The 143,195-nt window shown below is 43.2% G+C and overlaps 4 protein-coding genes across 20 annotated transcripts; 2 read left to right on the top strand and 2 right to left on the bottom strand.

The window, feature by feature from the left end:
• The first annotated feature begins 10,514 nt into the window (after positions 1 to 10,514).
• RNF2 (ring finger protein 2) lies at positions 10,515 to 30,267 on the top strand. Of its 2 annotated transcripts, XM_077928324.1 has the most exons (8): positions 10,515 to 10,733; positions 15,117 to 15,227; positions 22,286 to 22,374; positions 22,626 to 22,786; positions 24,963 to 25,178; positions 25,803 to 26,075; positions 26,634 to 26,805; positions 28,017 to 30,267. In XM_077928324.1, the coding sequence occupies exons 2-8, from the start codon at positions 15,164 to 15,166 to the stop codon at positions 28,116 to 28,118; spliced, it is 1,077 nt and encodes a 358-aa protein (XP_077784450.1). In that variant the 5' UTR covers positions 10,515 to 10,733; positions 15,117 to 15,163; the 3' UTR covers positions 28,119 to 30,267. The 2 variants fall into 2 exon arrangements, with proteins under 2 accessions (XP_077784450.1, XP_077784451.1); XM_077928325.1 differs by lacking the exon at positions 15,117 to 15,227 and having other exon boundaries at positions 10,516 to 10,733.
• TRMT1L (tRNA methyltransferase 1L) lies at positions 29,179 to 53,419 on the bottom strand. 8 transcript variants are annotated; one of them, XM_077928316.1, is made up of 17 exons: positions 53,102 to 53,418; positions 51,365 to 51,508; positions 50,053 to 50,163; positions 49,683 to 49,799; positions 49,291 to 49,355; positions 47,933 to 48,056; positions 43,104 to 43,227; positions 41,380 to 41,459; positions 40,563 to 40,812; positions 38,551 to 38,763; positions 37,101 to 37,291; positions 36,189 to 36,267; positions 34,583 to 34,749; positions 34,160 to 34,219; positions 33,814 to 33,940; positions 33,543 to 33,729; positions 29,179 to 32,997 (listed from the first exon to the last, which is right to left on the bottom strand). In XM_077928316.1, the coding sequence occupies exons 1-17, from the start codon at positions 53,163 to 53,165 to the stop codon at positions 32,980 to 32,982; spliced, it is 2,121 nt and encodes a 706-aa protein (XP_077784442.1). In that variant the 5' UTR covers positions 53,166 to 53,418; the 3' UTR covers positions 29,179 to 32,979. The 8 variants fall into 8 exon arrangements, with proteins under 8 accessions (XP_077784442.1, XP_077784441.1, XP_077784446.1 ...); XM_077928315.1 differs by having other exon boundaries at positions 29,179 to 33,729; XM_077928320.1 differs by having other exon boundaries at positions 29,179 to 33,729; positions 51,365 to 51,504; positions 53,209 to 53,417.
• A 325-nt stretch (positions 53,420 to 53,744) lies between these two features.
• Positions 53,745 to 87,265, top strand: SWT1 (SWT1 RNA endoribonuclease homolog). 9 transcript variants are annotated; one of them, XM_077928312.1, is made up of 19 exons: positions 53,745 to 54,045; positions 56,130 to 56,217; positions 56,841 to 56,915; positions 57,308 to 57,366; positions 60,904 to 61,588; positions 63,877 to 63,942; positions 67,778 to 67,907; positions 68,032 to 68,130; positions 69,270 to 69,458; positions 69,987 to 70,080; positions 70,733 to 70,881; positions 71,866 to 72,008; positions 74,411 to 74,549; positions 75,226 to 75,371; positions 76,337 to 76,539; positions 77,664 to 77,795; positions 78,435 to 78,501; positions 82,037 to 82,101; positions 83,557 to 87,265. In XM_077928312.1, exons 2-19 carry the CDS (start codon positions 56,161 to 56,163, stop codon positions 83,660 to 83,662), a joined length of 2,604 nt encoding a protein of 867 aa, XP_077784438.1. In that variant the 5' UTR covers positions 53,745 to 54,045; positions 56,130 to 56,160; the 3' UTR covers positions 83,663 to 87,265. The 9 variants fall into 9 exon arrangements, 8 of the variants coding, with proteins under 8 accessions (XP_077784438.1, XP_077784435.1, XP_077784436.1 ...); XM_077928309.1 differs by having other exon boundaries at positions 53,745 to 53,997; XM_077928310.1 differs by having other exon boundaries at positions 53,745 to 53,968.
• A 2,437-nt stretch (positions 87,266 to 89,702) lies between these two features.
• On the bottom strand, positions 89,703 to 120,008 carry IVNS1ABP (influenza virus NS1A binding protein). The gene is made up of 15 exons (XM_028732498.2): positions 119,867 to 120,008; positions 109,430 to 109,634; positions 107,631 to 107,758; positions 106,504 to 106,673; positions 106,331 to 106,406; positions 105,350 to 105,523; positions 101,943 to 102,068; positions 100,488 to 100,595; positions 96,937 to 97,063; positions 96,052 to 96,276; positions 95,328 to 95,449; positions 94,156 to 94,282; positions 93,922 to 94,053; positions 91,750 to 91,923; positions 89,703 to 90,934 (listed from the first exon to the last, which is right to left on the bottom strand). Exons 3-15 carry the CDS (start codon positions 107,739 to 107,741, stop codon positions 90,681 to 90,683), a joined length of 1,926 nt encoding a protein of 641 aa, XP_028588331.2. The 5' UTR covers positions 107,742 to 107,758; positions 109,430 to 109,634; positions 119,867 to 120,008; the 3' UTR covers positions 89,703 to 90,680.
• Positions 120,009 to 143,195: the final 23,187 nt, after the last annotated feature.

Genomic DNA, 143,195 nt, shown 5'->3' on the forward strand with positions numbered 1-143,195 from the left:
AGCCCTCGACAATTTAAGCGGCATAAAAAGATTTTCTTGAAAAAATCCCTAAGCCCCGGGGTCACAATTTCATCAAAAATCTGACTTTCGGCAATTCACTCAAAAATGGTGCCAAACGGTTGCAAATACTCCCCTGAGAGGTTTGGCGGTCGAAACAGAAGTCTTTTTATCCCAGGAAAAGAAATCAGCCCTCGACAACTTAACCGGCAGAAAAATATTTTTTGAAAAAACCCCTAAGCCCCGGGGTCACAATTTCATCAAAAATCTGACTTTCGGCAATTCACTCAAAAATGGTGCCAAACGGTGGGAAATGCTCCCCTGAGAGGTTTGGCGGCCGAAACAGAAGTCCTTTTTTTCGCAGGAAAAGAAATCAGCCCTCGACAACTGAACCGGCAGAAAAAGATTTTTTTGAAAAAACCCCTAAGCCCCGGCCGGGGTCACAATTTCATCAAAAATCTGACTTTCGGCAATTCACTCAAAAATGGTGCCAAACGGTTGCAAATGCTCCCCTGAGAGGTTTGGCGGTCGAAACAGAAGTCTTTTTATCACAGGAAAAGAAATCAGCCCTCGACAACTTAACCGGCAGAAAAAGATTTTTTTGAAAAAATCCCTAAGCCCCGGGGTCAGCAATTGTGTCAAAAATGTGACATTCTCCAATTCGGTCAAAAATTGTGCCAAACAGTTGTAAATGCTCCCCTGAGAGGTTTGGCGGTCGAAACAGAAGTCTTTTGATCAGAGGAAAAGAAATCAGCCCTCGACAACTTAACCGGCAGAAAAATATTTTTTTGAAAAAAACCCTAAGCCCCGGGGTCACAATTTTGTCAAAAATCTGACTTTCGGCAATTCACTCAAAAATGGTGCCAAACGGTGGGAAATGCTCCCCTGAGAGGTTTGGCGGTCGAAACAGAAGTGTTTTTATCGCAGGAAAAGAAATCAGCCCTCGACAACTTAACCGGCAGGAAAATATTTTTTTGAAAAAATCCCTAAGCCCCGGGGTCACAATTTCATCAAAAATCTGACTTTCGGCAATTCACTCAAAAATGATGCCAAACGGTGGGAAATGCTCCCCTGAGAGGTTTGGCGGTCGAAACAGAAGTCTTTTTATCATAGGAAAAGCGATCAGCCCTCGACAATTTAAGCGGCATAAAAAGATTTTTTTGAAAAAATCCCTAAGCCCCATGGTCACAATTTCGTCAAAAATCTGACTTTCGGCAATTCACTCAAAAATGGTGCCAAACAGTTGCAAATGCTCCCCCGAGAGGTTTGGCGGTCGAAACAGAAGTCTTTTTATCCCAGGAAAAGAAATCAGCCCTCAACAACTTAACCGGCAGAAAAAGATTTTTTTGAAAAAATCCCTAAGCCCCGGGGTCACAATTTTGTCAAAAATCTGACTTTCGGCAATTCACTCAAAAATGGTGCCAAACGGTGGGAAATGCTCCCCTGAGAGGTTTGGCGGTCGAAACAGAAGTGTTTTTATCGCAGGAAAAGAAATCAGCCCTCGACAACTTAACCGGCAGGAAAATATTTTTTTGAAAAAATCCCTAAGCCCCGGGGTCACAATTTCATAAAAAATCTGACTTTCGGCAATTCACTCAAAAATGGTGCCAAACGGTGGGAAATGCTCCCCTGAGAGGTTTGGCGGTCGAAACAGAAGTCTTTTTATCACAGGAAAAGCAATCAGCCCTCGACAATTTAAGCGGCATAAAAAGATTTTCTTGAAAAAATCCCTAAGCCCCGGGGTCACAATTTCATCAAAAATCTGACTTTCGGCAATTCACTCAAAAATGGTGCCAAACGGTTGCAAATACTCCCCTGAGAGGTTTGGCGGTCGAAACAGAAGTCTTTTTATCCCAGGAAAAGAAATCAGCCCTCGACAACTTAACCGGCAGAAAAATATTTTTTTGAAAAAACCCCTAAACCCCGGGGTCACAATTTCATCAAAAATCTGACTTTCGGCAATTCACTCAAAAATGGTGCCAAACGGTGGGAAATGCTCCCCTGAGAGGTTTGGCGGCCGAAACAGAAGTCATTTTTTTCGCAGGAAAAGAAATCAGCCCTCGACAATTTAAGCGGCATAAAAAGATTTTTTTGAAAAAATCCCTAAGCCCCGGGGTCACAATTTCATCAAAAATCTGACTTTCGGCAATTCACTCAAAAATGGTGCCAAACGGTGGGAAATGCTCCCCTGAGAGGTTTGACGGTCGAAACAGAAGTCTTTTTATCACAGGAAAAGCAATCAGCCCTCGACAATTTAAGCGGCATAAAAAGATTTTTTTGAAAAAATCCCTAATCCCCGGGGTCACAATTTTGTCAAAAATCTGACTTTCGGCAATTCACTCAAAAATGGTGCCAAACGGTTGCAAATGCTCCCCTGAGAGGTTTGGCGGTCGAAACAGAAGTCTTTTTATCACAGGAAAAGCAATCAGCCCTCGACAATTTAAGCGGCATAAAAAGATTTTCTTGAAAAAATCCCTAAGCCCCGGGGTCACAATTTCGTCAAAAATCTGACTTTCGGCAATTCACTCAAAAATGGTGCCAAACGGTGGGAAATGCTCCCCTGAGAGGTTTGGCGGTCGAAACAGAAGTCTTTTTATCACAGGAAAAGCAATCAGCCCTCGACAATTTAAGCGGCATAAAAAGATTTTCTTGAAAAAATCCCTAAGCCCCGGGGTCACAATTTCATCAAAAATCTGACTTTCGGCAATTCACTCAAAAATGGTGCCAAACGGTTGCAAATACTCCCCTGAGAGGTTTGGCGGTCGAAACAGAAGTCTTTTTATCCCAGGAAAAGAAATCAGCCCTCGACAACTTAACCGGCAGAAAAATATTTTTTGAAAAAACCCCTAAGCCCCGGGGTCACAATTTCATCAAAAATCTGACTTTCGGCAATTCACTCAAAAATGGTGCCAAACGGTGGGAAATGCTCCCCTGAGAGGTTTGGCGGCCGAAACAGAAGTCCTTTTTTTCGCAGGAAAAGAAATCAGCCCTCGACAACTGAACCGGCAGAAAAAGATTTTTTTGAAAAAACCCCTAAGCCCCGGCCGGGGTCACAATTTCATCAAAAATCTGACTTTCGGCAATTCACTCAAAAATGGTGCCAAACGGTTGCAAATGCTCCCCTGAGAGGTTTGGCGGTCGAAACAGAAGTCTTTTTATCACAGGAAAAGAAATCAGCCCTCGACAACTTAACCGGCAGAAAAAGATTTTTTTGAAAAAATCCCTAAGCCCCGGGGTCAGCAATTGTGTCAAAAATGTGACATTCTCCAATTCGGTCAAAAATTGTGCCAAACAGTTGTAAATGCTCCCCTGAGAGGTTTGGCGGTCGAAACAGAAGTCTTTTTATCAGAGGAAAAGAAATCAGCCCTCGACAACTTAACCGGCAGAAAAATATTTTTTTGAAAAAAACCCTAAGCCCCGGGGTCACAATTTTGTCAAAAATCTGACTTTCGGCAATTCACTCAAAAATGGTGCCAAACGGTGGGAAATGCTCCCCTGAGAGGTTTGGCGGTCGAAACAGAAGTGTTTTTATCGCAGGAAAAGAAATCAGCCCTCGACAACTTAACCGGCAGGAAAATATTTTTTTGAAAAAATCCCTAAGCCCCGGGGTCACAATTTCATCAAAAATCTGACTTTCGGCAATTCACTCAAAAATGATGCCAAACGGTGGGAAATGCTCCCCTGAGAGGTTTGGCGGTCGAAACAGAAGTCTTTTTATCATAGGAAAAGCGATCAGCCCTCAACAATTTAAGCGGCATAAAAAGATTTTTTTGAAAAAATCCCTAAGCCCCATGGTCACAATTTCGTCAAAAATCTGACTTTCGGCAATTCACTCAAAAATGGTGCCAAACAGTTGCAAATGCTCCCCCGAGAGGTTTGGCGGTCGAAACAGAAGTCTTTTTATCCCAGGAAAAGAAATCAGCCCTCAACAACTTAACCGGCAGAAAAAGATTTTTTTGAAAAAATCCCTAAGCCCCGGGGTCACAATTTTGTCAAAAATCTGACTTTCGGCAATTCACTCAAAAATGGTGCCAAACGGTGGGAAATGCTCCCCTGAGAGGTTTGGCGGTCGAAACAGAAGTGTTTTTATCGCAGGAAAAGAAATCAGCCCTCGACAACTTAACCGGCAGGAAAATATTTTTTTGAAAAAATCCCTAAGCCCCGGGGTCACAATTTCATAAAAAATCTGACTTTCGGCAATTCACTCAAAAATGGTGCCAAACGGTGGGAAATGCTCCCCTGAGAGGTTTGGCGGTCGAAACAGAAGTCTTTTTATCACAGGAAAAGCAATCAGCCCTCGACAATTTAAGCGGCATAAAAAGATTTTCTTGAAAAAATCCCTAAGCCCCGGGGTCACAATTTCATCAAAAATCTGACTTTCGGCAATTCACTCAAAAATGGTGCCAAACGGTTGCAAATACTCCCCTGAGAGGTTTGGCGGTCGAAACAGAAGTCTTTTTATCCCAGGAAAAGAAATCAGCCCTCGACAACTTAACCGGCAGAAAAATATTTTTTTGAAAAAACCCCTAAACCCCGGGGTCACAATTTCATCAAAAATCTGACTTTCGGCAATTCACTCAAAAATGGTGCCAAACGGTGGGAAATGCTCCCCTGAGAGGTTTGGCGGCCGAAACAGAAGTCATTTTTTTCGCAGGAAAAGAAATCAGCCCTCGACAATTTAAGCGGCATAAAAAGATTTTTTTGAAAAAATCCCTAAGCCCCGGGGTCACAATTTCATCAAAAATCTGACTTTCGGCAATTCACTCAAAAATGGTGCCAAACGGTGGGAAATGCTCCCCTGAGAGGTTTGACGGTCGAAACAGAAGTCTTTTTATCACAGGAAAAGCAATCAGCCCTCGACAATTTAAGCGGCATAAAAAGATTTTTTTGAAAAAATCCCTTAATCCCCGGGGTCACAATTTTGTCAAAAATCTGACTTTCGGCAATTCACTCAAAAATGGTGCCAAACGGTTGCAAATGCTCCCCTGAGAGGTTTGGCGGCCGAAACAGAAGTCTTTTTATCACAGGAAAAGCAATCAGCCCTCGACAATTTAAGCGGCATAAAAAGATTTTCTTGAAAAAATCCCTAAGCCCCGGGGTCACAATTTCGTCAAAAATCTGACTTTCGGCAATTCACTCAAAAATGGTGCCAAACGGTGGGAAATGCTCCCCTGAGAGGTTTGGCGGTCGAAACAGAAGTCTTTTTATCACAGGAAAAGCAATCAGCCCTCGACAATTTAAGCGGCATAAAAAGATTTTCTTGAAAAAATCCCTAAGCCCCGGGGTCACAATTTCATAAAAAATCTGACTTTCGGCAATTCACTCAAAAATGGTGCCAAACGGTTGCAAATACTCCCCTGAGAGGTTTGGCGGTCGAAACAGAAGTCTTTTTATCCCAGGAAAAGAAATCAGCCCTCGACAACTTAACCGGCAGAAAAATATTTTTTGAAAAAACCCCTAAGCCCCGGGGTCACAATTTCATCAAAAATCTGACTTTCGGCAATTCACTCAAAAATGGTGCCAAACGGTGGGAAATGCTCCCCTGAGAGGTTTGGCGGCCGAAACAGAAGTCCTTTTTTCGCAGGAAAAGAAATCAGCCCTCGACAACTGAACCGGCAGAAAAAGATTTTTTTGAAAAAACCCCTAAGCCCCGGCCGGGGTCACAATTTCATCAAAAATCTGACTTTCGGCAATTCACTCAAAAATGGTGCCAAACGGTTGCAAATGCTCCCCTGAGAGGTTTGGCGGTCGAAACAGAAGTCTTTTTATCACAGGAAAAGAAATCAGCCCTCGACAACTTAACCGGCAGAAAAAGATTTTTTTGAAAAAATCCCTAAGCCCCGGGGTCAGCAATTGTGTCAAAAATGTGACATTCTCCAATTCGGTCAAAAATTGTGCCAAACAGTTGTAAATGCTCCCCTGAGAGGTTTGGCGGTCGAAACAGAAGTCTTTTTATCAGAGGAAAAGAAATCAGCCCTCGACAACTTAACCGGCAGAAAAATATTTTTTTGAAAAAAACCCTAAGCCCCGGGGTCACAATTTTGTCAAAAATCTGACTTTCGGCAATTCACTCAAAAATGGTGCCAAACGGTGGGAAATGCTCCCCTGAGAGGTTTGGCGGTCGAAACAGAAGTGTTTTTATCGCAGGAAAAGAAATCAGCCCTCGACAACTTAACCGGCAGGAAAATATTTTTTTGAAAAAATCCCTAAGCCCCGGGGTCACAATTTCATCAAAAATCTGACTTTTGGCAATTCACTCAAAAATGGTGCCAAACGGTGGGAAATGCTCCCCTGAGAGGTTTGGCGGTCGAAACAGAAGTCTTTTTATCGCAGGAAAAGCAATCAGCCCTCGACAATTTAAGCGGCATAAAAAGATTTTCTTGAAAAAATCCCTAAGCCCCGGGGTCACAATTTCGTCAAAAATCTGACTTTCGGCAATTCACTCAAAAATGGTGCCAAACGGTGGGAAATGCTCCCATGAGAGGTTTGGCGGTCGAAACAGAAGTCTTTTTATCACAGGAAAAGCAATCAGCCCTCGACAATTTAAGCGGCATAAAAAGATTTTCTTGAAAAAATCCCTAAGCCCCGGGGTCACAATTTCATCAAAAATCTGACTTTCGGCAATTCACTCAAAAATGGTGCCAAACGGTTGCAAATACTCCCCTGAGAGGTTTGGCGGTCGAAACAGAAGTCTTTTTATCCCAGGAAAAGAAATCAGCCCTCGACAACTTAACCGGCAGAAAAATATTTTTTGAAAAAACCCCTAAGCCCCGGGGTCACAATTTCATCAAAAATCTGACTTTCGGCAATTCACTCAAAAATGGTGCCAAACGGTGGGAAATGCTCCCCTGAGAGGTTTGGCGGCCGAAACAGAAGTCCTTTTTTTCGCAGGAAAAGAAATCAGCCCTCGACAACTTAACCGGCAGAAAAAGATTTTTTTGAAAAAACCCCTAAGCCCCGGCCGGGGTCACAATTTCATCAAAAATCTGACTTTCGGCAATTCACTCAAAAATGGTGCCAAACGGTTGCAAATGCTCCCCTGAGAGGTTTGGCGGTCGAAACAGAAGTCTTTTTATCACAGGAAAAGAAATCAGCCCTCGACAACTTAACCGGCAGAAAAAGATTTTTTTGAAAAAATCCCTAAGCCCCGGGGTCAGCAATTGTGTCAAAAATGTGACATTCTCCAATTCGGTCAAAAATTGTGCCAAACAGTTGTAAATGCTCCCCTGAGAGGTTTGGCGGTCGAAACAGAAGTCTTTTTATCAGAGGAAAAGAAATCAGCCCTCGACAACTTAACCGGCAGAAAAAGATTTTTTTGAAAAAATCTCTAAGCCTCGGGGTCAAAATTTCGTCAAAAATCTGACTTTCAGCAATTCACTCAAAAATGGTGCCAAACGGTTGCAAATGCTCCCCTGAGAGGTTTGGCGGTCGAAACAGAAGTCTTTTTTTCACAGGAAAAGAAATCAGCCCTCGACAACTTAACCGGCAGAAAAAGATTTTTTTGAAAAAATCCCTAAGCTTGCCCACTTTCATAAAAGGGAGGGGGGAGAGCTTAGAAAATGCAAAGGAATAGTCCAACTACGGCTGAACACAAAAAGATGGGAATCAACAACTGGAAGCTTCGAAAGCATGCAAGGTTTTAACAACTTGCTGGTCCAAAACCATTTGGATAATCACCCCAAAACGGAAAACTGGCGAGGTACTAACCAAAGAAGAGTGGGAGCTTAAGTTGACAGAATATGCACAACTCACAGACTTAAGATATAGAAAAAGAGAAGAAGAACATAGGTTTAGAGAAGATTCGAAAACGTTTATTGAATATATGGGAAGTAACTGTGTACAGCTGAAAACGCTGGCAGCATTAAGATACATTCAACAGTGTAAATAAGTTGTGATGGATGTACTAATGGAATACTGAAAGGTATAGTTTCTGTAAAATATTCAGGGATTTATGTTATGCAGAATGAACCATGGAAAGAGAAGAAGGAAAGTCATTGATATCTTAAGGATGTAGAAATGAGTATTTTAAATTGTAAAACAGAAAATTTAGTAAAAATTATATACAAAACCATTTGGATAATCTTACATAATATAGCAATGCATTCAAGGTGACTATATTCGTTTTTTTTAAATAAAATTTTTATTAAGATTTTTACATTACAAAATAGAAAAAGAAAAAGGAAAAAGTACAAAATAAAAATAGTTAAAAACAACCAATCTTTTCATCACATTATTTTTCATTTACTTGTTTCTCGGACCTCCTCATACCTCCCTCTTTTGTATTCTAATTCAATTTATTAGCTCAGCAATTTCTTTCCCTCTTTATTCTACCCAAATCTTTGAACTTAAATTATTATACCCTTAAATTTTTACTTATAAAAAACCATTTTTTCATATTCTTTTATACCATTACCGCTAGAAACCACTTAATTTCAATCCAACATCATTTTAACATTCATTAATTTTACAATATCTCTGTAGATAATCTTTAAATTTCTTCCAGTCTTCTTCCACTGACTCTTCTCCCTGGTCTCGGATCCTGCCAGTCATTTCTGCCAATTCCATGTAGTCCATCACCTTCATCTGCCATTCTTCCAGAGTGGGTAAATCTTGTGTCTTCCAATATTTTGCAATAAGTATTCTTGCTGCTATGTGTATTCTTGCTGCTATAGGTGACTATATTCGGAGGAAGCAATTTTGCAGAACATTTTTAAGTGGTTGCAGAAAAGACAGTGTTAGACTTGGGCCTTGGCTACATCAGAGTTTAAGATTGTTTTGCAGGTGTTTCTGTTCCAGGGGCGTAGCATGCCCCTCCCCACAAGGCCATAAGTGTCCCAACCAAGCCCGTACATAGATCAGCACAGGAAGACCGACCTGAAACTATTTTTGATTCCCAAACTGACCCAATGTTTTCTCTGCAATGTCAAAGGAAAATGGAAAAGCCTCCCCATTGTCTTTTCCTTCACAAATCCTGTCTTAAGGGCACATTTAAGATATGAATAGGGTGTGAGGCTGTGACCGAGCTCAGGAACTAAGAATTTACCATTATGAAAGACTGGCCAGGCTCCCCAGGCAATCCAGTCAAGTGACCATTAAACAGGTAACCTGGCAGACAGGAGGTAAAACAAAGCACTCAGATTTCTGCTGTAGATCCCCCTTTCTGTGATGTAGCTATGATGTGTCTGGGGGTGGTCTTGGACTCCAGGTAGGGAATTTAAAACATCTATATAAGGGCAGGCACACCTTTGTTCGGGGTCCTCCTCCTTTCCTGCGTGTGAGGGGAGCACCCTGTTGCAACAGATCAACAAAGATCAGGCTTACTAGCTGCTTTGCTTCTCAATATTCTCTGGTTGGCCTCTGTTATTTTTTCCTACTGATAGAGAACCTACCTAAGGACTCTTGGCGCTGTGGGTTAAACTACAGAGCCTAGGACTTGCCGATCAGAAGGTCGACGGTTCAAATTCCCGCAACGGGGTGAGCTCCTGTTGCTCGGTCCCAGCTCCTGCCCACCTAGCAGTTCGAAAGGACGTCACAGTGCAAGTAGATAAATAGGTACCGCTCCGGCGGGAAGGTAAATGGCGTTTCCGTGCGATGCTCTGGTTCGCCAGAAGCGGCTTAGTCATGCTGGCCACAAGAGCCGCAAGCTGTACGCCGGCTCCCTTGGCCAATAAAGTGAGATGAGCGCTGCAACCCCAGAGTCGGCCACGACTGGACCTAACCTTTTAAACCGCTTTGAGATTTTTATTATATGTATAGTGAATACTTATCTACTTTTAAAAATTTTCACCTATGATCCTTGTACTTCTTTATTTTTTATTTTTTATTTTTTTATTTTTTCTGATATCTTATCTTTCATTTCACTTTTCATCTGATATCTTACCTTTCATTTCACTTTCATTTCACTGATATCTTATCTTTTTCATTTCACATTTCATTCATTTTATTGTGAATAGCATTTCATAGAGGTATAAATAACTGTAAGTATGAAAAGAGGCAAAGTATTCTCTAACTTTTTCCCTTGGTTATATGTATTTCCCCCCCCCCCCCTTTGTATTTTCTTTTGTTGTAAATATGCATGTTTTCTAATTTGTACTTAATAAAAAAATATTTTAAAAAAGAGAGATTTTTATTAAAAATACTGTAGTATGTGCTATGGAAATTAAAAAATAAATAAAATGGAAAATTAATTTTAAAAAATTGATTTTTTTTTAAAAAAAGGAGGCACCCTCAGAAATCTGTAAGATATATATATGGACTTTGACAACATGCAGATTTTTTTGTGTGTTTTGTATATAAAACACACAAAAAATCTGCATGTTGTCAAAGTCCAGCACTTGCCCAATTAGCCTAATGACAGCGCAAAGCGACGCCACCCAGGCGACCTCGGCGCGCGGCGGGGACGGAGGAGGGCGGGGCTTGATGGGCGTGGCTCCACCGGAACCGCCCCGCCTTCAAGTCACCCGCTCGCTTGCTCGCTTTTTTTCTTTTCCTTCCCAGAGTCCTTTGCGGCGGCGGCGGCGGCTCGCCATATTGTGTCGCTCGCTGAGGCGGAGAGGAGGCAGCGGCGGTGGGAGAAGCGGGCTGGGGCGGCCGCTGTCGACTCGCCTCAGCCCTGGCTGCCGGGAGAGGAGGAGGAGGCGGCGGCGGCGCCGACGGCGGCAACGACGACGGGCGAGAGAGCCGAGCCGCGGGGAGGGAGCGGGCCGGACACCGAGAGGCGGCGAGCAGCGGGGCCGGTGAGGAGAAGGCGGAGGAGGGAAAGGGGGGGCGCAGTTGGGGGGGGGTCTCTCCCTCCCACATGGAGCTGGAGAAGCCTCCGTTTTGGGGGGGGGGTGCGGATCCTGCGCACGTTTACTCGGGTGTAAAAGGGGTGGGGGTGCTTGCTCCTCGCCTCCACACACGATCTTTCTCCTTTTTTTTTCCTTCTTCTTTTTCTGTCATTAACCCGCCCACCCCCCCACCCCAATAATAACATTTAAGGAAGAGAGAGAGAGAAAAAGGTTGAGGCGCTTTTCTTCCTGCCGACCCTAGCACGGTTGTCCCTCCCCGCCCCCTTTCGATTTTATTTCATTATTATTTTCATTTCACTTTCAATTTGTATGCCGCCTTTCTGTGTTAACAATACTTACAAGGCGGTTTTCCTCCTCCTCTTCTTCTTTAGCCCATTAACCCGCCCACTCTCCCAAAACAATAACATTTAAGGGGGAGAGAGAGAGAAAAAGGTTGAGGCGCTTTTCTTCCTGTTGTCCCTCCCCGCCCCCTTTCCATTTTATTTCATCATTATTATTATTATTATTATTATTATTATTATTATTATTTCGCTTTCAATTTGTATGCCACCTTTCTGTGGCAGTTTTCCACCTCCTCCTCCTCTTCTTTTTCTTTAGCCATTAACCCGCCCACTCCCCCAAAATAATAACATTTAAGGGAGAGGAAAAGGGGCTGGGGCGATTTTCTTCCTGCCGTCCCTGGCACAGTTGTCCCTCCCCGCCCCCTTTCGATTTTATTTCATTATTATTTTCATTTCGCTTTCAATTTGTATACCGCATTTCTGTGTTAACAGTACACAAGGCGGTTTTCCTCCTCTTCTTCTTTTTCTTTAGCCATTAATCCACCCACTCTCCCAAAATAATAACATTTAAGGGAGGGGGAAAGGACTGGTGCGATTTTCTTCCTGCAGTCCCTGGCACGGTTGTCCCTCCCCGCCCCCCTCGATTTTGTGTCTTTTTTATTATTATTATTATTATTATTATTATTATTATTATTATTATTATTATGTTATTTTCCATTTCACTTTTAATTTGTATACCGCCTTTCTGTGTTAACAATACACAAGGTGGTTTAGAATTTACAGAAACAACAGAAGGATCGTGCACGCCTTAGAACAGTCTGATCCGATGCAAATCATAATTGGGGTAGGAAGATGGTGGTCTCATTTAAAAAATAATAATATTCTTATTTAAATTTTTATTGATTAAATTCGTACACCAAACCCTTCACCTGAAGATATCCCGGCGGTTTGCAAGCATAAGAATATGGAATAGAAAGCACAAAAATGCACAATACAATGGCGTTTTAGGAAAGGTGCCCCCAAGATGTTGGCACCGCTCTCCCATTGCTCTCCCTGCCCCAGTTCCCCTGGTTGCATTAATGGGAAGATCTCTAGAGGAATTATTTACTTATCATGCTGTATTTGCAGCTAACAGTAGTACATGGGCTCTCAGGTGGACAGAGGGTGTGTAGGAGTACACTGTCTCTTTAAAAGAGGAAAAGGTGTGCTTTAGGGTGGCATCTCGCTTGGCACCCATCATCTTTGTGAGCAGAGGGTGTTAAAGGGTGCCTTTGGAGTATCTGTTGGTGGAAATGCAGGGAAGAGACAAGAGTTTTGACTGTTGTATGTTGTTTGCAGAACATTGCTTGGCTGATTTCTTGTTTCCCTTGGTAGGTTAGAACTATGCTTGCTAGAGAGAGGCCTGTAAATTTAAAGGGATGTCTCCTGTGAGTTCTCGCGGAATTCCCAAGGATGATGTGGGATGTCCCAGCTCAGAGCACGTAGACTAGAAGAAGTGCTAAAAGTATTTCAATATGACAAGGATGCCATTTCATTTATGTGTTGCTAGGCTTATCAGAAGAGTAAAATGGCTTTGTGATAACGTGTTCATTTAAGGTGGTGCTGGTGTGTTTTTCTTCACAATACCAAAGCTAGTTCCATTTGTAGTTGAACCAGAGATAGGAGATTTGTGATGGGATGTCCTGCAGGTTTTTGGGGTTTTTTTTGTAATATAAAAAACCCTATTTACATGGTTAAATGTTTGACTGTTCAAAAAAGGATTTGCTCAACTGAACATTCAAATAATGGTCAAAAAGCACTAGCACATAGAAAATATGTTGTACCTCTGCCCATACCAATCAATATCCTGCCTATACCAATCAATCAACAGGTTTAATATATTATGCTAATTACAAAACCATGAAATTAAACTGTAACAGTTAATGCATTATTATAATCTTTAACAAATTTTACCTTTTATAAATGTTAATGTTTTGTCGAATTTCTCTTTGAAATTTACCTTGGAACAACAGTGTCAACCTACAGTTCAATTTTTAAAAAGGGGTCGGGGTGAAATTCAGCACTGCACAAGTAGAATACAAGCTCATGCAATGAATCCTTGCCATCCCACTGAAGCCCCCAGTAAAATACCTATTTATCTACTTGCACTGGTGTGCTTTCGAACTGCTAGGTTGGCAGGAGATGGAACAGAGCAATGGGAGCTCACCCCGTCTTGTGGATTCGAACCTCAGACCTTCCGATCAGCCAGCCCAAGAGGCTCAGCACCACCTGCTCCCTCTGAAGCCCCCAGTACCCCCTTTCAAAAAACAAAAAAAACCTCCAGAGGACTGCTAGGGACTTATCAAACAATGCGTTGCAGGAGTGGAGGAATCTTCCAAAATTGGAAGGTAGAGTTTTGTACTCCACTAGCACAGGATTATTCCATCAGTTTTTGGGGCGTTCTCTCACTGTAGTGCTGGACAGCTCATCCCACATCCTGTAAGTCTCCCCCCTGACCCTCAAGGGGGCTTTCATAGGGGTAGTGGTGGCTGAAAGGTGAAGAAAAAAAACCATGTGTGAGCTTGTTCTCTGTGTGCACAATGTTGAATATTGCCCAATGTAATTAAAACAGAAATAAAGCAAAGTAACAGTAACTACAAAGAAAGGGCAAGTGTCACTTTAAAAGTGACTTCTGCTAAGTAGGCAGAAAACCCATTCTTCAGGCATAATTAACTTAATGAAATATTTGACTGTGGTCAAACAGTAGTGCCCAACTAACAATATCTGACTAGCGTCTTGCCAAAGGCAAGGCGGTTCTTTTAAAATGAGATTCAGAAGCAATACAAAATACACAAGTGAGTGAGAAGATCAAAGATTTTGTTCCAAAAGAGCAAGCAATGTATACATACCAAGTAAGCACTTCAATCTGCCACTTGGAAGCCCTCAAGAAGTGTCAAAGCGACTCCCCCAGGTAGCCTCAGTTTGCACAGCCCTACGGCTGATCAGTCCATGCACTAGCTTCAGAGAAACACTGCCTAAACAGTCAGATTTTATAGACAGCCTGTGTGGCTTCCAAAACTGGCTACTTGCAGACCATCCGTTAGCCACCCCCTCTCAATGCCTTACTTTCTCAAAACATGTCAAACATGAGAGAAGGTACCCAGCACTATCCTCCCAAACTGATTAGGCAGCTGTGGGAGTGTGGATTTCATCTCTTTCCAACGTTCCCAGAACATCTAAGACTGTTCTCAAAACATTCCTCATTAAAAACTTAACAGGAGAATGAGGGGGAAGGAACAGAGGCAGGGAGGGCTCCATGCCAGACCACTAACTCCTTGATATATTTTATCTTCCAGATGCATTTTCCATACAATCAGTCAGCTAGCCAACATGCCATCCCTATTTAAAAGATGTGTGGGGAAGAATCAGGTCGGAGGTGGTGTAAACCTCCCCACGGCTCACCATTTCCCCTAACAACTCTCTCCCATATCTTCTGTTGGTATTAAGGGGAAAACATTCTCAGGATGCAAGAGGGCAAAAGAATTAACCTATCCCAGCATCCTACTTTTCAGTGCTTCTGGGAAGCAGGACATGAATGCAACAATCCTAAAAACTTAGGAACATCAGAAGTGCCCTGCAACTGGGTCTGGCCAAAGGTGGCCCATCTAGTCAAGCAGTTCTCACAGTGACCAACCCTCTGTTTGTTTCCAGTAGCTGGTATTCAGAGCTATACTGCCTGTGAACATGGAAGCTCAGTTAAGTTAATAACTTATGGCTAATTGGCAAATGTACTACAGAGGAGGTCTGCTGGATTTGATAAAATGGGCCATCTATTCCAGCATTCTCTGGGGAGCCCACAAGGGCAGGACAGCCCCTGTTGCCCATGATGCTAAAAGATTAAATCTCTTTCCACAGTGTCTATGGGGACACCCTTCTCACCCCAAGCCATTTTCCCCAATCTAAATCTCCTCTCAAAGGTCTTATTTCGCCCAAGGGAAAAACATGCTCATGATGCAAGAGAATTAACCATATTCTTCAAAGCATCTTGTCGGTTGTCTCGTTACATCAGGCACCAGTTTCAACCTGAGGGTGGCATTCCATCATGTACAGTTGGCTATGTTTCCGGCTGTGCAAAAACCAGAGGTTTTGACACATCTGACCCTGCATCCAGACAAACGAGGTATTATGACAGTTCCAGGACACATTAAAGCCAGACAAGAGCACTCGAGGGCCAGTGTGGTGTAGTGGTTAAGAGCGATAGACTCGTAATCTGGTGAACCGGGTTTGATTCCCTGCTCCTCCACATGCAGCTGCTGGGTGACCTTGGGCTAGTCACAGTTCTCTGAGGTCTCTCAGTCCCACTCACCTCACAGAGTGTTTGTTGTGGGGGAGGAAGGGAAAGGAGAATGTTAGCCGCTTTGAGACTCCTTCGGGTAGTGATAAAGCGGGATATCAAATCCAAACTCCTCTTCTTCTTGAGGAGTGTGTGGAACCAGACCAGTGAGGGGTGTAGTCTAGGGAGGAGGCATGGCCTGTAAAGGGTCACAAAGGCAGGCACAGAAACTTGGAGGGCCAGATTTGGTTCCCAAGCCTGAGGTTCCCCACTCCTGCTTTACATAAATCTCTACTTACCCTCAGTTAAGTGAGTTATGGGGGAAATAGCATGTGAGATTCTTGGGGCAGGGTATTCTTTCTTAAAAGAGTAGAGGTGCAAGAGTGAAGTGTGCCTCCAGTCCTAATACAGAAGTGCTTCAACTACACACTTGGGAGTCATTTCGGCTCCTGAACAATTGAAAACTGGAAGTGAGTGTTCTGGTTTTCGAACGTTCTTTTGGATGCTGAAAATCCAAGGGGGCTTCCGATTGGCTGCAGAGCTTCCTGCAGCCAATCAGAAGTTGCACTTTGGAAATCGAATGTTTCGGAAGTTGAACAGACTTCCAGAAAGGATTCTCTTCTACTTCCGAGATACAACTGTATTGGAAGTGAGAGAGACACTGTTCAAAACAAATGGTGACTGATCAATGCTACATTCTTGCCATTGCTTCTAAAGAAAACAATTACAAGCTATAATTTTTTCATCCAGTAAGGTGCTTCCAAAATGAAATGCAGAAAGATTCAGTGTGGTATCAAGACAGTATAATTTTGCTATTAAGAACAGGATAGCACTACCCTGTGGTCCGTTTTACTGTCATTTAAATTGGTACAATGGTGTTTGTCCTTTTTTTTCTGGATTTTTTATGATTAGTTGTTTTTTATTGTTCACTTCCTTTTAAAAATAGAAAGGTGATTAAAACATATTCAAAGCATTTTTGTTACCGTCATCATACAACTGCTTGTTGAAATAAATGGGCATGATTTAGCTCTCTACTTTTAATGAACTCTTCTGTAAAAAATTATGAATTATAACATAATGGGGAAATATTTGCTGGTGCAATGAATGCAGAATATGTAGTCTTGTCTGAAAAGTTTCACAATCTTCTCTTGCTTTCCTCCTCCCGAATCACATAAATCTAGAATGCAGACACATTTCTTTCACTTGCGTGTGTTAAACAGCAAAAATACAGTAGCTGCCTATCTACCTGTCCAACCATTATGAACTAATTGGGAGAAATAAGTGGATCAGTCTTGAATGGTTTACTACTTTTCACATTTGGCTTTGACAGTCAATGGAAAAAAGAGAAGTTGGTGTTTGTATGAGTAGGTCAGGTCAGTAGGACAGTTGCTTAAGCTCAGGCAAATTGATCATGACTGAAGGTAGAGCAGAATTCAGATAAATTTGGCATGGTTAACTAGAGTTGCCACCATAGATTGTTTAATTAGCCCAGTGTTTCTTTAGGCACCAGGCAAAAATGTTTCTCTATAACCAGGCCTTTGGCAGATTAAACAATCTATGCAATCTATGCCTTTTTAAATGTGGTTGTGGAAGCAGGGGTTATTGGCTTGCTTTCATTGTGTTTTGTTGCACATTTTGTGTTCTTATTTTGTAATTTTATGTTGTGCTCCACCCTCTGATCTTCAAATTAAGAGTGGTATACAAATTTGATTAATAATAAATGTAATAAAAGCTTTAGGGTCACTTCATACAAAAAGAGCATTAACTGTGGTTTCCATAATATAAATTGCACCTTCCCTCCCCTCCTCTTCAAAATGTACAAAACCGAAGGCTTCCCAATCACTGTTTATACTTGAAAGCAAGGAGCACAACTTGCATATGTGGATGTTCTTAATAAAGGCCGCTGTGTGCATATTTTATACTGGGAACTGATCTTAGAGCCCCATATGGTATGTGAATTGGTCCTAACAAAGCAAATATAGTTTCTCTCTCCAGGCATGGGGCTAACTAGGCAAATGGAAAATGAAGAGGCCATTCTTTATGTTACTTAAGCCATTTATACCCTACCCTACAATGTTTCCACTTGCAGGGCAGTTTACACGAAATAACAAAATTAACAACAGTTCAGAATATAATCAAAATGTGTGCGCTTCATGAGCTTTGTGAAGAGGAATGTGGGAAGGAAACAAAAGCTCTGCAGCGCCATAGCATTTCTCCCTTGGTCCCTAGCAGCAATCAGTACAGTGAGGTGTGTATCCGCAGCGGACTTTTTCAGACCCAATCAGGCATTCAGCTTATCTCTTCTCTCCCCCCTCCACTCCCCACAGCGCATCATGTGTTGCTCTGAGTAGTTGCTAAACTAACTGCCAAAGCAGCATAGTGTTCTAGTTGTGGTAATTTACATCTGCTTGTGTCCTTGGGGTGCTGGACATGTTCTGTCAGGGAGATTGCTGATTATTAGCCATGATGCATGCTTAACATGTAGAGATAGTGTGCCTTAATGCTTACAAGCTTTCTGGAGGCACAAGTCGTCATGTTGAATGCTTTTGAAACGTGATACAGTGTGGATTTATTGAAGGAGTTGCATTCCTCCAATCTTGCTGTACCCCACTTGTGAGTAGTAAAAGGTTTTTAGAAGAATTTGGAACAAGAGAAAGTTCTTAGAGAGCTGGTCAGTCTGTATCAAATCACGAAAAGTGCTGCAATTGCTACAGTCTAACCACAGCCAAGATATATGTTGTGTGGGAAATGGAATTTAAAACGTTTTTGATTGAGTGCTAGGTCAGGTATTTGCTAAACAGATTTCACAGAAATTTTATTTATGGTTGGGGTTTTTTAGAAAAAGTTGGAGAATTACTTATTTTTTCCTATGTAATGCTTCCATGTTGTCTAGGATTTTTTTAATACATCACAGTTTGTCATTAAAAAATAATAATAATACTTGTTGAAAGCCTCCCTTCAGAAGCTAGATGCGTTTGAAGTAATGAGGTAACCTAGCTAATGTAGGCTCCCACTCTGAGAAGTGGGATGTACAAGAAAGAGGTATCAGCAGGCTTGAGGAAATCCCAAGATTTCCAGAGGTAAACACCATTTTAAGAAAAAATAAACATGGGGGGACCCCAGAATGGCCCACTGAGAACTGAACGTTCTTGGTGGACATGAAATACTGATAGATGGGTGGGTGTAATTGAAAGCCAGGAGGACTGAAGTGGCTGGCAAGCTGAACAGGAAAACATGCCACATTGCAATGTTTTTGTTGCATGACCCAATTGTAGATTCTGTAGATTATAGGGTCCTGCCCCAAGACTTACAGAAACATTCTGCATATTCTATCACTTCCACTTTCCATAATCTATCATATAATTTGGAAAGTTTTGTTTCTTTATTATGCATTTGGGCATCTCTTAACGACACTATAACCATTTTTTTCACAATGGTTCCAGAGATCAAGGTGCAAGTTATTCTTTGGATACAGTTGGGCATTATTTTGAACTACAAGGGTGAACTGAACCTTTAAAACGGCACTGATATTTTTGGTTTTAGACTTCCTGAGCAGCACTGGTTACGTGGTTGGTAGTTGCTAATAATGTGAGGGTTTTCATCCTTCCATTACTTGAAATAAGAGAAGCCTGACAAATGACTGTTGCAGTAACTAGACTCCTTTACACAATATAGTGGCAGTGTATTGCAATAGGATTTGGGGATCTACTTGGAGTTCTGGGCATATACAAATAATATTTTAAAATTAATGATGTCCAAAAACTGAATCTTATTTCAACATTGCAGCTTAAGGGACATTTATATTTTTATAAAATTTGTCAGCTGATTTTTTTTTATAAATTAAGCACAGCTTCATGGAAGATGTTTGTATATTTGTGTGATAGAAAATGTGTAGCTCTAATGACCTTATTAAAACTTATTAGTTTCTGCTGACAAATATAATAACCTTATTATGGCTTAGTGACACTTAATGCCATAAACATGTTCTTAATTTTCTGCCTTGACATAAGAAATTCTGCGATGCCTATTAGTTATAATATTGGAGACAGCTGCAGTAGTATATTAGTATTTTCTGTAGATAATCAGTGTTCAACATTGATAGAAAAGAGGAGCTCATAAAGAATGAAATGGAATCTGAAATGGAAACAATATGCAGTGCTTTGGACTCTAAACCACTTTAGTTGAACTGGAAATTAAAAAGGAACAATCACAGCAGTGTTACTAGTTTGTAGAAGTTGCTTGTTGGTAGTATTGGCCCGTTGGTTCACCTAGGAATATTGACTTCTTGCTCACTTGGGGGCCCACAGTTTTGGCTGGACTTGGTAGCCAGCCACAAGTCATCTAACTTCTGCAGAAGAATGTGAGGAAGGCAGATACAGTCATACCTCGGGTTAAATTTGCTTCAAGTTGAGCGTGTTCGAGTTGCGCTCCGCAGCAACCCGGAAGTAACGGAGCGCGTTACTTCTGGGTTTCGCCGCTTGCGCATGCGCAGACGCTCAAAATGACCGCATGTGCAGAAGCGGCGAAAAGTGACGCGTGCGCAGACGTGCCGTCGCTAGATACGTTTACTTCTAGATGCGAACGGGACTCCGGAATGGATCCCGTTCATATCTAGAGGTACCACTGTACCTGCTGATTGCAATGCATATTCTCAACTAGCCACTATTTACTACTAAGAATAGCTAAAACTTGATTTCCGCTTCTATTGGACCTGAGGGAAGAATGGGTCATTATTCCACTTCCCACTGACTCTTGAGTGGTCAAAAGTGTCAAGACTCCTTCATGAAGGCCTGGCATGATTGCTGTTGCTTCTTATGAGAAGTGATGAGAGACATGCTGCTTCTGGCAGGGCCTGGCTGTGAGGAGGAAGTGAGACGATGATCCCAGACCTTCCCAAGTCCTCTGGAACAGAGCAAAGGGTCTGGATTTGATCACTTACCGTATTTTCCCCTCTATAACACGCAGATTTTTTCTCCTAAAAAGGAAGGGGAAATGTCTGTGCGTGTTATAGAGCGAATGTGTGGTCCCTGGAGCCAAAAAATCAGGCAAAGGTCAAATTGTGAGTCACGGAGAAGGGAAACCTGAAAAGAGGAAGTGGCTGCTTTCCTGCATTCTGCCTCAGGGTCTTACTGCCCACCCTCCTCTGTTTCCTTGCTGTGTTTGCTGAAACGGAACAAAGAGCAGGGAAAGCCCCTCCCCTCCAGGCAAGCAGTGTGTCGTTCTTTCTAATTCCTCTCTGTGCTCCGGTGCTGCTGGGGGAGAGGGAGAGAGAGGGGGGAGGGAGAGAGGGGGGAGGGAGAGAGAGGGGGGAGGGAGGGATGGAGAGAGAGAGAGAGAGAGAGAGAGAGAGAGAGAGAGAGATGGCTGGCTTGGGGGGGAACTTTTGCCTTTCTTTCCTCCCACCCGTTAAATCCTTCTCCAGCATTCTTAGCCAGCTGCTTCTCTGCACACCCCTCTCATGTCCCTTCTTTGTTTTTCCTTCGCTCCCCACTTAAAATGTGGTTACAAAGCATAGATCAACATGGATCCTCAGGATCTTTGCATTGGGTCACCCCAAATTCACCATCAGATCACATAGCATGTCCATGGCTACAGCCTGCACCCAAAAAATCACGCACCCACTGTTGCCTGGGGCTGCAATGGTGCAAAACCGTGGTTACAAAGCATGGATCCACAGGAATTCTCAGGATTTTTGCATTGGGTCACCCCAAATTCACCATCAGATCACGTGTCTGTGGCCACAGCATGAAGCACAAAAATGATACATCCACTGTTTCATTCAGAATGTTTTTTCCCTTGTTTTCCTCCTCTAAAAACGATGTGCGTGTTATGGTCAGGTGCGTGTTATAGAGCGAAAAATACGGTACTCTACACAGTGCTATGCAGACCCCTGGAAGCAATGAGAATCGCATTGTGTTTCTAAATGTTTATGGAAGGCTTTGTTAATTAGCTGCCGTGAAGGTTTTTGATAGGGTTTGCGGATTTCCAAATTACCTTCTATGGAAAGATATTGGAAAAATACTTTGTTTGACTTAATTACACATGGTGTGGGTAGGGGAGTAAAATACCAACAGAAGGGAGTTAAGCAGCTCTAGACAGCTTAGAAAGTTGCACGGCGTCAAATATGGGGTAGATTAGAAAATTGATTCTGTTATTATTTACTTTTACATTCCAACCTTTCTCTCTGTGTCTGTATCCACAGACTAATACTGTACTGCATTCCAGTATAAAAATCAAGATATAATCAAATGCTGATTGGATATGTACCTGAATATGCAGTAGGCATGTATAATTGTATGAGTGTGATGCAGGTGCAGTCATTTTTACTTCTATTTGGTTTTAATGAAATGAAAATGTACTACTAGAAAAACTGTTGGGTGTGAATGATGATGAATTTGGGTAATTTCCCATCTTCCTCGGATGTTAAAAAGAAAAAAGTTGGGACTTGTTCTGCAGATGTGTGACTCTCTTTAAAAGGGATGAGAAAGTCCCAAAGGTGAGGTCTGTCATTTTCACTCTGTCTCCGGAGCTCCACTGTCTCAGTCTCATTTACTTCATGAAGTAAATAGCTTTAGTCAGAAGACTAGGCCAAGACCTCTTGTCTGTATATTGCTTTTTAAAGGGAGGAAGATCTAACTGCAGCTTCTGAACTCTTGACATGTGCTCCATTATGTTCATCCAGAGGTGCCATATATTTCCTGGAATATCCCTGTAGCATATTGGTGGATATCCCTGTGCTATAGGTACTTTTCACATGAAATGGAAATGAGTGAGAAATGATCTGGAAGTGGTTTGAGGGGTGTAGTCTGCTGACCTGTCTTGTGAAATATGAGTCCACCTCTGAAAATGCCCAATCTGCAGGACCTCTTAAAATGCTTGATTTTCGTGTTTCTCTTCTCTTCTAGCCATGTCTCAGGCTGTGCAGACAAACGGAACGCAGCCTTTGAGCAAAACATGGGAGCTCAGCTTGTATGAACTTCAAAGAACACCTCAGGTACTAAAGAGGAGTTGTTGTGTTTTTAAAAAAACATCTTTGCTTAACTTACAAAAGATGTGAATGCCCCCTGCCCCCCAAAATGTTAATTTATCAACTAGAGCATTACAACAAAACTCAAATCTTATTTGCATTTGCCAGAAATAAAGAGGAAATGATTTCATGATTATTATGAGGCATTTTAAAAAATAGCAACTTCAGCTTGACCAGGAAACAATTGCCTGAGAACTCTATTTAACTTTTATCATTAGGAAGCAATAACAGATGGCTTGGAAATAGTGGTGTCACCACGAAGCCTCCACAGTGAGCTGATGTGTCCCATTTGTTTGGATATGTTGAAGAACACCATGACTACTAAGGAATGTCTGCATCGTTTTTGCGCTGATTGTATCATCACAGCCCTGAGAAGTGGGTAAGTATGGTGATAAAAGATTTTTTTAAAAAAAACCTCTATCTGGATTGGTTATAGTACTTGAGCAGTACCTTGGGATTCTAGGTAAAATGTAAAGAACCTGCAAAAAACCCCAAAAAAACTTTAGGTGGTATTCAAGTAAGTTTTATTCAGAGAAGACCCATTGAAATTAAAAGCCTTCTGTCATGAATGCTTTGAGATTCCTGCATTGCAGGGCATTGGACTAGATGACACTTATGGTCCCTTCTGTGTTCATTAATTTCAGTGTGTCTGCTCTGAGTAAAGCTTAGTTGAAGATCACCCTTTTACTTTACCTCCCTCCCTCCCCAAAGTTGACAGCCAGCCAAGGCCACAATTCCCAAATCTTAAATGTTTAGCATTAAAAGGTAGAGAAGCATTTGCAGTTACTTTATTTTTATTTTGTCCTTCCTCCAAGGAGTTTACGGGGTATGGCTCCCGCTGACGGATTGGATCCTAAAATTCCTAGGCGCTCTGTGTTCTGATGAATGGCGGAGTCCCAGAAGTGTATGTTTGGAGTGGATGCATCGTGTAGTAATAAAACACGCTGAGTCAAAGAAAAACTTTTACTAAAGGGAAAAGGGGCTTCGTTACAAAAACCAAAAATAAATTTCAGAGAAAAAACTGCAACCATGTGAGGTACAAACAAAAGTAGGAGAGTGACCAGCTCGCTGAGTGCACAAATTTATCTCTCCTAGCTCAGCGTGACCTTCAGATAGTCAAAACCATGGGTAGGCAAACTAAGGCCTGCAGGCCGGATTAGGCCCAATTGCCTTCTGGATCTGGCCTGCAGACGGTCTGGGAATCACCATGTAGATCACCTCTCCCTCACACGGCAGCGGCAGCGCCTCCTCCCTCCCTCCTCCTGGCTTCCCACCGCCCTGCCTAGAGGAGGAAGGGGGCTGGGCTTTGTTGGTGCCAGCAGCAGCAGTAGCGCTTGAGCGGCCACCATTTTAAGCAGCCCCTGACCGGAGCCCTTTCATGCGCCGCTCATCGTCCCTTCACCGCCACCAGCCCCTGCTGCTCGCAAGACACAGGTAAGCAGCCACCAGGGCTCATGGTGCTCTTGCATCACCCCCCCCCCAATATAGTCTGGCCCCCCACAAGGTTTGAGGGACAGTGGACCAGCCCCCTACTGAAGAAGTTTGCTGACCCCTGGTCAAAACAATATTTGTAACAGAAATGAACCTCCTAGAATGAATTAGAATCTTCCAGCATTTTCCAGTTTCTGCCCTCAAAGACTTTAGCCATGATGCCCCATCCCAATTTATCATCACAACCAACTTGTAGAATAGAGACTTGACTCGGTGTCACCCAGAGAACTTCATATCTTGATATTTTGAACCTAGGACTCACTGGTTCAAGTCAGGTACTGCACTGGCAGCAAGAAACTTCTTGGTGTTTTTTTCTGACCAAGAAGGGGACGTGTAAGGAATTGTGCCTCTTTATTCTCATTCCCCACCTAATAAGTGATTAGCTGTAATAACTCAACAGCTAAGTTAGGGAACTGAAGTGAAATACCTCAAAATAAGCTTAGCCTTTACCAACTAGTCTAGAAACCTGTAACGTCTAACTGAAGAGTAGTAACTGAAAAGAAGCAACTGTGAAGTGAGTATAACACATGGGTGTCAAACACAAGGCCCGCGGGCCGAATGTGGCCCGCCAGACCTCGTCATGTGGCCCTTGTAGCCGCCGCCGGCCGCCAGCCTTCACCTTTTATTCTCGCTTTTTTTTTTTTTTGACACAAGAAAGCCGCCTCTTCAGCGCATGAGAACAAGCCAGAGAACGTCTGCCCTCTAGCAGCGCCGGCCGTTCTACACAGGAAACCTCCACTTTACATGCATTCAGGAAACCTCCACTTGTTTTTATATTGAGCGCATATTGAGTCCTATAGATACAACCGGACCTTTGAGGGTGACCAAACTACTGATGCGGCCCCCGATGAATTTGAGTTTGACACCCCTGGTATAACAAATCTGTTTGCACCAGGTGCTTGAATTGTGCGATGTGCAAAACTGGTTTGTGACTGTATCCAATATGGCAAGGGTTTGGTAAGTCATATTTCATTAAGAAGGGACTAATCAAGACTGCAGACTGTTACAAAGCATGATATGAAGAGCATACTTGTGGAACTGCTTTTCTCCTTTTCTCTTCTTAGAAACAAAGAATGCCCTACTTGCCGTAAAAAGCTTGTTTCGAAGAGGTCACTAAGACCAGACCCAAACTTTGATGCCCTTATCAGTAAAATTTATCCAAGTCGTGATGAATATGAAGCCCATCAGGAGAGAGTTCTAGCAAGGATCAGTAAGCACAACAACCAGCAGGCTCTGAGCCACAGCATTGAGGAGGGTCTGAAAATCCAGGCCCTGAACAGGTAAGAGACTCCAAGTAATCGGGAGTTAGACATTGGAGGGTGTGGGGAGGTGCAGCTTAGTGCTAGAAAACTAGATTGGGTTTTCAATCTCAAACCCACATTTTCAGTTTAAAAATTATGCTACCAGAGTTGAGAGAGATACTTGCTTAGGTTTTGAGAACTGCTGTTACAAGTAGACAGAAGTGAGCTAAATGGTTCCTATTCTGCAAGGCAGATTAATGTGTGTTATGTATGATCCTGCCCATTTTTGTCTATAATTGGAAGATGACTGACTAAGCTTAGCAAGCTGGTTTTATTTAATGAGCTTTTGCAGGAAAACAGAAACCTGTTTTAATGATATCTGGGGTTCTAGAGTCCAACTCTGCACCAGTCATGCCTTTCTGCATTTGGCATTCTTGCACTCTGCTTCAGTTCCATATGAATGTTTTTTTGGATCTGAGAAACTTAATTCTTCCATAGTGGAACATGCTAAACGGTGGTTCTGCATTGATTGTGTCAGCTGGCAGTTTGTTTTGAGATCATGGGAGTCTTATTCATATATTTGATAGCTTGTGTGAGGTCTTTGAAAATGACTTGCTGAACAGGTTGCATGACTTACTTGAACATGTTATGTATGCTTCTTAGGTTACAGAGAGGCAAGAAGCAACCGATAGAGAATGGCAGTGGAGCAGAAGACAATGGCGACAGCTCGCATTGTAGTAATGCTTCAACTCACAGTAATCAAGAAGCTGGGCCAAGTAACAAAAGGACAAAAACCTCCGATGATTCTGGGCTAGAATTGGATAATAATAATACGACAGTTGCCATAGACCCAGTATTGGATGGTGCAAGTGAAATAGAACTAGTTTTCCGACCCCATCCGACACTAATGGAAAATGATGACAGTGCACAGACAAGGTAAGCAGTGGTTGTCCCTTTTTTCAGAAGGTGTTGTGTACATGTTAGTGATCTAGCCCAGGGGTCTGCAACCTTTAAGACAAAAAGAGCCACTTGGACCCGTTTCCAAAGGGGGGGGAAACTGGGAGCCGCAAAACCATTGTGACATTTAAAACAAATATATCTCCGGAGCCGCGATCTGACAGCGGGCGGGAAGGTGACGTCGGGACGGTGCGTGGCTAACGCACCGCCCCCATGCAACGTCACAGCCAGTACAGCGCCCGCCACAGTGGGGAGTGTCGGGGCGCACAATGCGCCTCTTCCCCTCACTAGTATCCGCCCCGGAGCCGCAGCAAAGGTGTAAAAGAGCCACATGCGGCTCCGGAGCCGCGGGTTGCAGACCCCTGATCTAGCCTTTTGCGAAGGGGTGTGTGTGCTATCTGATTATTCAGGACAAGCTCTTGGAAGTGCTCAGTTGCCGCCCTTTACCTATATTTTGGATCATGTTGCTTGTGGATGTTTTTCAATTGCAGTCATTTATTTATTTTTGTACATGGGTTGTCTTTGTTCTTGCTGCAGGTACATAAAGACCTCTGGCAATGCCACAGTTGATCACTTGTCCAAGTACCTAGCTGTGAGATTGGCCTTGGAAGAACTCCGAAGCAAAGGAGAGTCAAATCAGATGAATCTTGAAACAGCCAGTGAGAAGCAGTACACAATTTATATTGCTACAGCTAATGGCCAGTTTACTGTGAGTAGCTGATTCAGCTAAAACCGTAATTGGGAGAAAATAAAGTGCCACAGCTTTAAGATACACCTGAGTCCTATTGAGAAATTCTCCATGCACAGGGCTAAATGCATGGAAGGGAAGCAAGACCACATCTGGCTCTGCTGCCAAAGCCCTGCATCCTCTCCAGAACATCCACAAAGGGGCACCTACTTGTGTTCAGGTGAGCATGCCTAGGCACCCCTTTGCTTGCCCTGTTGATGTCAGAGATGGATCTGCTATGGCAAATGACTTAAAGGGAGACTGTGCGGAATTTCTGAATAGGATTTTGATGTACTTCTGTTCCTCTTGAGGCTGATCACGCAACTTGTATGAAGTGGGCCTGTGAACAAGCACAACATTGGTATAAAATCAGTGTAAATAATTACATGGTCATACTGCTTAAAGAGAGTGTGTGGTATATAGCAGCTGGGGTATTGAGCTTGGATTTGAAGAAATCCCAGATTCAAATCTCTGCTCATCTGGGATGCTTTCTGAATGGTTACTAACAAGTGCTCATCTTTGAGCCGATCCTGTTTGTGTAGTTATTTTTACACCAGGGGTGCGGAACCTTTTTGAAACCAAGGTCTGCATCCCCTCTTGGGATTTGGAAGTGTCCAAAGTGGGTGTGGTCACCACCACAAATTTACATGCACACGGCTTTTTCCCGCCCGCCATGCTGTTTTTAACTTACTGAAGGAAGGACAAATGAAATGGGTCTTTGTTAGAAAAGGATTTCTCTGCATTTGGGCTGCTATAGAGCCCGGAAAGCTTTGGGGCGGTTTCCCACCCCGTGTTTAACAAAGTAAGCTTAGCATCGATCCCAAGTGCTGTAGTTACTTAACTGCTTTCCGCAGGTAAACAGGTACCTAATTACTGAGGTAGTATATGCCCTATTATGCTAGCAAGAATCATTTTGTAAAAGAACTGTAGACGTGTCAAATTACAGCAAAGCGTCTTAACTGTATTTGTAGCTGCTGCTTGCTTTGGAATTGAGAGTGGAATTGACATCTGGATTATATTAGACTATTTATAGATTGCTGTGCCTAAACACTCTGTCTCTTTAATGCTGTTTGCAAGCTGTGGTTTGTCAAATGTTTTGTTATTTTCCTAGCTATGTCTTCTGTTCATTTTCAAGTGGCAGCAAACACTGGCTTGGTTTCTGATTTTGGCACTAATTCTGACTTTGTCTTTAGGTTTTAAATGGCTCCTTTTCCTTGGAGCTGGTCAGTGAAAAGTACTGGAAAGTGAATAAGCCCATGGAGCTGTACTATGCACCAACAAAGGAACACAAATAAGACTGACAAAGGCTTTGAGTTGGAACTGTAATGGCTTTTATAGCTTTGGTTTACTTTAAATAAGCGAAACACCATCTTCTGCATCGTGGAGAACTGCTTCGAGACTTGGATTCCTTGATGAATACCCTTATTATTAGGCAGTATTTGGTGTGATATTTGTATATATTTCCCTGCCCCCTGGAGGACTGAATGATCTGTACATTCCACCATTGCTGTCCAATCTGCTTTTTTGATTTGGTAGCTCTTGTTCCATGTGCACGATCTTAGGTGCAGCAAAGATTCCCTAGGGATATGTGTTCATGCTGACAGGCTTCACATTGGCAGACATGTACTAGCACCTTGAGAAGTGTTGACAAGAGGCAACAGAGTTGGTTGTAACGTACTCTTTTCCCTACAGCAATGTTAAAGCACATATGGCCAGAGTAGGCTTGCTGATAAACTGGCTACCTGTGATGCTAAAGGAACTGCTGATGCTGGGGGCCAGAAGGGATATTCACGGCAGTAAGTGAACTCTTACACGTTGTTCGTGCAATGAGTTGTTCCATTTCTTAAATTTAAAATAGCTACTTGTAACACCAGCTGTTTCCACATAGGCAGCAACCCAGGGAATGCGTACTTTCCCATCAGCCCGGGTGCAATTCTTCTTTCTCTGCCTTTCCTAAGTTAGGGTAATCAGAAACACACTTCACATTAAGAGAACCATAGTTAACTTTAACAAAGGTTAATTTTGGTGTTAATGTACTGATTAACAGTTCAGGAGTGAGGGGGGTGGGACTGTAGATTTCTGAGGCTGGCTCACAATTCCACTGTGCTGTGTGAGGCTAGTGTTATAATATATGCATTGGCCTGTTAGGGGGAAAACCATGAGTACTGATACATTTTAGAACTAGAAACCCTTGCTACTAGCTCAGGTGGTTTCAATATGAAGTAACTAACTAAAGTAAGGCAAACATCCCTCTATACCCGCACACCTTATAAATATGTGGGATTATTGATGTGGAATCTTCAGTGTTTTAAAGTAAAAGGCACAAAATCTTTTGCAGAACAATGAGAGAGAAAGTTCTTCAAAAATTTTATTTATTAGCCATATTAACAACACTTGGCACTTACAATCTTAATAAATAAAACGTATTTGCATTTTTAAATTTCACTTGGGCATGCTTTCAGTTGTTGGTTGCTGTGTGCATCAGTAGTTTATCATTTTGAGCATAATTATCATAAACAGTGGTACCTCCGGTTAAGAATTTAATTTGTTTCGGAGGTCCTTTCTCAACCCAAAACCGCTCGTAACATGAGGTGCGCTTTCACTAATGGTGCCTGTCAGTGCGCGACTTCCGCTCACATCCCGGGGCAAAAGTCGCAACTGGGAGCATCTACTTCCGGATTAGCGGAGCTCGTAACACGCAGCGTTCACAAGGGGGATGATACATAATGCAAGGTTCCACTGTAGTGAAGAATGCCACCATTCTGTAAGGACGAAGATCACTTTCTTCCACTGTAATCCTTCCATTCCCACTGCAGTATATAGATATTTGCCTTTTGTATTGGGAAAGGGAATGTTCCTAATTAGGGTTGAACTTCAAAATTGCACACTCAAGTGTCTTGCTTTCCCTTAATATACTGGCCTTTTAGGAAGACCTTAGGAGGAAACATGGCTTTCTGCTCTTAACTTTCTTTTAGCACTCCCATAGGAGAAAACTGTCGTAAAATGCTCCTGTTATGAATATCTCTTCAATATCAGACATTCCGAAATTATGCTAGCAGTATGTGCCATGAAACTTACAATTACTAGAAGTCTGGGGTGGGAAGGGAAGTTGTACCATGCCTGTTTTGGTTTTGTTCAGTATATTTGGTGTAATGTACAATTTATATAGATTGCTAGTGCATGTCCACTAAATATAATCAGGTTTGTTTTTATGTGAAAAAAAATGCTTTTGTATGGGCAAATACCTGCAGAGAAACAAATCTGCATTGTGATTTACCCTGTAAGCAGATGAAGTGTCTGTAAAATTCTGAAAGCTTATCTACCTAGGGGATGTGTGGTGGTCCCAGCTTAGTGTGGGAGAATGTGAATTTTTACTTCCATGTTACAGTGAATTCACTAAGTATTTATATTTACTTTAATACATAAAGTAGCTGTTTTGATCAAGCCATTGCTCTGTGACTTTAGTACTGTGACTAATTACACACATCAGAACATGTTGCATCTGCATGTTTGTTACTGCCACACTTTCACAAGCAGAACCTTTGGAATGCTGTGATTCTCGGACTTCAAGGCACACCCACCCACCCACCCTGAACACCTCAAGGGAGGTGGGAGAAATAGCAGAGAGGAATAAGATGTAGAGCAGGTGGTATCTACTCCCTGGCCAGCCAAGAACTGACCCCTTGGATTTGTTAGGCTGTCTGCACCCTTTTATAACCCCATCATTCCAGTGTAATTTAAGAAGAAGAGCGTTTAGAGCTGCTGCTCTTATATGTTGTGTGTGCCTTTAGGAGAGGGTCAAATAACTTGTTTTTATTCCTAATCTACCAGTGTGACTCCATTCTGGAGCAATTGCCTGTAGGGATGGACACACAAGTACATGCAAGGATCCTCTGCCATTTCACATAAGGAATAGATGACTGCCTCTTTAAAATAAAATCTACTTTCAAAAACAGAAAATTGGTGTTCATGGGAAGCCATGAATAATTGAATATTAACATCTGCTTATATTGGAGTATTTACAAATACAGTTGTATCTTGGTTCACAAATGCCTTGCAAGTCAAACGTTTTGGCTCCTGAATGCCCTAAATCCGGAAGTGAGAGTTCCAGTTTGCGAACGTTGTTTGGAACCCTAATGTCCGACACCGCTTCCGATTGGCTGCAGGAGCTTCCTGGAGCCAAGCCTTGGTTTCTGAACATTTTGGAAGTCAAACAGACTTCCAGAACTGATTCCATTTGACCTTTGAGGTACCACTGTAGTCTGCTACTATATTAGCATGTACTCTCAATTAGAATTAGTCATAATTTACCCAGTCTTGGATTTTCTGGAATGACTATTTCACTACTAAAATCAGTAACCTCAGTAAAATGTATAGCTGTGTCAGAACTAATCTAGTTGTAATCTTGTATAATATAAGAAAAGTTAGAACACTAAAAAACTTAACCAAATGAAGCAGTCCATGAAAGGTGCTGCAGTACTAAATGTAAAAATAGCGAGGAAATCCTGATCTGAGTATTTACACTCAAAGGAAAAAAGGGGGCAGCACCAAACACGGGCAAAGCCTCAAAATGGTACTGAAAATATGATTTTTATAAAACATGTTCAACACATTTTGGTGATGTCAAGAGTACTTACTGAAAGAACCATATAAATAAAACCACAATACAAATTATATACATCATCACTATTACATTAAAAAACGTGAATATGCCTTCTTAGTACAAACCTCAAATACAAACCAACTTCAGTAACATCTTGACATACTTTTCATTATAAAACTTCCTAATTTCATAGTCAATACTTTTATATGCATAAATCCCTAAAAATTGGAATTGCAAACAAATATAATCTATTGATTTTCTTGGTAAATATACAAAAGGGAGGGAATTCGAAAGTCGAAGGAATAGCTTTACTTTTCTATTGTAGTTTAATTTCAGGTTGCTGTCCTAAAACTAGTCTTGGTAACTATAAAATATTTTAGTTTTTGACTAGTTGTTTATATACATTAAAATGGTTAGTCTTATTTGTAGTAAACTTTTTGTTCCTTCCTCTTCTTCAGCACCCCCCTTTTTATAAATCTAAAAGGTCAATAGATTATTAGAAGAGAGTGCAAGACAATAAATCAATAGCTAATACTTGCAGCTGGTATAACACCACCAGTGGGTGGGGAGCTTTGGTGCTGTGAGACAAAAGGCAAGGAGAAAGAAGCTCACTGTCTAGATCTCTGGGTTCTTGGGTTGGGAATGAGAAAGGAAGCAGCCGCTTGGTGAGTCCCACAACATGAAAACTTGTGGGGTGGGAAGAAGAGAGTGCTGCAAATGAGTTAAGAAAATGGGCAGGGATGGGAAGCACCAGGTGTCAGGGTGGAGCTTCCCCTCTTATTTCATGGGTTTGGAGATAAATTACGTTTTTAAAAATCCAGCATGTCTAAGTGGCGGGCCAATACTAGAATGGCAAGTATAGTGGTACCTCGGGTTAAGTACTTAATTCGTTCCAGAGATCCGTACTTAACCTGAAACTGTTCTTAACCTGAAGCACCACTTTAGCTAATGGGGCCTCTCGCTGCTGCCGCGCCGCCTGAGCCCAATTTCTGTTCTTATCCTGAAGCAAAGTTCTTAACCCGAGGTACTATTTCTGGGTTAGCGGAGTCTGTAACCTGAAGCGTATGTAACCCGAGGTACCACTGTATGGGGAAAGCAGATTCCTAGCAGGAGGAAAAGGGGGTTGCCACAGATGCACTGAGAGGATGGGGTAAGCTACTGCAAAACAATCTCCAATTTATGCCATTCTGGCAGGGAGTGAATGGAGTGAGCAGTGGGCATAGGGAGTTATTCATATGAACTATAAAAATAGATTGACGATTTCACATTGATGGTCTTGTGATGAGGAAGTTGGAGTTTGGTAGTGAAAAGTGTTTAGATGTGATGTTGGGGTTTGTATGGTTATTAGCATGAGTTGGGTATTCAATATCTGCCTTTCTAGGAATATACCCAATCTTGGCCTGTTCAGTTTCCTTTGTTACCTTTAAGCTTCTCAAAGGCATATCAAATGAGGGGCTTTCAGTCACAGCTGAATAGAACACTTTATTAACAGGTGCTGGTAATGCTTGCACCCACACCCTCAGTCCCCCTCAGCTCCCAGCTATGTCCTCCTCTTAGGAAATATTATAGATCTGAAGAAGGAATTAAAAGGAGACGGAAGTTTGTGGTCACTGTAGGATAACATTAAAGCATGCATTAACATATAAATAAACTTTGTAGCTGAATTGTGATATTAATAGGAGCACAGGTGCTCTTCAGTGGTCTTCTAAGTCCTGAAACATGTTAAAAAAAGCTGAGGGGTCACAAACAAAATACTACATCTTAAGGAGACTGTTGGTTCATTTATAACACAAATCTTCAAATACGAGCATTTTTGCAGAGGTTACTTTAGAAGAAGAGTTTGGATTTGATATCCCGCTTTATCACTACCCGAAGGAGTCTCAAAGCGGCTAACAATCTCCTTTCCCTTCCTCCCCCACAACAAACACTCTGTGAGGTGAGTGGGGCTAAGAGACTTCAGAGAAGCGTGACTAGCCCAAGGTCACCCAGCAGCTGCATGTGGAGGAGCAGGGAATCGAACCCGGTTCACCAGATTACAAGTCCACCACTCTTAACCACTACACCACACTGGCTCTCTTTATGTGCTTTCTTCGGCAAAGTCACCATCAGCTCCTACCTGAGACTCGTCAGAAGCCTGCAGAGAGCCCTCCGATTGCGCTCCCATATATGTGGGTGTACTGTACTTCACAAGGATAGATTTAAACTGCGCCAGGGGGGCATTAGTTCGAACACCCATCGGATCAAAATGAGTCCGGCTTACTCGATAGCCAGCTTGAGAGAGATAATGCAAGAACTTATTTAACCTGGGGAGAAAAAGTGAATGCACAAAATCAATGCCTTTTTCCTCCTCTCAATCAGATACGTTTAAAACACAACAGGTTGCTTACTTTGGCATGTTCATCCCTTTAATGCTGTGCCTGTGAATATTGTAATAAAAGGCAGGATGCTCAGCATTGCTTTCTGATTTCTGGCGCTTTGTTCCATTTTGGCTGTTTTCATTATTTTTTCTTTTTCCTGGAATATAAGAGTAACTTAAGGATAAGAAATACACACACAAGCCTCTAAAATCCAGCTAATCTGAACCGTGTGACTTAGCTTTATCTTACAGTGGGAAATCTTCACATTTCATAAATTTACATTTAAGAACTAGTTTGCTTAATGAATGACTATAGTAAGAACTCCTGCCCACCCCTCTTTGGTTCCACATACTATGCTAGATTGACAGGGACCTACCATGTACAACGTAGTAATCTGCTGCGGTATCTGGTGTCTTAATAAACACACCACATTCTTCTAAAAAGAGAAGAAATCAGATTTACACTGAAGTCATTAAATGAAAAAAAACCAGTTAATTTGTGAGCAAATGGCTATCAAAGGGGAAATGAGTGGAATGTTACCGCTGTAGCAAAAAGGTTTAGTTCAAATTACTGATGGTTACCATGGCTTTGATGCTTTCATTTGAGTAGCATGGCACATGTTGAAATCTCAAGGTCTTATCTGTATTTTGATGGCCTTCACATTTTTCTGACACTGAGTTAGCAATCCCCTTTTAAATTTACTTACTAAAAAAGCAAGTCACCACTGCAATTCACAATTGCTGCCTAGAGTGCCCCTTTTACCTATCAAGGTTTGTAAAACCTTTCAGTGTCTTCTTACCTTGTTTGTTCTGGCTGGTAGGACCATGGATTGAAAACTGCTTGAGAATTGTGCACTCTGCTTCACATATTAGTGTTTTTAGAAGAGTCTGGATGTCTTCTAAACCATACTGAACTGCTTCAAATAACATTCTTCTGAGAAATCCAGTGTTGAAGAGGGATCCTGACCTGCAGGATAACAGAATTACAGTATCTACCTAGATGAATTTATTTCAAAAGTAGAACTTCCGTTCGTTTAAGAGCAGGAGAGCAACATCACAGAGGAAGAGAAACACAGCCCTGTTAGCTGATTTTGTTCCTGCTTTAAAATCTGTTCCCTGTCTGCATAGCCACTAGCCCAGAGCCCCAGTAGGGCAGGACTCAGGCCAAAGATCAGCTGCACTTTGGGGACTTCTGGTTCCATTCCATTAATAATTAAATTTTGAGAAAGCATTTAAATCAGTACTAGAATTTACTTAAGTATGTGTGTCATGCGCACAACTCTCTTCTCCAGGCTGCAAATGGGCCTGTGGGGCCCCAAGAGGCTGGCAACTCTTCAACTCAAATAATAACTGGGAACTTGCTAAAGCAGTAACTTGCCCAATGCTTTTGGTGAAAACCTGCTTTCGGGCACTGAAAGAATAACAACCTGTAATTCAAACAATGTAATTCCTAATGCAAATTGAATGCAAGAGTTTTGTCTCATTAAAACTACTATGTCTATTTCATATACAGTGGTACCTTGGTACTCGGACAGCTTGGCTGCCAAACAAATCAGTTCCCGAACGCCGCAAACCAGGAAATGAGTTTTCTGGTTTGCAAATGTTTTTCGGAAGTTGAACATCCTACACGGCTTCCAATTGAGTGCAGGAAGCTCCTGCAGCCAATCAGAAGCTGTGCCTTGGTTTTCGACTGTTTCGGGAGTTGAACAGACTCCCAGAATGGATTAAGTTCAAGAACCAAGGTACCACTGTAATTAGTTCTGAATATTTTTATATTGTTTGAATAATAAAGCTGGCTAATTTCAGTGTCCTCAGAGAAGACTTCTGCCAAATACATTGGGCAGTTAATTTGATTAAATGTTTCCTATAATTCTTCAGTACCACCGAGTCTCGCCTTTCTCCTTTTTTATTTGGTGCTGCCATTCCCCCTCCCCTTAGCCTTTTCTAAAAGTGCTTTGGTGAATCACATCTAGATAGGGGCAAGCACTTGTTAGACATAGCACACTACATGGGCTCCCTCCTCTCAAGATTCTATCCCATACCTGCCTATTCAGAAGTAAGCCCTACTGTGTTCAGTGAGATTTACTCCCAGGTCAGTGGGCATAGGACTGCAAGCCAAGTTACAATAGGACACAGAAATTAAATGGTTTGTTCATTTCCTACCCTTCTCAATATCTCACAGTGAACTGTCCTGAAAGTGAAGAAAGAACAGTATGATTCTCCCTAGTCTGACATTAGGGTAGAGGTCTTGTAGCTACCTCACTGGTTTCACAGCCACCTGCACTGCACTGATTTCTGAGAGTGTCTTCACCCTGCCAAGACATGGGTGGCCAGAGAGTATCTCATAGCTGCTGATGCTTCCGTAGGAATGCCAGCACCCAACTGAGGATCTAGAAAAATACATACCACAGAGGACCAAGTTCCACTGCTGTCTTGCCTGTCATGCGGCTGTGGCAGTCACAAGGGAGCTGCCGGTAAGGGTTCTCTGTAGAAAACAATATTGGCATTTATTATCTAAACAAATATTGGAGACAATGAACATAGTGGAAACTTGGTAATAGGGTATGTCCATTAAAAAAATAAAGCTTGAAAACTGTTTTTCACAGTGATTTAAATATAACTCACATGGTAGCTATTATTAGGCCTAGGAGGAGTCAGGACACTGTGCAATGAAAATGCAATTTCAGAATTGTGTGCAGTTGCCCAGAAGATGGGGTCAATTTTTTTGGTGGGGGGGGGGGGGAGAGGGAATAATTATGTGTTACACCTCACAAAAGATAATAAGTTCAGGGTGTTGATTTCTAGCCAGAGAGTGAGTGTAATATGGTGGATAGTTTTGGACTTGGACTTGAATAGAGATTTTGGCTTGACTCCCTGGATTATTTAGGCTAGATGAAAATGATAAATCACACAGGCTATTTTGGAGGGTGAAATTGTCCCAAATGAGCCTCCCGGTGCATTAAGATCATTCACAGAAGCCCTCTGGCCAGTTTTGAATACACATTTAGTTGTTTGTTTTTACTCAAAGAAGACCCACTGAAATTAACAGACACAACACACTTAGGATCATTGATTTCAGAAAGCCTACTCTGCAAAACTCTTTGTTGGTGGCCTTGGACTGTAGAAGCAAAGGCAGGGTACAAATATTTGAAATAAATTAAACTTATGCTGGACCAATTATCTTTTTTAAAAAAATCCACAGCAAAGAAATTAAGCAGAGAAAAGTTTAGCTTTTAAAAAATAACCACTGGATTGTGTATGTTTTGTTTTCACCAGCTGAACAGCACTGGTATATGAAGTTACAGCATATATGATTACCTTCTATCATGTTGCCATCTTTCTTGAATACCCTTTCCTCACACCACTGACAGTGGAGCAGGTACCGGATTTTCTTCACAGTATCATCTGCAGGAGACGGCCCCCTCAATACTCTCACCTCCACTAGGACAAAATGTTCGAGAGCCACAGCGAGCAAAACTTCAATGCCTTTGTTGCATCGAGCAGCAGCTCTGCAAAAAAGACTCACCATGACTAACACAGTTCATGAAAGACTAAAGCAGTGTTCAGGCAGGGGCACACATGCCCAACATCCCTGCCCATGCAGGCTGCTCTTCAGACCCTTCTGGAATTAGTGTGAAGGTCTGAATAGAAGGGTTTTTAAGCGTGTTCGATTAGCCACACTTAGGGATCTCACTCATGAAAGGGTATCTATCTTATCAAGATTCCTGTCACACACAGAGATTAAGTACATTCAGCTGGGTACAATTAAAACCATCTTCAGATCTCTAGGGTTGGGAGGGTAGGGTCTTCCATGTCCCCACCCCCATTTTACAACTCACATATTCAGGTATATATATGATTGAATGTGTCAAGTCTTAACGCACAAGTTTGATTTCACTGGAAGGTCTTCTGAGTACCTCTTGTACCCTGTGAAATTTTACAGTCCCAGCACATTGACTCCACTAATTTCCAGACATGACTCCTACACTTAAATGTCTTATTTCAATGCCAATACACTTTGCTAACAAAATGCACAAAACAAACAAGCTAAAGTGTTCATGTTGCTTTTTAATCATGCAATGACCTTCATGAAATTGCACCCATGACTAAAAATCTATTATAACGATGTAGTTCTAGGATTTGCTTCTGAAGAATTTAAGATTTCCAAATTAGTTCCAATCAGAGGTGATTGCAGTTACTTGCTTCAGTTCCTGCTGAGCAGTGGAATAAATCCTCTAATGAAGTTTCTTTTTACTAACGCTTTTGAGCAAGACGTTTTCTGAAAGATGTGCACACAAATCATCCTAAGGAAGTCAAGTCAAAGGAGATATATTGTGCACAGTTGTACTCTAGGTCCACACAACTTGCAATTCACTGCTCAGGTCACCAGCCACTTATGGTGGTTATGAGGAGTTCAATGGACCTCTTTTTCTTGCACATTGGGGAGTGTAAAAACAAGGAGACCACAAAATATCTGGCAGACCACAATATATGGCTTTCAGCAGGGTGAGTTACAAGGCTTGCAATTCTGCTTTGGGCTGTTTATAATCTGCTTTACAGTATTTGTTTTCTCTTTTTCTCCCCCCTCCCTGCTTTACAGTATTCATGCTTCCAGATATAATTTCTGAAGGCTGTCAGAAAGCAAGAAGCAGAGAACCAATTTTCCCCAGCTGCTACTAAAAGTTTCAGTTAGCAACTTTAGGTGGGAGAGAATACAGCCCCCTTATACTTAAATGTGAGATGACCACAATTCAGACACTAATTGTACCTTGCCACAGCAGCAACTACCATCCTAGCAGCCAGTTCCTTGAAATACTCTGTCCTGACAATGTTGCAGCCATAGTGACGCTGGGCCACATGCTGTGCCTTTGAATAGAGAGAACTGATATCTGTTGATGTCACTGACACAATTCCAAGGTTTCTTACATTTCTGAAAGCTGCATCTAGATAGTTCACTGATGACCCAAATGGGTCCAGATGTCTGTAGAGTGGAGTAAGAGAGAGATAAAAACACATTAAAGAGAGATTCCTAATCTTGTTTACTCAGAACAAGGGTTTCACTGTGTTCAGTAGAACTAGTTTCCAAGTAAGCCTGCTTAGGGCTGCAACTTAGCTACTACACTTTAAATACTTCTGATTTTCAAAAGCCATATCCATGCTCAAGTCAGAAATAAAACAGAATATAGGTTAAGCTGTGAACCACGTTTCACATATGTAGTTTCAGTCAAGACTATAAATCTAAAGAAATACTAAGCTACCCCCACTTAATAAGGATTGTTAACGAATAGCATATTTGCCCAGTGGTACAATTTATTATCATTATTTATTTGTAAAACTTAGGAAGTAGCCATATCTTCTGGGAAGGGAGGAAAGGATAGAGGTCAAAGGGCACTGTTGAGAAGAGGAATAACAGTGTCACTGGCTTCTTTGTCTCCCTATCTCACCTTCCCTCTAGGACCAGGGATGGAGAATTTGTGGCCCTCCAGATGTTGCCGAACTCCAACTCCTATCAGCCACAGCCAGCATGACCAATATTCAGGAAGGAGGGGAATTGGAGTCCACATGTTCCCCATCTCTACTCAAGGCTTTAACTAAAAGGTGCCAAAGTTCGACTCTACCAGGCAGTGGTAGCACCAGCCTGGAATCCTTTCTCTTATGAGTGGCTGTTGATTGCAGTTATTCAGTAGTGAGGGAGGCACTCTGTGTGTGCTCAAGGTTGCTCTTTCTTCTCCCTATCTCCTGACCTCTTCAGCAGTCTAGATGCCTATTTTAAAGGTGCAAGTGGCTTCTGGGCACTGAGATTTTTGCAACCTTGCTAAATATTCCACATAATAGTCTCCAGCACAAGGGTGTAGCTTTGGTGACTTGGAACACTCTGCTAATGCATCGGTATGACTTTACTCACCACTTTGTGTTATCCAGTGATAACAGGATTGGTAAAGAGTAGAGTTTCTTGAGAAAAAGATATGAATATGCAGCTGAACAAAAAAACCACTCTGCAAATGGCTCACAAACAGAAACTGAAAGGCTGAGGATGGTTCTGCAAGCTGCCCACCCAAGTCCTAAAGTTGCAAGTAAACATTAATATATCTTAAGCAAAGTAATCATTCATTTGCATATATAGTAATGACAACTGTGCAGTACCGTGAACTAATATTTTTCTAGCCAGTAACTCTTGTAAGAATCCCCACTTATTTTGACTAATGGTGTATGGATAGGCAGAAGGTAGACTGGGATAAATAATAATGGTATAAATGAAGCAACATCCTAGTTGCAGTACAATTCTATTAGGGATGAGACCCTGCTTTAAAAGTTTGGGCAACAAAGTTGCTTTCATTTTTAGATATTAAGAAGGCTCATCAAGTTTTGCTTAATTAATTTTACAATATTTATAATATATCTGAATAATCCATTACATGGAGCAACATGCTGTTGAAGCAGCTCCAGCTGAGATTATTGCACTGGTCTGGAAGCAGCTGAGGCCACCACCTTATGGAAGCTAAGCAGGTCGGGGTCAGTGCTTTGACTTCCACGAGGGAAGAAAAGCGGAATATAAATGTATGAAAATATATAATGGCATATACAAAGTTTCATCAGGGCTGAAGAGTAAAAAGGAGATGCCATGAAACATCAATTTAGGTTGATTTTATATTGACAAGTCTTGCACTTTGCACAGTGCTATTGTTTCGATTGTGCCACACTTGATCTCGTCTCCACTTACCAAACCCTAGGTGTTGGGGGGTAGGGGTGGGTTCTGATCCAACAGCAAATGCCACTTACATAAAATCAAATGCTCTCAAGTGCATGATGACATTGGCATCCATTTTTGTCACCTCAATGGCAGGCAAGTTTTCCTCCCCTTCTTCTATTGTTTCATCACAGTCTTCCTCCTCTTTGAAGTTCATCACCACTTTCATTTTATTTAAGTGACAGTTCTCCTGTATCATTCTTACAGAGTTTTCATTGTAGTCATTAATTGTGACCTTCACGGAATTTCCAAGATGCTTGGCCCACTGTAATCCCATTATACCTGGAAGCAAGAGATGTAAAGGCAGTGACTGATTTGCATGTGTCCAATTGATGAGCATGAACATGCACATCGTGGCGACTCAGAAGTGGCCAGAAAAGGGAGGATAATGGGGGGCGGGCAGGCAGTAATGGGCTTATGCACACTCTGCTGTCACGCACACCACCTGTGTAGATTGGTGGTTGCTTGTGTACAGTTAGATGCATGCAATAAAGTAAGAGTTTGCTTGTGTGGAGCATACTGCATAGAAATATGCTAATATTCTCAATATACACAATGCACATTAAATTATTATTATCCCTAACTGAAAAATATGTATATAATTGCTTTCACTAAGGCTAACAAATCAACATGATTGTTTGCTAATTCTATTCCAAGAAAGTATTTATTTCTAAAATTGACAACCCCTCTTTTCTTTTCCTGAATGCCAGAGCAACTAACAGAACAACGGTGTAATCCTAAACAAGTTTTTCGCATAGTATATCCCAGTGATCTCAGTAGGATTTACTCTCCAGCAATTTCCCTTTACATGGAACACAAAGTGAACTAAAGCAAGGAACAGCACCCTACCAGTGGCTCCAAATGCATCCAGGCATTCCAAAGGTTTCCGTTCCTCTGCTAGAACAGCTAGAGCACAGACTACAAGTTGCCTAAAAGAATAAAAAAGTGATCTTAATTTAAAAAAAGATGTAAACTCCACATGCGTAATTTATTCTTCCTCTGGTAAGTTTCCGGACAGTTTCTTCAAATTAAACAACTTGCAAAATAATAATAATAAGAGTAATAGTAATAATAATTTTATTGTTTATACCCTGCCCATCTGGCTGGGTTGCCCCAGCCACTCTGGACGGCTTCCAGGAAAATATAAAAAATAATAAAATGTCAGACATTAAAAACTTCCCTGAACAGGACTGCCTTCAGATGTTTTCTAAAAGTTGTGTAATTCTTTATCACCCCAACATCTGATGGGATGATGTTCCACAGGGAGGGCGCCACTGCTGAGAAGGACCTCTGCCTGGTGCCCTGTAACTTTACTTCTCGCAGTGATGGAACTACCAGAAGACCTCTGGAAGTGGACCTCAATGTCCAGGCTGAATGATGGAGGTGGTGACGCTCCTTCAGGTATACTGGGCTGAGGCCGAAAATGTACTGGGAGTCAGTGAAGATCCTTTAGGACTGGTGCTATATGGCAGGCACGTCCAATAGGACGTTTGTGATAGATCACGGTCTCCCCCCGAAGAAGAAGCCCAACAACTTTGGCTCCCCTAAAAAAAGCTCATCAACATTTTCCCCTAAAAAAAAAAAAAAGCTCAACAACTTAAGACCTGAACCCAAAAAAACAGGGCTTTCCTTCCAAAAAAAAGGGGGTAGATCACTGCCAGTTTTTAACTCTGAGAGTACATTGCAGTTTCTTGGGTGTTGGCCACCCCTGCTATATGGTATCGGTGGCCACTCCCAGTCACCAGTCTAGCTGCCGCATTTTGGATTAGTTGTAGTTTCCGAGTCACCTTCAAAGGTAGCCTCATGTAGAGTGCATTGCAGTAATCCAAGTGGGAGATATCCAGAGCATGTACTACTCTGACAAGACAGTCTGCAGGCAGGTAGGGTCTCAGCTGGCGTACCAGATGGAGCTGGTAGACAGCTGCTCTGGACACAGAATTGACCTGCGCCTCCATGGACAGCTGTGAGTCCAAAATGACTCCCAGGCTCTGCACCTGGTCCTTCAAGGGCACAGTTACCCCATTCAGGACCAGGGAGTCCCTCACACCCGCCCGCGTGCCCCCTATCCCCCAAGAAAAGTACTTCTGTCTTGTCAGGATTCAACCTCAATCTGTTAGTCGCCATTCATTCTCCAACCGCCTCCAGACACTCACACAGGACATTCACTGCCTTCACTGGTTCCAATCTAAAGGAGAGGTAGAGCTGGGTATCATCCGCATACTGATGGACACCCAGCTCAAACAATAGGTAAGATCCAACTGTTCCCCACCCCCCTGAAATTTGCATTATTGTTGTTTTGGCAGATTTGGAAACTGCACAATCATGATACTTTGGGTAGGACTTAAAACTTCTCAGTATTTTTATGTTCCAGCAAGTCCAATGAATCACACTCGATTTCTGTCTTGGTTCAAATCACACTGCAGCCATGGGCTTCACTTACTTGGCTTGGCTAATCCATATATTTCACCTGTGCCAGCCACAGAAATATCCACCATGTACTAGTTTCTGTTAATATGAAAAAATATAAATGAATTTTTTAAAATCCCCTCCATAATAATCCTTGAAATTCTTACCTGTTAAGTTTCATTTTAGGATTAAAATAAGAATCAGTTTTCTGTGGTGTGGAATAATTAGGAAGGACTTGCACATCTGTATCTGCTTCTTTTAGTATTTCATATGTAGATTTTGGAGCAGGGGCTAAAAATAATTTTCAGAATGAAAGAGAGTGTTAGAGAGACTATAGCTTAATTTAGACCATCACTCAAGGCTTCATAAACTATGAATCAGATGCTGGTTTATTAACCTGACATTAAGTAAGTTTTCCCATTTGGATGTAAAGGGGAGCTCTGACTTAATAACAAGCCAGAATCTTTTTTTTTGCAAGTAAATTTTTATTCAAAATTTGTGAAGAAAAAAAAGAAAAAAGTACAAACACATACAAAAATAAACATTTTAACATGACTTATTCATCCTATTTTCATGCTATACAAAAAGAAAAACGTACAATCATACCAACAAATAATATAAACCTTGGGGTCTACTTAGCCTTTGACTTCCCTTCACCCTTTTGGTAAGTATCAAATAAATCCCAGGTAGCGTAATTAGTTTATTAAAGTTTATAGTTATTAGCTGATAGAGTTTTTCTAATACCGCCAGTTCCTCCTATATATCCATTCCAATATATTTCCAAAATTTACTCCAATTTTTTTTAAATTTCTGGTCATCTTGGTCTCGTATTCTGCTTGTTAATCTATCTAGCTCAGCATAGTTAATCATTTTGACCTGCCAGTCACTTACATTAGGTATAGTTTCTATTTTCCAGTTTTGTGCCAGCATAATTCTTGCGGCTGTGGTGGCATAGAGAAATATTTTTTTATCTTCATTTTTTATTTCCTTACCCATAATTCCCAGCAAAAAGGCCTCAGGTCTTTTGGGGAAAGTATATTTAAAAACTTTTTTAAGTTCATTATAAATTGCTTCCCAAAAAACCTTCACCTTGTTGCATTGCCACCACATATGGTAGAGATCTCCCTGCACTTCACCACATTTCCAGCATATCTTATTTTCTGATCTATACATTTTAGCCAGTTTTGCCGGCGTGAGGTACCATCTATAGAGCATTTTCCAAACATTTTCTCTCAGGCTCGTACAGGCCGTAAATTTAATATCTCTATTCCACAATTTCAACCACTTTTCAAACTCGATGTTATAGCCGAAGTCAGATGCCCATTTAATCATTGCCTCTTTGACTTCCTCGTCCTTTGTATGCCATTCCAGTAATATGTCATATAATTTAGACAATGTTTTGTTTTTACCTTCTATTATTTCTATATTGAATTTTGATTTCTTGTCCTCAAAACCCATTTTTCTTTTATCTTGCTTTAACATATCATTCACCTGATGATATTGTAGCCAACCGGTGAATTGATCCTTTATTTCCTCATACGGTTTAAGTTTAAGCCCTTGTTCTGATTTTCTTACCAAATCTTCGTAAGTGGCTGTCTTCCCTTCCATGTTGGTCTTTTTTATTGTTAAAACCTCTACCGGTGAGATCCACCATGGTGTTTTTCTTTCAAGAAGATTCTTATTTCTTTCCCAGACCTGATATATTGGACCCCTGAAAATATGATTTAGGAAAGCCCGATGGACTTTCACCTTCTCATACCAGAGATATGCGTGCCACCCATAGCAATTATTAAAACCTTCTAAATCCAATAGGTCTCTGTTCTCCAATTTTATCCAATCTTTTAGCCAAAGTAGGCACGCTGCTTCATAATATAGACTCAAATCTGGGAGAGCAAAACCTCCTCTTTCCTTTTTATCAGTTAATATTTTCATTTTAATCCTTGGTCTTTTCCCCTGCCAGATGAATTTCATCAGGGTTCTCTGCCATTCTTTACATTGTTTTAAACCTTTAATAACTGGGAGAGTTTGAAATAAAAACAGCATCCTCGGCAAAACATTCATTTTAACCACTGCTATCCTCCCTAAAAAGGAAAATTTCATCCTCCCCCATATTTCCAAATCTTTCTTTATTTTTTGCCATGTAACTTCATAATTATCTTTATATAGATTTATGTTTTTTGCCGTGATCCACACTCCCAAATATTTGACTTTTTTCACCACCATGATTTCCACTTTTTGTTCTAGATCTTTCGTTTCTTCTTTAGTTAGATTTTTAACCAGCATTTTAGTTTTATTCTTATTTACCTTAAAACCTGCCACCTCTCCAAATTCCTCAATTATTTGTAGTGCTTCTTTTACGCTATCTTGTGGGTCTTCCAAAGTCAAAACAATATCATCGGCAAAGGCTTTAATTTTAAATTCCCTCTTTCCTACTCTAATTCCTTTCACTTCTGTTGCCTCTCTCAGTCTCTTATTAAGTACTTCCAAAATTATAATGAATAATAGGGGGGATAGGGGGCAACCTTGTCTGGTCCCTTTGTAGATGTTAAAGTATTCTGTTGTATTATTATTTATCACCAGCCTTGCTTTCTGTTCTTTGTATATTGCTTCTAGGCCTCTTCTAAATGTTTCGCCAATTCCCATCCTCTCCAAAACCTTCTTTAGGAAGTTCCATGATACATTGTCAAATGCCTTTTCGGCATCTATGAAAACCAATGCAGCTTTTCTGTCTATTTTCATATCCAGGTATTCAATAATGTCAATCAGGTTCCTTACATTATCCCGTAGTTGTCTCCCTGGGAGAAATCCTGTCTGATCACCATGAATTTTATTAGTCAAGACCTTCTTTAATCTTTCCGCCATTATATCCGCAAATAGCTTATAATCATTATTTAATAATGAAATTGGCCTATAGTTCTTTACTTCCATAGTGTCCACCTCTTTCTTAGGAATCAATGTAACATAGGCTTCCTTCCAGGTGTTAGGTATCTTTCCATTTCTCAGTATATTGTTCATAACCTCTCCCAGCACTGGTGATATTTGGTTAATTAATATTTTATAATATTTGGCCGGAAGGCCGTCCGGTCCCGGCGCCTTTCCAGCTTTCATCTTTTTGATAGCCTTTTTTATCTCTTCCTGTGTTATTATCTCATCCAGTGCTGCTCTTTCATCTTCTACAATTTGTTCCAGATGGTGTTTTTGCAAAAATTGATCTGTTTCTTGATCTGTTTCCTCTCTCCTTTTATACAAATCCTTATAGTATCTTTGGAATATTCTTTTTATTTCTTTTGGTTCTTCCATAATCACATCTCCTTCTTTTATTTTACTGATCATACTCAACTTCTTCCTTTCTCTCAGCTGCCACGCTAGATATTTCCCTATCTTATTTGCGGATTCAAAGTTCTTTTGGTTCATCCTCTTAATTTTCCACTCTATCTCTTGGTTAATTATTGTAGCAAATTTAGCTTGTAATATTTTTAAGTTCTGTTTTAAACTCTCTTCACTAGGGTTAACAGTTAATTTTTTCTCGTTTTCCATAATCTGTGTTAAAATCTGCTCTTTCTTTTTTTCTTTTTCTTTTCTTAGTTGGCTGTTTTTCTGAATCAAAAAACCCCTCATGACCGCTTTTCCTGCATCCCACACCATGTCTATGGAAGTTTCTCCATTTAAATTCCACCTAAAGTATTCTTCAATTGTTTCTATAGCCTTATTTACTATCCTTTGATCATTAAACAAATATTCATTCATTCTCCATCTGGCTGTTTTAACCTCTCTACCTTTTAACTCCATGGAAACCGCACTATGATCAGAATCTAGGCTTTAAATCAGAACCCAAAGGGAGGAATGTTTGGCCTCAGTGCTTTTTCTCAGCTTCGTAAGGTTTGTGAAGCTTCAAACAATGTTTGAACTGGGTCTCTATATGTTTGCCTGGTCTGTAATCTTCAGGAACCACCAAAATCATTAGATCCACAGTACTGTTAACACAAAATATGACAGTTATTAAATAAAAGACATCTTAACAATAATAATTAATTTTCAGAACACTTGGAAAATCTAATTTATGCTGAGAAACTGCCTCAGTGCTATTGTATTGAAGAGAAAAGCGCTGAGCACAGAGCTCACAAAGAATTTTGTGCAGTACAGTGGTACCTTGGTTCTTGAACAGAATGCGTTCTGGGAATCCGTTTGACTCTCGGAACCATTCAAAAACCAAGGCGCGGCTTCCAATTGGCTGCAGGAGTGTCCTGCAGCCAATCGGAAGTGGCGCTGGACATTCGGCTTCCGAAAATCGTTCGAAAACCGGAACACACACTTCCAGGTTTCGATTGTTCAGGAGCCAAGGCGTTTGAGATCCAAGGTCTGACTGTACTTCCCAAGAGCCTGGTAGCCAGCTCATTTCAGATGAGTTGTTCCACTAAACTGTCTAAGTTGGCCAGCAGGGTAAAGTCAGATAAGGATCTACCTCTCCGGGCCAAAAGGGTTCCCAACCACTAACCTAGGGACATAAGCTTTGTTGGCAGACAATAAATTGGCTATGAACTATGTATAATAGTTCTTTTGCCATGACTAATAAGGCCAAAGATATGTATTCTTGTTTTACATTTAGGGGTTTGTTTTGTTTTTGCTCTGTTCTACCGTGCTGTACAATTTTATTGAGTACAAACTAATACAATAAAATACAATACAGAAGAAACAAAGGAAGCAATTTGGGCACCATTTGGAAAAAATACATGCACCAATGTCAAAAATTCAGGACAGTTTATCCAGTTTAGATTAATAAAGGAAGTTCTGTAAAAAATAATCCCTTTAAATGGTACTAGCAACAAATCTGGGTTCTTTAAAGTAGCTTTAATTCCTTGTGAGTTTGAAAGGAATACAAACTCAAACAAATACACTTGTCACCTATTCTAATTTCATCATTTATTCTATCTATAATAGCCAATGATAAAAATACAGTATCTTCATGCAGCGAAAACAAATATGTTTAAATACTTACCTGGCATAAACCTTGATTCAGTTTCTCCTTTATTCACATGACGTTTAATATGCCCTATCATATCTGTCCTTCGGGTGATAGTTGCTGAACAGATAATGCAGTGATAATGGGCTTCCATTTTTATCTACAACACACATTGCATGCTTAGTTAAAGTTGATTAGAAAAATCATTTTAATATTAATATTATACCATATCTTATAATACTTAAGACAACAACAGTAAAAACCCATATACTGTAAACCAATTATAGTTGATACCGCGAAGGATGCAGTTTACAATTCAGCAACAAAGCTTAATGTTCAAATGCAGCCTTTATGTAACGTATTAAATTTTAGCTTCTTATAAAATTATTTATATATAATAATAAATAAATAAATAAGCATGCTGCCAGACCGAAAAGAAATACACTATAAATATTATATTTAAGATTGTGCAGATTCAGTGCATTCTTTCCATTTCCATTCTTCCCATTTCCTAGCTGAGAATGGATGGGAAGAAAGGTCTGAAACGAGATATCACAACTGTTGGTCAACTAGTGAGTTCAAGTTTAAAAGTCAAAAAGAGAAAAATGCATCACATAGAAGACAAAATGGATGATTGGTCTTACCTGAAGCGTAAATTTGATAGGTCCAGAGGACACAAATGGATTGGGTTATAAATCCTTTCATTCAGCAGGTATTGGGGGAAGAAGTATCTTCCTCCATCTATGCAAGGTGGATTAGGGTCAGCATTTCTCGGATGCTTGATACCCTCAAAGGGGCCAAGCCAACAAAAATATTGGCTTGCTCCATTATGTCACCATTGACCGCTGTTATTGTGCCTAATGTTCCTTTATCAGGTATATACACCAGGCACTACAGAAGCCCTGTTGACTTCACCTGATGCTGACCTGGGGTGCATAGTTCGTAAACAGGTACTTTAGTCTCAATAAACGCAGTTGGAACCCACCTGGTTGGGAATGCTGTGCTATGTAACCTCAGTAACCATATCGAATAGGACGATTGGTCTTACCTGAAGTGTAGATTTGATAGGTTCTGAGGACACGAGTGGGGCTCATCCCTAGTATTGGGGTCTGCAGTTCCTTCTCTGCTTTAGTTCCATGATGAGTTATTATTGTTAATTCTTCCTTTGGGTTAGTTTTTATTTACAGATATGTTCAATGTCTGATGCTGCTTGGCGAATCCAAAAAAACTGAAGGGAACTGTGCCTGCCTCCCAGAGTTCTTTGCTCTCCTGCATCCGTCATGTGATGAGGGTCATAACCCAACCCATTTGGATCCTTAGTAACCGTATCAGATGTGGAACAATTCATAACATTTTCTGCTTTTCAAAATAACAGCTATTTATATAGCAATTACCTGGTCTGCAGCAACATTTGGTTTCACGGGGCGGCAAGGTAAGTGACAGATGCACATTCTGTAGCCTAGAATACAGAGAGGACATTGGTAGTCTCACAATTTGATATATACGCCAAACAAGTTAAGGCAAAGACAGCCAGTTCTATTGGTTAACCTTCACTGTAAACTATCCACAGCTACTTCTGCAAACAAGTATTTTTTGCAACATGAATCAGATTAATCTGTTAAGCTTGAACTTTAAATATGGCATAATTTATAATGAGTTTCCCTGTGGCTGTAAGCTTTCTCATAGAACTTGAACTGTTGGGCAAAGTTTAAACAAAGAACTAAAAGCTGTCACCTAAGACACTGAGTTGTGTTGACATCAACAATGGCATTTTAGCCATTTTTACCTTCAAATTCAACAGACACTTTCCAGTGGAGATTCTGTAGGTGGCGATGGAGCTTGTGACTATAGCAAGCTTTGAACTTCTCTTCAGGGCACAGTGGACAAGACTTCTTGCCAGCTCCTAATTCAAATTAGATCAAAATAAATAGAGACACAACAACCCATCGATTGATTTGAAAATATGACAGCAAATATACACCACTATTGACCATTCAAAGACACTGCCAAGTAACTGCACTGTTGCAAACAATTTAAGACTACAAAGGAACTGAAATTTATCTGCAAGCACTTAAACAATATGCTCTCTCTCATCTAACACTAGGAGCATTATCTTTCAGCCATGCAATGCCTAGCTGTGGAGCTAGTTTAAATACCTGCCACAGAGTGATCTGCATTCTGGGAAGCAGCTGAGATTAGACAACCTTCCTGCAGGTCAGCCAGTTTCTCTAAATCGGCAAGTGTTCTTTGAATTGAAATATGCTTCTCTGGAACAAAACAATTACATGGATTTGTCAGTACATATCCTTTGTTATATAGTAATTTACAACCAAATGCCACCATAACAGCTCTTTCTCAAAACTTTGTGTCCCACATCACTATATCCAGTGCTTTTTTCTGGAGGGTATGCAGGGTTACGCATTTTCATGAGTCAAAGTGAGAGTACCCCTAAACATTTTTTTAAGGAAAAAAGCACCGACTATATCCATCCTCCACTTGCATAATAACATAAACTGAGAACATTTACACAATTAAGTTAAAGAGGAATAGGAAAAGGATAGGAATTAAAAGTTCTCACTGCAAACTTTCTCTGCTCCTGTACAAAACAGAATGATGGCGCCAAAGCTTTTCCTATAAAATCTACTTACTTTTTATTTTCTTACCCATTAATTATTATTTTTTTAAAAACTTGGTTTCCTAATTATTCACAAAATAGCTCAACTCTGCATGATTCAGTACTAATTCTCATTCTGTCTATATTAAATATTTTGTGCATATCTTTCAGAGGCAGATGTAGGGGAGCGTGACTGGTTTGCCCACACTGGATACTGAGCTGAGAGGGGACTGCAACAATGAGAAACAACAGAAAGTGAGAGGCGTTGGAGTGCAGGGCAGATTTTGGTGTTGCAAAGGGTACCACAGAAATCTGAAAGCCCAAAGTTTCTTTCTTACAGAAAGAAAAACATTTCAGAAATGGCAAAAACAAATAATTAGCCTCTTTTTGCACTGTCCTTTCTTAGGGAATCTGGAATCATTGGGGCTGAACACATCACTTCTACTGTGGAATCCTATGCATGTTTAATTGGGAGTAAGTCCCACTGTGTTCATAACCGCACTCCTCTTTGATGCTTTGGCTTTAAGTCTTGAAAGCGACGTATAAACACTTACAAAAGAGAAAGTGGCACTTTTGATTAGAAGTATAACATCTCTGACTATTCCCACCTGGAGCATGTACCCAAAGAATCCAAGGCGAGAAGAAATAGCTATTTGTTTTTATTTATTTATCTTTGAGGGAATTATTGGAAGGATGGAGCTGCAGACTGATTTTCTAGAGCATGTGCACATCCCCTACATACTACAGTCGTACCTTGGATCTCAAATGCCTTGGCCCTTCACCAAATCGGCTCCCGATTCTGTTCAAGAACCAAGGTACGACTGTACAAGGATTCCAGCATTATGTTAGCAAACCTCTTGGAGAGTCAGATGATGCATCCAATAGGTTACTGCTGTTAGGCTCTTTTATAGACACTTGCTCTGTTTCTTCCTTTTTGCCTTTTACTTCTTCCTCAGCTATTTCCACATCTGGCCTGGGGCTTTCCATTTCAATGCTATCTAGAGAAAGGCGAAAAACTACAGTTACAATGCATTTTAATTAGCTGCATTAGTAGCTGTTTCAAAGGCATTATTACAGCTATATACAATGAAAAAAAACAAATCTTTGACAAAAGAAAGTAGGATTTTCTACGCCAGGCCTATCGGAAATAACAGATTTGTGCTGACATTACACTTTATGCTTCTAACCAAGCTTAAGAAAGCAGGAACAGGAAAATGTACTTCTACCTCTTACCCCAGCTTCTCCCTACTTGGATGCAAATTTCCCCCACTATTACATTAGCACTGACTAGTAGCAAAGTTACCATTAAGCAGGGTTCTATTTGCCACTGTAACTGCAGTGTGAAATTGGCTGCAAAACCTATTCAGTTTAGACTAATGAAGTCATAAAGGAAGTTCTGTAAAAATAATCCCTTTAAATGGTACAACAAAATGCAACATAGAAGAAACAAAAGCAGCAATCTGGGCACCATTTGGAAAAGAAGAAGATTGTTTCCAACGCTGGAGGATGCCTTCTGCTGGGAAGTAAATCCCAACCAGGTTCAATTGGGCTTCCTCCCATGTAAAAATGTGCATGGATCGGGGACTTGAATGGCTAAAGTCAAGTGTGTGTGTGTGTGCGCGCGCATGTGATTAAGGCAAGGGAACTTCCATGCTTTTGCTATAAAAGGACTGTTTTTTTATATAAAAAGTGTCTGCCCCCCCCCCAAGAACCAGGAAGGTGACCAGTTTTGCTCCCTCCTCTGTCATGCAGAGACAAAGTAGAGACATCACCTTGCCAACAAAGGTCCGTATAGTAAAAGCCATGGTTTTCCCAGTAGTGATGTATGGAAGTGAGAGCTGGACCATAAAGAAGGCTGATCGCCGAAGAATTGATGCTTTTGAATTATGGTGCTGGAGGAGACTCTTGAGAGTCCCATGGACTGCAAGAAGATCAAATCTATCCATTCTTCAGGAAATCAGCCCTGAGTGCTCACTGGAAGGACAGATCCTGAAGCTGAGGCTCCAATACTTTGGCCACCTCATGAGAAGAGAAGACTCCCTGGAAAAGACCCTGATGTTGGGAAAGATGGAGGGCACAAGGAGAAGGGGACGACAGAGGACGAGATGGCTAGACAGTGTTCTCAAAGCTACAAGCATGAGTCTGACCAAACTGCGGGAGGCAGTGGAGGACAGGAGTGCCTGGCGTGCTCTGGTCCACGAGGTCACGAAGAGTCGGACACGACTAAACGACTGAACAACAACTGTCATGCATGGAAGGTCTCCTGTAAAGCGGATATTTTCTCTCTCTTTTTTAAACGTGTTCCACTTTTGTGTGTGTTAGCACATGTGGATATGCTGAAGGAGCATTTGGCGAGCGGATGATGGATCTTGGGAGTTTCTAACACCAGGCGTCACCTCAGGCATGAGGGTGAAACGCCGACCTGAGCACGTAACGTCTGAACGCGCCCCTCTGAGATGAGAAGCTTCCCTCAAAACGGACCGAGGGAGGGAGAACCCACCACAACTACAACCCGCCCCCCGCAGGCCCAACTTCAAGGCAACAACAACCCCTCGCCCATCTGACAGTTACTGAACCGCCCCCTTCCTTACTGAGCGCCTCAGGTTCTCCCTCCTTGGCGGGCGGCGGGGGCAACACCGCTCCCTCGGCCGCCATTTTCCACACAGCGGCGGTGAGGAAGGGGGGGGAGCGAACCCACTTCACTCGGCGGCTCCCTCGGCTTTTTTCCCTCCGGCAAGCACGGGCCGCGCCTTAGTCACAGGACGTGGCCCCTCAGATGACTCCTGTTTCGGGTCAGAATGTTGTGCACAAGCTCGTCTCCCCCAGGGGCCCTCAGGGACTGAGAACTACATTACCCAAGAGGCCCCGCGGCTAATCCCGCGCCTCAGAGCTACGTTACCCAAGATGCACAACGGGCAGCAATAGACCCGAAGCAAATACGCGTGCGCGCTCTCTCTCTCGCGCCTCAGGTGCCTAAGAACTACGTTACCCAAGTTGCCCCGCGGCTAATCCAATGCCTCAAGCGCCTCAGAAATACGTTTACCCAAGATGCACAACGGCAACGCTATAACCGATATAAATATGTAAATACGTGCGCGCGCTCTAGCGCTCCTCAGGGGCTTAAGAACGACGTTACCCAAGATGCCCCGCGGCAGCAATATACCCGAAATAAATATGTAAATACTTGCGCGCGCTCTCCTCAGGCCATACGAACTACGTTACCCGAGATGCCCCGCGGCAGGACTTTACTCACATTTTCCCTGAGGGAAGAAGGACTCCATAGGGGCGTGGACCGGATAAAGGCTAAAAGCTGGGCTGGCTGGCTGACTGACTGACGTCTGTGCTTACAAACTCCTTATCAATATCGGCGTCGCCTTTCGAAAGGGAGGCCCTTTTGCTGTGGGAATCCATTTCCAAGTAATCCCCCCTCGGGTTCAACGGGCCTTATTTGCTCCCAGGTAATCGGGAGCTGCCGTTTCGGAGCGAGGTTGGTGCCACCTAGGCAGAGAAAGACGACTGCCTCGTGTCTGAAAACGTGCATAGACGTTTTACTGAGCTAAAGCAATAAGTTTTGCCCGCTTGCAGGTCAAGACTTCCTGCCTGGCTATTATTATTTCTCTCTCTCCCTCCGGTTAGAGGAGCGAAGGAGTCAATTGCCACCAGGGAAAGCCACGACTTCACCAAACTGTGTGAGTTGGCAAGGAGCGCGTTGTCGCCCCCAACTCCCTCTCCCCAAAAATGAAGCAAAGAGGGAATTTTATGCTCTTAACTCAGCTTTTCTCAACGTTGGGGAGCCTTCGAGGTTGCTGGACTACAACTCCCATCAACCCTAGTGAGGAGGCCCGGCAGTCAGGGATGATGGGAGCTGTAGTCCCAACAACGTGTGGGGACCCAGAGTCGACTAGCTGTATCGTGTGTGTGGGAAACGTGGCAGCTCTCTCTCTTTCTCTCTAATTAGTACCCTCCTAATGGTCTCTGTTCTAGCAAAAGAGAAATAAGCCGACTGCTGTCATTGCAGATGCGAGGGAGGAGGTTGGGGAGTTTGGTATATTCGGCGCATGCTAAGTTTACTTGTTGTTGTTTACAGCCTTTCTCAAATTTAGGTCCCCAGATATTAGTGGCTGAGGAAACCCAGACAGATGGGCGGGGTATAAATAATAAATCAGTATTAGTATTAAACTACAACAGGTTTCCTCCACCTCAGCCCCACAGATGCTTTTGGCCTACAACTCCCATGACCCCTAGCTAGCAGGACCAGTGGTCAGGGATGCTGGGAATTGTAGTCTTCAAACATCTGGAGGGCCGAGGTTGAGGAGCCCTGAACTACATATCCCATTGTCCCTATCCACTGGTCTTGTAGGTAGGAATGATGGGAGTTGTAGTCCAACAACAACTGGGCACCCAAGCTGAAGAGAGGCAGGACTACATCTCTATGGCTCAGGCGAGCCGGGAAAACTACAATACCCAGCATGCTTCGCAGCCAATTGCCCCCTAGTTTTGTTTTTTAAAGAAAGCAACAACAACTCCGGGCTGTTCATTGTGATGCTGTTCACTGTGATGCGACAAAGGAAAAGGGGGTCGAGTGTGAAGAGAGAGGGCAAACCGTTCTAAGCCTGGGATCTGAGGTCGTTTACTAGAAAAGAAACTCTTGGGGAGGAAGGAGGTCAGTGCCTGGGATTCTGAAGGAAGGTTGGTTTTGCTGTTGAACACTGGGGGAACTTCCTTTCCTCTTGAGGAAGTGCCCTTTGGAGTTCACAGTTGGGCACTAAGCCCATAAAGGTACTGGCCAGCTGTGGATTTGGGTGTTTACTTTTCTCGCATTCATAGATCAGTGGTTTTCAAACAGTGTGGCGTGTGGGAAAGGTTCAAGGACAATCAAAGAAATATTTAAACATTTCAGTGATGTATAGTGTATGCAGTGCTTTTTTTTCTTGAGAAAAATGTTTAGGGGTCCTCTCATTTTGACTCAAGAAAATCACCATTTTATAGTATAAATCGGGGAAAATAAATACAGTTAATGGACAAAAGTACAAAAATAATAAAATGTTTAGTGGTATACGTCTCCCCAGAAAAAACCACACACACACACACACTATACATCACTGAAATGTATGTATGTATATATGTTATTTGCAGAATAGGGATAGACAGTTTTTCAAAATGTTTGGATGAGTTTGTTTGCCTCAAATTAGTCCCAGTATAAATGAGATTAGATGGCAAATCAAACTCACACCTGTCATTGAGTTTGTGTACATACTTAAGGTACATACGGAAGAGGCTTGTTTATAATTAGGGAATGATTCATGTTCTTATGTGGCTGCATTGTTTTATACTTTCTGGAAGCCCCATGATCATGCTATAAAGTAGTAGTGTTCTGTGTTATAAATCAAGCACTGCCAGGAATTGCTTCTTTTTGTTTTCCAATGTATTTCTTATCAACAAAAAATCCAATGTGGCACAAGCAAATTTTAATTCTGAAAGTGTGGCCCAGAGAAAACCCCAGACTCCAGAAACAAGGGGAAATAAAACCCTGGCCTCATCTACTACCCAAAGCAACAAGAGGGGGGAAATGTAAAATGCATTTGGAAATAAGGTTATATTGCCTTTCTCTCTTTTTAGATTTTGAAACTTGAACATTTGAAACTTGAACATGTACAAAAAACGCAAAAAGAAATCCAGCAAAAAGGAGGATATTTCAGATACCAAGGTAGGAAAGTCTGTGGAGGTGCAAATGTAGAGTGGAAATAAGTTTGTATTCACATAATGGCCCTTTTTGCACAAAATGGTAAGCTAGAGTATTGGCTTTGTTTATCTCTGTGTTTTAGTTCAGTGCAGAATAGCAGCTAAGCAAGATATGACAGTGTGTCCTTCAAACCTGGGACATGGTTAAGGTCTCTCCTGCTTAATCACAATCTGTTGTTGAGGTTTGTATGGCTGTGTGTGAGAGACAAGGAAGGAAAGGAAGCACTGTATTTCCTAGCCGAACTTAATTTTTTTTGGCTATGATTCTTGTCCACCCTACGTGTTTCCAGGAGTCGGTTGGTGGAAAAACAAGACCTGTAGGAGGATGTATACCCTCTTGATGTGCATAATTAATTCAGTATGTATGTTTATGGGGTGTCTAAGAGAAGTGTCCTTTCAAAACATTAACTCAGTGTATATGTGTGTGATTGAGAAAGAGAGATCTTAAACCCAAAAAGAAAAAGTTAAATCATAGTTACATAAAACAATTCAAATTTGTCACTGCATCTTTCTGTTTGTTCGCGTAGACAAGGTAGATTTCCGGGGGGGCCTCAGTAATTTTTTTCCCTATTTCATTTTGTGTTTTAGCATTCTTATTCCAAGACTTCCAGTGAAAAGCAATCACACCAATCATCTAGCTCATCTTCACATAGAAGTGAAAAGGTGAGACTTGGAGATTTGGAGAAGAAAGCATTACAATCACTTTTATTAGAGTGGTGTATTAGAAGTTTGTCTGTTGCCTTTTGATTTGCTTAAATTTTCCTTGGCTTAAGTATTTCAATTGCTCTATGACTATAGACTCTGTTCAGCTGTATTTATAATGTTAAATATAAGATGGGATGATGCATGCTTTAATTCCATCCTGATAGCTTAATATATTTCTTTAATCAGAAAATGCCCATGCACTGTAGCTGCTGTGTTACCTTGTGAAAGTCTGGGACACTGCTCTGTATTTAATTGGAGGCTAATTACCAACCTGAGCTTCTTTTGGAGGAAGGGCGGGATATCAATTTAATGTATAAATAATAATGTAGACTTTTTTTTAACTCTTTCAGAGTCACAAAAAGGCAGAAATTAGGAGTCATCATGCAAAAGAGCAGCCAACGAGTAAAGGGTAAATTGTTACTTGGAATTAAAGGCACTCATTTAAAAATATTTATGCTTATTCTGAAAAAATAATTGCTATTTCTTGTGGATTCATAGTGCAATCCTATACTTATTTAATCCGAAGAAAGCCCCATTAAGTTCAGTGGGACTTATTCCCAGATACGTTTTTATTGAACTGCAGCTTCAGAAAGTAAATTAGTCTGTGTGGGTGGTGGGGAACAACACTGTGTGAAATCTGTTCATTCATTTGAGGTCTTGGTAAATTAAAAATGAAAGCATATTGTCTGGCTTTTCACCAATTAAATTTATGCCCTGTATTGCTAAAGGCAGCTTTAAAAAAAAGATAAAACATATTAACATCAAATTTAAAGATTATTTTAAAAGCTGCCACTCAGTCTAGAGAATGGAAAACACTCTACAGTAATTGCATATTATGACAATATTTAGGTTTTTTATTTTTGAAACTATTGTAAAATACAAAACTATAGTCCTTTCCACCAGCTGCTATTCTTTCACCATGATTTAAATGTCCCAAGTGGTTAATATTGGAAGAACTGAGATATAACTACCTGGCTCACAATCCCAGCAGGACTTAAATTTCTGCATGGGCAGCTTATCCATATTTTCTACACATAGACTCTAATCTGCAATGGCCTTGTCCTTTGCAGCTCATTCAGTAATAATGCATTGGTGTTACTATGGCTGAAAGTGACACTTCTCATATGACCATAGGAATTGCCAGGTACAGATATAACATATTAGTCTTTGAAGTTCTGGTTTCTTTTTATAATACAGTGGTACCTCATGTTAATAACTTAATTCGTTCTGGAGCTCTGTTCTTAACCTGAAACTGTTCTTAACCTGAAGCACCACTTTAGTTAATGGGGCCTCCCGCTGCGGCCGCGCCGTCGCGGTCCGATTTCTGTTCTCATCCTGAAGCAAAGTTTTTAACCCGAGACACTATTTCTGGGTTAGCGGAGTCTGTAACCTGAAGCGTATGTAACCTGAGGCACCACTGTAGTTGAGACAATATTCAACTAACACATATCATTCCAAAAATAAAATTCTCCTCCAGGCTCCAGATTAGTCAATCTTGTTCCTTCCGTGCTGTACCACAGGTGAACCAGTTAGAGGGAAGGAGATGCAATGCTTCTATTCTAAGTTCCTGCTTTACGGTATAATATTGGATCAATTATTAGTATAGGGCAGGGGTCTGCAAACCGCGGCTCTGGAGCCGCATGTGGCTCTTTTACACCTTTGCCGCGGCTCCGGGGCAGATACTAGCGAGGGGAGGAGGCGCATTGTGCGCCCTGACACTCCCCACTGTGGCGGGCGCTGTACTGGCTGTGACGTCGCATGGGGGCGGTGCGTGCGTTAGTCATGCACCGTCCCGACGTCACCTTCCCGCCCGCTGTCAGATCGGAGGGCAGCGGTGCGCATGCTTTAAATGTCGCAATGGTTTTGCGGCTCCCAGTTGTTTTTCCTTCGGAAACGGGTCCAAGTGGCTCTTTTTATCTTAAAGGTTGCAGACCCCTGGTATAGGGAAATGCTAAGCAATTTCAGAACAGCAAATGAAGAACCAGTTCCTTCTATGCAGTGCTTATTTTCTGGGGGGGTACGCATACCCCTAAACATTTTGTGAATCTTTGTACTTTTTTCCATTTACTGTTTTCATTTCCCCCGGATTTGAACTATAAAATGGTGATTTTCTTGAGTCAAAATGAGAATATCCCTAAACACTTTTTTTAAGGGGGAAAAAGCACTGCTTCTATGTAACTACCATTTTGATGGGTTTTTTCCATTAGCTTTATAAAAGACTAAATGTGTAGTTTGTTGCAGAGGAGCTTGTGGATGAAAGGAGGGCACCTTTTTCTGTATGACACTTCCTGTGTCACCCTCATGCTCTTAAGAGCCCTACTTCAAAGCGCCTCTTCCAAGAGAAGTTCTATGGGTGACAGCTGATGAAGTTGGGTGCTGAAATAAAAAAATTAAAGTCATATATGTAATAAATGTTCATAAATGTACCAAGCAGACACGTACATAAATATATAAACCATTTGTCTGAAGCAGCACAGGAAAACAGCCCTGAAACCATTTTGACTCCCGAACTGACCAAATGTTTTCTCTGCAAGGTTGAAGGAAAATGGAAAAGCCTCCACTGTATATGGGAGTTAATGGATGTGAAGCAAGGTTTAATTAGTTTAGTTGCAAATTGATAACTACTAAATAGCTTCCGTAAGCCTGTTTCTCAGTCTTTCAGTTCAGCAGGAAACCTCTTTCAGTGCATCCTTTTCGTATTAATTGTTATTGCTTAATTTCTAGTATAATATTGGGGGGGGGTGTATTTTAACCATGGAATGTTCATTTAAAGTTAGGCTTTTAAGCTTCTAAGTGTGAAGTTAAACTTTGCGTTTTAGTCCTGTTATCCTTATCTTTCTTTGTTCCTGTTAGAATAATGGCAACTCTTGTCTTCAATCTGCCATAACAGTTTCAACGTCTTGCTTGTATCCAGTGTGCCCCTAAGTAATTATCCCATCAGTGCAAGGATTTCTTCTTGTGCAAGGGATTTTTCTCATCTCCCTTTGCCCCACAAACTTCCTCAGAACAGATTTGGAAGAGGGGGGAAGTCCCATCGCAGAAGCAGAAATCCTTTCACTGATGAGACTTATGGCTGCAGTGGATGTAACCCCTCTTAACTGATGCTTATATTAGCAATTAATCATTTTTTAGTTTGATTTATGACTCGCATGCCTCAAAACCTCAGTGAAGGTGTTAAATGGCTAAATTAGTCTGGGCTGATGGCAGCGGCGGAGCGTATACCCACACTGCCCAGGGCGGGCGCACCCTGGCTCCTTCCACCTCACCGCCAAGGAGGACTGCTCTCTGCTGCCGGGCTAGAAGTGACCTGGTGGCAGAGCTACTGCTTCCGCCGGGCGCAAGTTGCGCCGCAGCCAAGGAGAGTGGGCGGCAGCGCTGCCGTCCACTCACCTGCTCTCCTCCCCTGGGTCAGGCTTGACCCGGGGGCGGAGCTGTTCCCGGCACAAGCGCCACAGCCAAGGCACAGCTCCTTCTGGCGCAGAGCCAGGCTCCGATGAAGGAGCCTGCTTTGAGGGCGCAAAATTGCTCCCGGAGCCACAGCACCCTCCACACTATGCCTTTGGATGATGGAGCTAAACGTCTGATTGCAGACCTTCATCTGCTTTGCAATGATCTTCCTCATCACATTAAAAACTGTCTGTATTTACTGCTTGAAATGGATGGGGATGCCCATAGTTATTCATGGCTGCTGTTTGTTTTGCTCAGAATTAAAGGTGGAGAAGGATCAGCTTCTCTACTTTAACCTGGTGTAAAAATAAGTTTAAACTTTTTATATTGTCTGTCACATTTTCTAGTACACAAGTAATAATCTAATTCTCTTTCAGCATTTTCCCACTGAGCTAAACCTTGAATTTGTTCTGTAAGAAACTGCACTGTTTCTGTACGAAACTTCCACTGTCAAATTTCTTTGTACGGTAATAGTTTTCTCTTGCTGATCCTTCCGTAGGTCAGATGATAGTGCTGGATACACGAAAAGAAAAAAGAGTCTGGATCTCAAAGATACTACTAAAGTTACACAAAAAGAGGCTTCCAAAGATATCCATCTTGTCTGTGGTACTATAAGGCCTATTGAAGAGCGTGAAAAGGTCACCATGCATTTTAAAAATAAAGCTGAACGTGGAGGAAAGACAAGCAGTCTGGATTCTGCAGCAGCCTTCCCTCGGAAGGAGGGCTCCAACAAAGAGATGTGCAGTGATCCTGATGTGAAAAGAGGGAAAAGGGAATTGCACGATTTGAGGATACTTAACAGCCAAAAGAAGAAAAAGAAGGTAGAGGCGGAATGTGCCAGATTAAAAGAAACTGTAAAACGTGTGCTGGAGTTCAAGGAAACTTCACAGAAAAGTTCAAAAAAGTCACATCCCACCTTTTCATCCTTTAGCTTATCAGGCACTAAACTACCATCTTGGCAATCCTCTGTGCACACTCCTGAAGGAGCCAAACATGCTTCATTAGAACTACCTCGCAAAACCGACAAAGGAATGAAACTTTCACCCTTGCACCACTTGCGTAAACTATATCACCAGAGAGAATATAAACAGAAAGAACAATTTTATCATGAATCCCACAAGAATATTGGTAATGCAAGGACCCAAGGGGATAGATTTGAGCCTGCAGCATTTCAGATGAGTCAGGTAAAGCTGTTAAAAGTTTGCTATGATAATTGAGGTGGTATTTTTTCGTTGTGCAGCAACAGTAGTGGTTTTTATAACTTCCCCAGCAAATAGCTTATTTAATTTAGACACTGGAATGATTCTGAGATAACTCTTAAACCATATTTTAGCATTATAAGAGTGAGCCACTTGAATTTGGACCTCCCTCCTTCGCCTATCTCCTTCAGAGTCGCCATAAACAAGGGTTCAGATGCTTTTGCTTTTGCTTAATCACAATTTGCTATGCCATCCAAACCTGCACATATGGCCAATCAAACCATAGCTTATGAAGTGGGTTTGTTTCCATGAACTGTAATTAAGATTATGTGCAGTTTAGGGTTTGGACTCTGATTTAAATCACAACTGAAGCAAAAGCTTTGATCACATCTGAAAACAGTCATTGCTATCAACGTATGTGGTGTGTTACTTCACTTCATAAACAAAAAAGGTAGCTCTTGATCGGGGGTCGGCAAGGTTTACCGGTCATGGGCTGGATCACTCCCACGGAGATTGTTCGTGGGCCAGACTGGCGCAGCACGGTACTGGAAATCGCCTGCACAGAAGTGATTTTCAGTGTCTGGACATGTGCAGACGCAATTTCTGGCACTGCTCAGCGAATCCCTGCACAGCGCTGTGCCGGTTTAGCGCAGTGTGCGGGGTACTCGCCGGGTGGCTCAGTTCGGGGGTGGCTCGTGGGCCGGTAAAACAGTCTTCGTGGGCCGCTCATTGTCGACCCTTGCTCTTGATAGAAAGACCCTGAAGGATCTTAAATCTTACAGTGTTAAAAACAATAGTATCAAAGGATGATTGTGGAAATTGCATGTACTTGTGCATTGTTGTAGTCGGGGAATGAGAATTAAATCAGTTAACCCAAAGACCTCTCAGAAAAGGTGAACTTTGAGGATATAGACTGTGGGCTACTCCAGATACCAAGAAGTAATCGGTGTGCAGAACGTGCAGTCAAAGTGATGTAGGAACCTTATGATGCTTGCAGCAGAAACAAAGGCAAACTGCAACCTCAATTTATTTTAAGCAATAAGAAGTGATGTACAATGTACAAAACATTGTACAAGTATTAGAAAATTTGCAAGCTCTATTTTACTGTGTTGTAATACATGTTATGCCTATTACATAATACATTACACAGTTATATATACAAAAATCGGATTAATTGATTTTTGGGGTGGCCCTTTTTCAAAAGATTTGGAAATGACAGTTCATTCCTTTGCTTTTAGGCAAAGGTTCGTTTAACTAAGCTTCAGGAACATGAGGCTGTAAAATAGTTATAACCCTAGTGTTGATCCTTACTAGACCATTGTATAAAGATCACTTTGAATTCCAAGGGTCTCCTCATGGCATTTGCTTGCTGGATTTGCTCTCACCTTACAATCACACCAACTCCAGCCTCCCTGGAGCTTCTCTACATTTGACTCACAATGTACAATTGTGTTGTCAGGTGCTGTCAGCTCCTGCCCTCTGTGACAAGGACATTGTATCTTCTCATGTACCAGTGCAGTTTTACGCCCCCGTCAAGGAGGCACAAATTTATAATCTTATGACTGTCTGTGACATCTGTCACATAACCTTTTGGGGATATGCGCTCTTCCACCTCCTGGTTTGCTAGCTTGTTACTCTCCCGTGTGCTTGACTGTACCATGAAGAAGAGCCAATTGCTCACGTGCAGCCATAGTCCTTCAAGTGGGACATCTGTGCAGCCACAAAACTTGCCCTTCTTTCTCACTGCAGCCTAGCTCATAGTTTGCACTTCAAGTGGGACATCTGTGCAGCCACAAAACTTGCCCTTCTTTCTCACTGCAGCCTAGCTCATAGTTTGCACTTGCAGTGTCTCTAACTGAGGAGAGGGTCTTGGCCTTGACCCTGAGCAAGGGTTCGCTGCTCTGGGGCAGGGGCCACAGGTTCAGCTAAACCCAAGAAGTTTCTGAAATAGTGTTCTGCATAGACAAATTCAGTGTATCTTGCTGCTCAGATAACCACTCAAAGAACTGTGGTTACAAGGAAGCAACCTGTTCATGTCTAAGCCTCGGGGAATTTTCTTTAGCCTTTTTTGTGTTCTCTAGAAACTGTGTGTGCGTGTGCATGTGTGCACACATCCGTTGTGGTGCACTCTCATTCGCTTCTCCTCCCCTCTTGAAATGACTTCCATCTCCCAATAAACTTCCAACCCTGCCAATAATATTTACTCGGGCTTTCTCTTAGTGCAAAGCTTTTGATACAGTACAGATACCTGAAGTGATTAATTTCTGTTACAGAGCTCTGAAGCCTCGTGCCACTCTTCTTCCTGTGAAGCTACTGAAAGTACTGACACAGACCAAGAGGTTAGTGGTTATGTAACCTAGCAGGTGCACTTTAGCATTCCCTAGCTGCGATTCTTGCACCACACACATTGCCTTTTGCTTTACGATTGGCTCCATAACTTGTCAAGAAGCACAAGCAAGTCTGTGCTATATAATATTTTTTTTAAAAAAAGATATTTATTAGAGTTTCAAACAATAAAACAAGCTTCACAATGTTGTTGTCGTTTAGTCGTTTAGTCGTGTCCGACTCTTCGTGACCCCATGGACCAGAGCACGCCAGGCACCTCTGTCCTCCACTACTTCCCGCAGTTTGGTCAGACTCATGCTGGTAACCTCGAAAACACTATCCAACCATCTCGTCCTCTGTCGCCCCCTTCTCCTTGTGCCCTCCATCTTTCCCAGCATCAGGGTCTTCTCCAGGGAGTCTTCTCTTCTCATGAGGTGGCCAAAGTACTGGAGCCTCAGCTTCAGGATCTGTCCTTCCAGTGAGCACTCAGGGCTGATTTCCTTAAGAATGGATGTGTTTGATCTTCTTGCAGTCCATGGGACTCTCAAGAGTCTTCTCCAGCACCATAATTCAAAAGCATCAATTCTTCGGCGATCAGCCTTCTTTATGGTCCAGCTCTCACTTCCATACATCACTACTGGGAAAACCATGGCTTTAACTATACGGACCTTTGTTGGCAAGGTGACGTCTCTACTTCTCAAGATGCTGTCTAGGCCTGTCATTGCCCTTCTCCCAAGAAGGAGGCGTCTTTTAATTTTGTGGCTGCTGTCACCATCTGCAGTGATCATGGAGCCCAAGAAAGTAAAATCTCTCACTGCCTCCATTTCTTCCCCTTCTATTTGCCAGGAGGTGATGGGACCAGTGGCCATGATCTTCGTTTTTTTGATGTTGAGCTTCAGACCATATTTTGCGCTCTCCTCTTTCACCCTCATTAAAAGGTTCTTTAATTCCTCCTCACTTTCTGCCATCAAGGTTGTGTCATCTGCATATCTGAGGTTGTTGATATTTCTTCCGGCAATCTTAATTCCAGCTTGGGATTCATCCAGCCCAGCCTTTCGCATGATGTATTCTGCATATAAATTAAATAAGCAGGGAGACAAAATACAGCCTTGTCGTACTCCTTTCCCAATTTTGAACCAATCAGTTGTTCCATATCCAGTTCTAACTGTAGCTTCTTGTCCCACATAGAGATTTCTCAGGAGACAGATGAGGTGATCAGGCACTCCCATTTCTTTAAGAACTTGCCATAGTTTGCTGTGGTCGACACAGTCAAAGGCTTTTGCATAGTCAATGAAGCAGAAGTAGATGTCTTTCTGGAACTCTCTAGCTTTCTCCATAATCCAGCGCATGTTTGCAATTTGGTCTCTGGTTCCTCTGCCTCTTCTAAATCCAGCTTGCACTTCTGGGAGTTCTCGATCCACATACTGCTTAAGCCTTCCTTGTAGAATTTTAAGCATAACCTTGCTAGCGTGTGAAATGAGTGCAATTGTGCGGTAGTTGGAGCATTCTTTGGCACTACCCTTCTTTGGGACTGGGATGTAGACTGATCTTCTCCAATCTTCTGGCCACTGCTGAGTTTTCCAAATTTGCTGGCATATTGAGTGTAGCACCTTAACAGCATCATCTTTTAAAATTTTAAATAGTTCAGCTGGAATACCATCACTTCCACTGGCCTTGTTATTTGCAGTGCTTTCTAAGGCCCATTTGACTTCACTCTCCAGGATGTCTGGCTCAAGGTCAGCAACCATACTACCTGGGGTGTACGAGACATCCATATCTTTCTGGTATAATTCTTCTGTGTATTCTTGCCACCTCTTCTTGATGTCTTCTGCTTCTGTTAGGTCCTTACCACTTTTGTCCTTTATTATGGTAATCTTTGTACGAAATGTTCCTTTCATATCTCCAATTTTCTTGAACAGATCTCTGGTTCTTCCCATTCTGTTGTTTTCCTCTATTTGTTTGCATTGCTCGTTTAAGAAGGCCTTCTTGTCTCTCCTTGCTATTCTTTGGAAATCTGCATTCAATCTCCTGTATCTTTCACTATCTCCCTCGCATTTTGCTTGCCTTCTCTCCTCCGCTATTTGTAAGGCCTCGTTGGACAGCCACTTTGCTTTCTTGCATTTCCTTTTCATTGGGATGGTTTTCGTTGCTGCCTCCTGTACAATGTTACGAGCCTCCATCCATAGTTCTTCAGGCACTCTGTCCACCAAATCTAAATCCTTAAACCTGTTCCTCACTTCCACTGTGTATTCATAAGGGATTTGGTTTAGATTGTATCTTACCGGCCCAGTGGTTTTTCCTACTTTCTTCAGTTTAAGCTTGAATTTTGCTATAAGAAGCTGATGATCTGAGCCACAGTCAGCTCCAGGTCTTGTTTTTGCTGACTGTATAGAGCTTCTCCATCTTTGGCTGCAGAGAATATAATCAATCTGATTTCGATGCTGCCCATCTGGTGATGTCCATGTGTAGAGTCGTCTCTTGTGTTGTTGGAAAAGCGTGTTTGTGATGACCAGCTTGTTCTCTTGACAGAACTCTATTAGCCTTTGCCCTGCTTCGTTTTGATCTCCAAGGCCAAACTTGCCAGTTGTTCCTTTTATCTCTTGCCTCCCTACTTTAGCATTCCAATCCCCTATAATGAGAAGAACATCCTTCTTTGGTGTCACTTCTATAAGGTGTTGTAAGTCTTCATAGAATTGGTCAATTTCAGTTTCTTCAGCACCAGTAGTTGGTGCATAAATTTGGATTACTGTGATGTTAAAAGGTCTGCCTTGGATTCGTATCGAGATCATTCTATCAGCTTCACAATACAAAATAAGCTTCACAATACAAAATAAGAAAAAAGAAAAAACCACCACTCGAGAATCAAAAAGAAAAACACAGTAAAAAGAAAAAACCCAACAAAAAAACAGAATAAAAAATATATAAACAAACCTAAAGAAGAAGAAAACCAATTTCTTATATATTATTCTCATGACCCTCTTTCCGGACTCCCTCGCATCTCCCTTTTCTGCGTTCCCTTTTACAAAATCTTATTCAGCAATACCTCACCTTCTTTCAAATCTTATTTCATATTATACATTTCCACTATTAAGTCTCCAATTTTTACCCATTTTTTCATTTTGTTTAAGTTTGACATAATGTTGTTCTAACTTCCCCTTTGTTCTGTTAATCTTTTTTGCATACATCCTTTAACTATATCACTAATACCACATTTTCTTTATATCCCGCATCATTCTAGCATTCATACAATTTACAATGCTTTTGCAAGTAGTCTTTAAATTTCTTCCAGTCCTCTTCCACCAGCTCTTCTCCCAGGTCTCGGATTCTGCCAGTCATTTCTGCCAATTCCATATAGTCTATCAGTTGCGTCTGCCATTCTTCCAGGGTGGGTAAATCTTGAGTCTTCCTATATAATAATTACAAAGCTCAGTCGGTAGAGCATGGTACTCTTAATCTTAGGGTTGTGGGTTCATGCCCCATGTTGGGCAAAAAGATTCCTGTATCGCAGGGGGTTGGACTACATGGACTCTCATGGTCCCTTCCAACTTTACAATTCTGTGATTCACTCTCTAAGCATGAATCCTCCCTCATGCAGCCAAAATGGCCCCATCCAAAAATGCAGGGTCATCGGACTTGGGGAAACCCCACGTTAAGAAAAAAGTCCCAGGAACAACAATAACCAAGAGAAGGAACCCAAACGTAGCCCTCAAGGACTGAGCATTCTCAGCGGCCAAGGAATATGCAAGAAGGTGTAATTCTGGGAGTGGGGCGTGAGCCTTAGTTGGTGCCCAGTGACTTAAACTCCCAGTGCCAGGCTTGATTTCAAGTTTATATTGCTATTTTCCATAGATGCAGATTGTAGAAGAACTGCATGCTGCTCGCATTGACAAAACGATGGCTTTGCCTGTGGTTCAGACTTGTGGAGAGCTGACCAACATGGAGATAGATCTTCCAGATGATGAATCAAATATGTCTGCTAGTAAGTTTATATGCATCAAGTATTTTTGATTTCTCTTCCGTAGCAAGGCAATAAACAGGGAAATAAATCAATACAGAATCCAAATAACAGAATTTCTCTCTGTGTGTTTCTTCTTTTGTAACAGGAACTCTTTCTGGCCTGAATAGTTTGATTGTGATTGATACTAATATAATGATCAGCCATCTGGAATTCATCAAGTCTTTGAAGAATACAGATATCCCAGGTGTGTGTGGATTTATTAATTCCATTTCCATTTATAAACTATTTACTATCTGAAGATCTTGACGTGGTTTAGAATACATAAATGTATATAAACATAATAAGTACACGCCAAATGATTTTCACAAAAATGAAACAAATACATAAACAAAATCAATATATGAAGCACAATATCATCATAAAGGCAGAGTGCATTACGAGGCACTATAGTGCAAACTTTCAACCAAAGTAAGGCACGTTATGCCACTCACCCAGACTCACTTGCCATCCTTTCTGTATGACCATGACAGTAATCAATTGCCTCAAACATCTCTGTCAACCAACCACTCACATAAATCACATAAAATTATACACAACAATATTACAGCCCACATGAGGTTCACAGCCAAACATATACATGTAAGATACTATCGCCATCTCTGAAGCACTAATGGTATCATGCTCCATACCCACTAGACTATTAAATACTCACCTCTCACACCTGAAAAAGGATCTGCTTTTAAACCTGAATAGCTCTCACCTTGGTGGAGTAGAAAACTACTTTCGTTGATTCACTCACAACTACATAAATGTAGCGTGCACAGTATTTCACAACCTCAGCTCCTGAAAAATAGCCAGTCAGCATTGTCGGCAGTTACAAACATCAACCTCACACCCAAGGTGTCTCTGAAGGTCTTCACAGACTCAGGTGGTTGTACCCAACCAGCAGCTATGCTCTCCTTTTCCACCAGAACATTGGCCCACTCCATCACACAACAAATTGACACAATATTGGCCAATATCTTGTGCTCTGGCTGTTCACCTTTGACTGAGAGTCACAGGATGAACCTTTTGGCTCATGCCTTTACCAGGCACAAGATTTAGGTACAATACCAGAGGAGGTGGGAAAGAGAAAAAGCTAATCTCATCAGGAGCCCCAGCTGTGGAAAATACAGATCAAATTTTACCTTGCCCAAAGGCTACACTTTCCCTATCAGATGCATATGTCCTGATTCTGTTAAATGTGGTCAGTGCTATGCAGATCCACTGGCAGAATATCCAACAACGAGCTGAATTAGTTTTTTAATCACGGATAAAAGATGTACAGCGTTTTGAAGAACTACCATAAATTAATAACACGTAAGCTATTTTTCTCCTGTTTAGGAGTTGGCAGATTTGTGCTTGTCATTCCCTGGGTCGTTTTGCAAGAGCTGGATAACTTAAAAAGAGGGAAAATATTGGCAAAGGTTGGGCAAAAAGCAATCCCTGCAGTTCACTTCATCTACACTTGCCTGAAAAACCAAGATCCAAGGTTGTGGGGTCAATCTATGCAACTTGCTTCTCAGCAAACACGTAAGTTGTGTTAGAGCTGGTGGATACTAGCAGAATTCGCCCTGTAGCCTGGTTAAGACAGTTGACATCTTTTGTGGATGGAATAACCCTTTTAGAAAATGTAAAAAAATATTCAGGCCTTTGAAAATACTGTGGTGATACTGTTTGGAACTACTGTTTATATGCAGTCTGTTTTTTAATCACTTGGTTTTATTCTCTCCTGGAAATCTTTGGGCTGCAAGTTGCTTAATGTGATTGGATGACATAACGGTTTGTGTCCAATGCTCCATGCGAGTAGTGTCACTGGTGCAATGGGACTGCTGTTTCCTCCTCTCACAGACCCAAAAATCTTCTGTGGAGGGAATTGTGTAGCATTTGAACATAGCCTACATTTCCAGAGCAAGTTAAATATATTGCCTGTGCTTCGACAGCAAGTAAGTGAGAGCCGCCAGGTGTCTCCTTTGCCTGCTTTAACAATGATGTGTAAATGCTATTCATTCAAGTTCTCTTAAAGCATGATATGCTAACTTGCTTTTGCCAAATTTACAGGTGGTTCCTGTGTTGAGAACAATGATGATCGTGTGTTGCAGTGCTGCCTGCAGTACCAGAACCTCTTTCCTCAAGCTGAAATTGTACTGATGACGTAAGTTCTGTCCAACTAGAGAGCTAAATTTGATAAGAATCCACAACCATTATGCTGTAATTTTAAAAACAAAAAAAAAATGCAGAAAAGATAATCCCAGCTACATACCATTGTTTTTAAAAACGTGTTTGTGATTATGTAAATCTGAGTCCTTGAGGTTCTCCCTAAGGCCTCATTTCTTCTGTCTGTGCTATTGAATTTTGCATTCCCTGCTTAACTGAAGATGATGTTTCTTTTCATAACACAAATCCAAGAAGTTTGCATCCTGTTTTTAGAAAGGGTTGGTGAGAACATTTGTAATATCAAATGAGGGAAGAAGCAGTCGAATTGTACAAATGAAAGGTATTCAGAACAGAGCCTGGCTATAGCTGAGAACTGCTCATGCACAAATTCTGTGGAATCTGTACAAAAATAGGTGGCCTCTGTCTGGAAAGCCAAGTCTCTCCACTAGAGTGTAAAAAAATGCCTAACTTTGAAAACAAGATTTTTGCTATGCTAGTTTTGTAGAAGTTATATTTTAAAATAGCTCTAAACAGACATAGATAAATGAATTGGACCAGATGTTGGCTCTTTTGCCATGGAAGAAGGCGTAATAATCCTCTCCTACTTGCCACTCAAGTAATGCAAAATGAAAACAATTTTATTTTCACAGGGATGATAAAAACCTGTGCAGCAAAGCCCTTGTCAGTGAAGTTAAGGCACTTAGCAAAGCAGACTTTGTTACTGCACTCCAGAAGCTGACTACAGACACCATAATGCTGACTCAAGATGCTTCTAGCGGCCAGTCCCAATCGGAAAGAGGTTTGTTTTTCTTGATGTGTTAGGATTACCATAGTGGCCACACAAGTTAAATAATACTGCAATCCTATACACATCTGCTCAGAAGCAAGACCCACTGAATTGAACTGAGCTTATTCTCAGAAAACGAGGGTGGTAGTCAAGTAGGTTTTACTCACAGTAGACCTGTTGAAATGAACTGACCTAACTTGGTTGTGTTCATTTTTTTCAGTGGGTCTATCCTGAGTAAAACTTAGTTGAATGCCACCCAGCCTAAAGCTGATAAATAGTAGTTTGCAAACATTTTTATTCTCTTTGAGAACCTGACTGACGATGACAAACATTTCCAATAACTTTAAATATTTCACGTAGTTCTAATAATCTTCTAACAGATAAATAATGCTAAGCTGATGTATGAAGGACTGAAATACTGAACTTCATTGGCATAAGATCCTTCCCAGTAGTGGCGCCCACCCTGTGGAATGCCCTCTCATCAGATGTCAAGGAAATAAACATCTATCTGACTTTTGTAAGACATCTGAAGGCAGCCTTGTACAGGGAGGTTATTAATATTTAAGGGTTTTTTGTGTTTTAATATTTTGTTGGAAGCTGCCCAGAGTGGCTGGGGTGACCCACACAGATGAGTGGCATAAAAATAATAAAATAATAAAAATAATTTCTATTATTACTGTGCCACATAGAAACTTTTATAAGATTAAAGGAGAGGATATGTTGGCCGTTCTCAACTATAGAACTACATAGAAAAGAGCCAACAGTTCTTTATCAGACCAGTTAAAATGAGCAGGTAGATATTGGATGAAATAAGATTCTGATTAAACTCTTCAGGGAACTTGGGGAGTCTCCTTTTGAAGTGACTGCCAATAGTCGCATCAGAGATCTCGTTAAGTGTAGTGAATTCTAAGCAGACTATTAATGGGACTTAATGTTTTGATCTTTTATAGCCTCAAGTGAACAAGGAATTTAAGATCCATTGTGCTTGCTTAACAGATACGATAACCCAGAAGGCTGGGGATAAATTTGCTGATCCTCTTCCAACGATTGTTGATGACATTAAAGAATGCTTGCAAGAAGTTTTATCTTGTATACTGGAAACTGAAATGAAGATTGCTTTTGGAGACCTTTGGGAAGAGGTGATTACCTTCAAGTATTCTTACATGCTTTTAAAGCAGGGGTGCAGAGCCTCTAGCCTGCGGGTCAGATTAGGCCTGTCAAATAGTCAAATATCTGCTTAAGAAGAAACTTTGCAAAGTTGAGGAAGTTTTGGAATACAGTGGTACCTCGGGATGTGAATGGGATCCGTTCCTGAGCCCCATTCGCATCCAGAAGCAAACGTAACTAGCAATGGCACGTATGCGCACGTGTGCGTCGCTTTTTGCCGCTTCTGCACATGCGTGTGACGTCATTTTGAGCTGCGCATGCACAAGCGGCGAAACCCGGAAGTAACGCGCTCCGTTACTTCCGGGTTGCCGCGGAGCGCAACTCGAACACGCTCAACATGAAGCATATTCAACCCGAGGTATGACTGTACACTCTTCATAAATGTTTGTTGAATGTCTGAGCCCACTTTGAAGTCCGTTGGTTCAGAGTTTGCACAGTCACAGTGAATGTGCTGTTCCTTAAACCTATCCGCTTGTCTTATGTTGAAGTCTCATTGCTGACTACCATGCCAGTGGCTGCCTCACACAATGAATTTCTTACACAGATTCCACAGTTTTAAGAAATTGTACAAATTTTATTTTTGTATTTTGACATTTTATTTGCCGCTTAATTACAATTGTGTCTAAGCGGTACAAGAAAGATAAAAATCAGTTAAAACTATAAAACCAGAATTCATTAAAAATGCCCGCAGTGATAAAATAGTATTCTGCCGCTGCTGGACCTCAACTGGAAGGGAGTTACATAAAATTGAGACCACAGTACTGAACATTTGGCTCTTGGTAGATAAAGAGCCATGCAGCTGAGCTCTGGAGGATCACTAACAGTAGCTTCCCAGAAGATCTGATTGATCAGGCAGGAATGCAATGAACCAGGCAGTCCTCGAGGTTTGTCGGACCCAAGTTGCTAAAGGCCTTGTAAATTAATACAAGAACCTTGAACTTCGCCAAGTAGCTTCTTCTTTCTTCTTTGGTGATCACTCGTAGCCGAGTAAGATTGTCTTCCATAAATACGGTTTTAACAGTGAGTCAGTCAGTGACTGTGGAGGCCAATTCTGGATCCACACGTCCTTCCATAGTGGGGACGTTGGTTTCCGGGCGGGAGTTGATCACAGTGTGGACTTGCCAAAGCGTGCCTTCCTCTTAGCATGTTTTTCCCTTGCGTCCTGAGTTCGAGTGTCTTCAAAACCCATGACACCTTTGGGAAAGGCTGTTTTCCAACTGGGGCGCTCGCAGGCCAGTGTTTCCCAGTTGTCAGTGTTTATACTACACTTTTTAAGATTTGCCTTGAGAGCGTCTTTAAACCTCCTTCGTTGACCACCAGCATTACGCTTTCCATTTTTAAGTTTGGAATAGAGTAGTTGCTTTGGAAGACGATCATCAGGCATCTGCACAGCATGACCAAGTGATAGTCTGCCCCTATCAGCAGTCTAGCCCTAGTGTTTTTCACCAACCAGAGCCTCTGCGCCAGGCTCGAGGATAGTCCCACATAGAGTGCATTGCAGCGATCGAGTCTTGAGGTCGCCAGTGCACTGTGGACAGACGATCTCTGTCCAAGAATGGCTGTGGTTTACATATATACTATAAAAAGCATTTCTAGCCACTGAGGCTACCTGCCTCCAATGACAAAGGTGGACCCAGGAGCACCTCCAAACCCCGAACCTGTCATTTCAGAGGGAGTGCAACCCCATTCAGAACAGGCAACTGACCAGTCTCCCAGACACGGGAACCACCTACCCACAGCGCTTCCGTTTTCTCGTGGTTTAAGCTCAGTTCATTGTCCATCAGCCAAACTACCACTGCATCCAGACAGCATTCCAGACCATACTCTGCTTTCCCTGACTCTGACGCTATGGAAAAGTAGAGCTATGTATCATCATTAAACAGATAACACCCCAAGACTTAATGAACACTCGCAGTGGTTTCATATGGATGTTAAACAGCATTGGCGAGAGGATCATGTCCTGTGACACACTAAACTACAAGGATCGTGGTGGAGCTGAAACCTAATCCCTCAGTTCTTTTTTCTGGACACAGCCCTATAGGTAGGAGTAGAATCACTGTAAAACAGTGCCCCTATTACCCATCCCAGAGAGCCAGTCCAGCAAGACACAGTGACCAATGGTATCAAAAGCCACCAAGTGATTGAGAAGGAGAAAATACATTAGTATACAGGAGACCACATTAATGGGTTATTGTCAGTGAAGCTGACCAGAAATAAAATCTGTATCATCTTGATGCACCAGTTCTCCCATCCTTGCAGAAACTCTGTGATCAGCAGTAAGGTCTGACATAATTCGTACTTCAAGAAATGGAAACCTGACCACTAAATTATATCAGAGATTAATATTTGAACTCCCCCCCCCGCCTTTTTTTAGGTAGTGTATCACCCCCCACCCTGGACATTGGCAAAGGTGTTGGAGTGCTACAAAAAACACTGGATGGCTGTTTTTGGAATGGTTATATCAAGAAACTTTCTTTCAGCAATTGAATATCTACATGAACATCTCTGTAAAGGTAAGAAAATGTTAACCCTTGAAACTATTTGAAATCCCAAAACCTGCGCCAAAGGGCATATCAGTACTGAAAACCTCAAATGTGTTTATCATGGCTTCCTCCAAGGAACCTTCAGAGCTATGATACAGGTTTCTAGCAATCCCAAGCACTCCCAAATTACTAAAATATAATAGGATTCATTTGTATAAGCCAATCTCATACAATCTTAAACATGTTTACTCAAAACTAAGTTTCTTGAGTTCAGTGTATAGCAGGGGTGGCTAATCTGTGGGCTACACCCAAGAGTTTTTGTGCACCTATATGATGCCAAAAGTATTTTGAGGTTCCTGAAAGCACTCTGTAGTTGGTCCATTAAAAATATGTACATATTGACCACCAGCATATTCTCTTCTGTGGTTCTATGATGCTAGAAGGTTTTGGTGACCTCCCATGTCATGCAGAATTGTAGTGAGTCCCTGCTAGATCCAGGATCTTCAGGAGATGTGTGTCAGTGGTAGATGGTAGCAAGATGAGAGCACCCTTTGAATGCACTGCTTATCAGTTGTTATTCCTGGATAGTTCAAATTGCAAATATACTGGGTTGTATTTGAGGATTACTTATGGTATGGTTGTATTTTGTTTCCTGTCCTCTTTCAACTTTTTCCTCCTTAACATCCCCCCCCCCCATCTCTCTCAGCTTCTGTGGTTAAACCCTCAACAGTGAATGAGGTGCTCCAGGAATCTAAAATGTTGTTGGAGGAGTTTAGCTCAAGATCAGAATATGATGGTATCCTTTCCAAGGCTTTAGCTCAGGTGAATAAACTGCTCAAGAATATTGACAAGGTAAGAGCTGCTTAGTTTTGACAGAAGTCATTCCTTTTACCTGCACATGCATGTATCCGATTGCTGTTGCTTATTTATCATCATCATCATCATCATCCAGGGCTAAAAGCTACTTGTGTTAGAAAACTTCTTTTTAATGGCAACTTGAAATACACTTTCAATGTCATCTGTGGAACAGATGGTCAAAATAAATCTCAGATGTAACTTTTGAGCAAAATGTGTTTGCTTTTATCCTTTTCTTGAAGGGAAATGGATAAGGGTCAGCCCCTGCCTGGGAGGAGTTGAAAGCCAGGAGTGAGGATAGGAGAAAATGCTGCTTGCTTTTTTATTGAGCTTATTATTAACTGCATTGTTATAAACCACTTGAGTTTTTTTACAGGGAAAAGCGAGATTAAAAAGTTTAGGTACCGTATTTTTCCGTGTATAAGATTAGGTTTCCCCCCTAAAAAATAATGTTGAAAATTAGGGGGTGTCTTATACTCTGGGCCATCTCCCCCCATTTTCTTAAATCTGAGTCCCCCAAAATAGGGGGCATCTTATACACAGGGGCATCTTATAGACGGAAAAATAGGGTAAATAAAACAGCACCCTTGGGTCTTGGTTAGGAATAGGTTCTCCAGCACTTTATCTAAAGGAATAAAGAAAGGGGAACTTTTAGCTATAAGTTCTTTCTATCTCCAAGGAGCTCTGATCTGCTCTTTCATTGCATTAGCTAAAGGTGACATAGAGCCAAACAGCCCCGCCCTCCCCGCACTGATGTTCTTGTGAAATACTTTGGGTCAAAGTATGAAGGGTGGTATATAAATGTCTTTAAGTCAGTGAAATGTTTTGAAGTAAATCTCATTTTTACTGTGGTTATATCAGTCTTAGTGTGTCATTCCTTTAAAAAATCTGGTAGCTTGCAGCTTTAGCACATCAGATCCAGTATATTTACTGCTTGCTTGCTATATTTTCATAATATTCAGCCAGGTGCTGGACCAAATACTCCAGACACCCTCAAATCTACTTCAGGAACTACTGCTTGTGAACAAATGGAAGATGTAGCTTTGACCCAGCACACTCAGGATGTAGATACGTCCTTGTCACCTAAGCCTTTAGCCCAAGGAAACAGGCATGTGGAAATCTGGTCTGTCCTTGAAAGCGTCTGGAACACAATAAACCTATTCAGGTAATAAAAGCTAAAAGAGAGTGTTCTTCTTGAAATCAAGGTTGTCTTATTTTTAGGCAAAATGTAAAGCATCCTAGGGTTAGTGCAGATGTGCTTGTATGCTGCTTGATGACTGGCAGCCAAATTTGTGAATTTAATCCGCTGTCAAGAAAATTATGTTCAGAGAAGTGAAGAGATTATTTGGAAGTTCTGGCTGTACTGGTTCATCAGTGGTGACTCCTTCATATACGCATGCCGTCATCTGATACAGTCACTGCAAATACATCTGTGAACAAGCCCTTAATGAAAACTGTAAAAACATAATTTGTCAAGTGGGCTTCAGTCTACCACAAGGTTTGATGGCAAAAGTTTTTTTAAAAAAGTTAGTGCAAACTGGAAGATGGCAATGCGTACATCTGAAGGAGAATTTTAAACAGCTCAGTAGTTGTTTAAAAACTTCTGCAATGGAAACATAATGCAAAAGGTGGTGTGTCTTTTCTGAGGAAATAGTCCTATTATCACTGCAGCTATACCCCTGTTCACTATGAATTTATGAATAGGATTAGACAGAATGCCTTTGCTTCAGTGAGCTCCTTTGAAAAAGAATCCGTAAAGCCCTAAAAGACCTCAGTCCAGTATATCTGAAGGAGCGTCTCCACCCCCATCGTTCTGCCCGGACACTGAGGTCCAGCTCCGAGGGCCTTCTGGCGATTCCCTCGCTGCAAGAAGCCAAGTTACAGGGAACCAGGCAGAGGGCCTTCTCGGTAGTGGCACCCGCCCTGTGGAACACCCTCCCACCAGATGTCAAAGAGAAAAATAACTACCAAACTTTTAGAAGACATCTAAAGGCGGCCCTGTTTAGGGAAGCTTTTAATGTTTAATAGGTTATTGTATTTTAGTGTTTTGTTGGAAGCTGCCCAGAGTGGCTGGGGGGACCCAGCCAGATGGGCGGGGTATAAATAATAAAGTATTATTATTATTATTAGTAGTAGTAGTAGTAGTATACATGCGATAGGATTTCCTGCCTCTGATTCTGTCTGTTTGTTTGTCTCTCTCTCTCCATCCTTGCCTCCCCATCCCATTCCTGTCTAGGACAATAGGTAGTTCTTTGCCTGTTTTAAAATTCATTCTTTTATTTTTCTTAGTCTAGAACTTTTCCAGAAGCTGGACCTCAGTACGGCTACCACCACTCAGAATATGGACTCTTTGAAAGACGCTTTTGTCGGTCTGCAGAAGTTAATGGCGGCAGTGAGCGAAATCCTAGCAGGAATTCGGCAGTAAGTTTATGTGAGCTGAATGGCGTACAGGTGACTCCCACTTATGTGGGGGTTACGTCCCCGGATAACCATGAAATTGTGAATAGTGGGGAACACCATCTAAAAACACGTTAACACCCTCTAAACGCCTGCAAACCCTTGAAAAACTTTTAAAAACCAGAAGCACTTACAAGCCATCTCCCCGCCCCCGCTCTTTTCATACCATTTTTGCAGTTTTTGTGCTCTTTTTCGGGTTGTTTTTGCCGTTTGCACACTTTTTGTTTGTTGGAGCCACTGTGTTGAAATAAGTTTCTTGGTACTTTTAGCTTGTATTGATCCTAGGCATCTGAAAAGTACACATTGGCTGTTAGCAACTACCTGTTAGCTAGTTCCAAAAACTGAACCTCCACTTTCATGTATTGGTACTAGTATTTCACAAGGCAAGGTGCCTGTATTTCAATTGTTTTATCTGTATCAAGTGTTTTTATCTGTAAGTTGCTGTCCAGAGCCCTGTCAGGGGGGAAAAGGCAACAAATAAATAACTAAATAAGAACCTCATTCATGCGGTATAAGCAGTGACTTGAAGTTCTTGTGTCATTGGGTCATCCATGTTTAAAATCCTTTAATGAGTTTTCCACTGTTTGTTCTTATCTTTTTCAGGGTTTTAGTGCCAAACAGTAGCTTTCAAGATGTCTGGGCTCTCTATAGCTTTTTAACTAATAATAAGGTAGGTTTGATTTCCCCTTTAAAGCATTTTGTAGGTGTTACGAGTACTTTATGTTGACCCCAAAACCCTGAAATTTTGTGTGCAGATAGTCCAGGGCAGACTGATTACTAGGCCAGTCTAATAATTTCTTCCTTGAAAGGGGAAACATGAGGTGTTCCCCAAATGCTTGAGGTATCGTCACACGATTTGGGAAGCAAAATCCTTTTAAGTTTACTTCATTACCATAGCTCACATCACATCAACCTGTAGAGCTGTCTAAATCAAGTCAGGTCCTATGGGGATGGCGGATTAAGCTGGCAGCCGAGAAAAATATCCCTCCACATTCTTCAGACAACTTTCACGTCATCTGACAAAGACTGTTGCCTCTCCAAAGAGGTCAGTTGAGTCTGCTGCTGCTTCACATACGTTGGTCAGCCAGCCTGGAAGCAGGGTAGATTTGCTCCCTGCAAGTCTATAAACATGTTTCTGGCTGCCTCTGCATTTACACATTCTAGTATATATTGTTAGTCTGTAATAACTGCAAGTCAAGCAACTCATTCTTATTTCTGGATACTCGCAGAGCTTTCTTAAACCAGTAATAAACCTGAGAGTTGTTGCTAACCAGGAATGAGATTGCTGCACTGTGGCTCTTTTCTTTGCCACTCTAATGTTGGAAGACCAAGGTCACATGGGGGTACTTCTTATGTGACCTCAGACACCCAGTGTCTACTGAGCAGCATAGGAAGAAACCACCGTAGGATCATTGGGCCAGCTCACACAGCCCACAGTGGCCCAGCACATTCCCAGAAACCATCACTTGGAGCTGCTGGCTGTTTGAACCAGCCTCCTATTTTAGCAGCCAACGAACCTGAGATGGAATGTCCTTGGCAGAAGACTTCCAAGTTCAGATTGAGAGCAAAGTGCTCTGTTAGTAGAACTTAATGGCACCTGGATACTATGGCAGCCAGTGAGCTGGTTTGCTAAGGGGAACCAGCCAGTGCCATGGGGACGTGTTGAAGGGGAAGGGGACCCCTTCCCACCTCTTACCTTTTGCTGTGTGAAGGTGGAGGTGGCAACAATCAGCGTCATGCACAGTTGCTGAGTGTGGACAATTGTCCTGGCAAAGGTATTGGCTGAGAACCTTGAAATATTGGATCTTCCTGCATTATAGAGCCCTATCTCCTAACTCTCTCCTTTACGACCTCTTAAGTGATAATGTAATTTACAATTTATCATTGATTTGTAGGAGAAAATTGAACTCAATAGGGCTTCATCTAATTGACTTTGAAAATTCTGACCCCAGAGATACTTGGGAAATTATCAGGAAGAATTTTACAGGAAAAAGTGTTCTCTCCACTCTTGAAGTTGCAAAGCACAACACTTGCTCTCCTCTCTATTTAAATCTCCCTTTGTGTAGAGATTTTCAAAAGGGTTACATGACAAATCTGAAGAATCATGAACTGTGCAGGCTATTTATGCTAGCCAGATTTAATATGTTTCCCTCGATGATAGTAAGAGGAAAATATTTAGCTCTCCCAGAAGCAGAGCGTCTCTGCAAATGTGGTAGGCAGGAACCTGATACGTTAGAGCATATTTTCTTTTCTTGGGATTTTGGCATTTATGCCAGAAGACAATTGTTAGAGGCCTTACAACCGCCAACAGTTTAGGACCTGCTCTCGGACAGGAATGATCAAATTACTCTAATAGTGGCTAAATTTTTGAGTGCTGTCCATGTGGAAAGACTGGGCCATTATAGAGAGATTTAGTGGTTCTTGATTGGTCGGTGATGTGGTAATATTATACTGTATTATTTATGCAAATTGTTATGCTGAATTCGTATTTTCCACAATCTGTATACGGTGTCTGTTTTAAAATGTGTGGTTTGCTATGCCTAATAAAGGATTAATTGGTATTGGCTGCTGATGTTGTCATGGGTGACCCTCCACTCAGCAGCTGGGCTTTTGCACCCAATGCTATGCTTACCCCTTCTTTTTATGGTAAAGAGAAATAAGAGTGGAAAGGTTCCTCCATGGCCACTCATGGTTTTGCTTAGCAGACTCTCTCACTAGCATGAACAACCAATGCAACAGGATGCATTTATGTTGCCCATAATTTAGCTTTATATTAGAAGTTGTTTCCTTTTAGAGGACTAGTGTAGTTCCATGATTTCAGTGATTCAGTTCATCCAAGACAGGAGCACATTTTCATTTGAGACAAGCAAGGGAGTCTTCCATTTCCAAGGTGGTTGATATTTCAATGCCTGATTCATCATTGCATGCTGTTCCCCAGAGACTGAACCAAAACTGTAACCATAGAAAAGTGGCTTAGAGCCTCTTAGGAATATGTGAGAACACCACTTCTTTCCTCTTGGCTGGTTTTTCTCTAAACTTCTTTACAGCTTGATCTAGAGAGAATTTGACATCACCACATTACTGAATACACAGCTCCATTTGCTGCCTGAGTCCACAGTTATTAAGCCACAGGAAAATACCATATATTTTCTTTCTTGTTTCATATTGATTGATTGGTTAGAGCAGGGGTCAGCAACCTTTTTCAGCCAGGGGCCGGTCTACTGTCCCTCAAACCTTGTGTGGGGCCGGGCTATATTTTGAAAAAAATAAGGAACGAATTCCTATGCCCCATAAATAACCCAGAGGTGCATTTTAAATAAAAGCACACATTCTACTCATGTAAAAACACCAGGCAGGCCCCACAAATAACCCAGAGATGCGTTTTTTTTAAAAAAGGACACATTCTACTCATGTAAAAACACGCTGATTCCCAGACTGTCCACGGGCTGGATTTAGAAGGTGATTGGGCCACATCTGGCCCCCAGGCCTTAGGTTGCCTACCCCTGGGTTAGAGCTAGGATAAAGAGATACAATTCAAGGCAGCTTCTTATGAGTAAAGTGACCAAAACATTTGCAGGAGAAAACAAATGCAGACTGCCAAGTTATTAGTCGGCCACCAAATTTCAGCTTTGTGGTATTGAATGCAGATAACGCAACTGGGCAAAGAACATCACCGACAGACTTTGCTAGCCTTTAAATTATGGGAATATAGACTCTACAGAGACCAATAGAAGTTTGCTTTGGAAGAGATGGCTTGTGTGTATTGAGCTACTGGCTGGCTGTGCTGGTCTGCATCAATAAATATATCTTTCAACTGCCATTTCTTTCACCCATGAGCTTGTTACCCTTTCTCTAGTCAATCATAAATGGCATTGATTGGTACCATACTGCTCAATAAGTGCCCTGGAGTGATGGGTCAGCATCTTATACCCTGTAAAGTAGACTGCCAGCAAATTATTTTGCCAAAGATGCCACTTTTTTCACACTTGTTTTGCATACCAGGCTGGCAGAGTGCAGGGACTGTGGCTTGACTTGGCAAAGGGCCTAGGTGACAACTTTTGTTTTAAGGACTTCAATAAAAAGATAATCTGAAGCAGCCTTTAGTTCTTTTACAGAGATGAATAATTTCCAATAGGTAATATCCACATTTCACGATTGGCGAGTCTTCCTAGACATTTCAGTGTGTTTTTCCCCCTCCTTCATAGATGCACAATAATACAAAATTTACTGCTGAGGAACTTTATGACTGCATTTCCCAAGAGGTGTACAGGTAAGCTACTTTTTATACATCTTTAATTACTGGCCATAATCCTTTTTCACTTGTTTTTTCATTATGTTGAAAACATTCTATGAGGCAGCATCTCCTCTTCCTTTCAGAACAGAGTAATTTTAGTTTGCAAAATAGTGATACTGTATTGGGATCTCTTGACAGCGGCAGTATAAATCCTATCTTCAGTATACCTGTGTACTTAATAGAGTAAATGTAGAAAACATCATCTGAAACAGATGTTTTATTTTAAGATCTTTCAGTGAAACATACCTTGTGTTGAACCTTGCTTTTTATCCTGTAATCAAGCAATGTTAAGATATTTGAAAGAGGGCATAATTAAGGCATTAATGTTCATGCCCTTATATTCTGCCTTTATGTTCCCTGTGGTTTTTCAAAGAGACAGTATTGTTAAGTTGTGTTATCAAACAGTCTTGATTGCTTCCAAGATCATAATTTGAATTAGCATCAAACAAAAAGCAGTTTTTTTTCTTTTCAGCACAGCTGCTGTGGAGCAGAATGTTTGGATGCTAATAAATGCAAAACTGGGGAAAACAATACAATTGTAACCTGAGCAAAACATAGACATTAGGGAGAATGCTTATGTAAACCAAAGCCTTTATGCTTCTGTGTGTCTCCAATTAAATTATTGTATAGAAATAAAATCATGCAGCTTATTAACATGGCCTTGATTGGCAGAACTGTCCTGTTTCATCTAATTCAGGACAATAAAATTTCATCCTTGTGGGGGTGGGCATGTGTGATTAGTTGTTGGTACTTTATACATTACAATTAAAAGAAAACAAAACCAAAGGGATAAAAAGTAGGAACTGAAGTGTAATAAACTGAGTTGCACATTGAAAAGAGAGCACCAAGGCTTGATTAAAATAAAGCCAATAAGTAAAAGTATCTCCCTTAGTAAGGAATTCCAGAGCCTGGGTGCAGCCACCAAAAAGATACTCTCCTTCCTCCTCACCAGCTGTTCTACGGAAATTGAAAATGCAGAGTAGAGACTGTCCTGATTTCAATATATGGGGCAGACTTGGGTAGGAGAAGACAGCCTTTCAAGTAGTCTGGTCTTCAGCAGTTTTGGGTTTTCAAAGCCATAACCAGCACTCTTATGAATTGGACTCAGAAATGAGCTGGAAGCCAATACAGTAGACGCTCGGGTTGCGAACGTGATCCATGCAGGATGCAGATTGCGATTTGGCGCTTCTGTGCATGCGCGACTGCCGAAACCCGAAACTAACCTAATCCGGTACTTCCGGGTTTTGGTGGGTCCGTAAACCGAAAAACACAACCTGAAGCATCTGTAACCCGAGGTATGACTGTACTGCCATTGTAACAAAGCAGTTGAAAAGTTGTTAAAAGGTAATAAGTGATCGCATTGGGACAGGTTTTAGTAATTAAATCTATGCATTTTCTTCTCTCATCCCCCATCCCCCCTCCCTTCTCCAGGGACCGTTTATCGGTTGGATGCTGCCAACTAGCTCAACTGGACAACAATATTAAACGGTGCTATGAATCTGTCTGTCTGGAGATAAAGAACAGGGGTTGGCTCTAATTGTGCAATGAGCTGCAGCTTTTGAATTGTAGAGTTGGAAGAGACCCTGCGGGTCATCTAGCCCAACCCCCTGCAGTGAAGGAACACGTCAGTTTGATGGCCCAGCCAAAGATGGACCTTAGAGCAGTGTTACTAAATGGCATTATTTGCGCTCTCTGCAGCTATGCTTAAGGTCCCAAACTATACATTACATTAATTGTGTAGTTTGGTGCTGTTCTTCCTCACCCACCCCTTACCTATATAGCAGCTGCTGAGGGGAGGGGGGTGAGGGTTAGGATTGGGACCCACAGCAGGGGTGTGTGTGGATTTTTAAAATCTCCCCAAAGCTCCTATTTGTATTAGGTATGTGTTGCCATTGGTGCCAGCAGAGTGAGGGAGGCAGTTGTAGGCAGGATAACTCAGCACGAGACTTTTAAACTCGGGACTGTAGTATGGGGGTAAAGAGCAAACCCCCTTTCCCCCCAATCCTGATTTTTCAGTACATTAAAAAAAATAAACAAACTTGCAAGGCCCAAATGGTTTTTAAGATAACGCACAATTTATCTAAAGAAATAGTAGCAGGGGAAAAAGAGTCCACATCGCAGTGATGGTAGCTTACCTCAGCAAAGATCCTGCCAACACAGTGGTCTCCCATCAGTTACAACCTCTCTTACAATGAGGCCCCCGCATCACTTAGGTATGTAAGGCACCAATCAGCAACTACAGAAATCACTTTAAACCCCTCTGAGCTCCCTCTCAAACACAAAGCATAGCCCCACCCCACGAACCACTTTTGACAGATGAGTGGGATCACTCGCCTGTGAATCACCTGATTGGTGCTCACAGCAAGCCCCGCTTTGGGCATGGATCGACTGCGCCAGCGAGGTGCACTTGTAAGCACCGATCAGCTGCTGGGCGCCGACAAGCCTTGCTTACCAAGGAGCAATTAGGAGCACACACTAAGGCTCCCAATTGTTCCTTTGCAACCATATCATTCCTCCCCTGCCCCCATGCAGCATCTGACATCAGGTGAAGGGTAGGGGGATGTGGTTTGGGGAAGGCAGACTGGTGGGTCAGAGGTCCTAACCACAATAGGTAGTTAGACCAGAAGCCAGCTAGACCCGCAGGCAGAATTTCAAATCCTCCAGCATCCTGAGCAAGGGCAGTAGCAATAGCGCTGCGGCATTTTTGCCAGTGCAAAAGCAAAGGTAACTTATCGGTGGAGTGGCAGAGGCAGGATCAGGCCCTGGTCACAGACTCCTAGGAGAGAAGGCTTGGAAGAAACCCCCAAAGACCTCCAGGAAGGACCCATTCTCAGTCCAATGGGAGGGATACAATCAGAGAGGGTTTGTTTCCAGCTACTCCCTAGAACAGGGACCTGTGATCAACTTTGGAAAATTTGGCTGGGGCTGATTGGCACTGTAGTCCAAAACATCTAGTGGGCACCAGTTTGGTGAAGAATGCTCTGTATCTTCATCCCATTATTGAATTTCTGGCATTTCATCCTTTCTAGCTTCTCTTAATTAAAACAGTATTTTTTCACTTTATTATATTCTTCCCTATTGTTTACTACTTGTCCTCTTCACTGTCTTCTCCCTACCCCCTTTCCTGCTTGGCCATGGGTCATGGCAGGAGAAGCCATTATGTGGGAGACAGAATAGAAGCAAGGCTAAAATCTCACTGTCTTGTGTGCGGTGTGTATCAGTGCCTTGAGCACAGCTGCCGTACCTTGATGACTACAGTGGATCCGAAAGAAAGCTTTCCCCAGAAGTACTACGCAATGAAATTTGGAGATCCAGTCACCCGTCCCTGCCCCCACCCTCTTGGAGTGGATGCTCCTAGAGGCAATTGGTGAAGAGAAATGTAGCTTGGGATTTGCTCACATAGTATGATTGGCAAACGTATTGCCAAGGTGGAAGGGGCTCATCGGGGCAGGGACCATTTTGAACTGGTTTGGTGATTTACTGACCACTTGCCACCAGACTGTGCTCCACACCTCTGCCTTGCACTTTTGAAGCAAAATTGAGCATCATTATTTATTCGTTTATTGTATTAACCCCCCCCCCCCAATACTTTATGCCATAGCTTACTCCTGCCCCCTCCAGCCCTTAGCAGATTCTGCCTTTGGAAGCATTCACCCCACTGTTATGCGAAAGTAGCTAGAAACAAGGGCAAAAAAAATGGCTAGTCATTCTAAAACCATTGAGCAAGCTTGTGAAAGCAATGTGGACCTCCCAGCCCTCTCCTGAAACAGGCACCTTTGACACACGGCGTGCTTCTAATTCCTCCGAGGAATATGATGGGGACTCCCCATCCCCCAGGACTTTGCTACAGAAAAGTTCCAGATAGGAGGTCTTTCCTTCTCTCAAAGAAAGAAGATGAGAAGTGGAGAGACGCCATTTGCAGTAAGTAATGAATACTCCCATTTTTTCTGCTTTACGCTGGCCTAGTTATGGCAACACAGGACTTGTGAACTGTTAAAGTGTATTGTGAGTTCCCTATGCTGGCACAGTATGGAACTACCTTGGCAAACTTGACTTTCACCCAGTCAATTTAACTCAAGGCTACGATTGCAATCCTATGCATATTTGTTTGGGAGTTAAGTCCACTTTTGAGTGAAGGAACCTAGGATTGCATTGCACAGCTTCATTTGTTTAGAAGGATACTACACAAGCCTTTTTGCGTCGCTGCCGGTTTCGGAAGGCTTGCCTTGAGGAATTTGCTCAAATAATTTCTGCAAGCGGCTGTTTTGATAAACAAAAGGTGGCACAAGGTGTGTTCAGTCTTTCTCCATCGTGGCACATGGAGGAGGGAGCAGGGCCACAACCCCAATGTGATTGTGCAAATGTGTGCAAATGCAATTTTGCCAGTGCAGCGATGGGCAAAAGATTCCTGCATTGCAGGGGGTTGGACTAGATGACCCTTGTGGGCCCTTCCATCTCTACAAGTCAATTATGGCTAGATGCAAACAGTAAAAGGCTAATTTTAGGGCTGATATCTCTGACTTTGAGGGGCCAGGAGCAGCAGACCAGAGACCTAGAGAAGTCTCACTAAACTGAAAGGGATTTCACTAATTATATAAAGATACTGACTGCGGCTATGCACATTTTGGGGTTCAGAAGAATATAGTGTTATATTCAATGACACATGGAACCACTGCTTTTGTTTTGCTTCTAATTGATTATAGATAAGCAGTGTCTCAGCTGCAGTCAATGTGCGCAAGCAGAGGAGGGTGTTTTCTTTAATTTATTGTCAATAAATACTGTATTTTGTCTTATCTACCTGTGCTGGTCACATGGTTAGTTTCTGCTAAATGTTGGCAAATGAAAACAGGGACTTTGGGGGGGGGGGAATGGAATAGGTCTTGAAGTGAAAGCCAAAATTAGTTGTTTTATATTGATATGTCCAAAGTTCATATAAATTATCAATATTCTCCCTAAAGCTTATTTTTTTTCAGCCCAGTTTATAGCTGTTACCTAAACAGCAGCCAACTTTTCATTGTATTAACATGTACTGAAATAAAATTTGATATTATTTTTATTCAGATATTCTTTTTAAAAATTGTTAAGATCTTAATAATTTGAGCTATTCTTTTATTAAATAGCAGTTCTCTGCTGAATTGTCTTCTCTTTGTTACCTGTACATTTGTTGGTCAACTAAACCGGGGGTTGCAAAGCTTTTTGGACACTTTAAATTTTGAGGGAGTACTGGGGAAACCAGTCACTAAATGGCTGCCATAGGACATGGCATAATTCAGAATTAGAGAAAGTACAATCATGCTGAAGTGTTTCCCATAATTGGTATTTCCAAGCTAGGAACCTGAATTTTTGCCTGCCATAGAGCTGTTAATAACACATCAACCCTGCTCTCAAAGGCTGCCATCCTGTACCCTTTTACCTGGGAGTAAGCCCTATTAAACATAATGAGACTTAACTTACATGCTACATGTCTATTCAGATGCGACTATGCAGTGAATTCTTAATGAGTTTCTGGTCTTTAGCTGTGGCATAGCAGGAAACATGGCTAAAGCCTCTTTTAGAAGTTTTCAGGTTTGCATGTTTTGGGGTAAGAGGGGATTCTTTAACACAACTTACTAGGAACTACCAGATCTCAGACACGTATACTGGAAGAAAGATGCATTCTGGTTGCAAGGGAGAAAGGAAGGACAAGCTAGAACTTCCATGGACTAGGAAATAAGGACAGGGGCGAGAGTACACTATAATGGAATTAGGGGGAAAACAGCTCTTTAAAACCCCAAGGCTTTCGATTGCTTGGTATTCAAACAACCCCCTTTTCACTCACAGGTCTGACTTCACTCATTGGCTAAAAACACTGAAGTAAAACATACTTGACCCTATGGCTAGTAATTTTGTTTTTCATAATTGTTTTCACAAAATGTAAACACCCTGCCTCAAACCATAATACATGAATGTTACAGAAATAAGGAAATGGCTTTGTCACTTAAATGTAAAGTGATCTGTTCTGCTTAAAGTAAGTAGGAAACATGTTAAGTTTAGGAAGTGAGACTCTGTTTACAACTTGTTTCAATCTTTGATTGCTCAAATTCCTTTTAATATGTGTATAAACGAAATCCTTTTTAAAAACAAAACAAAAAAAACCCAGTTTTTGCTTTCTACAACCTGAAAAGTGTTCTGCTTCCTTCATAAAGTCCAGGGAAAGCCCACCTTCCTTTTTAGTGTAATTTCCTAATTGTGTTAATTTTCTAAAAGATGGGAGTATAAATCCATAAAATAATCTTGAGTGGTTTATGTATTCTTAGATGTTTATTTTTTATATTTAGCCAGTAGGAGCTTAATTTTTGGCACTGCTATCACTAAAGGTAAAGGTAAAGGTACCCCTGCCCGTACGGGCCAGTCTTGCCAGACTCTAGGGTTGTGCGCTCATCTCACTCTATAGGCCGGAAGCCAGCGCTGTCCGCAGACACTTCCGGGTCACGTGGCCAGCGTGACAAAGCTGCATCTGGCGAGCCAGCACAGCACATGGAAACGCCGTTTACCTTCCCGCCAGTAAGCGGTCCCTATTTATCTACTTGCACCTGGGGGTGCTTTCGAACTGCTAGGTTGGCAGGCGCTGGGACCGATCAACGGGAGCGCACCCCGCCGCGGGGATTCAAACCGCCGACCATGCGATCGGCAAGTCCTAGGCGCTGAGGTTTAACACACAGCACCACCCGCGTCCCTTCAATCTTTAGTTGACTATAAAATTATGATTGACTATAAAATTGACTATAAAAAAGTTGCACAAATTCCTTTTAATATGTGTATAAATTAAATCCTTTTTAAAAACAAAAAAACCCAACTCAGCCTTTGGTTTCTACACCCTAAAAAGTGTTCTGCTTCCTTCATAAAGTCCAGGGAAAGCCCACCTTGCTTTTTAGTCTACTTTCCTAATTGTGTTAATTTTCTAAAAGATGGGAGTATAAATCCATAAAATAATCTTGAGTGGCTTATTAAGTTAGTTCTTGGTATGAGCTTTCGTGTGCATGCACACTTCTTCAGATACACATGTGTATCTGTGTATCTGAAGAAGTGTGCATGCACACGAAAGCTCATACCAAGAACTAACTTAGTTGGTCTTTAAGGTGCTACTGGAAGGAATTTTTTTTTGTTTTGACTATGGCAGACCAACACGGCTACCTATCTGTAACTTGAGTGGCTTATGTATTCTTAGATGTTTATTTTTTATATTTAGCCAGTAGGAGCTTAATTTTTGGCACTGCTATCACTAGAGAAGTGTAATAATCTAGGAACAACATAAATATATTATCCTGCAAGATTTAAATATGTACAGACACTGAACAGCAAGAATCTCATTTTTCTTTTCCTGGTGAAGTTGACAACCAGTTTTCTCCTGCAAAATGAACTAAGGTTAGATACGTCCTGGTTTGATTCTTGTCCCAACTAGGGAGAAGCTACATGCATATATTTGTTAAGCTGAAAAATGATGCTAGGGATACATGGGCAACTGCTTCATGGAGTAAAGAGCACTGGGCAATCTAGACCATTAGGAGAAAACACAATGCAAGGATACTAAACAGCCATTGTTAAACAAATGAAGCACAGTTTTTAATTATAGCATGTTTTTTAGGTTGCGGTAGAAAGATACAAACTTATACAATAATTTTCAGATAGGTAACTTTGCTAACACACCACACAATTTTAGCATTTTGCAGCTCTGCATGTTTATTACAACTGCTTAACCTAACAACCATACAGAAAAAGCACCCTCTCTAAATCAGTTGAATTTCAGAACCAGATTCCCCGCCCCCCCCTTCCTTACACTATGGCCACGTTCAGAAACTCCACTCGAAGGCAATGAAAATCAATATTGCATACTTGGATTTCATACAATGTAGCAGGAAAACAAAAATGAAAGGCTCTCACACATGAAGAAACAGCATGTTTCACTTCAGTTTATGAACTTTTGAGATTTTACTCACTTTTTTGTTTCAACATTATTATTTCATGTCACTTCAGAATATAACAACTGGCTATGACTATATTTATATATAAAAAGTTATAAAAGGCAGTCAAATTGGCAGGTGTGTCAGCTTTCTTTTATATAAAGCCAAAATCTATTTAAATAAGGCTTATTAGATTTCCCCAGTTACGATTAAACAAAAAAAACTCGAACAAGGCCTAAAAAGCATTGCTCACATTGAAGACTCACTATATTTCCTGCCGGTACCAGAAACAAATTCTAAGGTTAAAGTATTTGTGTGTGCAAATTGGCAAAACAAACATTGGGGGAAGCTCCTGAAATGATATGCCATCAGCTTTCGTTCTAATTCTCTCAGAATTATCAACTTCCAGCCTAAAGTAACAAATCCTAAAACAAAAAACACCCTGCACGTCTTCTAAAATAAAAATATGTACAGCATATTAATAGTATGCAATATGCAAAAAGCTTTTGTGTTGCTGGTGGCAACTTAACACCCCCCGCCCCCTATTCACATGTGTACCTCTACTGACAATTACATCACTAAGCCTGTTAGTTTTAAAGACACTCCTCCTGTCCGTCAGAATTTGTAGATCTTTGTGTATGGGCTCCACTCATTGGACTCTGGGTTGTAGACTTCGACTGTGTTCAGAAACTCATTGCCATCAAAGCCGCCCACTGCATAGATGGTGTTGGCCACGGTTGCAAAACCGGCATTGCTTCTTGCGATGGTCATGCTGCCCATCATCTTCCACTCGTTCTTAGCAGGGTCATACATCTCCACGCAGCTGACAGCACGCGAACCATCGAAGCCGCCGCCAACAAAGAGTTTTCCTGTGGAGTGGATAGCAGTCAGTCTTCAGTAAAGTGTAGAGGAAAAAACCACGTTACGGGCACAAAAGCTATGCCGCAACTGAAATGTTAACTGCATACCGAGCAAGGTTAAACATACTGCTTGAGCTTTCAAAAAATTAATGAATTACGATGGCAATAAAATTCTACTTCAACACTTTCCAGCTCTTCTGAATACAGTGGTATCTCCGGTTATGAAAACTTTGGGATGCGTAAGCGGCAAACGGAGAAGTATTTTTCTGGGTTTTTGCCATGCGCGCATGCGCAGAAACGCTCTACTGCTGTGTGCACAGAAGCGGTCTCTCCGGTTGCAGAAATCTTGGGATCCGGCTGGACCTCTGGAAGGATCCTGTCTGCAACCGGAGGTACCACTGTACCTCCGTTGTAGACTCAGCCGAGTTTTTTGTACATACTGGACTTGGTGGTCAACCGGAAAGTTACATTTTTATTATATTCTGTCCTGATGTTGATTTTGACATTATGAAAAGTGGTATCTAATTTTTGAGTAGTTCAAGTAAATAACTTTGCGATTGTTACTATACGGCCTGTTATGTTTACGTGTGTTTTCAATTGGATTTGCGTAATATAGGCATTCTGGTGCTTTATGGTTCACAATCTGTCTCTAGACATCTTCAGCCAGTGTGAAATGGGTCTGCAAACATCGAGAGAGCCGTTTCCCCAATTGCTCTGTCATGTATTCTCATTTGTTGCGCCCCATTTCTAGGCCACAAGGTCTATATCCCCCCCACAAAAAAGGCATCACTCTGAATTGCAGAGCTCCACTCACACAAACTTACCATCAAGTACAGCAACACCTGCACCACGCCTAGCCACGTTCATAGGTGCAATCAGGGTCCAGGTATTGTTTTCTGGATTGTAACGCTCCACGCTGTTAAGGCAGTTCCAAGATTCGGCTCCTCCGATGATGTACAAATGTCCACCGAGCTCACATACAGCAGACTGGTGTCTTCCTATAAACGAAAAGCCAACAGAAGATTGCAAATCAGGGGGAGGGTGTTTTAAGCTGCTCTCTAATGGCAGCAGCACCACAAAAAACTGTAGGGGACATTTTTCACGCCAGCCAGGAGTCAACTGCCAATAAGTCCGTCTAAAAGGTCTCGGAAAGCAGTTCCACCTGTTGCCACTCTCACTAATGCAGTCTGCGAAAAACAGCAACCCTCAATACTAAATACTGCTGCAGCAAAGGATGCCGCTTCTCTCTCAAAATCACAGAATTATAGAGGTCGAAGGAACCACAGGGGCCATCTAGTCTAGTCCAATTAATGAGTCTCATGCTCTACCAACTGTCTGGGAGTTGATTCTCACCAAATTTCATTTAAAAACTACCGTATTTTTCGCTCGATAACACGCACCTGACCATAACACGCACGTAGTTTTTAGAGGAGGAAAACAAGAAAAAAAATATTCTAAACGAAACAGTAGATGTATGATTTTTGTGGTTCATGCTGTGGCCACAGACATGTGATCTGATGGTGAGTTTGGGGTGACCCAGTGCAAAAATCCTGAGGATCCATGTGGATCCGTGCTTTGTAACCACGTTTTAAGTGGGGAGGGAAGGAAAAGCACTCAATGGACAAGGAGCACGCGTGGGGTGTGTGGAGAAGGAGCTTTTCTGTGAGCTGAGCGGGGAGGGAAAGAACACTGTTGCTTTAAAGGTATACTTAAGGTATTTGCCCTGTGGCTGGGGTTTTTTCCATTTAACAGTTTGCGGCCTTTTAATTCTGCTCCTTGTTTTGAGGCAGAATAGATTTGAGCAAGTGAAGAGGACTTGGATTGCAGGGGATTCGCCATTAGCTGTGTAAAAGCGCTCCTCCTTGCAGCCTGAGTGATAAGCAGCCACCAGCAGCAATAGAATGGAGCACAAAAAAGCGGTAGGGGCACTAGGACCCAGACAATGCTCAAATCTATCCTGCCTGAAAACAGCTGAGAAGCGGGGGATAGCCTTTTTTTTTACTTCCTGGTTTTCACTGCGCTCTGGCTCAGAGCTCCAGGTTGGTTTTTTTGTTGTTGTTTTTTGCTACTGGTTGCTTAAATTTTATCCTTCCTGATCCAAGCCCTCCTGTCCCTCTGCAGCCTCATTGCTCCGTTTAGAGAGCGGGCGGACCTTTGCTAGCTGAGGCTGCAGCAGCTGTTGCTGGCTACTTTAAAAGCGCTTTCTGGCTTTGAACCGCCTGCCTTCTCCCGGCTCGCTATGGCTCCCGTCTGTCCCTCCTCCCATGTAAGCGGCTGCTGCCCGCTTTGCTGCCATGCCTCTCCTTCCCTCCCTCCTCCTCGGCTCCTCCCCCTCCTCCTGGCTGCAAAGCAAGCAAAGCTAGAGCCGTGCAAAGCCCTGCAAGCGGCTCCCGCTTTGCTTGGCTGACGGCAGCCACGGCTCCGATCCAGTGCATTCGCTCCTTAACACGCACAGGCATTTCCCCTTACTTTCTAGGAGCAAAAAAGTGCGTGTTATGGAGCGAAAATTACGGTAACAGGAGCAGACCTCTACCAGTGGCACACTGCAGCTGAAGCTGCCCTAAGACATTTCCGTCTCCTAAAAAAGCTTGAATTCTTAAAGCCACCCCAACTTCAAAAGGTTAAAAGACCCCTTGACCATTAAGTCCAGCCAAAGGCGACTATGGGGTTGCGGCGCTCGCTTTCAAGCCGAGGGAGCTGGCATTTGTCCACAGACAGATTTGCGGGTCATGTGGCCAGCAGGACTAAACCGCTTCTGGCGCAATGGGACACTGTGATGGCAACCAGAGCACACGGAAACACCGTTTACCTTCCCGCCACAGCAATACCTATTTATCTACTTGCACTGGTGTACTTTCGAACTGCTAGGTTGGCAGGAGCTGGGACAGAGCAACAGGAGCTCACCCCGCCTTGCAGATTTGAACTGCCGACCTGTGATTTAGACCGCAGCACCACCCACGTCTCTTCCAACTTGAAAAATGAAAGCACGGACTTACGGATGTTAAGTGAAGCACAGCTTGTCCAGGATTTTGCTATTGGATCGAAGACATCACAGTTTTTCAATCCTTTCTGACCATAAGGATCTGAGCCGCCGACAATATACAGCTTTCCATTCAGGGCACAAACACCTGTTAATCCATGGGTGGGGGGGGGAGAGAGAAACGAAACAATTTATTGCCTGAATGCTTAGAAAAAAATGACCACCTTCATAGGGCATTGTAGACTCTTACCTGCATTGCAACGGTTGGTTCGCAGCTCTGGAACGGGAGTCCAATCATCAATCTCCGGGTCATACATTTCTCCACAGCTCAGGTCATCTGAATGGCCGTTGGACCCACCAACAACATACAGCTGCCCCTAAGTTGAAGAAGCAATAAATATTACAACAAAGATCCATTACATTGTTTTGGTTAAACACGCATGCCTGGGCCTGGTGTGTTAGTAGCGAATAGTTTCTAAATCAGACAAGGTAAGCCTCCAAGAAAAGGAATTGTCCCGTCATTACAGGCAACTATGAACCTAGGTGTGTCCTTTCAGAAAGTGCAGAGGAACACGTGACCATCACCTTTGTGCTGAACTGCTACAGATTTAAGTCGGGGAATCCGATTCTTTGGGTTGCTCTGTACGATGAGCTCTTCTGGGAGGACAGGAAGTGTGTGGCCCTGTTGATTCTCCTTGATCTCTCAGCATCTTTTGATACCCTCAGCCATGTTATCAGGGATTGGGTCTCTCTGTTTTGCAATGGTTCTGGTCCTACTTGGGAGGACTGTCGTCAAGAGAATGGCACTTTGGGGGTGCTGTTTGGCCTTGCACAAACTTCAAGGTGAAGTTCCATGGGGTCAATTTTTTCTCGTGCGCCTCACCTGCGCTCTGCAGGGAAACTCACTGGAATCGTCACTGTCCATGTTATCAGGTGCCAAAAATACATTTTTATTTATCCTTGCTTTGGCATTTAAGTTTTTGAGATCATACGGCAGCCTTACAGTGGAGGCTAACATCAGACTAATCTATTAGTGTTTGCGTGTGTAGGATTTCTTTTTACTACAGTGGTACCTCGGGTTACATACGCTTCAGGTTACAGACTCCGCTAACCCAGAAATAGTACCTCGGGTTAAGAACTTTGCTTCAGGATGAGAACAGAAATTGTGCTCCAGCAGCGCTGCAGCACCGGGAGGCCCCATTAGCTAAAGTGGTGCTTCAGGTTAAGAATGGACCTCCGGAACGAATTAAGTACTTAACCTGAGGTACCACTGTATATTGTTGGATGAGCACTTTGGCAAATGTTGAACTTTCTGCACTCTTCTTCTTTTAAAAATCTGGTTTTTAACCGAATTTACTTGGATTTGGCATGCAATCAAGAGCTTCTGGTGCCAGAGGGCATGGCTGTTCACCCCACACGTACCATTAAAACTGCCATCTGGAACCGGGCTCTTGGTGTCCTCATCGGTGCAACGAAAGTCCAGCAATCCTTTCGGGGGTCGTAACATTCTACGGTGCGCAAACATTCCTCTCTGTTATAGCCACCTAGCAGGAATGCAAAGTACGCAAGAGGTATTTAAGATAACAGAATCTCCTCGTGAAACCAATTTTAGCAAGCAATTACTCCGCAAAACACTTCACATGGCAGTTTGCCCAAGTATGAGAAAATGCTTAGGCCCACGTTGCTTGAAGCGCTAGTAGTACGTTTCCGAGCACAATTCGAAGTATTGGTGCTGACCTTTAAAGCCCTAAACGGCCTCGGTCCTGTATACCTGAAGGAGCGTCTCCACCCCCATCGTTCTACCCGGACACTGAGGTCCAGCGCAGAGGGCCTTCTGGCGGTTCCCTCACTGTGAGAAGCCAAGTTACAGGGAACCAGGCAGAGGGCCTTCTCGGTAGTGGCGCCCTCCCTGTGGAACGCCCTCCCACCAGATGTCAAAGAGAACAACTATCAGACTTTTAGAAGACATCTGAAGGCAGCCCTGTTCAGGGAAGCTTTTAATGTTTGATATATTATTTTAATATATATTTTTGGGAAGCCGCCCAGAGTGGCTGGGGAAGCCCAGCCAGATGGGCGGGGTACAAATAATAAATTATTATTGTTGTTGTTTTGTTGTTTTGTTGTTGTTGTTGTAGGTTTTCCTTACCTGCGGCTATGAGCTTGTTGCCAAGCTCTGCTGTTCCCAATCCAGATCGAGCGTACTGCATCGGAGACATGGGCTTTTCAATAAGGTCGCCTGGCTGGATCTCGAAACTCAAGCTTTTCATCAACCGTGGAGTGCTGGTTGGAGAGCTCTGGGGACTGTTACGCCCATGAAGGAAAATCACACAAAACACGCCATCGAGAACAGCGAGACACAGGTAGGTATTATCTGGTGGGAGGGGGGAAAGCAAGGGGAGGGAAAGAGTACATTTAATTCCAAAATATGAACACGTTTTCTTCCACTAAAGCAGGTTTTTTCAACCTCGGCCCTCCAGATGTTTTGAGACTACAGTTCCCAGCATCCCTGACCACTGGTCCTGCTAGCTAGGGATCATGGGAGTTGTAGGCCAAAAGCACCTGTGGGGCCGAGGTTGAGGAAGCCTGCACTAAAGCCATACCGTTACCCTCTAGGTAGGCTGGAATTTCAGCTTTCCCCCAATATTTGAAGGCAAGAAAAGAAGACTGCATTTAGAAGAAGAAGAGTTTGGATTTGATATCCTGCTTTATCACTACCCGAAGGAGTCTCCAAGCGGCTCACATTCCCCTTTCCCTTCCTCCCCAACAACAAACACTCTGTGAGGTGAGTGAGGCTGAGAGACTTCAGAGAAGTGTGACTGGCCCAAGGTCACCCAGCAGCTGCATGTGGAGGAGCAGGGAATCAAACCCGGTTCACCAGATTACGAGTCCACCGCTCTTAACCGCTACACCACACTGGCTCTCATTATTTTCGTAATTGCAAAAAATGGCACTGCCTCCCGCAACTTCCATATTTAAGCATGGGTGCACAGTGGTTTAAAAATAACATCCCCAGGAACAAAGTTCTGCTTACTTGAGGTCTTCTCTGAAGCAACAATTTTCCACTCGTGTTTAGGACTCTGCACTGCTGCGTTTGGAGAAAGACTTCCAGAGGAACTGCTACTTATCTGCTTGAGATCATTCTCACGGGGGGTCTTTTTCTGCAAAATCAAAAGCCAGCTACAGAAACCCGGCCACAGAGCGTACCGTGATCTGCCTTTGTTTCAGAACTATTTTCTATTTTCACCTCTGTGCAGCCTCATTTATAAGAACATCTGCACAGCCAACTTGACGAATCAAAATCTCAGCAATGTGATGGAGCACGTAGTGCACCCCTTACTCGCAAAAACCATTTCATCCCAATACTCAACTCACAGTCCTTAGCTTCTGAATCAAATGAATGACCTAGCTTCACGTAAGCTATGCTTTCTAATGGGACAATCTTCACTTTGTTTCAAAGTACCTATTATCCATGGGACGCGGGTGGCACTGTGGGTAAAACCTCAGTGCCTAGGGCTTGCCAATCGCATTGTCGGCGGTTCGAATCCCCGCAGAGGGGTGAGCTCCCGTCTTTCAGTCCCAGCTCCTGCCCACCTAGCAGCTTGAAAGCACCCCTAAGTGCAAGTAGATAAATAGGTACCGCTTTATAGCGGGAAGGTAAACAGTGTTTCCGTGTGCTGCGCTGGTGCCGGCTCGCCGGAGCAGCTTCATCACTCTGGCCACGTGACCCGGAAGTGTCTCCGGACAGCGCTGGCCCCCGGCCTCTTAAGTGAGATGGGCGCACAACCCTAGAGTCGGACACGACTGGCCCGTACGGGCAGGGGTACCTTTACCTTTACCTATTATTACTACGCAAGTTTCAAGGGTGCATAGCCTACACAGCAAAACTCTGAAGGCTTATTGTATAAATCCAAGGTACAGTGGTGCCTCGCAAGACAAAATTAATCCGTTCCGCAAGTCTCTTCGTCTTGCGGTTTTTTCGTCTTGCGAAGCACGGCTATTAGCGGCTTAGCGGCTATTAACGGCTTAGCGGCTTTAAGAAAAAGGAAACAAACTCGCAAGAACTCGCAAGACATTTCGTCTTGCGAAGCAAGCCCATAGGGAAATTCGTCTTGCGGAACGACTCAAAAAACGGAAAACCCTTTCGTCTAGCGAGTTTTTCGTCTTGCGGGGCACACCACTGTATTACATAAGGTTTTCTACCAAATCGCATATATGTTGTCTACTTTTTTCAGCACCATTCTTCCTATCTGTACCAAACCATTGTCTTTAATCTGCAAGTGCCTTATGGTTTAAGGAGTGGGGTGGGTGCAATTCAACCTTGCTGGAGCTATTTGTTTTTACTAGAACCCCAAAATCTACCGACCAGAGCTAGATGCACGGGGCATATGGCTAGTTGGCTTTTTTAAAGAAGAAATGGTGCCTGGTCTTGAGGATATTCCGAGCCTAGAAATTAGTAAACAAAGCAGTATCCTTTCACGCAAAAATCCACCTCCACTTAAGCTTTCTTCATTTGAACTTCCTTGAAATTGGAAGGGTTTCGTTATTGCTATTGTTGAAACAATTAAAGACAGAAAGCTCTGCCAATCTCCTGCAGATCACCCAGAGATCTAGGAGAAGATCCCAACCTACCTTCTGCCCACCTCGGGTCTACGAAACCCATCTCTGTTGTTTCAGAATAATTACACCAGGTTCCTCTATTGGAGCCATTTCCCCTCTTGTCTAAGATACTTCATTTCCACTCTTCTCTCTCCCCCAAATGGGATTTAGACACCTCCCTTGGTGCCCCTGCTCCTCTGAACGTTTTAATTTTAATTCATTTGTTTTTAACCTTGCTTTAACCGCCATCTTTTCTTCTTCCCAGAATGTTTCTGGATCCCACATGGTTCCAGAGGCATTCTCGGAGGAGGAAAGTGTGACTACTTTGCGGCTGGCGTTTTTGCTTTCCAGTGAACCCAGTCAAACTGCCTGCTGCTTTTTTAAACAAAAATGGGGAGAGAAAAGAAGACTGATTGCTGCCTTATAAGCTTGTAGGGTTTTGGGGGAAGGCAGTGAGTTAAATCTGAGAAAGGATCCCCATGTTTTCAGAATGTGATTTTGTCATTTTTTTAAGTGGGGTGCGAGTTCTGTCTGCAACACATCCTCTGGGGGGTGTTCCTTCTGGGAAATGGGCATTTTGCAGTTATTTAGGAATCAAGTATGGGGTTTGACATTTGGGCTTAGGCTCAGCCTCTGCCTTGCACTTAAGCAACCTACTTGTCTACTGTAACTAGCCAGACCCCCCAATGGCTGCCATTTGAACACTTTGGGTTTAAAGGGGCAAATCATTTAATTGAAGTCTGAGAATTTTGCTCACCCATGAAAGACTGATTTCCGTCTAGGTTCTACCGACACCTGTACAGACTTTTTTTTTAAACAGCTCCCAAGTATTAGGAGATTTAAACTTCTTCAAATCTCAACTCCTGCTAACAAAGCTATTAAATGAGCAGCTGAGAGAAGGCTAATATTATCACCTCTCTGTTTTTTGCAACTCCAGATGCCACCACCTAATTACATTTAAGTTGCAAAATGAACTGAACTCTGCTTCGTCACAAATTCGTTTCTAGTTCAAATATCTTGACTCATTTAGGCTGCTGAAACTCAAAGCTCCCATTTGAAAATGTGCTTTGAAATTGAATTATGGCAACAGTGGCAGTTATCACATCCAGAAAGTGAGTAAAATTTTCACCAAGTTACTAATGCAGTGCGCTACAGTATTCAAAACGTTCCCGCGGTTTGCAGGCTACCTGAAGTATGCCATTATTCTTGCAAAGACAAATTGGTTCTGCTCAGTTCAGACCTGTGCCCTGTATGGCAGGTTTCCCAAAGGAAATCTCCAGGGCTACTTCATGACGTGCTACTCCTAGTCACATGCTGGATAACCTGCTGCAACTGAAAGCCTGCACTTCTATGCAACGAAACTCTGCTTCCAGAAACCTATTCAGCTCTCCTTTTTTGCCTCGGATCGCTTAAGCTCTATCTGCAAACTCCTGCAATCTTTAGCACTCCCTTCTCAACATTCTAGAAGCTTTAAGATGAAATTCCATTAACTGCTCTTGTTCATTAGGCCGTGCTTTCAGTACTAAGGCACATTTACAGTCGTACTTTGGAAGTCGAACGGAATCCGTCAGACTTCCAAAACGTTCAAAAACCAAAGCGTGGCTTCCAATTGGCTGCAGGAGTGTTCGGCTTCCGAAAACCGTTCCAAAACCGAAACACTCACTTCCAGGTTTTGATCGTTTGGGAGCCGATTTGTTGGGGAGCCAAGGTACGGCTGTATTACGTTACAGCTTGAAGGAACGAAATCTGACCTGTAACCCTTCAGATGTTGCCGCGCTATAACTCCCACCGTCCCTGCCCCCTGCCCATGCTAGCATGGGCTGGGGGCAGCTGCATGTGGCAACATCTGGAAGGCCCCGCTTGCCACTCGTGAACTAGACCACACGAGCCGTCTACGGCAGCTACTGTTTTGAGACTGTTATTTCTTCCTTTTGCTACTCTAACCAGTTTTACCTGAGGTTACCTCAGACCATGTGCAATTTGTACCTGCACAAACTGAATGTGGTCATCATCACTGCCATACATCTCAGCCTGTCCTTCTAGCAGGTTTCCATCAAGCAGCTTGTGATCGGCTGAGTAGTACAACGTTTGAACCTGAAAAACAACAGAACAGCCATGTGGCTACAGTCTCCATTGCCTAATTCAACTATCGGTACACAGAACACAAGACTCCGCAAGGGCTCCAAGTCTCAGTCAGGTTCTCTTCTTTCCATCTAGCAGAATGGCAAAAAAATTAAAAAAATAAAAAATAAAAAAAGAAGTTGCTCTCGTGATGACAGATCTTCCAGCATGACGGATCCCCGCTTCCACAGCTCAAAAGATATCTTCAGCTGCCTTGGCTTCCCTGCGCCGTAACATTAAGATGTGTGACGGTGGACATTATCTTGCAGAATAAACTGTACAGGTTGACAATCTCAAACACACACAAAAGCTGTTGCCGCAACCCACATTTTTCTTATTTGCAAAATACAAACATTTTCTCCTTGTCCGGTTATGTGAATAAAGCATGTAAACCAAGCACAATTGGATTATAAAAGAGTTCATGCTAAAGATGAGCTGTATCCGGCTAAGTTGTACTTTTGAGTAGCCCTACTCACAATGTCACTTAGCTGGGTGCAACCCAGTGGTGCTGATTTTCCATTTAGGAAAGTCTACTGCCCATTACTAAATACCAGAACTTCAAGGCGAATCTAAGACTATTTGACTGGGCTTCTAAGAAAGGGCAGGATAAAGCAAACATAACCATTCTCAAAGGTTGCTCGTTTGATGGCAAGCTAGGTTATATTTTTGCAAACAATTCAAAATTTATATTATCTCCAGCAGCGATTCTCAAGACGCTGGCATTTCTCATTGAGACTACACTGACTGCTAGGTATGTGAGAAAGGCTATTTAATTACACAAGTTTTGTCAAAAGTTAAGATATCCTGTAAAGAAGTAAACACCATTAATCATCATCATCGTTTTTTGCCCACAGCGGATTTTCTTAGGAGAACTGGGGCAGGACTGCTGCTTCTTTACACTTGAAGTTTCTTCTATGGTTCTTCAGCGCTGAGTATCCTAGTTTTGTTAATAAACCTATGGGGAGATAAATCAATGGGGAGGAAGAACCATTAGAACCTTGTACCTACTGTCTCTCTTTAAGCAAAAACCCTGCAAAAAGGAGCACATTAAGGACATACAGTGAGCCTTAAAAACCACCTCCCCGTTTCCACCAGAGTGAAGTTGTTAAGAGTAAAAAACAGAAACAGAAAAACCAGATCGAACAGTTTATGCAGCTCACCTGGAAACCCCCCTAAGTTTCTCAGCTTAGGGATACCTACAGTAAGATTTAAATTTTTCAAATAGGTTTTTTTTTAAAGAAAAAAAGAAAAAGGATCATCCTTAATTTCAGAAAAGCTTAATTGTTAAAGGTTGCCGAAGCTCGTTTTTAAAAGACTAACCTCTTCCATCAGATCTCCTAGACTGTCTCCATTCTCCCAGATGCTTCGCTGCACCCAGTTGATTACCTTTGTGTATAATTTGCCATTGCTGGGCAAGCTAACATTGTCTTCAAGCATGACCTCCAGCTGGAATAAAAAACAAAAGGGTTTAGCGGCTAAGAGAGATAAAAGACCTAAAAGGCTTGCCTACACAAGATTAAATAAAATCTCAAACATCATTATACCAACATAGAACTTTCCAGAGGTATAATTAATGCAGACTGCTTTGACAGTTTGTTTTGCTTTATGAATGACATTACTAATAATAAAAACAACAAATCCAGAATGGAGGATGTAAAATATCAAGGTGTAACAAACAAACAGAATCTCCTGCTTGGGGCTACGCAGACAGGAGCAGGCTCGATTGCCAGTGGTTCCCATTAAGTTCTATGGCAGTATTTCTCAAACCGTGGGTTCACCAGAGGGCATTGTGACACTTCCAGGTGCATCTCAGTGCCACAACCTGCCCAGTACCTCCTCCTCTAGCTCAGGCATAGGCAAACTCCGGCCCTCCGGATGTCTGGGACTACAATTCCCATCATTCCTAGCTAACAGGACCAGTGGTCAGGGATGATGGGAATTGTAGTCTCAAAAACATCTGGAGGGCCGGAGTTTGCCTATACATGCTCTAGCTGCCCATGGCATTTTGGCTGAACCCATGCCAGGACCAGCAACTCCCTTCGTGTTAAGCGAAAGCGGCCAGGAGACAGAGGTCTGGCAGGGCGAGTGCAGGCAAGGTCAAAGGGCCAGAGGTGGTATTGAAGGAAACTAGGAAGTGAGATAAAAGGTTCATGGTAATTCATTGGGAAAAGAAAGGAAGAGAGAGGAAAGCTATCATAGGAGGGGGGAAAGAGCGTAAAACCAAGGTGGAGGGATGGAAAAAAAGTTTAGTGTAAGTTTAGGGGTAGGGAATATCTTCTCCTTCTTTGACGATCACTTGTAGCAGAGTAAAACTGTCTTCTGTGAACATGGTTTTAACCATGAGTCCATTAAGTGACTGTGGAGGCCAATTCTGGATCCACACGTCCTCCCACAGTGGGGAACATAGGTTTCCTGGCAGGAGCTGATCACGGTGAGGGTTTGCCAAACATGCCTTCCTCTTAGCTCGTTTCTCCTTTTTGCCCTGAGTTTGTGCTTCTTCAAAGTCCACGACATCTTTGGTAAAGGCTGTCTCCAATTGGAGCACTCACAGGCCAGTGTTTCCCTGTTATCAGTGCTTATACGACATTTTTAAAAGATTTGCCTTGGGAGTGTCTTTAAACCTCTTTTCTTGACCACCAGTATTTCACTTTCCATTCTTAAACTGGGAATAGAGAAGTTGCTTTGGAAGGCGATCATCAGGCATCCGAACAACATGACCAGTCCAACAAAGTTGATGTTGAAGAATCATTGCTTTGACACTGGGGATCTTTGCTTCTTCCAGTACACCGGCATTAGTTCGCCTGTCTTCCCAAATAATGCGTAAAAATTTTCAGAGACATAGTTGATGGAATCTCTCAAGGATTTGGATATAGTTTACAAGTGGCCCATGTTTCACAAGCGTTCTGTAAAGTTGGCAGTATAATAGCTTTGTAAACGAGGATTTTGCTTTCTCTGTGAATCTCCCAGTTCTCAAACTCTTGGCACTTCAATCGGGAGAAAGCAGCACTTGCAGAGCTCAAGCGATGCTGGATTTTCAGAAGACAGTCCACAGGGCAGTGTCAAAGACCTCAGGTCAATAAACGCTATATACAGGGTTTGGTTTTGCTCTCTGCATTTTTCTTAAAGCTGTCGAGCAGTCAAAATCATATCCACTGTCCCCTAAAAAGTCAAAAACCCTTTTGGGATTCAGGAAGGATATATTTTGATATAATTAGGAGGTTTGCTAAGATGCTTGCAAGAATTTTGCTGGCCACAGCTAATAAACAGATGCCTTGATAATTTCTGCAGTCCGATTTATCACCTTTTTTAAAAAAAAGATTGATGATTTTAGCATCCCTGAAGTCTGCTGGGATCTCCTATCTCTCCCAGATTTTTTTGACGAGCTTGTGACGTCATTGTGTATGTTCAATTCTGCCCACTCTGAAGACTTTAGCAGGTATCCCATCAGGTCGGCTGATGTTTTTTTGTTTGGTCACAAGGGTCACAGGAACGCGCAAGCCCACTCACCACAACAAGGTGATGACCCAGCAAATGAGGTTAGGGAATATGGTACAAGCTGAGTGTGGAAGAATGGGAGGTGGGAAGGGGGAAATGTAACAGAAAAAACCTTCTCCACTTTTAAGAGCTAACAGGTCAACTAATTCTGTCACAGGACCTCCATAGCAAACGTCTACACCAGCGGTAGGCAACCTAAGGCCCGGGGGCTGGATGCGGCCCAATCGCCTTTTAAATCCGGCCCGCGGACAGTCCGGGAATCAGCGTGTTTTTACATGAGTAGAATGTGTCCTTTTATTTAAAATGCATCTCTGGGTGATTTGTGGGGCATAGGAATTCATTCATTCCCCCCCCCCCAATATAGTCCGGCCCAACACATGGTCTGAGGGACGGTGGACTGGCCCCTGGCTGAAAAAGGTTGCTGACCCCTGGTCTACACTTTGCTTTGGGAAAGTGTGGTGTAGTGGTTAAGAGCGATAGACTCGTAATCTGGTGAACCGGGTTCGCTTCCCCGCTCCTCCACATGCAGCTGCTGGGTGACCTTGGGCTAGTCACACTTCTCTGAAGTCTCTCAGCCCCACTCACCTCACAGAGTGTTTGTTGTGGGGGAGGAAGGGGATGGAGAATGTTAGCCGCTTTGAGACTCCTTCGGGTAGTGATAAAGTGGGATATCAAATCCAAACTCTTCTTCTTGCAACAAGGAAAACGCTGTGGTAAAAGATCACAGCAATTCCCCAAGATTGATTAGGTATCTCTAGAAGACATCAGTGCTTGCCAGCTGACTGGAACAAACATTGCCTCCACCCACTGCCATTTTTTGACTGGTGGGCTTCGATAATTTTCAGCCATCTCAAGTGGGTGTTGGGAGTAGAAAACTTGAGAATCCCTCTTCTATGGAACGAAGTAAAAGAGCTGCAACTCTGGACACAACTGAGAGGGGGGGCTTGGAATTGGGAGGGGGTGGAATTAAATGCTGCACTTTTGAGACAGCTATAGTGACAAGACTCCTGGGAGGTCTAATATGTGCATGTAAAATCACTCAGCTTTTCGGAAAAAGGTCATAGAAAGAGTGACAATTCCAAACCGAGCAACTCAAAATCTGCAAGACTGTTTGCCCATATGTTTTAAGAAACGCAGTTTCGTTTAATGATTTCCTGGTAGCATTAAAACGTGAACAAGACTAACTTCCATTTTTTTTACTGTGAAATAGAAAGGAGCATGAGATTGCTCACCTTTAAACGTGGCAGTTTCAGAAATTCCTCCTGGTCAGAGATCTCCAACAAGTGCTCCTGAAGGTAACTGTCAATCTTGCTCAGTAAACGCGAATCGCCCATGGTGCTTGCAAAGTTCCGATAGGAGATGCAGCTTTCGACGCTCATTCTGGAGAGCAAATAATCTCCACAAACCTTTTAGAAAAGCATACGATTATGTTATTTTTTAAAAAAGAGGTTCATTACACTTCTGGGGCACTTTCCATTTCTCACTTCTTATAGCCCAACAACCTGCTATGGCACCCCTTCCAGCAAATCAATTTTACATCTTCTCTTGCCTATAACGTATTGCCGCTCTTAATTTAAGACAAACGGCATTGCTGTTAATCAAGCTTTTCAGAGTCATCACTCTCAAATGCCTTTGATGGTACTATTTAGCAGCGATAACGCTAAATTGAGCTGCAGAAATGGGAGTGGCAATGCCTGTTTTTTCTTCTAGGAAAACGGGACCAAATATAATCAGCCTTTTATTTTATATTTTGCTGTACATATTTTAAATAAGCCAAGATATGCATTATCTGCAAGCATCACCACTTTGCTGCTGTTTGTGCGAAAGCAGCACACAGCTCATGTGTCTACAGTCACTGTCTGCTACAATTAAAGGAACTGAGGCCATCTATACACATTAATCTGTGCAAGTGCGCTGCCAGAACTGCTGACATCAGCAAACAAATGTATTTTACGAAACTGTCCCCAAATCCATATAGCGGACCAACAATTAATCAAATGAAATCCTTAGGCTCTATTTCATCATCATCATCGATCCTAATCTACAAATGAAATGCTCTAAGATGAACATGGCTTTTTTGTGGTAAAAATGCAGGCGTATTAATCGATATGCCTATTCAAATGCTTGAGTTGCTCATTAAGATTAAACATATAGCTCTTCCTTCTAACTAGGGTCACAGAAACTTTGGTTTCTTAAGTGTCCAAAATTTATACCTGCTTGACTCTCTCCATCTTCAGTTTCTTGGCTGCAGAGTACACATCTTTGACCAGTTCTTTATCAGCTTTCAATCTATTAAAGTTATATGGTTATTTTAGAATTTGTTCTTAATAGAGAGCACAAGATAAAAATGCCTATCGTATATAAAACAAAAAACCAAGTCACTTACTGAGCAGTGTAGGCATAGTTTAACAGGACTTCAACAGCTTCTGGGTGAAGATCATCAAACTTTACATGGGAAACTCCGTGAGAGTCGCTGTCGTTATTGAAGATTTCAAACAGATAAGGACTGCAGCAAGCTAGAACCGCTCTGTGTGCCAACATCTCATACCCACAGACCTGTATTAAAATAAGAGAAAGACTTGTGTTAAACCTAAATAGTTCAGCCTAACAGATGTATGCAATGTTACATCTTACAGAATAGAAAACCACTGAAAATCAGTGGATTTATTGCAGTGCTTCCCAATTAGCTAAGTACTTCAGACCCCATTTTTTTTGTTTTTTTTAAAAAGAAGCCATGGACCACCTATTTTGGAAAGTTTTTCTTATGTGAATGGTGCCACAGACCCCTGGAGGGGTCAATCAATCGGGAAACAATGATTGAATGGATTTCAGAGTTGTGAGATTGACTACAGATGGTCTCTTTTTACCAATCGCTTTCGTTCATGATCCAGTTTCTAGTCTCGTGGATTTAAACAAGGTGAGCACATTTCTACCACTGATTTCAGTTAGAATGCTTAGTTTTGGCTGGATCAGGCTCATAATTTTAAAAGGAGACTTCAAAAGAATTCCATCTAATGGTGTAATGAGTTTTCAGAATGTGTAAAAGGTAAAGGTACCCCTGCCCGTATGGGCCAGTCTTGACAGACTGTAGGGTTGTGCGCCCATCTCACTCAAGAGGCCGGGGGCCAGCGCTGTCCGAAGACACTTCCGGGTCATGTGACCAGCGTGACATCGCTGCTCTGGCGAGCCAGAGCTGCACACGGAAACACCGTTTACCTTTCCGCTAAGCGGTCCTTATTTATCTACTTGCACCCGGGAGTGCTTTCGAACTGCTAGGTTGGCAGGCGCTGGGACCGAACAACGGGAGCGCACCCCGCTGCGGGGATTCGAACCGCCGACCTTTCGATCGGGAAGCCCTAGGCACTGAGGCTTTTACCCACAGCGCCACCCGCGTCCCAATTCAGAATGTGTAGGGCAGAGAAATTAATTGAGGAATTAGTTAACACCATCAATCCCCCTTCCCCCAATTCCAAACTCCAAACATAACACCCAGTTGTCACGCTGTTAAGTTACCTGGAGTCTAACATCACAGAATTGGCCACTTTTTCGCAAAGCATTTAGCTTGGCAACGGACGACTCAATGAAGTTTTCATCCTCGAACATCAAATAGCCATTAGGAATCATTTTTGCTGTTTCTGTGGCTGAAGAGGAGAATTTGCAATTGTTAATAGAACCAAGTATAATGTTACCTTATGCAAAGCCTTTTTGAGGTTGTAATCCTATTTAAACCACAAACCCATGCTGCTACTCTATGCGTACTACCTGCGAGTAAGCATCTGTGAAAGCAGACGCACATGCGCAAGGCTGCAAATAAACTGGAGGAATTCAATGTGCTATTACGATCATCCCATCAGTTCGGTAATTCTGCCTTCCAGACGGAATCATCTCCCCACTTGCAACAATAGGGGTGTTCTCCAGGGACACACACACCAAACCAATTTGCAGGGGACGTGGGGTTAAAGTGATAACAACTACAGTGGACCCTCTGGATACGAATTAAATTTGTTCTGGGGGTCTGTACTTAACCTGAAAAGTCTGTAACTGGAGGCACTGCTTCTGCGCACGTTCGATATAGCGTTTCTGCGCACGTGCCGAAGGCCGGAAGTATACACTTCTGGGTTTGCAGTGTTCGCAACCCGAAAGTTACTTATCCAGAGCGGTATGTAACTCAAGGGTTCACCGTACAGTGGTACCTCGGGTTACATACGCTTCAGGTTACAGACTCCACTAACCCAGAAATAGTGCTTCAGGTTAAGAACAGAAATTCGGCTCCGGTGGCGCGGCAGCAGCAGGAGGTCCCATTAGCTAAAGCGATGCTTCAGGTTAAGAACAGTTTCAGGTTAAGAACGGACCTCCAGAACGAATAAAGTACTTAACCTGAAGTAGTAAAGGTAAAGGGACCCCTGACCATTAGGTCCAGTCGTGACCGACTCCGGGGTTGCGGCGCTCATCTCGCTTTATTGGCCGAGGGAGCCGGTGTACAGCTTCCGGGTCATGTGGCCAGCATGATTAAGCCGCTTCTGGCGAACCAGAGCAGCGCACGGAAATGCCGTTTACCTTCCCACCGGAGTGGTACCTATTTATCTACTTGCACTTTGACGTGCTTTCGAACTGCTAGGTTGGCAGGAGCAGGGACTGAGCAACGGGAGCTCACACCGTCGCGGGGATTCGAACTGCTGACCTTCTGATCGGCAAGTCCTAGGCTCTGTGGTTTAACCCACAGCGCCACCCGCGTCCCTTAGTGGTACAATTAGTACCACTGTACTAATTTCACTTGCTACTGAAATGGTAAAGTTTAGTGAGAACACCCAAGGCATTGTGCCCTCTCAACCATAATAATAATAATAATAATAATTTATTTATACCCCACCCTTCCCGGTTTAAAAACCGGGCTCAGGGCGGCAAACAGCAAAAATAAAACCTTGGTTAAAATGCAACTTAAAAGCAGCATAAAACACAACATAAAATGCAGCATCAATATCAATAAAATTCAAAAACTCAGGGGTCATTTTGGGGGAAAAGGAAAATAAGGCAAGAGGGGTGTCACCAGTTTGTCTGAAGGCAATTTTAATCAGTTTTCCAATTAAACAGCTTATATCAAAAAGTGATTACGTAATTGCTGTCGGGTTTTGCTGCCAGTTTGCATGACTCTTGTTTTTTATTTGGGTTTACGGTATCAAAATCAGATCAAAGTCTATCGTACTGTATAGCTGACTAATCAATACACTCCACGTCACAAGAAACGACATTATATATGCGTCGACCTGAGTAAAAACGTATCAAATAAATTTATGTTGTGGTAACTAGGAGACCTTGAATAATCCGAAGTCTTCTTGTGTGTTAATATGAGAGCACGTCAATTTATATTCCTCCTAAGATAAAGAGCAGCTTGGAATAATGCAGGCAGTTGCGTCTTCTAAACGGATGACTCCAAAACTACCAGGCTTTAAAACGATGTAATCAAGTCCTTAAAAGCTATAGATACGAATTTCTTCTGTGGTAGTCGTGCATCATACTCTGCAATAGAAAACAAAAAAAAAATAATCAGATTAATTTGGGATTTCTGCATGTTTAGAATCCGTTTAGGACTTGATTCTATGCCAACTGTGAACTGCCTGAAAGGCTATGAAAACAAAGGCCAACATTTTCTAAAATTAAAAGGTGTTAATGGAAGCCTGTCGCTATTAAGGAAATCAGGACAATTTTGCACGAAATATTATTTACCCCCAAATCAGTAAATGGTACATAAAGACTGCATCCCCTTTAGATCTGTTTCAATCACTCAGCTATATCCTACAGTAATTCAGTTACAGCACATTTGTATTACTGTAGCTGACCCAGCAACAGAGATTAGTCTGGGCAAAGTCTACATACGGCAGCTTTTATTGGATAGACCTACATCTTAAAGCAACTCTTCTTTAAAAAGTCTCAGAGCCCTTAAGTAACCTGCAACACCCACACTGTAATATAACAACTGGGGGGGGGGGATATTTCTTATAAAATCTATTCTATTCCCAGAACATTATCTCTTACAACTGTTCGCAAATATTCCTCACTGATGGCTTTGAAGGTTTTTTTTTAATATTTTGGAGTTACCGTATTTTTCTGTCCATAGGACGCCCCCCATGTATTTAAGTTTTAAGAAAATGGGGGGGGGGGAGATGGCCCCATGTATAAGACACCCCCTAATTTTTGACATTATTTTAAAGGAAAAAACCCTAGTCTTATACATGAAAAAATGCGGTAATTACTTTTTACATAATACAGTGGTGCCTCGCAAGACGAAATTAATCCGTTCCGCGAGTCTCTTCGTCTTGCGGTTTTTTCGTCTTGCGAAGCACGGCTATTAGCGGCTTAGCTGCTATTAGTGGCTTAGCGGCTATTAGTGGCTTTAAGAAAAAGGAAACAAGCTCGCAAGAACTTGCAAGACGTTTCGTCTTGCGAAGCAAGCCCATAGGGAAATTCGTCTTGCGGAACGACTCAAAAAATGGGAAACCCTTTCGTCTAGCGAGTTTTTCGTCTTGCGAGGCATTCGTCTTGCGGGGCACCACTGTATGTAAACATGCAACCAAGTTGTAATCCTTGGGTGGTACCACATTTTCAAAACAATCTGGGAAACTACTTATTTTCTACCCACTCGGAAACAGCAGTATTTCCCCCAACGGGTATTCCTAATATACGTGAGCACGATCACAAAAGAAAGTTTCATGTGAAAGTGTCTCATCCTGTAACTACACACCTAGCAAACCAAGCAGAGGAAATCGATGTAAGATGGGAAACGGCGGAATCTTTTGACTACAAAATTTAATGTAAGCGAATGCTAGGGAATAGGTATCTGTACTTGTGTAATATGGCTAAAGGGATGGGATTAACAAAAATGGAGAGATGTGATGTCATGGGCCTAGCAGCTGGAGAGGTGAGACATGGAAGACAGGGGTGAAAGAAGGATCTGATCTGCTAGGTGTTGTTGTCGTTTAGTCGTGTCCGACTCTTCGTGACGCCATGGACCAGAGCACGCCAGGCACTTCTGTCTTCCACTGTCTCCTGCAGTTTGGTCAAACTCATGCTGGTAGCTTCAAGAACACCGTCCAACCATCTCGTCCCCTTCTCCTTGTGCCCTCCATCTTTCCCAACATCAGGGTCTTTTCCAGGGAGTCTTCTCTTCTCATGAGGTGGCCAAAGTATTGGAGCCTCAGCTTCACGATCTGTCCTTCCAGTGAGCACTCAGGGCTGATTTCTTTAAGAATGGATAGGTTTGATCTTCTTGCAGTCCACGGGACTCTCAAGAGTCTCCTCCAGCACCAGAATTCAAAAGCATCAATAGATCAACCTAAATCCTTCCAGAAATGTTGTTTCCAAACTGGTTTTGGAACTAAATCTGTCTTAGTTTTACGATCCTTCCAGTAGCTAAACTGGAAACTACACAAGTTTGCACCAGTATTATTTAAAATGAGAAGTTTTGATTTCAACTTTACTGCTAATTGCTTTGATTTGGGGGGGGGGGGGCAGGGATATAATTTATTTAGGAGGCCACTGTAAGCAAAAACATTAGCAGGATTTTAATAACACTTGTAGTGCAGCAGGAAGACAGGAGTGCCTGGCAGGCTCCGGTCCATGGGGTCACGAAGAGTCGGACACGACTAAACAACAACAGCAATGCAGCTAATAATATTGACAATATGGAGAGATTCATAAAATGGATTATGAAATAATACGCAGTTGAAAAGGTTGCAAGAGGACCCACGGAGGGGATGGTGCGAAGTCTCAAGATTCAGAGAAATCTCTAAATATGGATATCTATTTTGCATTGTTATAATGCTACACTTGTAAAAGCAAATAAAAAATATTTCCAAATAATAATAATTGTTTTGATTTTTCTTTGTGGAACAGCTTAATTTGCATCAATATTTAAGTGGTCTCTCCCCCAACTAGAAGACACAAGCCATAGGAGGTTTGAAGATACTTTAAGGTGTCCTATCCATAAAGTACACTTGCTTGTTTTAACTCCAGCTTTTCAAGGGTTACTACACAAAAGGTAAAAGTCACACCTTGTTGCTCCAGGAAAGTCAGGGAGGCTGAGAGGGGCAACTTGTGTCTGGGCAGCCCAGTACCTCCATAGACGTTGCCCTTGCTTGCTCCCCTGGGAAGTCACTTCAGTGCTGCTAATGCAAGTGGCTTGACTTGAACCCCAGCAGCGCATACTCCAGTGTCTCTCAAGACACATGGAAAACAACAACAACAACAATAAATAATAATAATAATAATAATAATAATAATAATAATAATAATAATAATAATAAATTTATTATTTATACCCTGCCCATCTTTGGGCGGCTTCCAACAAAACACTAAAATACAATAGCCTATTAAACATTAAGGTGGGATGTGGATAGCACTGTGGGTTAAACCACAAAGGTTGGGGCTTGCCAATCAGAAGGTCGGCGGTTCGAATCCCCACGATGGGGTGAGCTCCCATTGCTCGGTCCCTGCTCCTGCCCACCTAGCAGTTCGAAAGCACTCCCGAAAGTAGATAAATAGGTACAGCTCCAGCGGGAAGGTAAACGGCGTTTCCGTGCGCTGCTCTGGTTCGCCAGAAGCGGCTTAGTCATGCTGGCCACATGACCTGGAAGCTGTATGCCGTCTCCCTCGGCCAATAAAGCGAGATGAGCGCCGCAACCCCAGAGTCGGTCACTACTGGACCTAATGGTCAGGGGTCCCTTTACCTATTAAACATTAAAAGCTTGCCTAAACATGGCTACCTTCAGATGTCTTCTAAAAGTTTGGTAGTTATTTTTCTCTTTGGCATCTGGTGGGAGGGCGTTCCACAGGGCAGGTGCCACTACCGAGAAGGCCCTCTGCCTGGTTCCCTGTAACTTGGCTTCTCGTGGCAACAAGAAGGACGTGGGCCCAGAAAGTTGCTCCCAAGGGAAGGCAGGCTTTAGGCAGACCTTTAAAGCCCTATGCGGCCTAGGACCCTTGTACCTACGAGACTGCCTCTCCTGGCATGTCCCGCGGAGGACCTTAAGGTCCACAAACGACAACACTTTGGAGGTCCCAAGTCGCAAGGTGGTTAGATTGGTCTCAACTAGGGCCAGGGCCTTTTCAGTACTGGCCCCGACTTGGTGGAATGCTCTGTCCCAAGAGACTAGGGCCCTGCGGGACTTGACATCTTTCCGCAGGGCCTGCAAGACAGAGCTGTTCTGCCTGGCCTTTGGTTTGGACTCTGTCTGACCCTTATGTTTCCCTCCCCTTATGGTTTTGATCTATGCGCTACTTTTAAAACGAGGCTGCATTTTAAATTGCATTTTAACCTGTATTTTAAATTGGGTTTCCCCCCTATTATTATTATTATTATTATTAAAAGATTCTATGTGCTTTATCTAAATTCTATTCAATCTCTTGCCTAAAGACAATCCACCTCCATCTAATCTCAGAGTTGCTAGATTTCACATTTTGGCTAGATTTCTTTTCTTCCCACCTTTCTAAAGAAGCTCAGCTGAAACTTCACAAAAAATGGATCTGTTTTTTTCAAAACCACTCCAACAGGATTCAATACAGTGGTACCTTGGTTTAAGAACATCTTGGGTTAAGAACGCTGCAAACCCGGAAGTATAGGTGTTTTGGTTTGTAAACTTTGCCTTGGAAGCAGAACACATTTTGCTTTCTGTTGAGTGTGTTCCATTTGTAAATTGAGTCCCCCGCTGCTATGGGAAAGCATGCCTTGGTTTAAGAATGCTTTGGTTTAAGAATGGACTACCGGAACGGATTAAGTTCGTAAACCAAGGTACCACTATACTCTGAAATTAAGCAGATTTCTCTCCACTGAAATTCTCGGCAAAACTTCTGAAGGTTGGGCCACATGAGACTGAAATTAAAAGTTCCTTAATACACGCATAACTTCCTTTTAAAATTATTTTTTATTGGTTTCATATGAACACACTTACTAGCACTACAATACGAACACTGTTTCCAGAGACAACTGGGCAAATCACGAATTAAATATTCTGCCCATCATCAGTTCATTTGGATTTCTTCCTAAATCTATTTCCGTTATTTCTGACTCGGCTGAATGCTCTGCTTCTAATTCAACAGGTATTGAAGATTAGCTTTGTCACCGTAGGGAGCTTTGTCACTGTTCCTCTTGTTAACAAACATGATAAAAATCAAACTACAGTAAGTACTCTGAACGAATCCGTCCTTTATAATTCCCCTATCCCTCCTCTGTTGGTATGTTTCTCCACTAGTGCAATACTCCATTTTTGGGAGTTTTAGTGAGGTGTAGCACCATCTATATGTTGCCTTTAATATATAGGTGGTGCTCAACTTCTGTGGGGGTTAATTCCAGGGACAGCGTGTAAAGCCAAAACATACCGTATTTTTCGCTCTATAAGACGCACCAAGTTTTTGGAGGAGGAAAACAAGAAAAAAAAATATTCTGAATCCCAGAAGCCAGAACAGCAAGAGGGATCGCTGCGCAATGAAAGCAGCAATCCCTCTTGCTGTTCTGGCTTTTGGGATAGCTGCGCAGCCTGCATTTGCTCCATAAGATGCACACACATTTCCCCTTACTTTTTAGGAGGGGAAAAGTGAGTCTTATAGAGCAAAAAATACGGTATATGGCCAAAACATTTTGGGTTCAATGGCGGGTGGGGTTGCCAAAGTCTTTTCACCCCAAACACCTGCCCCGCCTTTCCAATTAAAAAAGAAAATCCAAGTGCATAAAGCTTGAATAATTGCAGGTTGCTAGTTACCTGCGGTTTCTTTAAACTGTGTGAAATCTGATTTAAGGCTAGCCATTCCCACCGCGAGTTGCAGACGGCCTCTTCTATTTCTCTAGTCCTCAATCCATTTCCCATTATTCCCCGGGACTCTCTTGTTGTAGCCCTATGTAGATCTAACAACACACTGCATGTGAGACCAAACTCCTTTCACTAAATGCATAGCTGTCCAACGAACAGCCAAGAAGCAGTTAAGGGACGTAGGGATTGCGCTTTCATCTTTTGTCTGAAAAGATTGAACGTGGAGTTTTTGCGTTCAGGACGGGTTAGTTCCCCACATTCCTTTTCCGTTAAGGAGCAATGCACTGTAGGCACCAGGCAAAAGCGGTCCTTTTTAACCAGGCCTTTGGTTAACATCCAATACCCTTTTAAAATATAGCTCTTTTGGGGGGGAGTATTATTGGGTTATTGCTTTTATTTTTATTTTATATACCGTGATATTTTTATGTGAACCGCCCTGAGACTTCCAGGTATAGGGTGGTATATAAATTCAATCAATCAATCAATCAATCAATCAATCAACAATAATAATAATAATGGAATTTAAGCTTAAGGTATTCCTTTCTCCATAATGCCCCCAAATTGCAATGCCTGGCGTCTCACCCGCAATTCCACTGGCCTCCCGCCCGGAGTTCAAGTTTTCTTTCCTGCTTTTCAAAATTTTCAGCACAGACATAAACTGACTGACAAACTGTATCAGTTGATTGTTTTATATATGGCACTCCCATACTCAAGACCAGCCTTATTTGAGTAAGGTTCCAGAGTGAGTCATTGTTTCTTCAGCATAAGTACAAGTAAACTCTTAATTGTTTGGCCTCCTATAACTTTTTTAAAAAAATGTTTACGCTGCATACCTTTCAAAGAGTGCCAGGCTAGACGTAGATTAAAAAAGCTGGAAAACCAGAAAGCTGTTGCCCCAAACCGTATTGATGTTCAAAGTGCTTGTTTTACAGCTTAAACACAAAGTCATTCTTAGGGACAGGCACATAAGAAGGAGAAATGCGGTCACCATCCGTCAAGAGGAGGGGCAAAGTTCACAGCATGAACTAAATTCAATTACATCCGGACACTGGTTAACTACAGCAAATCTCTTGCACCCTTCCTGGAACTCAGCTCATCTACCTTGCCCCGTACGTGAATACAAGTTTAGCCATCGTGAGCTCATGATGCATCAGACCCAAAACAATGCATGACGCATGAGAGAGATTGCTCTACAACCTTTGAAGCAGATTTTGATCAAAAGCAACACTACGGGAGGGCTGCTTACCCTCCTTTCCAACCTTGCACAATGTTTCCCAGATCTAAATAACCTCCCTGAAGCTGTTCTTAGATTGGAGAATGCAGGTAAACCGTACAGGTACTGTACCTGCATTTCCGCCTTCCAAGGTGAACAGCAGAGTTGTCCGCAGACTCACATGAGATTTAAGATGGGAAAGATGGAGTCCCTTACAGCTGCTAGCTGCTTTAAAATAAGAAAAAAATGTATACAGTGGTACCTCAGGTTAAGTACTTAATTCGTTCATGAGGTCTGTTCTTAACCTGAAGCACCACTTTAGCTAATGGGGCCTCCTGCTGCTGCTGCTGCACAATTTCTGTTCTCACCCTGAAGCAAAGTTCTTAACCTGAGGTAATATTTCTGGGTTAGCAGAGTCTGTAACCTGAAGCGTATGTAACCTGAGGTACCACTGTATAGACCTCAGAGCTCGCACATCACATCCTAGTTTGAGTCCCAGAAAAATGTTTTGCATGTTTGTACTACTACTAACAGGGACGCGGGTGGCGCTGTGGGTTAAAGCCTCAGCGCCTAGGACTTGCCGATCGAAAGGTCGGCGGTTCGAATCCCCGCGGCGGGGTGCGCTCCTGTCGCTCGGTCCCAGCGCCTGCCAACCTAGCAGTTCGAAAGCACCCCCGGGTGCAAGTAGATAAATAGGGACCGCTTACCAGCGGGAAGGTAAACGGCGTTCCGTGTGCTGCGCTGGCTTGCCAGATGCAGCTTTGTCACGCTGGCCACGTGACCCGGAAGTGTCTGCGGACAGCGCTGGCCACCGGCCTCTTGAGTGAGATGGGCGCACAACCCTAGAGTCTGGCAAGACTGGCCCGTATGGGCAGAGGTACCTTTACCTTTTACCTTACTACTACTAACTAAACATGATACTGCTAAGCGTATCTTTGGGGGGGGGGGGACTACACAGTGCATGCTAATTGGTGCTATAAACTTCCGCGAGACACTGCAATTTTAAGTAAAACTGGCCGGGTATTTTGTCTTTCCCCGCTGGCTGCTTTCTCACTTAAGAGTCCCACAAACACGGTTCCAGATATGTAATTTACTTTTACAGACAATTCACCAGGAATCTCAAAGGGTGGCGGAAAGCAGTTGGCATGGGCTGGGAGGATATTCTGCACAAAAAAGGCTGATGGATTAGAAGTTAAGCTTGTTTCTTTCACTCCTACCCCTCCTCAACATAGCCTAAAGGGGCTTCCAAACACACATTTACATGTAATGTGTAATTTGCCCCCTCCCTAGTGTGTTTACGTATGATTCTGCTACTGTTTTAACTTGAGCAGGTCCATCTGGAGTACTGTAGATGTTATAGAGCAGGGGTCAGCAAACTTTTTCAGCAGGGGGCCAGTCCACTGTCCCTCAGACCTTGTGGGGGGCTGGACTATATTTTGGGGAAAAAATATGAATGTATTCCTATGTCCCACAAATAACCCAGAGATGCATTTGAAATAAAAGCACACATTCTACTCATGTCAAAACACACTGATTCCCAGACTGTCCGCGGGCCGGATTTAGAAGGCAATTGGGCTGGATTCGGCCCCCAGGCCTTAGTTTGCCTACCCATGTTATTTAGCAGCTAGCTGTCCCCTTCACCACCACCAGCCAACAGCCATACACTTTATTGTACAGCACTAGAACTTCACATCCTGAAATCACAGCACAATTTTCCCAATATGATTTTTATATATAGCTATATATGATCATTTAAATGAAGGGCTGGACTAAGATAAATGCACAGTTGTCTAGAAGACATTATGGTCCTTGACATATGGCTGACTGCCTTTGTAGGCAGGCCAAGAGCAAAATCCCAGACATTTATTTAATATGTGATGCAAAATATGGGTTTCTCCCACTGAAGCAATTGGAAAAAACAGAAACATAATCCAGAGAACTGCTCAGGCCTTGCCTAATTATAACCCAGAGAAACCGTCTCTGCCTCTGGATTGGCCAGCGTGGCTTTTCCTCCCCACCCAATCACGCCTTCAACTGCAGCAAGCATTTTGGAGCAGATGCTTCTCAGCTCCATGTGCTTGGCAACAGGAGGGGGGCAATGTGGAGAAAGAACAAAGGCAAAGAAGGGGAAAGGAAAACCTCTCCTCAAATAAGGAAAACCCTTCAAAACATGCAGTAATCTCCTAACTGCTTCTTAAGAGATTGTAGCAAGGTAATAGGCAAAATGCTTCCTCACCCCAGACAAAAACAAAAAGGAACATGCACTGGCTTCCTGTCAGCTCACCCTTTTCAGAAACAGCCCTCAAAATGGGGGTGGGAGGAATTGTACTATGGGGCAGATGTGCTGTAAACCTTTGAAGCTGCTGGGATTAGTTAGAACTCTCCAACCTCGCTTTCTTTTTTCCAAAAAAATTATTAGTTTTCACAATATTATAAACAGACAAACACACAAGACAGACAAACATAAATCATAGCCTTATTGAAAATTACAGTTATTAACTTTGTTAAGTGACTTCCTCGCATCCCCTTGGTTGAATGTCATTGCATGTCCTTTTAACGGTTTTCCAAATCCCAATTTTTATGAAATTTAACTTCAACATTAACATCCTTAGATCTTCACCTTATGGAATCCTTAGATCTTCACCTTATTTATGTTAAGTGATGAATTAACATGTTTAATTCCAACCTCGCTTTCAAGGCTGCCCCGCCTGGCAGACCATCCAGAATCATTTGACAAGGAGAATCTAGCTTATTTTCTTTTACACAGGTTCTCACCTTCTAAATCCCTGGTGGACTTTCCTTCCTTGGAAGAGGCTGGATGGGCCACCTGTCAGGGATTCTGTAGGTGAGATTCCTGCACTGCGAGGAGTTGGACTAGATGAACCTCAGACACCTTTCCTAACTCTATGTGCTGGCACAATGGAGCCAGCACAATAAACCACACCAAAATGAAGGGAGTGGGCACCCCATAACCAACACGAAGCCTACATCTACTTCCCGGTGTCGTTTATCCATGACGCCACGAAACACCGTCAGCCACTACCGCGAATAGGGTCACGCCCACCACTGCAATAACCCACCTAAAAAAATCGAGGGCAGCATGGCACAGTCACGGTTCCCTTTCTCTCTGGGGAAAAAAGCACGCAAGCCTGCGCACACCTCAAAATAAAACAAGGTATAACCTCGATTCCAAACGCACTTGGAGGGTGCGCGAGGATCATCCGTCTGCGGAAATAACAGCAGAAATTAACAACGACGAGAGACAGGGCGCGCAAATCCTCCCTTCTCCAGACATCCCTTCCGCCATTTGCGGGAAAAACCGGGTTGCTTCTAAAAGCACATTTGCACACACTACAATGGGTCTATGGACCGCTCCTCCTACCCCAAAGTATTCCTCCTGCACCATTAAGTGGCACCACCCAACGTTTCAAATCAGCACCCCACGCGATCCGAGCGCCCTTCAAAGGAAAAGAGGTCTCGCCCCTCTTTGGGCTTCCCCAGCCCAAAATCGCCTCGCCGCGCGGCAAGATCCTCCCGCCACCGCCCCCGTTTACTCGGAGGTAAACCCCATCGCGATCAAGGAATGGGACGGGCGGTTTCACAAGGTTGGGGGACAAAAAAAATCCCCCGCGCGCCGTGCGCCTTTACGCACAGGGAAGCCCGATTCGAGTTCGACTGCGCCACGCGGTCCCTCGCTAGAAAGAGAGGCTCTGGTGGGCCTCGCAGCCCCTGCTTACCTGGTGTCTCTCGACGCAGGCGATGCCGCTCATATTGAGAACGTCCAGGCCGCTGAGGGGGAGAAGGAGAAGCTTTGCGCTCCGGCTGTGCGCGCAGCGCGTCGAAGGCGGGGACGCTTGGGGAGGCGGCGGCCACCAAGGGCGCGACGACGCCAGCCGCGGCGAAGGGAAGGGCGCTTTCGGGGGAAGCTCGGCTGGCTCCGGGCCTGGGCGGAGAGAAGGAGAAAGAGGGGGGAAAGAAGAAAAGGAACCGCTTGGCGCGCAGGCAACAATAGCCGAGAAGGGCGCCGAGTGGCACGGGCAAGACAGACGCAGAGGCCTCCACACCCTCCTCCTCCAGCGACGACTACCCGCCTTCTGCGGCTACTGCAGCTCGGGCTGGAAGGAGGCGGGTGGGGAAGGACGTTCCTGCCGCCGCCACTCCTCCTCCCTCCCCCTCGAGGGGACTCTTCGCGAACCAGTAGCCTTCCGCCTCTCCAAAACTCAGCGCGTTTGGAGAGGGGGGAGCTGCGCGAGGAGAACGCGGATTGCTGCGCTGGCCGCGGGGGAGGGAGGGCGGAAAAGGAGTCCCGCCGCGTGCGAAGCTGCAGAAGCGCCTCTTGCGCCTCCCCCTCTATTTTCTTCTTCTTCCTTGCATCGCCTCCCGCTTGCTACAAAGTGGGTCAGGAGAAGAAGAAGGCGATGATGGGGGGAGAAGGGAGTTGCTGTTCCTTTGCTGCTAATGATTGTTGTTATATTTCTTGGCGTCCTTTTTTTCAGGGGGGTGGGGAAGAGAGGGCGTCGCTGCCAACCTGTTGTGCGTTTTCTTGCGCAGCAAACCGGAGGAATTCATTGCACTGTCGTTTGCAGCCGTTGCGTATTTTTTGTTCCCCTTCGGCAACGGGAAAGAGGAGGAAAAGAAACCGATATAACCAATTATTGTTATTATTATTGATCTTATTTGATTTTTCTGCAATTCCTAAACCTGCCCTGCTGCGTGCTTGTTCGGTTGCAGTGGGTGGGCTGTTTACATTACTGTATGTCCAAGTTGAGTGGCGAGTCTGTACGCAGCTTACTCGGGAGTAGCAAGCCCCGATGCAAGCGGCGCAAAAACACCCGTGCATTGGGGCGGTGCGCAAAAGTGCGCTTCATTTTGCAGGGACGCAAGGTGCTTTTGCGGCGCTTATAAGCACGCTTCACCTTCAAAACAACCTTGTCAGGCTGGCGTGGCAGGCGTCCTTTGTGACTTTAGCAGTAGTTACGCGGCGATTTATTTAAAAAAACCCTACATCTCCAGCTCCACAGTAAATAAACCTCCGTCCTTTTCTAGACTCTAGGCACGCCATGGCCGCCCAACGCACATATGGGAGCGCAAGGGCAATTGGACTTGCTTAGGAATAAAAATCAACATTCAGAGAGTAACGCATTTATTATGGCATAAGCTTTCTCTCTTCTCTCTGTTACTGACCATGCCTGGTAAGCCGTCGTTGAACAAAGGAGCTTAAAAGGTGAAACTGCTGAAGAAGTCCAGTATTGATTGGTTTACCAGTGCTGGGATGTCTCTGTTTATCAGCTCAACTAGTCTTTATTTCTTGTGAATGGCCACTGCTAAATATATTATCACCCCTGATACTTTTCTGCATTTTCTTTTACAGTTTCTACACCTGCCCAAACCCCAACTATGTATACTGTATATGCAACTCTGGGTGTATATGACGAAGCAGACAGTAATCCTTTAAAGCTTGTGCCATAATAAATTTGTTAGTCTTTAGGATGCCACATGACTCTGTTGTTTTTACTACAAGAGACTAACAGAGTTATGCCTCTGGAAGAGATTAGCAGTGCATACAAATTACAGTCCTGTGACTTTTTGTCTTTTCTTCCCTCCCTCCCTTCAGGCAGTAGGTACCTAGTAAGTTGACTGTCAGATAAGGTAAAGGTAAAGGTACCCCTGCCCGTATGGGCTAGTCTTGACAGACTCTAGGGTTGTGCGCCCATCTCACTTAAGAGGCCAGGGGCCAGCGCTGTCCGGAGACACTTTCCGGGTCACGTGGCCAGCGTGACAAAGCTGCATCTGGCGAGCCAGCGCAGCACACGGAAACGCTGTTTACCTTCCCGCCAGTAAGCAGCCCCTATTTATCTACTTGCACCCGGGGGTGCTTTCGAACTGCTAGGTTGGCAGGCGCTGGGACCGAACAACGGGAGCGCACCCCGCCGCGGGGATTCGAACCGCCGACCTTTCGATCGGCAAGCCCGAGGCGCTGAGGCTTTTACCCACAGCGCCACCCGCGTCCCTTGACTGTCAGATAGGAGCCACTAAATTGCCAGACCTCATGATACCAGTTTTTTTATTCCAGTGAAATATGGGCTGTTTTATCTACTGGATCGGGAACAATTCCCTGTGACAGAATTTGCTTTAGATTTACTTGCACTCTATCTTACAACAGCTTCTCGCTGATAGACATGGAAATATGCCCATAACATTTTTTCTTTCTTTGGAAATGTCAGCCTTTAATGATTAGAAACCAAAGCTATACATACTGCGCAGCATAACAAGCACTATAATCCAGTTGACCAGCCAGCGTCCTTTGTCCTCAGAGCAAAAAGGTAATGATAGATGCAAGAGAACTCAATATGTAACCAAATGATCTATTTATTTCTGTTTGGCCATTAGCAGAAATGGCTGACAGAAGAATCCCTGAACATTTTATAACCTGCAAAAATTAGGAGGTCGCTTAAACTATGTGATAGTTTTCGCTTTAGAGATAAAAATGTTTGCTTTGCTACTAACTGTGGGCTTTGCACACAAACACATGCACGGTTGTAATGAGTGATAAGAGGAGAAGAATTTGCAAAACAAAGTTGGGACTCCAGCTTTTGTCACAGGCTACAGCACAGATCACAGTAGGCGAATTGCAGGATTTCAAAGAAGTTGCTTTTAAAATAACCACATGAATACACCCACAACAAAGCTAGCTCCCCCCTCCGGACGCTCTCAAATACCTTCCACGCTCCTTTCCAATGTTTAGATGATGCCGCCACGCCTTCGCTTGTGCAATTTTTCTCCCTTTCTCCTGCTCTGATGTTCTTTTGAAGTTTCAAATAGGTGCATCAGGCACCTTGAAATCAAATAAGAACAGACTGGGAATATCAAGATTGCAAGGGGGGCGGGAATGCTGAGTGCTAGGCGTTGGTTAGCAATTTCAAGGTGGTGTTTGCATGACACTTCCCTCTGTTTCAGCATAGTACCTTATGCTAAGGGGTACTAAGTTAGTTCTTGGTTGTCAGGCCAGATTCATACTTCATGGTAATCCACTCTTGAGGAGCAGACGGGGGGGGGGGGGGCTGGCACACATTTTTCCTCTCCAAGGGGGCATCAGGTAAAACGAGTTCCTGAGGTCTTCTCCTTTTCAAAAAAAATAGTTTTTATTGGCTTTTACAAGTATAGGGTTATAACAATACAGTAGTACCTCGGGTTACATACGCTTCAGGTTACAGACTCCGCTAACCCATAAATATTACCTCGGGTTAAGAACTTTGCTTCAGGGTAAGAACAGAAATCGTGCTCTGGCGGCGCGGCAGCAGCAGGAGGCCCCATTAGCTTAAGTAGTGCTTCAGGTTAAGAACAGTTTCAGGTTAAGAACGGACCTCCAGAACAAATTAAGTACTAAACCCGAGGTTACCACTGTATTAGGTATAGATGGAGATACACTACCAGGAATTAGATACAGACTTATGCCTCACACCTTTCTCCTCTTCAGTTGAAAGGGAAAGATGTTTCAGAAGTATAGAGAAAGGTTGTTGAACAAGATGCTTTTTATTGTTTTGACCACTTGCACAAACGATTAAATCCAAAATGCTGTACACAAGAATAGCATGAAGAAATCCACGCTGCCATGGTCACGAGTTTAAAAAGCAACAACAACCCTGTAGCAGTGCAGAAATAGGCAACAACAGGAGGCATATTTTGGTCATAGCTTATTACCTGCTTCCCCACCTGTCTATGGTCATATTGCAAAAGTTTCTCAATGTTCTCAAGGGACGCGGGTGGCGCTGTGGGTAAAACCTCAGTGCCTAGGACTTGCCAATCGTATGGTCGGCGGTTCGAATCCCCATGACGGGGTGCGCTCCCGTCTTTCGGTCCCAGCTCCTGCCCACCTAGCAGTTCGAAAGCACCCGTAAGTGCAAGTAGATAAATAGGTACCGCTTTCTAGCGGGAAGGTAAACGGCGTTTCCGTGTGCTGCGCTGGTGCCGGCTCGCCAGAGCAGCTTCGTCACGCTGGCCACGTGACCCGGAAGTGTCTCCGGACAGCGCTGGCTCCCGGCCTCTTAAGTGAGATGAGCGCACAACCCTAGAGTCTGTCAAGACTGGCCCGTACGGGCAGGGGTACCTTTACCTTTTTATTACCTGCTTCCCTATCTGTCTATGGTAATATTGCAAAAGTTTCTCAATGTGCTTCGTAGGAATCACTCAAGTTTTAATCCTAATGAGTGCAAACCTAAGCATATACTTGGAGTCAGGCCACATTGAACTTATTGACACTGACTTCCAAGTAAAAACACGAGGAGGATTAGCCTCTAAGGTATACTTTCATATTTTTTTAAGGTCACATGAGATTACTTAACAGAGCCGATTCCCAGAATTAGCAGGCCACAGCCTACAGATAACGGAGGCCTTGTTAACCTTAGATACTGGCAAGTATTTCAGTGGTAAGCAGTAGAGGAGGCCTGGTGGCCAACTGCCAAATGAAACACGAAAATCACAATGCTAGAGAAATTGCAATGTTTACAATATTCTGTTATTCTGGGCTGTTCATCTGTGGAACTTAAAGCAGCCTCTTGGTCTGTCTAACATCTTTGCAATCCAACAAACCGTTCAGAGGGTTGCGGGAGCAGGCAAAATCGCGGTGCAAATAGTTTGGCCGTTTTGCAAATAGGCTGCAGTACTCAGGGGGCAGACTTGACATGGCTTGTGGTTCTGCCTGTAGGGCTGACTCAGTTCCATGACGTGTTCAGATTACCATTCCGCACAATGCACTGAAATAATGGAGGGGTTTTTTTTGGGGGGGGGGTGTCACAGGATTGCACAGCCCTATTCGCCAACATTTGCAATGTCCACGTACCCCACCATCCGTGCATTGGGCTAGTATGTGAAAGAGATCTACAGTGGTACCTTGGTTCTCAAACTTAATCCGTTCCGGATGTCTGTTCCAAAACCAAAGCGTTCCAAAACCAAGGCACGCTTTCCCATAGAAAGTAATGCAAAATGGATTAATCTGTTCCAGCCTTTTAAAAACAACCCCTAAAACAGCAATTTAACATGAATTTTATCATCTAACGCAGGCATGGCCAAACTTGGCTCTCCAGATGTTTTGGGACTACAATTCCCACCATCCCTGACCACTGGTCCTGTTAGCTAGGGATGATGGGAGTTGGTAGTCCCAAAACATCTGGAGGGCCAAGTTTGGCCATGCCTGATCTGATGAGACCATTGATCCATAAAATGAAAGCAATAAACAATGTACTGCAGTCACACAATCAATCAGTAGGTGAACTGGGTTCCACACAGTCACAAAAACAAAGAAGAGCCGCAGAAACGCAAAATAAATAGCAAAAACAGACGGACCTCAGTGTAGCACTCAAAACAGAAGTGTGGCACTCAAAACAGAAGCGTAACACTCAAAACTCAGCATGTTCGGCTTCCGAAAAATATTCGCAAACCGGAACACTTACTTCTGGGTTTGCAGTGTTTGGGTTCCAAGTTGTTTGACTACCAAGGCGTTTGAGAACCAAGGTGCCACTGTACACACAAACCAGTGAACCAGCATGGAACTTCTTGGCATGAGGACCACATCTGTACACAGAACGTATTTACATGCATTCATGCCCTTCTTTGCATTATTCAGCAGAACTGCATGCTTAGCTACAGCTTGAGTTTCCTGTTTTGTATTTGAGCCAGGAACTGCCACTGCAAGTGTTCATGGGTAACATCATAAAACAAATACCTTTACCCCACTGTTTTCCTGAGGCAACGCAATCTACAGAGCTTACAGTAGACTTTTTGTGCTGGTCCCGGGGGCTAACCGAGGGGTGAGGTCCGAGTCCAGTCCGAGGTCAATGGTGTGGTATGGAGGCTGCCCACCAAAGCTGTAGCTGGGGAGTCGGGTGGGGTCAGGAACTCTGGCAGTAGAACAGGACAGAGTGCAGGCAGGAACAGGCTAGCAACAACGTTGCTCCCACAACCTGGGACTGGGGCTGGCTGGTTTTTATCTGCCCCAAGGCATAGGGCGGCCCCGGTCCACAGGTGACTCGCCTCTCCTGGCTTGGAGGCGAGCACTCCTCCTGCAGGAACTTAGTTCCCTCTGCCCTTCTGCCCTGAGCCTCCGCAGCTCAGGAGAGGCTGGAGGGTTACCGGACCCAGAGGCAACCTCACCTTCCCCTGATGGGGCTGAGAGTGGAGCACCTGCAGGCAATGGGTCCTCCATCACCTCAGGAGCCAGAGCAGACTCAGCTGGTGCCTGCACCTGAGGAGCCAGCACAGGTGAGAACTCTTCAGGCTCAGGCCCCAGACCCAGCCCTGGCTCAGCTGGTTCTGGAGGCGGGGACTCCTGTGCAGGCTGGGATTCCTCAGGTTCAGCCTCTGAGTCCGAATCCCAGGCCATCACTCTTGTAGACAGATGGTCTGGATAATGTGCATCAAAAGTTTGGTTAGGAAACCCATCTTGAAATCCTGTCTCCGCCTCGCAGAAGCAAAACAGGTGCTTTCAACTTTGCAATCTTTTAAAAAACCATTTGCCCCCTCACAGAATATTTATCCTGCGACATTTGTTTCTCCGAAAAACAGAAAATAGACTACGCTTTCCAAATGTGAAGTCAGATTATTCTTGGCAGCTGTTTTCTGTTTTGCTGAATATTTTTAGCTATCTTGTTGACCGTATCTTGAAGGTCTGAAAACAACTCGCCACCCTCTTCGTCAAAGATAACATGCATTTTATTTACTATAGTGCTACACGGTTTCTCCTTACACGCTCAGCGCAGCACATAAAAAGGAGAGTTAATAGCAAACTATAAAACCCAGCTGGAACAGGGAGAACTGATAGTTCAAAGTGCTTCGTGCAGATTCTCATTAGCACGTAGCACAAGGTTGGTGGTTTTTATTGCCATTTTGCAGACGTGTCGGGCCAAGCCTGCGTTATGCTTTCCCTGCTTCAAGGCCACTGAACTCTCTTATGGCGGACACGATATTTGAAGCAGAGCTTTCCTGGGCCTCTCATACGCTACACCTACACTGCTGTTTGCACTGCACCTTTGCTTGCTTGTACATTTTATGTTTATTTCAATGTGGGTTTATATTTGCTCTCTGTCCTTTCTCAGAAGGAGAGCTTGGATTTGATATCCCGCTTTATCACTACCCGAAGGAGTCTCAAAGCGGCTAACATTCTCCTTTCCCTTCCTCCCCCACAACAAACACTCTGTGAGGTGAGTGGGGCTGAGAGACTTCAGAGAAGTGTGACTAGCCCAAGGTCACCCAGCAGCTGCATGTGGAGGAGCAGGGAATCGAACCCAGTTCACCAGATTACGAGTTCACTGCTCTTAACCACTACACCACACTGGCTCCGCAACAGACTGACATTCTGTCTACAGCACGTTAGAAATATCTGGGTATAATCTGAATATGATAAACATAGGAGCTAACTCCTAGGGGCATCCAAAGTTGATGGGCATTGCCAGTCAAATGCTGTGCATGCACTGTGTTGTGACTGATTATGCAGTGCGGGACTTACCTGCCCCCCACAATATATTTTATTCAAGTTGGCACCCCTGGTTAGAAATACAATGGTACCTCGGGTTACATACGCTTCAGGTTACAGACTGCTAACCCAGAAATAGTGCTTCAGGTTAAGAACTTTGCTTCAGGATAAGAACAGAAATCGTGCTCCAGCGGTGCAGTGGCAGCGGGAGGCCCCATTAGCTAAAGTGGTGCTTCAGGTTAAGAACAGGTTCAGGTTAAGAACGGACCTCCAGAACGAATTAAGTACTTAACCTGAGGTACCACTGTATCTGGGCATGATTTGAATATTGTCATCCTCCCAGGTCCTTTCCTTCTTTTTGTTCCTATTTCTCATGAGTAGAGCAACATGGTTTGCATGTACAGTGGACACTCGGGTTGCGAATGTGGTCCGTGCGGGAGGCACATTCGCAATCTGCAGCCTTCGCAACCTGCAGCGCCACGTCTGTGCACGTGCGGGTCGCGAGTCGGTGCTTCTGCGCATACGCAAAGCGTGATTTGGTGCTTCTGTGCATGCGCGAGCTCCGAAACCCGGAAGTAACCTGTTCCGGTACTTCCGGGTTTCAGCGCATCCATAACCCGAAAATGCGCAACCTGAAGCGTCTGTAACCCAAGGTATGACTGTATAAGGTCCCAGGTTCCAGTCTCCACCATTTCCAGTTACAAATCACATATGCTCCCATATTTCTCCAATGAAAATGCCCTATTCCATAATAATAACATTAGTAATTTTATTATTTATACCCCGCCCATCTGACTGGGTTGCCCCAGCCACTCTGAGCAGCTTCCAACATATATAAAAACATAGTAAAACATTAAACTTTTTTAAAAGAAAAACCCTATACAGGACTGCCTTCAGATGTCTTCTTCACCCCAGCTGTTCCTTCGCATGCCCAGGTTCAGCATTTCCCATAATGTCTCAACCAGGAAGTTGTGGTTAAGGACTCCCCTCAAACTAGGATATGACCTAATATCAAACTAGGATCTGGTATTAAAATAGCTTCACTTAAGCTGAGCACACAAGGAGAGGAACACGACCCACGGTTTCTTTCTGTGCCAGTAAACCATGTTTTACTGCAGGAATGGGGAGCCGATGGCCCTTCATATATTGCTAAGCTCCAGCTCAAGCTCTGGAGAGCTAAAAGTTCCCTAGACCAGTCCTATAATATATAGAGTGCTATAGATTCCCAGTTCCTGGTTTATCGGTTCAAGATGATCAAGTCTGACCTGCCGGGCCAGCCCAAGACATTTTAGTACCTAAGGCGAACCACAAAATGGCGCCCCCACCCCAGCCAGGGAAGAAGGGCTGACCCAGGCATAGGCAAACTCCAGCCCTCCAGGTGTTTGGGACTACAATTCCCATCATCCCTGACCACTGGTCTTGTTAGCTAGGGATGATGGGAACTGTAGTCCCAAACATCTGGAGGGCCGGAGTTTGCCTATGCCTGGGCTAGGTGAATAACTACATTGGGAGCAAGGATGGGAGGAGACCAGCAGCACCTCATATTCGCCAAAAGGTCACTGTAGAGGCAGTATTGGGGTAGAGGGTTGTTGAGGAGACCCCAGATCCAGCCTCCAAGGAGCACTCTGCAGCTGTTGCAGCAGGCGCAGCAGCTGGCAATACATTCCTTGGAGGGCAGATCTGCCACTGTGGATCTTGCTGCCTGAGGCGGCCGCCTCACTCTGCCTTATGGTTGGGCCAGGCCTGCTGAACTAGACCCTAGACTTAGCCTAGAAACACCTGAGACTGAATTCCAGCTCAGCTGTGAAGTTCACTATACTAGATGAAACTTGGGCAAGTCTGTCTCTTGGTGTTTGTTGTTGTTGTTGTTGTTTAGTCGTTTAGTCGTGTCCGACTGTTCGTGACCCCATGGACCAGAGCATGCCAGGCACTCCTGTCTTCCACTGCCTCCTGCAGTTTGGTCAAACTTATGCTGGTAGCTTCAAGAACACTGTCCAACCATCTCGTCCTCTGTCATCCCCTTCTCCTTGTGCCCTCCATCTTTCCCAACTTCAGGGTCTTTTCCAGGGAATCTTCTCTTCTCATGAAGTGGCCAAAGTATTGGAGCCTCAGCTTCACAATCTGTCTTTCCAGTGAGCACTCAGGGCTGATTTCGTTCAGAATGGATAGGTTTGATCTTCTTGCAGTCCATGGGACTCTCAAGAGTCTTCTCCAGCACCATAATTCAAAAGCATCAGTTCTTCGGTGATCAGCCTTCTTTGTGATCCAGCTTTCACTTCCATACATCACTACTGGGAAAACTATAGCTTTTACTATACGGACCTTTGTTGGCAAGGTGATGTCTCTACTTTTTAAGATGCTGTCTAGGTTTGTCATTGCTTTCCTCCCAAGAAGCAGGCATCTTTTAATTTCGTGACTGCTGTCACCATCTGCAGTGATCATGGAGCCCAAGAAAGTAAAATCTCTCACTGCCTCCATTTCTTCCCCTTCTGTTTGCCAGGAGGTGATGGGAACCAGTGGCCATGATCTTCTTTTTTTTGATGTTGAGCTTCAAACCATATTTTGCGCTCTCCTCTTTCACCCTCATCAAAAGGTTCTTTAATTCCTCCTCATTTTCTGCCATCAAGGTTGTGTCATCTGCATATGTGAGGTTGTTGATATTTCTTCCGGCAATCTTAATTCCGGTTTGGGATTCATCCAGCCCAGCCTTTCACATGAATTCTGCATATAAGTTAAATAAGCAGGGAGACAATATACAGCCTTGTCATGTCTCTTGGTGTTACCTACCATTATTAGGATAGTAATAGTATTTAGGAGTTCAGGGATATTTTATTTATGAAAAAACAGTTTTATAATTTGTGTGTCCTTGTTTCTCAATTTGATCCTTTACATGGTTTTTTAAATGTTTCATATGTATTTTATGCATTGTGATTTGCTGTTATTTTTATTGATTATAGATGGGCAATTATTGTGGTTGATAAGTGTAAATTGTTTAGTTATTTTCTGGTGTTTAATTTTACTGTTTACTATTCGATTCTGATGGATTATTGAATGTTGCTTTGTTTGATATAAGTTCTTTATTGTAAAGTTATTGTGACTTTTTATATTAGATCAGATTGTTAGTACGTATTAATGTTTGATGTTTTATTATGTTTTTATATGTGTTGGAAGCCGCCCAGAGTGGCTGGGGCCACCCAGACGAAATGTAACTTGAAAAAAAAAAGACATTTTTTTGTAAACCAAGAAATCTATAATAGAAATATGGTTTTTTAAAAAAATACTGTTATTAAGATAAAAGTGGATAATCTTATGTGTCCTGCCCCAATCTCCTAAGAAGGAAGGACAGAACAGAAACGTTATAAATTAAAAAGCACTAGTCTTTTATAATACAATATTCACACTTTCTCCTTGTTGGGGCCTCTGTCTTGCAAGAGCCTCGGATGGGCACACTATCAGTATTGACCAGGTTGACCTAAAAACCACCAAAACGGAGTGTTTTCTCCACCCACTCACATTTGTTCTGTAAGCGTCAACTCTTGAGAAATCCTTGCCTAGTTCATAACATTTAAGCAAAGCTGACAAAAAGCTGGTTTTTTACTCTTCCCCTTGCGTTACGCAAGGTGTTTAAGTTGAGATTGTTCAGCGGGCTAAGCACTGGTGTAGCAGAACTAAAGCAGCATTTAGCAAGGAGTGAGAAATGAAGAAAGGAATTGGAAATCCCCATTTCAATCGGCTACTATTCCTGGTGTGTGTGTTTTCTAGTCATGAGAGAAAACACCAGGGAAAACTGGTTTGAGGGAGTGGAGGGACTGGGGCAGGAAGCACATCTCTGGGCCTGTTTCCAATTCCTTAACTGTGCACCAGATCTCTCTCTGCCTGACCCCTTCCTGTGATAAGGAAAATACACATGCTTGCTTTGGAGGGCTGTTGGGATGATTAAAATAGTTAATGTGAAGGGGTTTGAGAACTTGAAATGGGATATAAGTGCTTGGTATTTTATCTTCACTACAGTCAGAAGTTGCCTTCCCATTACCATCCAGTGGCGTAGCGTGGGGGGTGCAGGGGGGGCCGGCCGCACCGGGCGCAACATCTGGGGTTAGGGCAAATCCATGGGTTAGGGGGCGCAAATCCACGGGTTAGGGGGCGCAAATTACTTGCCTTGCCCCGGGTGCTGACAACCCACGCTACGCCACTGTTACCATCACTACCAGCAACAGTGATGTTGTCTCAGTTTCCTCAACATCTAAACTACAAAGCTCTCTCTCTCTCTCTCTCTCTCTCTCTCTCTCTCTCTCTCACACACACACACACACACACACACACACACGGACACAATTTCTGGTTTACGATTTAGAATATTCATTTAAACAACCTTAAGATATCAATGAAGGGACAATGGTGGCGCTGTGGGTTAAACCACAGAGCCTAGGACTTGCCGATCAGAAGGCCGGCGGTTTGAATCCCCGCGACGGGGTGAGCCCCTGTTGCTCGGTCCCTGCTCCTGCCAACCTAGCAGTTGGAAAGCACGTCAAAGTGCAAGTAGATAAATAGGTACTGCTCCGGCGGGAAAGTAAACGGTGTTTTCGTGCACTGCTCTGGTTCGCCAGAAGCGGCTTAGTCGTGCTGGCCACATGACCCGGAAGCTGTCTGCGGACAAACGCCGGCTCCCTCGGCCAATAAAGCGAGATGAGCACTGCAACCCCAGAGTCGGTCACTACTGGACCTAATGGTCAGGGATCCCTTTACCTTTACCTTTAAGATATCAATGACTTCCCTTCTTCTCCTTCTATGGTTCATTTTGCATAACGTAAATCCCTGCATATTTTATATAAACCAAATTCCATTCTTACATCCACCAAAACTTATTTACACTGTTGAATTTAACTGGATGCTGCCAACCTTTTCAAGTGTACATAATCCCCCCCCCCATATTCAATAAACATTTTCCAATCTTCTCTAAACCTATGTTCTTCTTGTTCTCTTCTTCTACATGTTAGGTCCACAAGCTGTGCATATTCCATCAGTTCAAGTTGCCAATCTTCTTTAGTTGGGACCTCGCTCGTTTTCCATTTCGGGGCTAACAAAACATAGGCTGCAGTTGTTGCATACATAAATAACCTTTTTTAACACCTGGGAATTTCAGTCTGAATTATCCCCAACAAAAAGGACTCTGGTTTCTTTGGAAAAGTGCTTTAAAGCATTTTTTTCAATTCATTATAAATTATTTCCCAATACTCTTTTACCCTTTTACAGGTCCACCACATATGAAAGAATGTGCCCACGACCTCATTGCATCTCCAGCACTTATCTGATTCACTCTTATACATCTTAGCAAGCCTACGTGGAGTTAGGTACCATCTGTAAATCATTTTCAGGTAGCTGAGCTACAACTCTTGATCCCCGATTCTTCTCTGTAGCTTTATATTCCACAAATCTAAGCTGCTGCCTGGGGACTCCCATTTGCCTCCATCTGACGAGACATGCAGTTGCTGAGAGCAGTGCAGGGACTAGGACCCTTGGTGGGCTGGCAGGATTGGAACACCTGCTCCCCAGCTAGGTTTGCACCAGCTAATGGGGCAGCTCTATCAAGCCTGCCTGGCTTGGGGGTGAGGCTGCCCCTGGCAGGATGAAACCCTTTTGGGGTAGAACAAGGGCTTGGTCCAGCCCCCCCCCATGGTAAGAAGTGTGCATGCACACGAAAGCTCATACCTTAGGTGTGCTGGTCCCAGGGGGTTACCGTGCGGCATGGTCCAAGTCCAGTCCAAGGTCGATGGTGCAGTATGGAGGCTGTCCGTCAAGGCTGAAGCAGGGTCCAAGGCAAGGAGTTGGGTGAGGTCAGGAACTCTGGCAGAAGAGCAGGACAGGGTGCAGGCAGGAACCGGCTAGCAACAACGTTGCTCCCGCAACCTGGGACTGGGCTGGCTGGCTTTTATCTGCCCAGAGGCATAGGGCGGCCCCGGTCCACAGGTGACTCGCCTCTCCTGGCCTGGAGGCGAGCACTCCTCCTGCGAGAACTTAGTTCCCTCCGCCTCTCTGCCCTGAGCCTCTGCAGCTCAGGAGAGGCTGGAGGGTTACCGGACCCAGAGGCAACCTCCTCTTCCCCTGACGGGGCTGAGAGTGGAGCACCTGCAGGCAATGGGTCCTCCATCACCTCAGGAGCCAGAGCAGACTCAGCTGGTGCCTGCACCTGAGGATCCAGCACAGGTGAGGACCCTTTAGGCTCAGGCCCCACCCCCAGCTCAGCTGGTTCTGGAGGCGGGGACTCCTGTGCAGGCTGGGATTCCTCAGGTTCAGCCTCTGAATCCGATTCCCAGGCCATCACATTAGGTTACAGACACTTCAGGTTGCACGTTTTCGGGTTGCACACCACGCCGAACCCAGAAGTACTGGAACAGGTTACTTCCGGGTTTCGCCGCTCGCGCATATGCAAAAGCACTAAATCGCTACCCGCGCATGCGCAGATGCGGAGCTGCGGGTTGCAAACGGTGCAGGTTGCGAACGTGCCTCCCACACGGATCACATTTGCAACCCGAGCATCCACTGTACAGTGGTACCTCGGGTTAAGAACTTAATTCGTTCTGGAGGTCCGTTCTTAACCTGAAATTATTCTTAACCTGAGGTACCACTTTAGCTAATGGGGCCTCCCGCTGCCGCCGTGAGATTTCTGTTCTCATCCTGAAGCAAAGTTCTTAACCTGAGGTACTATTTCAGGGTTAGCGGAGTCTGTAACCTGAAGTGTTTGTAACCTGAAGCATCTGTAACCTGAGATACCACTGTACCCAGAACAAACTTAGTTGGTCTCTAAGGTGCTACTGGGCAATTTTTTTAAATTTTTAAATTTATTTCAACTGCGTCAGACCAACAAGGCTACCTACCTGAATCTAGACTCTAAGATGACCTGCTAAACTTAAGACCTGAGCAGAGATTTTAGTGCACGTCCTCCTAGTTTGAGCCCAAAGCTCTATCTGCTGTATCAAACGGCTCTTTCGGGTAACTTTTGCAACAGTTCACATGAATACATTAATAGGCCTTTTCGGTGAGCAGCCTTGTTGCTTAGCAACCAGCATTCCCACAGCCCCCAAATTGTCCCTATGGCACCGGCAGGCAGGCAGATGCCACACTGAGACCCTTTGTGAACAAGTTGCTGGAAAGACTCAAAGGTCAGCGTCAACAAACTCCCTACCCTTAAACTGGACTCTCCTACACATCATATCCATGCCATACAATCCAGTTGATGTTGAGCTACAAGCAGAGAATGGATGTAAGTCTCTCTCCAGCATTCTCTCAGCTGGTAAAAAAATTTCCATGGGAGCGGGCCACAGGAAATAAATACTGACTCACAGGAAATCCTAAGCCACCATGGAAAAAACAATAATAAAAGCAACGTCTCCGGAATATATGAAAATGAATCCATTCATGTACCAGCTAACATTCTGAAACGAGACTGCTTCCTTTTCTCTACAGAAAGTAGCCCTAGCGCTGAGTGCGAACGAATGTTTTTAAAGACTTTTTTTTAATAATTTGGATCCTGCCACGAACTGGGATGCTGAAACGATAACGAAGTTTCAGGTCTACTTAAGATGAAAACAGCATGAGGCAGCGCTGAAAAGCACCTAGGGACATAAGTCCTGCGTGGTTTATTTGTTCGTTAGGTTTGGGTTTGTTTTGTTTTGTTTTGCATCTGTCCATCAGCTTACAGAGGCAACCTGCAACAAATACAGTGGTGCCCCGCAAGACGAATGCCTCGCAAGACGGAAAACCCGCTAGACGAAAGGGTTTTCCGTTTCGGAGGCGCTTCGCAAGACGAATTTCCCTATGGGCTTGCTTCGCAAGACGAATTTCCCTATGGGCTTGCTTCGCAAGACGAAAACGTCTTGCGAGTCTCGCCATTTCCCCCCCCCCCGCTTTCCCCCCCTTTTTCTAAGCTGCTAAGCCGTTAATAGCCTTTTAGCAGCTTAGCCGCTAATCCTTTAATAGCCGCCAAGCCGCTAAACCGCTAATAGCGCTAATCCGCTTAGCCGCCAATGGGGTTGCTTCGCAAGACGAAAAAACCGCTAGACGAAGAGAATCGCGGAACGGATTATTTTCGTCTCGCGAGGCACCACTGTAGGTTTAAAACAATAGAGAAACATAACGTGGGGCAAAAGGTTCCTCTACAGGACCCCCGTGGTCCCTTCCGACTTTATAATTCTATGATTCTATGTAATGTATTGATTGGAAATGCTATTTTAGAAGACCAGATGTCAGAGGCAGCTCCGTTTAGGGCAGTTTTTAATGCTTGATGTTTTATCGTCCAGCGTGGCTGGGGAAACTCAGCCAGATGGGTGAGGTATAAATAAATAAATTATTATTATTATTATTATTTTTATTATGAGACCAGGGCCCTGCAGGATCTGATTTCTTTCCGCAGGGCCTGTAAGACAGAGTTGTTCCGCGTGGCCTTTGGCTTGGAGCCAATTTGATTCCCTCCCCCTCTTTTTCTTTTTTCTTTTTCCTTCTCCTCCTGCGATGAGGCTACATTTTAATATTTCAATATTTTAATGTTGTATTTTAATCTTGTTTTTAAGTTGAAATCATTCAACTTGTTTTTATTATTGCTTGTAAGCTGCCCTGAGCCCGGCCTTGGCTGGGGAGGGCAGGGTATAAATTAATTAATTAATTAATTATTATTATTATTATTATTATTATTATTATTATTATTATTATTCCAGGCAGCAAGTGGGGGATCAAATGTTTCAAAGCTTCCCCACAGTAGATGAGTTATTGCTTTATCAGAGCAAAGGCACTGTGGCCAATATTATGTAGGCCAGTGATTCGCCAAATCCCACCACCACCATTTGAAATTTGCTGATGATGATCTTGGTGGAGAACTGTTCTAGAAGCTATAGGATTTTTAAAATTGCATTTTTAATCGCTTGTTTTATTTCTGATATTGTATTTTATTGCATTACAGTTTGCATTCCGTACATTATTTACGTCATCCCTTACAACACCCCAACAAGGGAGGCAAATATTTTCATCTTCGTGTTGCAAATGGCAGCTGAGGCTGAAAGAATAGTGTCTGGGTTTGGAGGGACGCGGAGGGCGCTGTGGTCTAAACCACTGAACCTCTTGGGCTTGCTGATCGGTAGGTAGGCGGTTCAAATCCCTGTGATGGGGTGAGCTCCCATTGCTCTGTCCCAGCTCCTGCCAACCTAGCAGTTTGAAAGCACACCAGTGCAAGTAGATAAATAGATACCACTGTGGCGGGAAGGTAAATGGTGTTTTCGTGCGCTCTGGTTTCCGTCATGGTGTCCCGTTGCACCGGAAACGGTTTAGTCCTGCTGGCCACATGGCCCAGAAAACTGTCTGTGGACAAACGCCGGCTCCCTTGTCCTGAAAGCGAGATGAGCGCAGCAACCCCGTAGTCGCCTTTGACTGGACTTAACCATTTTTTTAACCTTTTTAGTGTCTGGGTTTAGCTCACCAAGTGAGGTCACGGCTAAAGCAATGAACTGTGGATGTCCCAGCCATTAAATTCCTCCAGCTTTCACCAGCAACGTTGTTCCTCACTCTTTCCTCAAGTCTTGCAGTCTTCCCAGAAAGCATCCTTTTACCCCGCCCCAATTTAGAGGACCTGCCTTCAGATATAACCTTGCTAAGGAGAAACCAACCCCTGAGAAACCAACATTAGCATAAACTGACATGCCATTTCATTTTCCTTGCATTTATTTTTAGTGAAGGATTATTAAGCTGCACAGGCTTAACGGTTTGGCATCAGCAGCTGTCTTTGCATAAGCTGATGTTGCCATGTTTGCTAAGCCTTGGAAAACTCTGGGAGAAGAAATGGCCCCATGGAAATGGAAAGGCAGCACTTTGCCATTGGAGCTCTGAACTTACTCTCACAGGGCAATCCTAACCCTGTTTACTCAGAAGTAAGTGCTATTGAATTCAGCGGGGCTTGCTTCCAGGGAAGTAGGGTTGCAGCCTCAATTTTTTAAATGTGGGCAATGCGTAGGGCTGCCAGCGCAGTGTTTAGGGGAGAAATAATTGCACTGAATCCAAAAGCATCTGCAAGTTTCTGAGGAAACTTAGGCTTGAATTCTGGTGCTTAGGAGAAGAAAGCTTTCAAGCTGTTATGTACTGAGTTGAATAGGACCCAAAAGGCAGCAGTCTGATTGGTCCTAGAACAATAGGATTCAGAATGCAGCAGTCTGATTGGTCCTAGAACAATAGGATTCTGAATGCAGCAGTCTGATTGGTCCTAGAACAATGCAGCAGTATGATTGGTCTGCAGGAGCCACCCAATCCAGCTCCAGGTGGAAGTGAATCCGCAACCTGATTGGCCTACAGGAGAATCCCAGAATTACCCAGTCACGTGCGGCCCATTGTGTAAATAATGTATATAAAGCAGACATTTTGGGGAAACTTTCATTCCTCGCTACTATGAGCTGAATAAAGAGCACTCGACTCCCGAGTATATTTCACAAGCTAAGGGTGTAGACTTGTCTACCATCATCTTCAGTACCCTTTATAGTGCCATCAATGTGCATGATACAGAAAAGCATTAACTGAAATGGAAAAGCTTAAACAAAAAGACAGAGCCCTGCCCCAAGGATCTTACAATCTAAACAAAATGTTGACAGTGGAAAGACAAGCAGAGGAGAGCGAAGCAAGGGTAACAAGGCATCACAGCTCACATTAATCCCTTGTTATTCCTCTTTTTCCCCCCATGTGCAGATTTGTTCCAGCCACCGAATCCCTATAAAAGTGGGAGGATAATAATAATAATAATAATAATAATAATAATAATAATAATAATAATAATTTTTATTTATACCCCGCCCTCCCCAGCCAAGGCTGGGCTCAGGGCGGCTAACAAGCAATAATAAAAACAAGTTGAATGAAGACAACTTAAAAACAAGATTAAAATACAACATTAAAATACTGAAACATTAAAATATTAAAATGCAGCCTCATCACAGGAGGAGAAAGGAAAAAGAAATGGGGTGCTATTTCAAGCCCTTCATGAGTTTGAGAGCAGAGCTTAATCTTTGGTGCTCCTCCCAGAACCAGCATTTCAGCTCTTTTCATTCCTCTGGGAGAAAAAGGTGGATTGAGGTGGAAAAGCACAAGGGCGGGAAGGCTTCCGTTCATACCTGCCCATCCTGCACTTTAAACGAATCCCACCCCACTTTATGGGGAATCTGTGGAGCAGCAGGGTTGCGTCAAGCATGCCATGTCACATCCAGTTACAAGCTGATGTGTTGTTTCAGTTGGGAATGGATTTAAGGCAGTGGTTTTTAAACAGGTGTGCAGCCTGGGAGTCATTTTGGACTCACAGCTGTCCCTGGAGGCACAGGTTAATTCTGTGTCCAGGGCAGCTGTCAACCAGCTCCATCTGGTCCGCAAGGCTAAGACCCTACCTGCCCACAGACTGTCTCGCCAGAGTGGTGCATGCTCCAGTTATCTTCCGCTTGGATTACTGCAATGTGCTCTATGTGGGGCTACCTTTAAAGGTGACCCGGAAACTACAACTAATCCAGAATGTGGCAGCTAGACTGGTGACTGGGAGCGGCTGCTGAGACCATATAACACCAGTCCTGAAAGATCTTCATTGGCTCCCAGTACGCTTCCAAGCACAATTCAGAGTGTTGGTGCTGACCTTTAAAGCCCTAAATGGCCTCAGCCCTGTATACCTGAAGGAGCGTCTCCACCCCCATTGTTCAGCCTAGACACTGAGGTCCAGCGCCAAGGGCCTTCTGGTGGTTCCCTCACTACGAGAAGTGAGGTTACAGGGAACCAGACAGAGGGCCTTCTCGGTAGTGGCATCCACCCTGTGGAACGCCTTCCCAGGAGATGTCAAAGAGATAATAAACAACTACCGTATTTTTTGCTGTATACGACTCACTTTTTCCCTCCTAAAAAGTAAGGGGAATTGTGTGTGCGTCTTATGGAGTGAATGCAGGCTGCACAGCTATCCCAGAAGCCAGAACAGCAAGAGGGATTGCTGCTTTCACTGCGCAGCGATCCTTCTTGCTGTTCTGACTTCTGGGATTCAGAATATTTTTTTTCTTGTTTTCCTTCTCCAAAAACTAGTTGCATCTTATGGTCTGGTGCATCTTATAGAGCGAAAAATACTGTATTTTACTTTTAAAAGACAACTGAAGGTGGCCCTGTTTAGGGATTTTTTTTAATGTTTGATGCTGTATTGTTTTTAATATTCAGTTGGAAGCCGCCCAGAGTAGCTGGAAAAACCAAGCCAGATGGGTGGGGTATAAATAATAAATTATGATGATGATGATGATGAAACCAGTGTGCTGTGGCACACTGGGGTGCCTTGAATGATGGTCAGGGATGCCGGCAGGCAACACTGGCCTCTGTCCCTCTTTCCTTCCCTCCCTCCTCTGTTGCCCTCTCACATCTCTGCCTCCCAAAGGCTTGCACAGCTGTTTGTTGCAGCAGCCCTGGCTACAAGCTCCTCAAGCGAAGGCAGCCTCTGGGAGGCACCTCTCTTTGGGGCGGTGGGGGGCAGCTCAGAGACCAGGTATGGCAGCAGCTGCTGCCCATAGGACTCCCAAGGAGAGGGGAGAGGAGAGGAGGTGGAGGGAACACCCCACAAGGGATGGTGTTTGAAAAAAGGGTGAGAGGCTGCGGAGTTGGTCAAGGGAGCCGTGGACTCAAAAAGGTTGAAAACCCGTGGTTTTCAATTAAGCCACTGAAGTGTGCTTTGAAAGTTGAGGTGATAAGATGTGGATGTTCTGAAAGGAAGGCACTTCTTTTAAGGGCAGCGTCTTTTAAGAGAACAGGAGAACTTTGAACCACTGGGGATGATAGTGCAATTGCATATGTTGTCCGTGGGATTAAAAATGCTATAGGAAGTTGAACAGTTTGCATAATAAGAGACTGAGAGCTCAGAAGGCAGGTTTCGCTGACATAACATTTACTTATTTGGGGCATAGTATGAATACATAATCAGCGGGGCTGTTTTTCCGACTAAAAATGTCCTTGACTCTCCCGCTCGAGACATGTCATGTTGTGTATTGAGTCCCTATCCTTACATATTCCAGTATAGGAATGCAGCTTTGCATGACTAAAGCACTGTGCCTTGTAATGGACTGGGAGAACAAAGCAAGTCCTGTCCCGCATTGTTGTAGCAATGCCAGTAAATAGCACCAAGCAACTGTGGGCTTTTGTAAATGGGTAGAAAAGTCCAGAACAAGCAGGGCAACACAATGTTGTGCTCATATGCAGAAGACACTGAGTTAACAAGCAGAACCATTACATAATGTGCTTCAATGGGGGAGCCAGTGTGGTGTAGTGGTTAAGAGCGGTGGACTCATAATCTGGTGAACTGCGTTCGATTCCCTGCTCCTCCACATGCAGCTGCTGGGTGACCTTGGGCTAGTCACACTTCTCTGAAGTCTCTCTGCCTCACAGAGTGTTTGTTGTGAGGGAGGAAGGGAAAGGAGAATGTTAGCCGCTTTGAGATTCCTCCGGGTAGTGATAAAGCGGGGTATCAAATCCAAACTCCTCCTCCTCCTCCTCCTCCTCCTCCTCCTCCTCTTCTTCTTCTTCTTGACAGTGCAGTCACATATGAGCAAGAAATGGGGGCCAGTTTCCAGCAATCACTCAGGTGACCTTTTTTTCTGGGCTACACCATTTTTTGGCTAGAGGAAGAGTGGGGAAGAATCGGAATCTTGTGCAGTGTAGCATCAGTGGCAAACATGAGTTTGCTACCCTATGCAATAGGTAATCCATTAACCTCCTCCCCACAATATTTGCAGATGGGCTGCTGCTTTGACATTCCTCAATAGGCCAATGTGGACCATCATATATTTAAAAACTGACTTTTGGCAGTTCTGTGTAAGCAGCCTGCTGCAAGCCAGAAATGCCATGGTTTGTAACTTTGATATTTGGTAACTTTAACTCTTATCTTCATCTGCTTGTGTGAAAGGTTTCTCTGCTCCGCTCCCAGCAATTTAACATTAGGCTGCTACTTGCATGGAATTCAGTGACTCGACACAACAATGCATTAAAATTGGTATTAAGAATTTAGTTCTTTCAGGTAGTGCTTTCTGTTCGTGACAGAACATATTCCCAGCACAAACCACAGTATTTTGCCACTGGGTGGGAAAACACAATTAACACATTTATTCCTGCTGCAAATATTGCTTTGAATATGGTTGAATTAATATGTCAGTACTGCCCAGCAAACGAGACTACAGTTCTCAGCAAAACTGCACCCCAAGTGAGGATGGGGTATGGGCCTAGATCAGGGGTCAGCAAACTTTTTCAGCAGGGGGCCAGTCCACTGTCCTTCAGACCTTGTCGGGGGGCCGGACTATATTTTTTTTTTGGGGGGGGGAGAAGAAGTGAACAAATTCCTATGCCCCAGAAATAATCCAGAGATGTGTTTTAAATAAAAGCACACATTCTACTCATGTAAAAACACCAGGCAGGCCCCACAAATAACCCACAGGTGCATTTTAAATAAAAGGACACATTTTACTCATGTAAAAACACGCTGATTCCCGGACCGTCTGTGGGCCGGATTGAGAAGGCAATTGGATCGCATCCAGCCCACGGGCCTTAGGTTGCCTACCCCTGGTGTGGACGTTTGCTCTGGAGGTCCTGTGACAGAATTAGTTGATTTGTTAGCTCTTAAAAGTGGAGAAGGTTTTTTCTGTTACATTTCCCCCTTCCCACCTCCCATTCTTCCACACTCGGTTTGTACCATATTCCCTACCCTCATTTGCTTTCCTTGTTGTGGTGAGTGGGCTTGCACGTTCCTGTGATCCTTGTGACCAAACAAAAAAACAAGCCAGCGGACCTGATGGGATACCTGCTGAAGTCTTCAAAGTGGGCGGAATTGAACATACACAACGACGTCACAAACTCGACAAAAAATTCTGGGAGAGATAGGAGATCCCAGCGGACTTCAGGGATGCCAAAATTAGTTTGTCTACCCATGGCCTAGATTCTCCAGCTGGGTTTGGTCTGATTTTAAGAACTCTGCACCTAAACTTAGAACAGAATGGTCAATCTGGAGGCACATTCATTCAGAAACCATGTCCAAATTGTGGCATTTGTTCACAGGAGACTGCAGGAGGGATGGAAGAAGAAGAAGAAGAGAAGAAGAAGAAGAGTTTGGATTTGATATCCCGCTTTATCACTACCCTAAGGAGTCTCAAAGCAGCTAACATTCTCCTTTCCCTTCCTCCCGCATAACAAACACTCTGTGAGGTGAGTGGGGCTGAGAGACTTCAGAGAAGTGTGACTAGCCCAAGGTCACCCAGCAGCTGCATGTGGAGGAGCGGAGATGCGAACCCGGTTCCCCAGATTACGAGACTACCGCTCTTAACCACTGCACCACACTGGCAGGCAAAGAATGGCAGGCAAAGAAAGAGATTAGGGAGACGTGTAGATAAAGCCACAGTCTGCCTGTTGCATAAGCAATGATCCAAGAGTGACCTGGAAACACTTACAACTTGTCCTTGTCAGGGAGATGCAACAGGCTGATTGAAGGTGGAGTCACACTGATGTCTAGGAAGGATAATTCTTTCTTTCTATTGTGCAGCCTTGAATGACTCATTAGAGTGAACTGGAGGGCACAAACT

Source organism: Podarcis muralis, chromosome 5, assembly GCF_964188315.1.
Source record: "Podarcis muralis chromosome 5, rPodMur119.hap1.1, whole genome shotgun sequence".
In the NCBI taxonomy this organism is placed as follows: Eukaryota; Metazoa; Chordata; class Lepidosauria; order Squamata; family Lacertidae; genus Podarcis; species Podarcis muralis.

Coding starts and splice junctions, on each gene's coding strand:
- TRMT1L (XM_077928315.1), bottom strand. CDS start 53,165: ATGGCGGCCGAGGGAGCGGTGTTGCCCCCGCCGCCCGCCAAGGAGGGA. Junction 49,356..49,682: donor AGTGTCTGTTGAATTTGAAG/GTAAAAATGGCT, acceptor TCTGTATTCTAG/GCTACAGAATGTGCATCTGT. Junction 36,268..37,100: donor AGATGGCAACATGATAGAAG/GTAATCATATAT, acceptor TGTTTTCTACAG/AGAACCCTTACCGGCAGCTC.
- IVNS1ABP (XM_028732498.2), bottom strand. CDS start 107,741: ATGATTCCTAATGGCTATTTGATGTTCGAGGATGAAAACTTCATTGAG. Junction 97,064..100,487: donor ACCACATTCAGTTTGTGCAG/GTACAAATTGCA, acceptor TTGATTTTGCAG/AAAAAGACCCCCCGTGAGAA. Junction 94,283..95,327: donor TCCAGATGGCAGTTTTAATG/GTACGTGTGGGG, acceptor TCTTCAACTTAG/GGGCAGCTGTATGTTGTTGG.
- SWT1 (XM_077928312.1), top strand. CDS start 56,161: ATGTACAAAAAACGCAAAAAGAAATCCAGCAAAAAGGAGGATATTTCA. Junction 57,367..60,903: donor GAGCAGCCAACGAGTAAAGG/GTAAATTGTTAC, acceptor ATCCTTCCGTAG/GTCAGATGATAGTGCTGGAT. Junction 74,550..75,225: donor ACATGAACATCTCTGTAAAG/GTAAGAAAATGT, acceptor CATCTCTCTCAG/CTTCTGTGGTTAAACCCTCA.
- RNF2 (XM_077928324.1), top strand. CDS start 15,164: ATGTTTCCGGCTGTGCAAAAACCAGAGGTTTTGACACATCTGACCCTG. Junction 22,375..22,625: donor AACTTCAAAGAACACCTCAG/GTACTAAAGAGG, acceptor TTTTATCATTAG/GAAGCAATAACAGATGGCTT. Junction 22,787..24,962: donor ATCACAGCCCTGAGAAGTGG/GTAAGTATGGTG, acceptor TTCTCTTCTTAG/AAACAAAGAATGCCCTACTT.